At 39.8% G+C, this 144,179-nt stretch overlaps 2 protein-coding genes across 3 annotated transcripts; one reads left to right on the top strand and one right to left on the bottom strand.

Annotated features, from left to right (window-relative positions):
- Positions 1–494: 494 nt before the first annotated feature.
- On the top strand, positions 495–65,173 carry atrnl1b (attractin-like 1b). Of its 2 annotated transcripts, none has more exons than XM_069155560.1 (29): positions 495–745; positions 4,199–4,282; positions 4,844–4,957; positions 5,431–5,559; positions 5,879–6,087; positions 7,309–7,483; positions 8,335–8,422; positions 8,954–9,215; positions 10,458–10,641; positions 10,768–10,922; positions 11,293–11,377; positions 12,548–12,762; positions 12,938–13,056; positions 13,331–13,463; positions 14,946–15,133; positions 16,328–16,541; positions 16,638–16,829; positions 21,206–21,430; positions 22,477–22,614; positions 24,951–25,044; positions 31,391–31,443; positions 33,347–33,441; positions 33,741–33,819; positions 35,611–35,768; positions 39,828–39,889; positions 43,407–43,485; positions 55,704–55,811; positions 62,262–62,376; positions 62,497–65,173. In XM_069155560.1, the coding sequence occupies exons 1-29, from the start codon at positions 495–497 to the stop codon at positions 62,619–62,621; spliced, it is 4,128 nt and encodes a 1,375-aa protein (XP_069011661.1). In that variant the 3' UTR covers positions 62,622–65,173. The 2 variants fall into 2 exon arrangements, with proteins under 2 accessions (XP_069011661.1, XP_069011662.1); XM_069155561.1 differs by having other exon boundaries at positions 16,331–16,541.
- Positions 65,174–75,950: 10,777 nt separating this feature from the next.
- On the bottom strand, positions 75,951–97,391 carry gfra1b (gdnf family receptor alpha 1b). Its single transcript, XM_069155562.1, has 10 exons — positions 96,735–97,391; positions 96,056–96,364; positions 95,033–95,116; positions 84,849–85,027; positions 84,274–84,446; positions 83,663–83,772; positions 81,765–81,899; positions 80,704–80,900; positions 78,000–78,047; positions 75,951–77,774 (listed from the first exon to the last, which is right to left on the bottom strand). Exons 1-10 carry the CDS (start codon positions 96,772–96,774, stop codon positions 77,622–77,624), a joined length of 1,428 nt encoding a protein of 475 aa, XP_069011663.1. The 5' UTR covers positions 96,775–97,391; the 3' UTR covers positions 75,951–77,621.
- Positions 97,392–144,179: the final 46,788 nt, after the last annotated feature.

Raw genomic sequence — 144,179 nt, forward strand, 5'->3', positions numbered from 1 at the left:
GTTACCGAGCAGCAGCCGGCCCAAAAAAAAAAAAAAAAAGCTGCAAATAAAAAAAAAAAGCTACACGGGGGCTAAACAAAGTTATGCATTAGCTTGTTGTAAATATTCAACGAGTCAGCTGCTCCACCGGCTTTTAATCGATGTTTTTAGGGAGCTTCTTCCAACAAGAGGTCGGGTGAAGGGAATTCCTCCCACTCCGGATCTATGCATGCGGTTAACCAAGCAGCTTTTTTTTTTTTTTTTTTTTTTTTTTTACAAGCTAACATTGCAATTTCTTAGCCATTTTTTTTTTTTTTTTTCCCCTAAAAGCTTTCCAAGCAGGCTTAGCCAAGTCTGAATTTGAGTATGCACAACGCTCAACGAACATGCAGGACTTCTTTGTTATAATCGAAACATCCTAAATAGCCGAGGCTCCCCCCTTCCCACCGAAAGTAGACCTCAAGGCCCTCCCCCCCCGGTGTCTTTTACCCGACTCGGTCGACCTGGAGGAAAACATGGATCCTGGGGGGGGATGTGAGACTGCAGTCTTTCTTTTTGGACCCAAATTAGCCACCCACAGCGATCTGCGGGGCATCAACAGATACTTGGCGGTCTATGTTTTGTTCTACTTTGTGCTGTTCACTCACGCCTCTCCGGCGAAACCGTGTGACAAGGATTGCCTCTCTGGAAAATGCATCAACGGGTCGTGCGTCTGTGACCGAGGATGGGTTGGAGACCACTGCCAGCACTGCCAGGGGAGGTTCAAGTAAGTCCAAAAAAAAATAAAATAATAATCTTGTGGCTCTACAACAGAATACTTGCAGTGGCACTGAATTCTTCTGCACGTCCTCTAAATTGGTCATAGTCGTCTTGAAGTACGTCAGGATCCAGTTTGACCCGGTTTGGCTGTCGTTTTCCTTTTAACCGGCCGGTGTCAAAGTCAGGATCACTTGGCACTCTGCAAACACACCTGTGAGCAATGTGTTTCTGACAAAAGACAAACACGTTTGTGTTTGTTGTGATTGTTGCTCATACCCAAACAATATTTGTAATCGCAGCTGCAATAACTCGAAAGAAAATTAATTGCCAATCGATTCGTGGTTATAAAGAAATATTAAAAATGATCTTATTCCAGCTCTTAAACATGAATGTTTTCTGCTTCTTTTAGTCCCTCGTGAAAATAAAATGAACATCTTTTTTTTTATTTTTTATTGTGGGCTGTTGGTCAGAACAAAACAATAAATTTTAGGCTGGACCTTGAGCATATTAATCACATATTTCATTATTGTCAAACACTTAAAAGACCATACAGCTGATCTATTGATCGAAAATTAAATCAGCAAATTAAACGACGATCCAGATAATTGTTATTTGCAGCCCTGTTTGTGTATAAGTCAGGCAGCCTCGACAGACCTGTTGAGCTACAGTTGGAGGCCTTTTCTCTTTTATAATTTGTTTGCTTTAATGTCATGCTTGAAAAGGATTTTGTAGAAAGCCCAAAGGTACAGCTTCGTTCACAGAAGACTTGAAATTGGATCATCATTTTGAGTGTAGCATCAATAGCAAAATGTCTGGTGATTATGTCTTTGACTAATCAGCTGGTCTTTAAAGGTCATAAAATTGTTACAAGGACTCTTTCCCAAAAATGAAGGTGTTGCTCGACAATCCAAAACTTTAAGAAGTAGTATCAAAAAAGACAAAAAAAAGCTGAAATGAGCTGGTGTTGGGTGACTTCAACAAATTGAAAAGCACCTCGTAGTACCTGACAGATGTTTATGCCAGTATCATCACAAGCCTCATGATCGCGCTCTTCACCTGATGTACTGTTTTATTTAGTTTAATAATTCTCTGCCCAACAAGACAAGAAATTGAAGAATAAATGAACAAGTGCTGTTGCCTTGTTCAGTCCAATCAGCAAGTGAGAGCATAGATCAGACAAGCAAGACTCTTCCAATCACTGTCATATTGACTGAGATCCTCCTGTGTTTGCATTGATCCCAGATAAAATCCCTGAAACAAATGAATTCCTTGTGGTTTGGTGAGAGGAAGGAGCCCCACACTGGCTTTTAGGAAACACCTGTAATCAGATTAGATTTTACATAAGCCCTTCCACCTGTGTGGTGATACAACCTGTTGTTCCTCAAATGAAATTATATATCTGTTGATCAACACGGGTATTCATAGGTGCAGCGAGTTCAGAAACAAAAGGCAGGGATGGAATAGCAAAGTAACAAAGGAATAAATAGTCAAACTGTCTGCCTGAGGGGTACAGGAATACCTCGATCACAGTCATTTCCATTGCTCCTGATGTGTCTGAGGTTTGGTATGGGTTGTCATCAGGCATGTTGTCAGGGAAAAAAAATCTCATCACCAGCAGACAAGCGACTGAATGTGATGAGGAATGAGACTGCATCTCTTAGGATCTCTGTCATCAGTGGAATAAAAACATGCACCTTGGTTAGTAGAAGATGTATTATCACAGTGTTCCCCAGACGCAACAACCGTGAACTCCTACCTAGAAAATATAAACCTGCATTACGAATTAACGTCTTGTTTGTGGTGTGTTATACTGTAGCAAGAAGACGCAGAGTCTTGGTACGCTGAAGGAGAGGCTGTTGAGCAGGATAGTGTTTCCCTGGAAAGTCCAAAGTGCAACATGAAAAATTCATGATTTACGGATATCTTCACAGTCCTAACTCATTGTCAGTTCCCTGCTACTGCCGGGTGTTTATATTTTAAGTGTTTGCCTCATTCATGAAATGCGACTACACTTGTAGCAATCTGTTTCCCAATGGCTGCTTCTATAAGTGTTTTTCGCTCTACGCCAGAACTGAATCTTATTTTATTTTTCTGAAATTACAACACACGTTCCTTTGAAATCCTCTTGAGTCGAAAGTAATCTTATGTCATGTGCAGCGAAAACAATTACGAGGGACTCATGAAGGGAACACAGTGTTGTTCCTGTGTTACTCAGACCACCTGTAAGAGCCTGGTGTGAAGGTGATGTCTCCATAATCAGAATTAAAAGAAGCAGAGCTGCAGTCTCTTGGTGTCATGTGAGCCTGGATGCTGTCAACTTTGACAGATGCTCATTTTATGGATTCAAGTTTTTGTCTCTGCTCTGAAATCCAGATAATAAGGGACACTCTTTTGCCAAACACAAAAGGCCCGACTGTGTCCAGACGATACTTTGAGGTCTGGGTGGGAAACGTTCGACTCTAATTTCTTGTGATAAGGGCCAGTGATGAATAACCATTCAAAAAGGCATCTGTCACTGGACACACTGTGGAGAATACTTTGTTTGGGGGTAGCGGAAGCTTTTCAGGAGACAGCTGATTGAATCTTTTGGTTTGCCAGGACTGACTGAGCTGACTGCCAGTTTCTCTGCTTCTTATCTCAAATCTTTGGAACTGATTGCACTGTGACGCTGTAGTTCGATACCTCGGTCAACATTTATGGGAGATTTTGTTCCAGGACAACATGTCTGCTCATTAAAAAAACATAAGAAGAAGATCTTTAGGGTATCCATCAGATACTCTTCTAAAAACAGTTTAGGATGCACAAAACATTTGTGTTGTTACAACTTCATGTCTGTTCCCACTGACAGTGTTCTTAAGCGATTTTTTTTTTCCTATCATTTAGTCTATAATTTTACAGGCCTTTTTTATCATTAGAAGTAAGACTCCCAAACATTCATCTCAGTGCGACCTTAAAAATCCAATATCATTTGGGCAGTAGCGCATAATCCCCACTAACTTTTTGATATTAGCTGACTTTTCAAAGATGCCTTCTTCTTTTCTTTTCTTTTTTTTTTTTTATTAAATATTATCTTTGATAAAAGGATTTCAGATGTCAAGAGGACAATCACCTGCTTTGTTTACAGCATCTTCTCTGCCAGAAAAGATGCACTGTCTGTGGAGAACCAGTGCAAAACAGATGATTTCCAGATGCTATCGTCTCATCTACGTTTGTGGTTTAAACTTGAATCGATCTTTTCATAACTCCCTTCCAAAAAGAGAAAGGCTTTTAGCTCGAGTAGACAACGGTCTGATTACACTGTGAGCAATGTTGAGATTAGATCAAAATGAAGATCAGATAAAATTGATGAACGCTGCCATTTGAATTATTGCTTAGTTTCTAAATGTATTTTAGTCAGCTGAATTTCGACGTTCTACCTGATAGTGATGGTGCTGACTGTTTTGATTTTGTGCTCTTCCAGGTTGACGGAACCCTCAGGATACCTCACCGATGGTCCAATCAACTACAAGTACAAAACAAAGTGCACCTGGCTCATTGAGGGCTAGTAAGTACTTATGTGAATCAGCATGTTCTACTGATGCGGAGCGCGCACAGACAAATTGAATTATGCAATGTAAACTGATTATTGCAGTTGAATCAAGCTGATCAGCATCTCTGTTGAAGGAAGTGTCCTTCTTTTCCTTTGCGTGCACAAGGCAATGTAAAGTTGGGTCTGGCAGTTTGAAGGTTCAGTATGTGTGCGTATCGAGCTGTGTTCTACTGCTGCATTTTCATCAGCATCATTCAGAGGAAGGATGAATCCCTTTACCTGATGATACCTTTAGTTGCTATGGCAACCACAGTCACCGTGAGGACAGCGCCGGCTGTTTGGAAACTTTATTTTATTACGAGGACGGTAATAAACAGAGAGCAGCCTGTCACTCTGGGATCCTGACGCATTTTGCAAATGAAGAATGCTTCAGTTCACCCGGAGTGCAATTTGACTAAAATAAAAATGGAACCTTCACGAGCGCTATCAAAACCTGCACTTTAAATTTGGCTTGCTTGTCAGCCGATAATCTGCGAAAAAGTAATCCATCATTTCGTTGTTTCTTCTTCCCTGCAGCCCAAATGCGGTTCTTCGGTTAAGATTCAACCACTTTGCCACAGAATGTAGTTGGGACCACATGTACGTCTATGATGGAGACTCCGTATACGCTCCTCTGGTTGCTGTTTTCAGGTGAGAAACTCCAAAGGAAAAGATCAGCTTTTATCTGAGCAAGGTCCACAACGCCCTGATGTTTTAGAGTATGTCACATTGTATGTAGTTGTAAGAATAGTGACACAAATCTGAAGTCAGTTTCTGTTATTACAAACAAATATAATGAAATGATGAAAATCAGTAGCTTTATCAGAATAAAGATTTGTTTTTGTGACTGGAAACACTAATGTGCATCAGGAGTTCTGACATTTTAATGGCATTGCACACGTATTGATTATAAAACTGAAAAAACCTGTTGTTTTTTTTCGAAACTTTTTAAGATACATGTACAGTATTTTTTATTATTAAGTCATGGACTTTTTAAAATATTTTATTATCATTTATAGTAACATTTAGACGTTCTGATTCAGCAAAGAGTAATGGGTTTTGTTGTTGTCTCTTGGTGTGAGTTTCAACAAATTGATGTCAAACATTTTCTGAATTCTCCACAGTGGTCTCATCGTGCCAGAGATTCGAGGTAATGAGACGGTTCCTGAGGTCGAGACAACTTCAGGCTACGCACTATTACACTTTTTCAGCGATGCTGCATACAACTTGACGGGATTTGAAATATTTTACTCGTAAGTGCTGTCTTGAGGTTATATATGGGCACAAACTGGACGCAAAACATAACATGTTTACATTTTTTTGTGTGGTGTATGCACCATAAAGTGTAAGTGCTTTTCTGTCTGAATAAATTCTACACCGACAATCCCTGTTAATGACCATTGACCTGCGAAAATGCTTCTCGTGTATTATCAACTTTTTTTTTTTTATTTTTTTTTTTTTATCCCTCTCACCTTTTCTAAATGCTGAATAACACTCGCTAATCATCCTCAGTCCGCAGTAACGTCTACCACGTGAGTGTTCTCAATGAAACCTTCCCGTGTTTCTTTCCAGGATCAACTCTTGTCCCAATAACTGCTCCGGCCACGGGAAGTGCACCCCAGGAAACTCCGCCGCCAGCAGAGTGTACTGTGAATGTGACAAGTACTGGAAAGGAGAGGCCTGTGACATCCCCTACTGCAGGAACAACTGCGGCAGCCCCGACCACGGATATTGCGACCTCACCGGGGAGAAGCTGTGTGTCTGCAATGACAGCTGGCAAGGTAGGAGGGAGCTCTGTCCAGATCCTGCAGACACTTAGAAACGTTTAGGGCATTTAGAGTAGCTCAACTGTTTGGACTGAAGGAACTTTTTCATAGATCTAAGAACTGTCGGAGAAAGTATCCCCCTTTTTTTTTTTTTCTCTCTTTTTTTTTTTTGTGTGCGTGCACCACAAGAACTGAGAACCATCTTAGTTGTTTTAGCTTCTACGTCAGGGTGGGTACTTTCACAGCACAGTAGGAACTACGGTGACAGTGAAGTGAAGTATGTGGTGATTGGGTCACGGATATACCTTGCAGACAGATAGTCCTTTCCCATGAGGTAACTGAAGCCGTAATGTCGCTCTTCAAAGCCACCAGACATCCTTGACAAAAACAGGAATTTTACCTCAGAACGCAGGACGTTGGTCTCCCACTGCCTCAGTCGGTGAGTAAGAAAAAAAAGCCCTTGATGGTATTTAGTTCTTGGATTGGTTAGGAATTGTAAATGTATTTACTAATCTGTACATAATAACATTTACACTGACATTTTTTTTTAGTAATAGCTTTTTTCAACACATGAAGAATACGAATTTATAGAAGTATCCCTCAACTCGCAGTTCACCATCTTTCCCTGTTTCCCACACTAAAAACACCGATTGATGAATGCATGCGCTGCACGTTTTCACTCACAAGTAGTGGAAATGCTGCCTCTCCTTCCATGATTACTTTGGTGATTAGGTACGTAGATGTAATGACCAACTTGTTAGCAGAGAAGCGTGAGCAGCTGTGTTGTGTCAAATCCTACGGTAACGCTGATTGGTAAGACGTCGATAAGCCCGGTGACAGTATGTTATTATGGGCCTCCAGCTGGAGGGAACCGAATGCTTTTGCGTGATGAGACTTGACAGAATCATTAGCGGAGGCATGCGCTTTTTCAGCACGGCCTCCGTTCACGCAGTTTAACATATTCACACTTCCCTGCCTGTCATGTTCACTTAAGGAGTGCCCATGTTACGGTTTGGTTTCTTGGTTTGAGGGCGGCATGTTTGCTTCAGTTTCAGTGAGTAATGATGAAAGTTTTTGTCGGATGGCTGCTGAAAAGTTGCAACGTGAAAAAAGACAAATCATCAAATGTATACGGTTTGTTGCCTTAAAATAAAAGAGATTTTTAATCAAGTTTATTTTTGAGATTTTGACGCGAACAACTTTATTCCTCACTTCCTGTCTTGTACGTCCCCGCAGGCCCGGACTGTTCTCTGACTGTACCGTCGACTGAGTCCTTCTGGGTCCTACCAAGCGTCAAGCCCTTTGGCACATCACTCGCCAGAGCTTCCCATAAGGCCGTGGTGCAGGAAAAGGTCATGTGGGTGGTGGGCGGATACACCTTCAACTACAGCTCCTTCCAGATGATTCTCAAGTAAGCCTCTTTTCCTCGAGCAAAAGGACTGCTCACAGTTTAATAAATAACAAGTGTGTGTGTGTGTTGTTGGCTGAGCCACAGCCTCAGTCAAACACACAGTGGGAAGAGAAGAGAAACTAGTGTTACTGTCAATGACCAAAAATTGCAATGGAGACTCACACACAGTGATGGTCGCCAAGGGAATGACTAAAGGTATAAAAAGTGGGAGCTTCTCAGAATTCCATCTGTCCCTCGAGAAAACCCAACCCAGAGTCAAGACTACCTCTTCCTCTCTGTCAAAACCTTGCAAGCAAGCGAATTTGAGAATGCATTTTGAATGTACTTGAATGGATCTGCAGATAAAATGCAGAACTGACTCCTGTGCTGACTCATGTCCTGTGTCATCGTTTCAAATGAAACAGTTTTAGTCTGTGCTGCTCTGACAACCTCTCTCCATCTGCTCAGTGTCTGTTCATCGCTCGGTGCTGTGATTCCTGATGTTTCAAAAGCATCTTTTTAAAATTACTAATGCGTTAGCATGATGTGACCAGGTGTTGTTGTTTTATTGCGAGATGGCTCCAAACACGAATTTATCCGTGCGAAAAACGTCTACCTGAACAAAAGCCCTTTTTGTAGCTGTCAGACTGAAGTGGTGCCTTTGGCATAAAAACAACTGCTACCTTTTGTTTGGCTTGATTAAATCAGCAGACCGCGAGGTAAACATCTATTTATTTTACATGACAGAGGTACAAACTAAATGTGTGCTTTGTTTTTTTTTACTGCGTAGGTAGTCGATACGTTCTGCAGGCACTCGTATGCTGTGTTAGCGGTGTAGTTAAAGTGTAATATTGTGTTGCTTTCCTCTGCAGCTACAACCTGGAGAGTGGCATCTGGAACACCGTTCCCATCAGTAGCGGCCCTGTGCCAAGATACGGCCACTCACTTGCTGCCTACCAGGTAAACACAAACAGATGCGCTTCAACTCATCTGGGTGCAGAAGGAACTTAGAAAACCTAAACTTGTGCCGGGAGGGCGAGAGAATTGGATGGACTGCAAAAGGAATGAAATGTTGTCACAAAAAACAGAAACTGACACCATCATAGGGAACGTGCTTGTTTCAATTGTGAACACGTGTCCTCTTTTCATAACTAAATGTTGTGATATATTTCAAACAAAGAGCCAAGGGGGTCTTTTATGTTTTACGTGACAATACCTCCATAACGATGAGAAAAAGGATAGTGTTATGATGGAAGTCTAACTTATCACCCTCTTTAAGATGAGCAAGCTTTGTGCTATGTGGCGCAATAAACTGAGTAGATGGAAGGAATTACAACCAAACACAGGCACGTTTGAAAGACACATTTTATATTTCATGTTTTTTTTGCTTTTTTTTTTAAAACAATGTCTGCGGTTTCACAGTGTGCATCAGCTTTTCTGCAAATTTGAGTTCTGTAACATACTAAATCAAATCTCGCCTCCTCTGCTCAGGATGATATCTATATGTTTGGTGGGAAACTAGAGGCCGGGTGGGGAAACGTGACAGACGAGCTGTGGGTGTTCAACTTACCCAGTCGGACGTGGCAGCGGAGAACCCCCGTGGTCGGCCCGCCGGCCCAAGCTCAGATTTACGCTGTGGAGGGACACTCGGCTCACTGCGTCCTGCTGGACAGCGGAGAGACCATCATGCTGGTCATCTTCGGCTACTCCCCCATCTACAGCTACATCAGCAACGTCCAGGAGTACAACCTGAGTGAGTCACAGCTGTTCGAGCAGACACTTTGACATTTTGTTTATCTACCTCTTATCAGCTCCTTAAAACTTTCCTCCCCATCACATTGTGTCTACTTGGAACTTCAGTTGACTCACAGTTTGTTGATTTTCATCATTAATAGAAGTAGTAATGAAATAAGTAACACGAATATAGAATGAATTATTCAGATCTGTCTCGATTGGAAATGATTCTACAAATGAATAATTTCAGGCTCAGCAAATGTTTGATGAGCACCACTACCTGTCAGTTTTTGTACATACCAAGAGATATTCTAGGCAGCTTTAATTTGCAATCATATTCTCCTCATAAGAGCCTGCACTAGTTCTAATGTCAGCAGGCAAACTGAGTATGTTTTTGGTTCCAAATGGGTGATAACCGATCATCATTCTTTAAGATAACTGAAAACCTGTCAGAAAACTTGAAGTGAATCTAAAACTACCATATTTTACGAATGGATTTTTGGATGAACTGTATATAGTAATGGAGACAGTCTCCGGATCTGAAAAGTGAAGCCAGTGTGAGGTTCCTCAAGGTGCAGTACCACCGATGGCCACTAGAGGCGGACTCCCCAAAACCACTTGCTGTTATAAACTTCCATTCAAAAATGGCCAACTTCTCTCGTGAAATACAAAATCAATAGATTATTTTCCACAAGTCATTATGGTGTCTTTAACTAAATTCACTCTTTCTAATTGGTGTTCGGATGGTCTTCGGAAAATAATTTCATAATTAATCAGATATTGGGCATTACTGAGAGGTAAGTTTGGGGGCGTGTCCGATTTGATTGACATGCCTGCGGTGCAGTCACGTTTCTGGTGTAGGTGGGCAGGCATATTGTTCTCAGGCTCCTTGCAGATCCACCACAGCTCGTCCAAATATGGTCACTTCTCGCTCCAAAAAAACAAGATGCTTCAAAACTGCAGTTTACAAACCAGGCGGTTGGGTTTCCACTTGATCGTAACCTACTGTTCTGTTGTCACTTAGGTGTAACAATGTTGAAAATTGAAAACCCAAACCTAGAAATTGTCTAAAGTGCAAACAACACTACAGTGTTAACCATCAGTGACAGTTTGTTTAGGAAATATCAAAGATTTTTAGGGTGAAGAGCCGGGCTGTCTCCAAAAGATCAGGATGAAAAGGTTTTGATTCCAGTCGCTGAGTGGGATGAAAATGGATTTTTGGATTTGAAGGAGATATTTCTTGGTGTGTTTTTCCTGTTAGGATCCAACACATGGTTGGTGCCTGAGACAAAAGGCGCCATTCCCCAGGGAGGTTACGGCCACAGCAGCACATATGACAGCGCCAGTGGCAGCATCTACGTTCACGGCGGCTATAAAGCTCTGCCTGCCAACAAATACGGCCTCGTCGATGACCTCTACCGATACGACGCTAACACGCGGACATGGTAAATCAACACGTTCATGTGCGGCTCTCAGTATTCATTATGCATTCCAGACTGTGCATGACACTTTGTGTTACACGCTGTCTTGTTCCAGTTGTCCTTGACACACTTGTCATGCATGTGTTCCAGGTTCATTCTGAGGGAAAGCGGCTTTCCACGGTACTTGCATTCAGCTGTGCTCCTCAGTGGCGCTCTGCTCTTCTTTGGCGGCAACACACACAATGATACGTCACTCAGCACCGGGGCCAAATGTTTCTCTGCTGACTTCCTCGCCTATGACATTGGTATGACTCATATTGGTGTTGAATAATGTTCTTACTTTGACCCATTTATACATGATTCTTGTAACTGTTTTTAAATGAGGTTGAAATGTCTTCCTACTTGTGTATAGTTTAATTTTTAAAAATGTTTTGGAGGTCATGACAGATGGGTTATTAATGAGATTTTGTGGGCTATAATTGAATAACATTTCTGGAGGGTCTTTCACCAATATTAGATACATGCATTTGAAAAAACTAACATGTAATACTTTGTTTTTTCCTTCATTCTTTTTTGATCAGTTTTTATATTCATATTTATTCCCAACAGACGAAGTTGAAAAGTCCATTTAGATCAGTTGAATAACTTGCATATATGGCATCCTCTTTTCCGCAGCCTGTGATGAGTGGAGGCTCTTGCCAAAGCCTGACCTGCACAGAGATGTCAACCGCTTCGGTCACTCTGCTGTGGTTAGCAATGGGTGAGTCTGTTTCCTGGAATCTTCACTCAGACTTAATCACAGTGGACAGATGGTGAAATCTGCTTTGAAACCTCAGGCTTGTTGGGTTTAATCTAATAATGTCCCTTCTGCCCCGTTGATGTTCAGAACCATCAAATAAAATGTGACCGCAAGTCATGTTTCAGGAAGTGTGTTGAGTTAAATGTAGAACATTACAGCAAAAGCAACACTGTTCTCGGCACTGGTTCATGTGTAGTTAGACAGGACTTGGTCAATTAGTAATTATTGCAGGGGGAAGGCAATATTTGATCATAAATTAGAAATAGAAATGATGAAAAATATTCATGAGTATCAAAGCAATAACAGAAATAAAAAGATGTTGTAATTTCAACAAATTAGTTCCTCCAGGAGTTGAAACTTGAAGATTAACAGTGCTTAACTTTTGCAGTGACTTTTCTCAAAAATTGCAATGCAATTTATGCAGTCTCATCAAGAAAGAGTTATACGCAATCACTTCCTATGATAATAAGCATTATGTATGTCACAGAAATAGCTGGAAATATTTGAGTTCTCAGTTCTTTTATTTTCTTGCCGTGAGCACAGAGTTACAAACGAGTCAAAAAGGCACGTAGCTTCACAAAACACACAGACTGTGACTGCGGTATACAATACACACTATACATTCAGAATATAAGTGCTTTAAATGTTTTGGTTGTTTTTAGTAACATTAATTTAACACAATATATATGCACAAAAATGAAGTGTCACGATCGGTCACCTAATTCTCGTTATTAGAACATACTTCCCTTTAACCTTGTCACCTCCTGTTTTGCAGTTTCCACTCTGACATCTTGTTTTGTTTTGTTTTGTTTTGTTTTGTTTGGAAAGGCTTACTTTGTGCCATATTGCCTTCAACAGAGCTTCTATTGAATGTGTTTTGCATGAATTTTGAAGAATTGCAAATTCCCACAAATATTACAGAGATTGTTTAAATTTGCATTCGTCATTGTGATCTCAAGATCATGATTTCCTGGTGGGACTGATGGCTTGCTTTTCAAAACACGGTCCCCGCATGACATTATTATTACTACGTTGCGGCTTTGCCGCTCTTTTAACCTGCTAAAAACCATTAAGAAGCGTGTTTATCTTGTTTATCTTTTGCAATATGTCTGTGTTTTCTTTCTTCCTCAGGTCCATGTACGTGTTTGGGGGCTTCTCCAGCGTGCTGCTCAACGACGTGCTTGTTTACCGACCTCCCAGCTGCCAGGCCTTCTCGGCAGAGGAGGGGTGCGTGAATGCCGGACCAGGGGTCCGCTGCATCTGGAGCAGAGGCCGCTGTGTCCCCTGGGAACCCAGCGTGGTCAACGGCAGCCTTACCCCTGCCTCATTCTGCCCCTCGAAAGCCGGTGGGGAAAACATCCAAAACTTACAAGTCTTCTTGCATACTTGTCAGAGCTTTAATTTCTGGTTGATTCAGCACGTGTTTTCTGTCCTGTGCCTCATACTATTGCATGTATTTGGACCATACACAGTCACACACTCATTCTTGCACTGTTTGTCCTTCTCCTTATCTCTTTGTAGTCACAGTGGACGAGTGGTGCTACAGGTTCTCCGACTGTGGCAGCTGTACAGCAAACACCAACGGGTGCCAGTGGTGTGATGACAAGAAGTGCATCTCTGCCTTTAGCAACTGTACCTCTGTAAGTGATCTAACAGGGGGCGCCAGAGCACTTCTAGTCTCCTGCTTAGCTCCTGGACACATGCACACAAAGCTGTATACACTTTTTTTTCTCCGAATTATTTTGTTTTACGATATCAGTGTGATAATCTTTTGCAAAAATGTATAATTATTTAACAAGTGAGAGTACTGATTGGGCTTTTTACTTTGGATTAAACAAGCAAATGTCAAACATCCTGATCGGTCTTCAAATTAAAGCTTCTCTTTTCATCGCTCTCTTTTCTTTTCTGCTGCAGAACGTGAAGCTCTTCACCGAGTGTCCAGTGCGGAATGAGCAGGTGTGTGCAAAGCTTGCCAACTGCAAGAGCTGCTCGCTGAATCTCAACTGTCAGTGGGACCAGAATCACTCCCAGTGCCACGCTTTACCTGGTAAGCTGGACCCTGAACCATCGAGCACATCTCTGCACACACGAACACGCCATCCTTTTGAAGACTTTGGATTGTGATTCTTACTCGTACATGACAGGAGAGTTGGGTTTTTAGGATGTTCCAGTCAAGGGTGTGGCGATTGTGGGGAAACCAGAGATGAATTTACTATTTTTTCTTTCTTTCTTTCTTCCTGTATGTTTGACACTTACGATTGTGAATACCCATATCATTGATCTGTAATGAAAAAAAACGAAACACCGACATTTAGACCCGAAGAGAATATTTAAACAGATATGCAGTGACGTTTACTGTCCGGGTTTGGCTTATTTGATCAAGTTAAAAAAACAACAACCTGTGATTAAAATCTTTTAGTAATTTTAGTAGATGTTAAGGACGACTCACCAAGTGATGTTTTTTTGTTTTTGTGTCTTTCTGTCTTTTTTCCACTGTTTTGTATGGTTTAAACTCTGCGTGAGGTATTTTCTAGAAATGTATTTTCAAGATGTCATCCTGATGTTGCTTATCAGTTCTGTCAGATTATTTAGCGTACCTCTCGCCGACCACCTCCCATCCGCCCCGTTGCTGTTGTTGTTGTTGTCGACGCTGGCTTAATCTGAAGAAATAGGGCTGTCACTTTATCCATAATTTTTAGTTCGTGAAGCCTTGTCGCCAAAGGGGAGTGCAGTGGAAGCTGTAAATAATGTTTGTGTGTGTGTGTGTGTGTGTGTGTGTGGATTTCTGATGCCTGAAAGGTAGTTGCTGATCGCACGCACGCACACAATGCACACATTTAATGGAAATGGGTGCAAAACACACCCGTGCAGAATCAGTGACGTCCACACACACAAACATGAAGCCCTAACTCTGTAGTTCCCTGTGGTTTGTTGCTATGTTCTTTGCCTTTTCCACTGCCGGTACGGCCCCCTGTTGAGCAGCATTTAACCAATGTTGTCAGTTAATGATTTGGGGCTCTCCTCTACCAATCAAAGTGCTCGGTCTAAAGCGCATGGCGCAAGGGCATTTAGAGCATGTGGGTGTAACATGAAAGAAACTAATCAGTGTCATCTCTCTTTCATTTTAAAAACCAGGTGCTCTTACACGTTGGCAGATTGCTATTATAATGGCACGTTTGCCAAGTACGGAGGAACGCTTCTCTGCAGAGGAAACAGACCTGCTCCTCTGCATATTTAGCAGATTGATAGACGCAAATATATTCTGCTATTGTAATTAAAATGAACGTTAAACACTGCCCAACTGACTGAAGTGCAGCTTTTTTTGATAGCAATTCACCAATAATGCAAAATACCACAACTTATTATAAGACCAGCATGCTTATAGGCACTCGTATGAGCACAAGTACGTTTGCTGTTTAAACAATTACGTAATGCTTTCTGTACCATATATCATGGCCCAGTGTCATCACCCTCTCGCCTTACTCTCTCTCTCTCTCTCTCTCTCTCTCTTTCTTTCTCCCCCCTCCAGCCCAGCAGTGCAGCGAGGGTTGGAGCCAGGTGGGGGAGGCCTGCCTGAGGATCAACTCCAGCCGTGAGAGCTACGACAACGCCCAGCACTACTGCAAAAACCTCAATGGCAACATTGCCTCGCTCACCACCTCCAAACAGGTGGACTTTGTGCTCGAGGAGCTTAAGAAGCTTCAGCAAGAAGACAAGGTAAACAGAAAGACGTAAACAGAAGTAACAAACGTGTTCAGTTGGAGGGTAGGGACTGCACATTGTTGCTGGTGCGGCGCATGTCTGCAGTATTACATATGAAATTCATTCAGAAATATTTTCCATTATTGGATATGCAGCTTACAACTTGACGTTTAGCTGACAAAAAAAGAACAAGGAATGGTTATCTGCCTGTCAATAACTGAGATGATTTCCTCCTGATCACTTCTGTTTTGTCTGATTGCAGCCATCGTTTTAGCTTTCTTGATTCTGGCCTTTCAACCGTTTCTCATCAAATTGTTTCCCACCAGGCTGTGCTCCAAATTGTATATTTTATAGATACTTTTGTTTCTGAAATACTGCACCCGATGAATCACAGTGATCGCTTTTCACTCGGTTTTGTTTTGCCTTGTTTTCAGTTGTTTTATCCTTTTGAAACACAGATAGTTTCTTCTGTGTGCTATATGTAGGAAACGAGTGCCACATGACTCCCTGTAGGAACAATCGGAGGCATGTATAGTATCTGAGACCTTGACTGCTAAGTCTGGTTTGCTTGTAGTTTTTCTTTTGTTTGCCTTTATGTGGGACATATTTGAATATTTTTGAGCAGAAACAACGATCCAGTTTCACTGATATGCTGCAACTGAAGATGTTAAGTCTGCCTAACAATAGAACCGAGAACAATTTGCAAAATACAAATCATAAATGAGGATTTGTTTGTAGAAAAAAATACAAATAGTAGTAACAGTATAATTCAAGCCTCTTCATCTTTAATTGAAATGTTGATATACACCTTTTCTTCTCTCACAGCTACATATCCATCTTACTGAAAATCGTGGAGTCTGCTGATGAATTTATTTCGGTCATGTCTGCTGTATTCATTAGAATATCATTTGCTGTCAGTCTGCTGGGTTGAAACCCGGCTGTTTGCTCCAAACAGCCTTGACGTGCCATTCCACATCATTTTCCCATCACATTAAAAGCTGAATCCTGAAGGCAAATAAGTAATCATATCTGTGAAATTATTTTCAGTCAACTTTTAATGGCATCTTTGGTTCCCAGGTGTAAATGAAGCAGCCATTTATTTTTTAAATAGCACGATGGAGCAGAAAGGGAGGCTTGCCTATGGAATTTTATCTGACACTTTGAGGAGCTTTTCAGTCGTGTTTAGCCTTTTGCCGTGTTTTCCAACAGCAGCTGTCTCCCTGGGTGGGCCTGAGGAAGATCAATGTGTCATACTGGGGTTGGGAGGACATGTCTCCCTTCACCAACAGCAGCCTGCGCTGGCTGCCCGGTGAGCCCAGCGACTCTGGTTTCTGTGCCTACCTGGAGGAGCCTCAGGTGTGGGGCCTGAAGGCCAATCCCTGCACTGCGACTGCCCATGGCCTCATCTGTGAGAAAGCTACTGGTGAGAGACACATGACGTGCACGCAAGCACCTAAAGATTTGATCTGTTTGGAAAGGTCCTTGATGTCCTTCTCTTCTGTCGGCCTATTTTGTCCAGGAAACCCCAATCAGAGCGCCCGACCATCTTGTAAGAAGCCTTGCTCGCTGCACACCAACTGTGCCAACTGTACGAGCCAGGCCATGGAGTGCATGTGGTGCGGCAGTGCACAGCGCTGCGTCGACTCAACCGCCTACGTCATCTCTTTCCCCTACGGCCAGTGTCTGGAGTGGCAGACTGCAGATTGTGTTGGTAAGTGTCTTTTACTCAACTTAACCTAGATGAGCCTTCTTTGAAGTCTGCAGTCTGGCATTAAGGTGGCGGACAATAAGCTTTCCCAGATTGGCCTCTGTAAGCAGTCAATATTCATCAGAGAAGAGGTTAAGGGAAGAAAACGGCTTCAAATGGAAGGTGTTTGTGTCAGAGGGAAATCGTATTGGTTTCCTGTGATTGGCTTTGGAAGCTGTTTTTGGTTTGTAATGGCCAATTACTTTTGCATATAATCTGGCACCAACTGTTAGATTTCCCTGTTGACCGATCTATAGATGAGCTCTTTACCATTAGCCGGCTTTAAGTAGTTTTAAAGCGTCTCGCATCAAGGAACAGAAACGGCAAATAACTCTCTGTGAATGAGAAGAGGGCGAAGTGGGAATGCCCGTACATATAGTAATGTAAATGTGAATGTTTGTGTTGTTGAAATACTGACAGTAAAACTACTCCAGTTATATAGTTTGCTGTCCTCAATACAAGTGACCATGAAATGTGCTGGAAAATGACACACTTAAAAACACTAAAACGGAACTGAACACGCTTGTTTTTCGTTTAAATGCAGCAGTTTACACTGAACATAAAAGCCATCAACTTCAGTCTCTTGTCTTCTCTATTGAAGCAACCTTTCAACAAGTATTTTTCTGTGCGTTTCCTCTTTGCTGGTGTCTCACTCGCTCTCACTGGCTTTACTTTCCTCACTGTGAATTTCTGCTGCTGTGCATCACGTGGTGTAATGCCCTGTTGTCATTTGAGGGAGAAAGTAGGAGCGTTTTTTTTAGTTTTTTTTTTTTTTATGGAGCTGATGTCCTGAATACAAATGTGGCAAGATTCTTGTCATTTAGAAATGAGATCACACAGAGGCATGAATTGAGATTGTGTTTTTAATACGACTTAATTGTGCAGCCCTCCTGTTAAGTTTGGTCATACAAATCAAATCATTTCAGAAGGTAAAAGTACAAGTCAGTAAACATCTGCAAAAAACTGATGAGGGGTGACCTTAAAAATAAAATAAAAAATGAAGCAGCGAAAAATAATTTAATCACATGATCGGACAGATAAACGCGATTCTATTGTTGTTCGCCTGATGATCGTGTCCACAAAGGATCCTGCAAGTAATAGAAAAGTAAAAAGAACATTTTCTCTGCACAGCAGTAAGTTGATTGGAGACCTGCTGCACCTGAAGGTCGGTGCAGCAGCTCATGTTGATGCTGTTGTGCTGCGTGATGTATGAATTATGCCCACGGTTGTGTCAGATTGTAAAAGTAACAAATTTTGGGAGCCCAAGAGTGCTGTCTCAAATTAATTTGTGTGCTAGTGTCGGGTAACGCAGATATGTTTCTGTTCACTGTGGATGTTTGTCTTGAGGAATAAGTTCCTCTTGACAGGAAGGACAGAGAAGGTTGTCTCACAAAGGCTCTCTGTATTTTCCTCTCTTTCTGTTTGCTCTTTTATATTCACTCTCAGTTTGCAGTTTAAGTCTTGAATTTTCTCACCTACTTTAGTTCTTCCTTCCTTATTTTTAGTGCATGTACCGTAGAAGGATGCTTTAGGCTGAGTTCACTGCATAAATTCATTTAAAAGCACAAACCTAGAAAAAAATAAGCGGTAGCGTCAGTGCCTGCTGGGTGCTTTGAAAGGGCTTTTTTTTTATCTGCTGCTCTCAGAAGGCTGATTTTGCAGATCTGAGCTTGGAAAAGTACTTTTTCTTTTTTTTTAGTTACTGGTACTGTTGTTGTCAGTCGTTCCTTGCTCTGCTGTGGGGATGAACTCCATACTCAAAGCCTTCAAATTGATCACCCCACGTGTCTTTTCACTTTCTACGAAGCCATATCTTTTCAGATCAAACAAGCAAACGAAACGGATGGTCAACTCTGCCATGAACACACCTTCTGTCTGTTTCATCATAATCGGCCTGAAAAAGCAAACCCCCTCCACCTGTGTTTAGTTCAGACAGAAATTTTAAACATGCAAGGTCAAGTTGACTTTCTCTTTTACCCCACAGTGTTTTCCTTAGTCTTTGATTTAGTTCCTTATTTCAGGTCAGGGCTGTGCAGCGTGCTCCTTCTACCAACTCCTCAGTTTCAGGTGGTGCACAGTTGATGAGAGGAGCTGAAACAATCAGCCAATTAAAACAGATTGATGGATATTCTGTAAACTGAATATTTGTTTCAGTTGTTTTCTAGGCAATAAAGCGAACCATGTACTGATTTCTGTTGAATATTTGATACCAGAATTAATTGATTTAGAAAATAATCAGCAGGTTAATTGAATATGATTTATTAGTTACACTTATATAGCAATATCAGCAAATATGTTGTCCGATATGAAAACGCAGAAAAAGATGGTGGGGACATTTTTATAATTATAATTATTATATTCCCAGTGGAGTTTACTGTTTCAATTCACTGATGTAATTTTGAACAATAAAATGTACGTGTAAAATATTCTTCCTCCATTATATACCTTTGTCACAAGTGTTTAATAACAATATTTCAGTCAACATATTGACATTGGAATATCTTTACCTCCTAATATCATCATCAGCCCCAAAAGTCAAATATCAGTCAGACTTCTTTCTAGATTCCATCATAGTTAAGAGGCTCTGGTTCGACTCCATCCATGTGCAAAAAGAATAATACAAAAGACATAATTTGTGAAGATAACGAAAGCATTCAGGTGAGAGCAAAAACATTAAAGCTTCACCTGAAGATGTTAAAGTCTACGTACTCGCTGGGAAACCTGTTGATTAAATGCAACATTTGTCATCTTTCAATTCACAAAGCTCTTCACACTGCTCTCACGTACGCAAAACCAAATCCTGAAGTAGTAATGTTGTCATTTTGATCAAAGATCTTTAGTCTCTGACAAAGCTGTAAACAGCCAGCAGACACACCTTCACGTCAATGTATCCCCGGGAGACTTGAAACGGCAAACCGTATTTGATCTTCCAGAAGTTGTAATTTGTGACTGAGCACGAACCTGACAACATATTTGAAGTTATTTACATTTCTCCATTCACTTGAAGGCTTCCATCCGTGTTGTTGAGCGAACCTGAGCCAGGAGCAGAGCTTGTATTCACTCAGCTGATGAAAACACTGCTTGTTTTCTCTGTACAGACACGGTCGTAATCACCATCCAATTTATGTAACACCTCCAGCCCTCAGATTTAGTTGTTCATACATATTGATTTATCTGTCAAAAAAAAAAAAAAAAAAATCAAGTGAAAGATGTGGATTTTTGTTTTTATGGCAGATTTTTCTATCTCAACATGCTTTTGTGTTTGTGGCAAGACAAAAAGTCTTCATCCAGCTGCTTCTTTTCTTATAGCGGTACTTTCCTGAGAAATTCAGCACTTACGTCCTGTCGTCAAAACAAACTTAAATGGCCTTACTTTGTGCTGATTGCTCTTGTGTTGTCATGGTTTCACATCCATTAGCAGAATAGCTGAAGATTTGTTTGACATAAACTGAGGTAAAAGCACTCAGTGTTTGTCTCCTTAAAATAGCAGTGGAATTTTCTCCGCTCATGCGTCTTGTCTGGCAGGCAAGTGGTGGTGCTGAAACTTGTCAAGCAATTTAGTGATTCGGCCCTCAGCCGACAAAACACAATGGTTCACTTGGGTTTTTGAATTTAGGCCGTGGTGCCATTTCACACGTTACATTTAATCCTTTTGTGGAACTTTTTCTCAAGTCACAAACTTTCTGTCCTGGTAGTCTGACACATTTCTTCTCTTATTCGGTGCCCTTCCACCGACTCCTCATCAGCTGTTTAATGCTCCACACTTGTTTCTGATCCTCTTATCTGCTTTCCTGACACCTCACCAGATAACCAGTTTGTGTTTTAGTCTAAGACGCATTCATGTTCCTTAATCTGCAGCTTCTGTAAAAGCTTAGAAAAGAATAAAGTTGTGTGGTGAGAAGGGTAAAATCATGAAAGCAAAATCCGTCAGAGTTTTTGTTTGCTGCAACCTTTGCTGCTGCCGAGTTTGTTATGCCACTGTCTATGTGATTACTCCGGTAAATGTATGCTAAATTGAAAAGGAATGGACAAATAATAGCTGATGAATGAATACAAACAACGTCGGAAGTGCAGAGTTGGACTCTTTTGGAATCAAGAAGAAGTGAAAATGAATCTGAGGTCCTCGACTGGAAACGATCCTAACATGGAGCGTGCCCAGACCAATATATACACACAGTGAACTTGGGTCTGGTAATGCCAGGCTAATTCAGAAGTGCCTTGAAGTGCAATATCACTGAGGGCTCGTAGGGGCTGGCTCCCAAAACCCTCTGCATCAACTTCAACTTCTCTCATGAAATGCAAAGTCCATTTTTCTCACACTTCTTCCTTCTCTCCTTCAGCCCAGAACTGTTCAGGTCTGCGGACATGTTCTCAATGCTTGGATCAGCCGGAGTGCGGGTGGTGTGGAGATCCCAGCAGCACGGGAAAGGGCCTGTGCATGGAGGGCTCGTACCGGGGGCCCATGAAGAGAGTGGCGAAGCAGGGCCAGTCCCACGACATGAGCCTGGAGCCAGGCAGCTGCCCCAAAGACAAGAGCTACGAGTGGGCCTTCATTCACTGCCCCCGTGAGTGATCAGCTTCCTGTCCGTCTTACTGAAATTACAGATCAGAACGGGATCTGTGCGAGAGGTTGTTATCGACTGTCACGTCTTAAGTTTGAAAAGCTGTTGTTATCATGGATTCCTGTTGCAGCTTCCCTATGCAACTAATCCCTCCCTGCTGACTCCATGCAACCTTACGCTAGTGTGCCATTTAATGCTCTCATCAAGCCCCAGTTCAAACAACCACTTTATGGAAGATGATAATATACCCCGCTGCTAGTAGTAATTTGAGATTGTGACGAATATTCAGCGACTCATTGGTACCGATTATGTGTAAAAAGAAATCCGATTTTCTGAGATTGTTATAATTTAAGAAGTCTAGAAATCATTCAGAGGATTTTGGTGATAATTTTGCCTGATTATGGGTTTAATTTTGTGAGTCATATGTGTCACTATTCCTTTTCAAATTATATCTGAGAGTAAAAAGTGAATAGCAACACTTTTTACTCTCAGATATAATTTGTTCTATTAATGGGCATTTTCTGTCCCAGAATCTGTGATGTGACATTGATGCACGGAGAGCATTTTTAAGAGGTGAAATGTATGATTCACTTCATTTTGTCTGGCTGAAAATCAATACAAACAAGGTTAAGTTGCAAATTTATATTTCCATTGAGGGGTTTAACGCAGGTGCCAAGTTGTAGCCATTAAAAATATTTTTAAAGGCAAGTCTGATAATCATAATTAATAGGACGTGGCAGACACAACTACTGACAGCACTAATGGCTCTCTTGCATTTAGGAAGCAATAACAATAACTGTAGGAGGGAAATCACTCATATTGCCTGGGTGACTTGCAGAGAGATGGAGGCTGTGAATGCAAGTATAAAATCACCTGTCCTGTCTCAGATTATTAAACCATGACTTTGCTCAGTGTGTCAAGATCTGACATTTCTTATTCACCTATTTCTTAAATATCCAGTTTGAAGGCAGCTGCAATAAATTAAAGCTGTGAAATCGAATCAGACTTTGCACTTGCATTAATCTGTAACCTTTCTGCTTCCTTTGCAGCATGCCAGTGTAATGGCCACAGCACGTGTGTGAATGCCAGCGTGTGCGAGCAGTGCCGTAACCTTACCACCGGTCCTCACTGCGAGACTTGCATGCCTGGTTACCATGGAGACCCCACCAATGGTGGCAAATGCCAGGGTGAGTGTCGCATCGCTGCAGACATTAGTTATTCTGCACACATAGGACTTAATGGATTTATTGTTTTGGTGATGCAGTCAACTGATGTAGTTTAATCCCTGCACACATAACCTTTTCCCAACCATCTGTTTACATTTCATTTCAGCGCAAGAGATCAATATGAAGTTTAAACAATACAATAGTTTAATTTGGACTAGACCTGCTGTGTGTAAATGATAATTGAAGAAAATGATCTACTTATTGAATTCTAATTCGTTTACTGCATGATAAATATATTGTAATACAGCATCAGAACCAACAGAGGGCACTATTGTGTGTTAAGTTGCACGAGTGACAATTTGCCTTCCCTGCTTGATTATTGACATATGTAAAATTTTATATGAGCATTGTCGGTGTCTGATCTCGGTTAATTTTTGGTTCTGCAACTCCGTTGCAATACCATTCTCAATATGAAATGTCAAAATATAAATGTTTGTGTGACTGGAGTGAGTATAGATCATATGTAGTCGATTGCAGGTGAAGCTGAAGGTCACTATCCTTGTGATGTTTTTCCACCCACAGAGGGAAAAAAAAATTGTATCGTCACATGTCCTGATTTTGTATGAAGGGATGTAAACACAGGCAGACATACAGAAAACAGGGAGGAAACAGTGATGTTTTATACAAAAGATGCAGCTCAGTGGCTCAATTGTTTTACTAATTTGCTAGGTGTGGTATTTAGTGTTTTTATTCTTGGCATAAAATTGTTTTTGAACAGGACATGGAGGAGATTTATTATTTCACTCCCCTGCCCAGTGCAGAATAGATTTTCTTGAGTGACTGCAACCCATAATTTATCCAGGATTCCTGTTTTCAAAGCACAAGCACATGAATCCTGATGAATTTAATGTGGAGAATGGGTGTGAACAAAGAGCAGGAATGGGCATTAAAATATAACTGTAATGCTTGCGTTAGTATCTGATCACTGTCTGAGGGTGACTTTCTATTGAGTGAATTGCAGATTGACTGAAGACCTGTAATACAGGTTCCCTGTCAAGGGGAGATTTACCCGCACTCATTTGTTGTGAAACATGAATAACATTCCTGAGGAATTACATGCAGGCTTTTGTTTGAGTTGCTAGACACGGGAGTCACAGTCACACTCAAACACACTTGGGAATGTTACGGTCTCGGATACCATCTGTTAATGCACGGGCTATAGCTGTAACCTGTAAAGTGAAACTACACAGGTCTGTTAATTATTCAGGTCATTCTTTCAGAGCCTGAGGACAAAAATCATTACGTGGCATGACAACATGTGAACACATCCATGCATTAATTTGAAGTGTGTGTGTGTGTGTGTGGGGGGGGGGGGGGGGTTCCTTGCATATAGACATAAACCCTCCTATCTAGTGTGACTTGCACATAGTCAAATTAAATCCCTGTATCTGTCAATAATAAGAAGTGTCGGACAAAGTGCTAAGACTCTCAGTTAAAAGCATTCAAGACACCTGAATTATTCATACTGTATGTACCACACTGGAAAATGTGCCAAGAAAGAGGTTTAGCACTTGGGAAGAAAGGTGGGGATCGAGGGTCCAGTGGCCCTTCATTAATATACCTTCTCTGTGTTTTAAAGCTCAGGGAACTGAAAGGAATGGGTCTGGTTGTTTTTTTTGTCCTGCAAATGCAAACCTGAAAGGCGGTCACACCAGAAGCACTTTATATGCCAATGCAGTCATCTTTCACAAATCTGTTGCTGCCTTTTTTGAATGACACATGCACACACACACACACACACACACACACACACACACACACACACACACACACACACACGCACACACACACACACACACACACACACACGCACGCACGCACACGCGCACACTCACACACAGTAGGTATCGAGCTTCCCATCTGAGTGTGGGGTGGGGGTTCTCCTTCTTGTGTCAGATCTTTGAAGTTCAGCCAGTGTTTTGGGAATTACAGTTGTTTACCATCTTACTCAGATCAATATCAGTTTCCTCTCTGTATGTTGAGTACAGCTGAAGGGATGTTTGTAGCGTAGCTTAGCACAAACACTGCCAGCAATGGGAAACTGCTAGCCTGGTGCTTAAAAGTGGGAAAACAATTGTTATGGCACTGCTTGTGGTGGTTAGAGGAGAGGGGGCTGGGGGTGGGGGGGGTAAACTGATAGTTTAGTTTAAACTGATCACGTGCAAGTACACAGATTCAAATTAGCCGAACTGTCACTGTATCAATATTTTTTCGCTTTGTGTAATATTAATTAATAATGTCTTTGTCCCTGTGTTTTCTCTTTTGTTCCACTCTCTTTTTCCAATGGTCTGTTCCAGCCTGTAAATGTAATGGTCATGCCAATGTGTGCCAGGTGTTATCTGGCAAGTGTTTCTGCACCACCAAGGGGATCAAAGGAGACCAGTGCCAGCTGTGAGTACACCGGCCACATGCTCACACAAACACAAAAGAAGAAGCACTGGACAGTCTTCTCATTTAAAAAAATGGCCTCATGATTTAAATCCTGACCTCATATGTTGCCTCTGTGACACAACAAACTCATAAGTGGTTTATCTTTTTACGAACACCTGGCCGGGTTGAAACACTGCCGCTTTTCAGTACAGTCAATTTTTAGTAGCCGTTGACTCTAATATCCTGCTAATGACTTAAATATAGTCCTCTCCCCTTTACTAATTATCATTTCAGTATCTGTTTCCCTCAAATGTGAGGTATGCTTACAATCGTCCAACAGAAATCCACTGACTTATGGTAATGTCAGTCCAAAGTGAGGCCCTGGGCAGCTTGTCACCGGGTCAGTAATCACTTGGGACTGAGCCTGATGAAATGCTTGAGGCTATTTTAAGTTAGACCCATTTTGACAAGTGAGACAGCTACATTTAGGAAGGTTTTGTGTGCTGGATATGATGTGTTGCTGAGAAAAAAAAAACCTGTTCTGTGATTCCAATATACCCACGATACGTCTTTATGGACACATACAGTCTCAGTCCCAGCACTGAGCTAAAAGCTGAACCTGGAGATTTTAAAGATGAATACAGATTTGTGAACGTTTTGAGTAGAACAAGTCAACCTCTTGCTTTTGAATGAATATAATCAGACAAAAATATTGTTATTAAGGCATCACCGCAAATTACCGTACATCATAATGAACGGTAGGTTAGTAATCCAGAGGAGCTCAGAAAGAGACAGAAATTGTATAAACACATTAAATAGAAGTTAACGTGATTTGATTTTGAGTAATGACCTAGTCTGACTGACAGTAACCTCTTTGTTTTAATCATATAAATGGGATTCATCATCGTATGATTAATTCACTGCAGTGATTCATGATTCTCATGACTCCGTTATGAGCATTGATTTCTGAACACTGAAAAGCAAGCCAGTTTTTTCTCATGTGGAAGCTCGGATGCTGATGATTCGTTAGTGTAAAAGCAGAGAACTGTCAGTTAGCGGCCAGAAGCACCACCCCCAGGACGATTTCTGCTGACGCGGTGGATTCCACCAGAGGAGGTCCAACTCCTCTTAGCTGTCTGCTTTCCCAGTTGTAAGCAGAACGGACACAGATTTTTTTTAATACCACTAATGCAGTTATTGGGAGGTCAGCGGACATACGTGCACACCCACAAACAAAGCAGTGACTTTTAACTCTCTCAAAGTCACATATTCATTCTTCCTGTATTTAAGACTTTATCTTATTCAGTGACACGTTTCATAATCACACATTTCACACCATATTTTAATTAAGTTGAATCCTCCTGACAAAACATCATTTAAAATCGAGTTAGAGTTTAGTTAATTCACACTGAAGAAATCACTGAACACAGTGTCAAGACTTTAGTTAGCAAAAGTAAATTATAGTAATTATGACACCCTTGAAGTCACCCAGCAGAGTTTCTTGTAAACATCCAGTCATACTCGCCAAAACCACTGTGTCCGTTAGGAATAACAAAAGTGTGGAATGTATTTCCATGCTGATCAAATAATTGAAAACTTAGTTTAAAAATATTTTAAGTTTACAGCCTCACTTACTAGCTCCATCCTTGGCTTTTTCGGTTTATAGATGAATTTGTTGACGACCAACACCCCAAAATAAGTCCATAATTTATCAGATATCAGAGCTCAAAGTGAGGTATGTTTAGGGGTGTTCCTGGTTAGACTGACATGCCTGAGGTGAAATCAGGTTGCCAGTAGAGTTGGGTAGGAAGTGTCTTCAAATATGGTCACTTTTGGCTCCAAAAACCTCCCAAAATGACGACTGCTGAAATGCCAAACTCAAGGTTTCAAAGCAGCAGTTCACAAACCAATGTGTGACATCATGGTGGGTTTCTGCTTGATTACAACCACAGCCACACTTGTAAAAACAATATTGTATAGGGCTAAGAAAGGTCAAAACTCCCAACAAATCCACAGTGTTTTTCCTGCATGTAATGAATACGTGGCTTAATTTTTCTGAGTAAAAGACGACATCAATGTGATGGGAGCAAAAGGGGAGGGGAAGGGAAGGAAGGGTGGCATGAGGAGAGTGAGACCTCCCCAAAAACCCTCACTGCTCTCTGTCGTCTTTGAGAATAAATAAATGACAATTTGCACAATTGACTAAATGTCACATTGATCTCTGCTACCAGATGGACTGCAGAGCTACACTGGGACAGCAGGTGGCTAACACGTGATACAAACGACAAATTTTCCACCCTGCAGAATCGAGCCATTTAGTGAAGATGAGCCCGTGCAGCTGCGGAGCCAGCTTTGGGCAGGTTCCTGCAACCGTTTGCTGATTATCAGCCTCCAATTTAGCCAGCAACATAAGCCTCTAGAATATGTTGTTAACTCAGTCCCATTTAGAGACCGTGATTAGATTAGTGTTTGGAGTGTGGCGTTTTTTAATCTCAAAATCAAAATGCATTTTCACATTCAAACATCAAGTGTAACCTAATTACCAACCTTTCGGGGTGTGGTGTTTGCTGTTCCCCCTTTTTGTAACGTAATATCTGGTTCTCATTACATGTAATCAGTGTCTCCCCGAGCACAGTCGGCCACTCACTCGAGCCATCCCCAGCAGTAACCCTTAAACAAAGACCTCTACCCAAGGGTACTCCGTCTTTTCAGCAGTGTGCACAAAAGTACACACATGCACACTTTCACACATGCGTGCACCAAAGCCACCGATGCCATTAGGACCGCCAAATAATAGGTTCACTAATGAAGTGAAGGGTGCATCGGTGCAGAATAGGATTGTTTTTCAAAAACAATTGATGAGGTCTACGCTGCGTTACAGTGATGAGTCAAACAAGAGGGAGTGAGGGGAAATATTTCTCATTATAGTGCTCATTTGTGATGCAGACATTATTCAGGAGACGTCTCATGCTGGGGTTAACGGAGGGGTAGAGTGTGTACATGTGGCTGCTCCAGCCGACATAAGTGTGAAAGACATTGTGTAGGTTCGTAGCACATTCCCCCTGTTTGTGCGTGTGTGCATTTCGACTGTTAAATCACGGAGTGTGCGCAGACAGAGGTCCAAGCTGAGTGTAGATCAAATTAAGATACAGTTGCAGGGGGATTGCCTGAAGTTCCCATGTGTGCACAGATGCACGCAGGTGTAGATTAAATTAAGATACAGTGGAGAGCAGCTGCATTATACCGATGAGCACGTGGGTACGTGTGTGTGTTTTCTCCGTCTGCAAATGCCAGGCAGCTTGAAATGCCCCGGGAGAGATGTTCTGTGAGGTTCAAACGCCTGTGGCGGCTTTTGTCCTCTGTCCTTTGTACCGTGGTAAAAGAGCACTCTAGCCTGTCCTTGCTTGTTTAGCATTAACCCTGAGAGCGGCAGAGCTGGCTCCTCCCCAGCTAAGTGTCCTGCCTCCATTAGATAAGTCAGGGCACTCATCCTTTGTTCTTCCGATTTTGCTCGTTAGATGTAGAGTTAAAATCCGTCTTGATCAGGTCAGTTGGTATCGTTACTCAGCTGTTGTTGAATATACTAACTGGGGGGGGGGGGGGTCAACTGTTGGTGACCTAATGTGACATATACATAAGCATTAAAGCTGTTCGGTAATTAATGAAACCTACCCTCAGATTATAGTTTCACATTTTTTTTGTACGCTTTCCCACAGTCTGACGGTATTTCACTCTGATGATATTTAAGGTGTTGAAAGACATCTACCGTGTCACACCTCCACTCTCATCCGACTGACCTTTTTCTTTGCGTAGTAACTTCAGAGGTGATACCGTCTGTGTCACGAATCCAAAATCTGGCAAAACAACCGATGCCGAATTATTTTTAGAAGCAGAGGCATTCAGTGCGACCTCACCAACAGCCACCTCCTCCTTGGAGGCATCCGTGTCTCTCACTCGGCGCCCCCCTCCCTCATCTGTCGTCCCCCTCCACCCCCCCCTTTCCCTCGCCGTCCACTCCGACTCCTCGACGTCGTCTCCTGATAGTCACATTCTAACAGGTTTAATTGGTTGTGTGTGAGATTAAAACAACTGTGAAACGCAATTAACGTGATAATAGATATCTAATAATTGAATATCTAATAGATATCAATATCTAATAGATATTAAATTGCTGAGACATTTTTCAACCGTTTCTGATAGTTCCAGTTCACATGAGATTTTACTCGACCTGTTTACCACGTAAATAACGGAAGAGTGATGACGGTGTAGATTGAGAGACAGAGTGGAGAGATGCATTAAATGGGAGATGCAGCGCTTTGCAGTCCAATGAACATTGCCATATGTTCCCCCTCATTACAGGCCGTTGGAATCAGCCATGAGCTTGATAAAACACACTCATGCACACACACACACACACACACACACACACACACACACACACACACACACACACACACACACACACACACACACACACACACACGCACAACAGTTGATGGCACTCTGTAGATGTTTAACAAATTATTTTGCTTGGCAGAACTTCATTTAAAAGTCAGACTATTTTGGCTGATGTGTGAAAACTGTGTGCACTGTTAAACTCTAGTGGTTGGAGTAAACTCTATGACCTCAGAAGACCGTGAGAAACTCATCTACATTTTTTTTTTTATTTAACAAATGCACGGGAGAAATCCCTGAAACGCTGTTACTTTTGAAATGCTTCAACCCAACTCTGCAGGAAACTTACTCGGGGTTTCCACAAGGCACAGGTCGATCACGTTGTGTGTGTGCGACACTGTTTTCTTTCCCTCCTCTTCATGGCTTCGTACCCTACCAGGAACATTTGAGAAGTGAAACGTTTGTCTCTCCGATTTTGTTGACTTCCTGATTTTCCTTGAGTTGCATGATTTTAGCGAGTATGCTGCGTTGTTAAAAAAAAAAATTGTGGTTGTCTATTTGGTGTTTATTGTTGTTATTTCCTACTTTGTTGTGACATAGTCGAGAGACAAAGTAAATACAGGTGGCTTTGTTTAGTTGTTTAAAAAGCATGGATCCTCATAATTATTTCATATCTATATATATATATTTTTTATATATAGATTATATATATATAGATATAACTATATCTATATATATATATAAATATATATATAAAATATATATAGATATATATCTGTATATAGATTTATAGATATATACACAGAGTGTTTTATTTTGAAAAATGACCGGGTTCTCTGCTGTTTCTGTTTCCGACTTCCTGCCCAGCTGACAAACTCTGCGCAGTTTGACACGGCTTCCATCACAAATGGACGAGGCCTGTATCTTCAGTGGAGCGAAGCGGACAACCGCTTCTGAAAAGCATTTGATGAATCACAAGAATTGTTAGAATGCCAGCGATCAGCTCCAGTGGCCATGTGGCATCAAGCCTTTAAAGACTTATTCCAGCACTACCTTAAAAATTCTGGCTATTGCAGTTCGGGTTAACTTTGTAGTCACCACTTCTGTTCCAGAAAATTTAGGAAACAAGAACTTGTGTAATACAGCATCCAATATATTAAAGTAAACAGTGCCAGCCTACTGCAGCTCTCCAAATAAACACGATTTTTGCATGGATCATTTCTAATGCTTGTCTCTGAGTTTAAAGCTGCTGTTTAATGAGGGGAGATTAAAAGAAATCACAGGATGATTATTTGGTAATCAAAGGTAAACAAGTCGTGTGCTGTGAGCTCTGTGAATATTCTCACCCTCTTGTCTGATTTTAAAATCTGAATCTTAAAACCTTGTGTTAATAAACATGAATGTTAAACTAAGTTCAACTTGCCCTGGGCTTCGTTTGGCTTGTTTTGAACTTTGCATTTCCTTCTCACTTGCATGTGTATCTCCGAAACTTGATCGTTTACTGTTTTCATTCATTCATTCCTTTGAAAGGATTGACCTCGATTGGTCGTTATTCTTGATTTGGCTTCAGTTTAGGTTTTTCTATCTGAAATAATCAAGTCAGAATTCGTTTACATAAATTGTGTTGTTTGCTCCGAGGACTGACAGGGATTAAACTCGGTACATTACTTTTAAATGCCACGCGCTGTGCTCTGTGATCAGATGAGACGGGAAGTTTGTTGCATGTCACTGTGGCGCTTTGATAAACAAAAGTAAAAAAAAAAAAAAAAAAAAAAAAAAATCTAATTAACTTTTACAAACTATCAGATTATTTCCTCTGTCAGAAGTAAAGTGACTTGATGAGGCGCCAACAGCAGGAGCTAATGCGCTGGCACTTGGCGTACACTGCTCCTGATAAGAGACATTCTTGCTCTCAATCTGTTTGCACTCTTCTTCATCTTGTTCTCCCCCCTCTCTGTTTGCCTCACTGCAGATGTGACTCAGAAAACCGTTACCTTGGCAATCCACTCAGAGGAACCTGTTACTGTGAGTAATTCTCTACTGGACAGCTACTTGCTGGCGAGACAGCTCATATGCACTCACTCGCTCACACACACACACACACACACAAACAAACACACCTAATTATTCTTGGCTATTCTCTCTGCTTTTCTCTCCCTCCCTCCCTCCCTCTCTCTCTCTCCCCCTCTCTCTCTCTCTCTCTCTCTCTCTCTCTCTCTCTCCCTCTCTCTCCCTCTTCCTCTCTTTCTACTCTTCCGCCCAGGGCAGATGGAGCATTTTAGCACTTTGGCACCAGGGGCGCTTGTTCGGTGACAGAATGACTTGTTGTGAAAATGTCAAGTGCATCAGAGGGAGTGAGTGATTGAGCTAATCAAGGAGACGGAGGAGTAAAAACTCTCCACTTGTCGACTCACTCAATCACGCACATACTCATTTATTCATTTAGAAAGTTGACTAAATGATAGTTTAGCTTGTAAAGGAAAAGCTGTCACAGTGCGTGAGGCAAAAAGCTACCTTATGAAGAAAAAAAAAACGACACCCAGTGCCACGTGGTAGCACATCTGTGCCTCTCTTCCTGTGTGTGCTGTGCATGCCGGTGTTTGTGCTTTGTGTGTTTGTTTACATGATGTGGTGTCCTTCACGGTGCTGCACTACTTAGTGATTTGTTATTTGCCTTTCAGCACTCTGCTACTGACAACAGAGCCCTTGCCAGGGTTTTGTCCCTTTTTGAAATGCCATAGCCTGACTCAATGAAGGGAAGACAGGAAACTGAAAGCCTGAAGCTCGTTTTAACCTCTGGACACCACTGGAACTTCTTGAACTTTGTTACACAGCATTGTAAACACGACACACTTCACTCTGTACAAACTGAGCACAGTTTAGCACTCGCGGTGACATTATCCAACTACTTCACAGTGTGTATTTGTGAGTTGTCAGTGTAATGAGTAATTTTACTTCTATTATCTCCCAGATTGTTTGTGTGGTCATTGCCATTTGACGTGTGTACATCACCACTCCTCCTATCAAGCAGAAAACTGTCAAAACTCATAAAGTTTTATTTTGAGCCTGAAAACTGACACACAAGATACGATCAAAAAGTTTTGAGACTGCGTCAATAAACGACCAATAACCATACCTGCTGTAGAGCTGAACACCATCCCCTTCAAAGTAGTCCCCTGATGCAGCGATACACTGCTCCCAGCGCTCCTGCAATGCTTGGAAGGCTCCCAAGAAGTCCTGTTCTGTGAGGATGTCGAGCATCATTTGCAATGAAGTCCAACCCTGCAGCCCCACAAAGCAGATCTTCAGAAAGTTTTAAACCGGAGCCAAAGAAGTGTGTTGTAAAACTTGTACATTCAATTTGACCTCAGTAACAAATCATTTGAATTCACAAGTCAGACTCAGGGTGATCAATTTTGTCATTTCCAGCCCTAAAAAAGTCTCTTGAAAATTCAATAATATACTGCTCTAGTGCTCATAAACAAAAAAATAAACTTTTATGGTACAAATGTTATTGAACATACAGTCTAGCATGTGCATCTACTTTTTATGTATTAATGCTTCATACTTATTAACAATTTGACTTATCTATGTAGTCCAGATAACTGTATTATCTCAAGTAAACAATTTGCTAAAATTTAGCAATAGTTGTGAATTCATTCGGGTCAATTATTAATATCTAAATACTTCATTAATCAGTGTTGAGGAATGCTGTGAGGGTCAGATAATTCTACTTGATGGGAAAATTGCCCACCCTGATTGCAGTGATTGGGTTTTCTTCATATACTGAGGCTCTCTCTGGTAATGTAAGACACAGTTGACAACTCCGATTGTGTCCATTCTTCAGGAAGTCGCTACGTCTTTATTATGCACACAATGTAGGAATAGATTTGAGTCATTTTCTTTCTTGTCTGATTTTTCTAAACAGACAACCTCCTGATCGACTACCAGTTCACCTTCAGTCTCATCCAAGAAGATGATAATCACTACACTGCCATAAACTTCATGGCTTCACCTGAGCAGGTAACTTCTTCAAGAAGAGGCAACAGACACCTTAAATCACTTACACTTCTCGAGGTGACATTAGTGCAGCACTCACGTTTAGGTTTAATGATAATGATCACTGCTTCATTTTGATCATTAGAAAGTTACACTCAGAATATCAAACGACCTCCAATAATGGTTGAATTTTATAATCTATTTCCATTATCACTGCTTTTGTAACACTACTTTACTATAATGTATCTTTTGTGCAGTAGTCTGAGTTTATCTTATATTTATAACTACAGCTAATGTTGTTGTTCATTTATGTTCCTTTAAAGGCAAACAAGAACTTGGACATGTCCATTAACGCGTCCAACAACTTCAACCTCAACATCACGTGGTCGGTGGGATCAACAGGTACTTTGCTGTTTCAGTTATTTTGTTGTAGAAATGTCACGCTTTATTTTTGGTTTTCTATTAGACAAGAGGCACATTGATGAGGGACAAACTGTGAGCTCCTGCTCATGTTATCTGTATATTGATTCCAGCAATGTTAGTGTGAATTGAATAATCAGTCCATTTAAAAGCAAACTAAATAGATGGATTATCTGTCAACTGTTTATAAATTCATCTGCCAGTCAATGAAAATGTCTTATTCTACTCCAATGAAACAATTTAATAAATGTTAGCAAGGATTTAAGGTCAAAAGTTATCAGAATTGTAAAATTGTGTCAAGGGAGAGGTCATATATGAATGTTATAAACATTTACCCAAAGAAAGACGTGCTTATTGCACCTACTGTACATCCACAATACTCAATGAAATAATGAAATATGCCATTCAAATAGAACTAAATCACATTAGTATAAAGCCCTGTTCAGTCAATCCCATTCATGTTTTTTAAAGGACAATAATGTCCCCTCTCTTGTTAGTGTGTCCTGTGTCACTGTTGAGTGGCTATTATAGGTCCTCTCAGGAAAGACACCCAAGGACACTGCAGTCCATTGCCAATGTTTATCTCCTGCCCTCCCCTCCTCTCAAGTCGTCTGCCACTTTCTCTGTCCGCACAAACACTGACATTTTCCAGCCACTAAAACACGTTAACCTCCCGCACTCCTCGCCGCCATCTTAACCTTTTCGGAGCACTGTCATTAATATTTGAAGTTGGGTCCCCCTTTTTTTTTTTTTTTGCCCTGCAAAGATATTGTGTCTCAGAAGGAATGGGAGCCTCTTCACAATCGCCGAGAGCATGAAGCGCCTTTAGGTGGGGAGGGAGGGGGTGAGGTGGAGGAGGGTAGGGGAGGAAGGGGGGGGGGGGTGATTTCAATTAAGATAAACGTGCTCACGTAGCCACACTCAAGCTGTCATTTTCACTGCTTTTGTTTCAGAGCTGTGGGTCGGAATGACAATGTTGAGGAGCCACTGACATGAGGAAGAATAAGAAATTACTTTAGATAGATGGAAAATAGACTTTTTGTTCCAAAAATACATACGTTTTGATTTCATGATGGATATTAAGAATTAAAAATGAACACATAGAAACACTTGAAAATTTCCACTTCAGTTTTGACCATATTGACTTTCATTGTAAGAAAATGATATCTTTCTGTCTTGAAATCGTCTTCTAAAATATGAGAAACATTGTGCTTGTGAACAAACTACCAGTTTGTGGCCGTTGTAATATTCTCGCAGTGATAATTAAACCCTGCTCTGAGCATAAATACACCCAAACAATTATTTATATTTAATGATGGTTGATCTGAGCAGACGTTTGATGCCCTCATGCTGTATGCATCTGCCCCAAAGACATTAAATCTGAAATTCTACGTCTCATAAATACGCATGCACTAGATGATGGTGATATGAATTCAAGTGATGCAATTGTGCTAACGTGACTCAGTCCTGACCTTTGGTTATCAGCATCCCAGTCTCTCTTTCAAACTGTGCTTTTCTCCCACATCCATTTTTATTTAACAATAAAATACGGTTGGAATGTGTAATTATAAAATAGTTCAACCAAAAAGAAGTTTGATGGAGATAAGACATCATAATAATCACTCATGAGAGCTTCCTGTTTTTGCAAATGGCGTGATAAATCCATTAATGCATTCATTATAATATGGTGCAGCCGGTCCATCTCTGTATGTACCTGTGCTTTCTGAGCACCAAAGGGCAGTGTGCTGACTCTGAACTGTTTACCCCCAACAGCTGGAACCATCTCCGGAGAGGAGGTGCCCATTGTGTCCAAGACAAACATCAAGGAATACAGAGACAGTTTCTCCTGCGAGAAGTTCACCTTCAGAAGCAACCCTAACATTACTTTCTATGTCTATGTCAGTAACTTCTCATGGCCCATCAAGATCCAGGTAAGCAGTGTGCTCGTGACCTTGGACTGACTCATTAGTGGCAGAAAACACAGTGAAATGATCCTCTGCTATGTCTTATGTAGTCTTTGTTTTCAAATTGCCCACACTATACACAACATGTGAAATAATCCCATTTATGAAAAAGAAGTCCCGGTCCAATTTACATAAGGAGAGGAGGAGCAGCCATCTTTGCAGATGCAGCGCTCCATTGTTGCTAGGGGTGATTTCAAGTGCACTTCATTATAATTACAGATTTAATGAGTAACAGTTAGTGCCCATAGGTGCACAGCTGTTTTTAAGCAGGTAGAAGAGAAGCGCACCGTTTAACGTTTCTGCCCCTCTCTCGCTGAATGGATGAGATAGAGGCTTTGATTGGTGGACCGGGTGAAAACAACAAACAACAAAAATGTAGTCACTTTGCTTTTAGTGTTTTGGTGTTTGCAGGAAAACAACAATGACGGTGTTGTCATAAAAACTCAAAGTTTAATCTTGAAGGCAATAAATTAAATGAGGCTGGAGGCCAGTGTAGCACTAATGTGACTGACTGCGACAAAAGAACAGACTGAGTGACGAGCAGTGATTCATTGTCAAGAAAACAGTGAAGTTAAGGCAGAACACCAGGCCAATACACGGAGGCAGTGCTGCTTGAGCTGTGATTTTTTTTTTCTTTTTACAAACAAACATGTTGCAATTCCTCGTACAAAATACAATACATGTCCTACAAATTCATTTATTCTCCAAATTGTAGCTTTTTAGTTTAAAAAAAAATAAATAAAAAAGTCCCCATCTGAGTTAGATCAAATCTAAAATAATATTTATACTAAGTTTGAGATACCCACTTCTTTTGGTACACTCTTTACTTAGGACCCAGGTTGGACTACCTTTTGACTTCAGAACTGCTTTGATTCTTCGTGGCATAGATTCAACAAGCAGCTGGAAACATTCCTCAGAGATTTAGATCCATATTGGCATGATAGCATCACACAGTTGCTGCAGGTTGGTAGGCAGCACCCTCGTAAATCAAATCTCCTGTTTGACCGTATTCCAAAGGAGATCTATTGGTTTGAGATCCGGTGACCGTGGAGTCCATTTGACCGCAATGAACTCAGTCGTGTTCAAGAAACCAGTCTGAGATGATATGAGCTTTGTGATATGGGGTCTTAAGGTGCTGAACGTAACGTGCAATACTCAGGCAGGTTGTCCCAGGTTGTGTATATATGATGCTCAGTTGGTACTAAAGGGCACAAAGTGGCAAGAAACAATTCCCCACACCATTACACCACCACCATCATCAGTCGGAATTGTTGTTTCAAAGCAGCATGCTTTTATGATGTTTTTGCCAAATTCTGACCCTTCAGCTAAATTTTACAGCAGATATCAAGACGTGCAACATTTTTTTTTTTTTTACAATCTTCCATTGTCAAATTTTGGTGAGTCTGTACCTATTGAAGCTAAAGTTTTCTGTTCTTAGATGGCAGGAGTGGCACGAGGTTGCCTTTTTATCTGCTTCAACCAGTCTAGCCATTCTTCTCTGCTATCAACAAAGCATTTTCACCCAGAGAAAGACAACAATTTATTGATTTTTTTTTTTTTGACCGTTGTCTGTAAACCCTTAGAGATGGGTGTCTGTGAAAATCCCAGTAGATCAGTATTTTCAGAAACACTCAAACCAGCCTGTCTCACACCAACAACTATGCCACGTTCAACATCCCGTTTGAACTTCAGCACATCATTTTTACTATGTCTGTACACCTAAATGCACAAAGTTTATCATACAAACCCAAAGAATTAGAACCTGACTCCTCAGCAACAATCTCACTTGTATGTTTAAGCAAAAAGCAAAAGCTCTTACTCAGAAATGTAATACAATGAGATAACAATTATCATTCCTAATAATAGCACGCAATACCCATTTTGCTAGTTAATCCACTCTCAAATATTGATTTTTATATCCCTTCCCACCATTTCACATGGTAGATGACTGGGCCACCTCAGGGTAATAATATCTTTGGGGTCAGTGCATCTGTGGAGGTGGCCCGATAATAGTTTTCTATTAGATTTCCTGGCCAACAGTCACTTATTTATTATGGGCTGGCCTGAGCTGTTAAAGCAAATAGGTTCTGTAACAGGATAAGGTCTCTGTTTCCTTGCCTGCCTTTATGATGCAGGGCTGAGAGTGTAGACGATGAGATAAGGCAGAATTTGAGAATGCACTTATGAGCTTCAGTATTTAGGGTCCAAGCAGATAAAATAAGCATTTAAATGCGCATTCAAATAGTGAAGAGTAGTCGTAAGGGGAGGTTTTCTTTGTCACATTGTCACGTGTCAATTGCTATCCCAGGGGCAGCTCTGAGCAATAAAAGTCCAATTGTAATAGAAGAATGTTCTCAAACCATGCAGTTGATTGGCAGAGATGGATGAATTGAAATTAATTTGACCCTCCTCCCCCGTATTTCTTTGACCCCACATCATGTGAAAAGCAGGTTTGTAAGCTAATATTGAACTGTCCCATTTATATAAAAAGTCAGCAGAACATCTTTGCAAAATGTGCTTTAGAGTTGCATTAGCCATGTCAGTGAGCATCTCATTTCAGATCAGTGGTTCTTATTTCCTAATTAATAAGGTTGAAAAAGTCAAAGGTGGCAAAAGTTTGAGAAGATGACAAAGCTGTCAATAAAGAACATTAGTCCAGTGAAAACTGTTCTGCTACATACATTCCTCTCTTCTGACAAACATTCAGATGTTGGTAGCTTTTCAATTACAGATAATACAGGAATATAATTTAGGAATAGCTTCTTTGTATTCTTGTGTATTCGTACTAGAATAAATCAAAGCCTTCATTCTGTTTCAACAACCTGTTATTGCCTTAATTTTTTTTTTTTTTTTTTTTTTTTTTCTATTTTAAACCACCACATTAATTCAGTTTTATATTCAGCTTGCAAAGCAACAAATGCAACGTAAGTGGTCTGCATCTTAAAATAACAAATTTGTGCCCTATTATTCAATCTTATGTGTCGCCAACCAGAGGCTCCGTACTGCTGCAGATGACACTGTGTTTGTGTGTCGCCATACTCTCGGGGCAAAATGCCATCAGAGCACCCACAGGAGATAATGACTTGTCACTGAGATGTGGCCGTTCATATATGATTTAGCTGCCAGGACTGTGTGTAATCTCCCTTTTAATGAAGGTGAACCATATTTCTGACCCATTATCCACTGGCTTTAAGACATGACGATGCAAATCAGCTATAATATAAGGGACACACTGTGTTATTCATCTCAGCAGCAGATGGGATGTTTTGTTAAGCTGCGATCCCACTGAAACGAGAAGTGTTCAGTTGTATCTGCATTTAGAATTATTTTTGTATGATTTTTTTTTTAACTGGATATCTACAGTAAGAAATAATTTTAAAATGGCTAAATCAGCTAATTTTTAAATCTCCGGTTCCAGGTTAATGTGTAGATTAACTTGATCACAATAGAATACTGCAAGTCCATCTAGTTGATCAAATAAATTCAGTGTTGTTCCACGACATTCAGTTTTTCACAGACAGCTTTTTTAGCGGGGCATCCAGAGAGTCTTGTCAGTGGCCTTTTAGCAGGTCAGCTTTGATCTTCATGTTGACTCGACCTGTCGACACGTCATCACATTACCCCCAATGTCACATATCAACTGGGAGAGCTCAGTCACAATTCAGTGGATGGGCCAGGCTGTGTTTTGACCCTTGAAAAGAAATTATTGGAAACATTTGTTGATTTTATTTTATTTTGAAATTTAGGCTGATTGGCAGAACGCTTTTGTTTACAATTTTACAGTTCCGTTAGTACACTTACATGTAGAATAATTACATGTTAGTACACTAACTGGCCTCACATCAAGCATGGCTGTTTTGCACTTACCGAAAATGATTTTTCTTAAAATGCCCCATATTTCGCTCATATAATAAACATACTGTTAGCTTCTATCTGACAACAGTGTACTTAGTGAATCTCTTTTGTGGACGTGTATAACTACATTGTACAGTGTGGCGTTCTTATTGTCTTCTTTTCTTCCCCTAGATTGCCTTCTCCCAACACAACAGCATCATGGACCTCGTCCAGTTCTTTGTGACATTTTTCAGGTAAGTGTGTCAAGATATTTATCCAACATTCTGTAAAGATACACATTCAGTCTTTTGTTTTAGCTGTTCTAAGTGTTCATGGTCAAAACATTTTTTTTGCTCTCCACTCTTGGGCTCATTGAGTTACTTGAGCCCGTTGGGCTGGTTCTGTTAACCAAGAACATGTAAACGCTTCTTGTGTCTTCAGGGAGTGATTTTCCTTTTTAAAGTGGTAAATGAACTGCCAGTAGCAATTTAAATAGGTGCATATTTCTCTCCAAGAGCCATCTGAAGAGAAGGTGCTGGCGATCAAGATATGAGGGCTCTTGATTTTTCATCCTGAGTGCTGCAATCGAGGTCTTTCATCACTGAAAATGTTTCAAATGAGTCAATGGGGCTGTCTCAAAAGGGCATCAAGGTCTGAATAAGTAAGGAGGATGCGAGTGTAATTGAAAAATTATGTGTTTGCATCTTTGAAAAGATTTCAAAGGAGTTCTCTCACAAAGCTTTGCTTGCTGTAATCGTACCTGTGTTATTCTGAGCATCTCTGATCGCTAACACAGTGCAGGCGGTAGGTTGGGTCTCCAGCTTGTGTGATTGGTGGGGACAAAAACCTTCATACCTGACACTGATAGTCACCGTCTTATAACCATGGTGCAGCTTCTCTCTGTGTGTGTGTGTGTGTGTGTGTGTGTGAGTGAGTGAGAGGGGCGGGGGGGGTTACTTCATTTTACTTCAAGGTGTGTTACCCAGAGTAGCTGATAAACTAACATATTATCTGTGTAGGTGTCATGGAGGGAATAGAAGACAATCTTTGCCCAAGGCACCTGCCCGTCATTCCCCAGTCCACAATAACTTTCCTGAAAAGCTGTCACACAATCGTTATTTTTTGCCGCCGACCGATCAAATTACAGTTGAGGAGTCAAATTCAGGAATTCTTGGAAGGAAAGGGGAGAAGGACAGGCCGTCTTTTATTTAAAAAGAAAATGTGTCTGACGGCCGCTTACATCATTTGCACACGAAAACGTTTTGGACAGGGTCAGGACACGGGCACAAAGCAACCACCGTTTTGGTCTTTTCTCTTGGAAATTGCTGCTTCAGTAGTGATTAAAAACACTATTTGATTTAAGCAAGAAGTCTTTTTTTTTTTATTTGAAAAAGTCTCCGACTGGTTTGTGCTTTCTAAATGCAAAGGAAAGTAGTCTTAGCTTTACATAGTACGGCACACAGCTTTTCCTTTGTGACTGCCTAAATAAGTCCATCAATTTCCATTAATATGCATTGGATTTTTGGTATTTTCTCCATTTGCCAGGCAGGTTATATTAATTCTGTTGAGCCTTTGTTTGCATCCTTGTTGTCCAGTTCTCACTGACCCATAAACTCAGGAAAAAGTGAAATGCCTTGATGCATTAACAAGCATTTGTGTGTGTGTGTGTGTGTGTGTGTGTGTGTGTGTGTGTGTGTGTGTGTGTGTGTGTGTGAGATTTGAGGAGGGATGAACCTGCAGGAAACATAATCAGCCTGATGACAAAATGTCAAATCACCCCACAGGGTTTCTAGACCTCCTTGTATGAGAGATAGCGGGTGAAGAAATGACAGCATGACTTTTGTCCCACTGTTGTTTTTCTATTCTAAGTTTATTCAAATATCGGTTCACCTTTTTCACTGCAAGCCTTTCAGACACCTGGTATATTTCCCCTTTTCGACATTGCTTCTTCCATGTCAATAACAATATTTACCCGCACAGTTCTTCTTAAACTGTAAACTAGTTAGTGTCTGATTGGTTTATGTATTCTAATAAGATAGCTTTGTAATACAGGCTTTTTAAGATACATGCATGCATGAAATTTTTATTTCACCCATTTCAATAATGAAAAGGTCAAATAGACTGTCTCGTCAAGGTCACTGGACAAGGTCCAACCTGGACGCCCCTCAGACGTCAGTGCCGAACGTTGAGAGGACGTTGGAAAAAAAGACGTCTCTTCAACGTCCACAACGACTTTGAACAAAGACACCCTCACGTCCGTCCTTATCCGCCCATCCTATTCTTGTATACAAAATAACACAGGAATGCCTCGAGACAATTTCTTCAAACATTCACATGCACAAACATTCATTTTGACTCAAGGATGAACTGATAACATTTTAGTGGTCTAAGGTGCAGGACAATGTGAGTTTTCATCCATTTCCCACTGGGAATGCAATATAGCAGGAACGCTCAGAGGAAATCTCTTATAATCTGGCACGAACAACTGTTGGGATTTAAGGATGACCTGATACGATTTAGGTAGTCAAAGGTCAAGGTCACTGAGAGTTCACATCCCTTTCCCATTGGAAATGCTATATCTCAGGCGTCTAGCAGGTGTCTAAAGTTTAACTATCAAACAAACGCGCTTATGATAGTTTTGGCGAAATGTGCTTATTGGACCAGACTGCCCCAAAAACAACCATTTTCAAGAGCCTGTTAGTTAAAACCTCAGTGTCCACCTCGTGACAAGCTCTAAAAAAAAGTACAGAATGTCTCTTTAACACATAATAATCTTTACATTCTCATCTGTCACACGGATAATGAAGTGGAAGCTCTCAATCAGTCATACTTTTCTATCCCAGCAGTGTTGGATCTTGCTGAATTTCCCTTGACTAATGATTGGGCTGTTGGGTTATTAATTGAACTAATCGGCCAAAATATTCAGTCGACTGAGAAATGAATGTCCCACCACTTTAAATCATCTTTCCTGTTTTATATATTTGAAGTTCGGAAGCTTTGACGATTTAGGTCCATCCTGTTTCAGCTGCTAATAATGTAGTGATTTTAATGATAGCAAGACTTAATAAAAAAAAAAAATGCTCACAAAATTGAAGTAATACAACTTTGTGGTGAAATACTATTATTCATATTTTTGCTGAATGACTGATAAGAGTTAGAGCCAGTTATCTTTGCACAAAAACTTGAAAATAGCTAACGTGGCTTTCTCCAAAGATACAAAACTCAATAATTAACAAAGTGATGTTCTTTGTTTAATCTGTTAAAAACTGAAGTATGAAAACAATAATTTGTGGTTTCATGGGGGGGATTAAAAACTAAAATCTTTTGTTTCCACCGATTCCAGGTGAAATACAAGAAATATACTTTTAACAGCTACAGATACACTGTGCACCTTCAAACCTGCTTTGTTTTGAAGTCAGATCATTTACATGTATTGAAATCTGTTTTCTCTTCTCTTCCTACAAGAGAAATTATGATGTCATGGAAATATATTTTATTTGTGCTCCTTTTGACCTATTCCCAGGTAACAGCATACGTCATGACAGAGTTTGTACAGTACAATTACTCAACAGAAAACTAAAAATGTATAGCTGCCTTCAAAAGAGACTGCATGTTTTTTCTCAGTTACCTGCTCCACTCAGTAACCAAAAAGGCTGCAAATAACTGATGGTGGGCTAACCTCATACTATATTTGAAAAATGTAATTTCTAGTGACAGTTGCTATTAGTCAAAGTTATCTTTCTTGATATTATTGTCTCTCTTTCTTCACAGTTGTTTTCTGTCACTGCTCCTGGTGGCAGCCGTTGTGTGGAAGATCAAACAGACCTGCTGGGCTTCACGACGAAGAGAAGTAAGTCCATGAAATGCATTTACTTGACATATAAAATACACCTGACTGTGACAATATGGTATTAACTTCCCATTACCTCTATAAGAAAAATTCGGTGTACCGTAATTTCCGGACTATTGAACGCACCTGAATATAAGCCGCACCCACTGAATTTAAATTTTTTTTTTTTTATTTTGAACATAAATAAGCCGCACATGTCTATAAGCCGCAGGTGCCTACCGGTACATTGAAACAAATTAACTTTACACAGACTTTAACAAAACACGGCTTGTAACAAAAATAAAAATTTCAGCGTGACGGATGATTCGCCTTTCCTGTTGACAGTCCGAGTGAGAGGCAGGTCAAACGTCGGAGGAACCTCATCCATATTTATGATGTCGTGGGGGCCAATGGAATTTGCGAAAGTTTGAAACTTTTTCCTCGTAGTCGGAAGGGAGCTGCTGACACAGACTCGTCCGTACCCTGATGGACAGGCCTTTACGTCTCATAAATCTGAGACACCACGATGGTCCACCTGTAAAATCCTCAAACTTCATTGCGGTGGCGATTGTTTTGGTTTTCAGTCGGATCTGCACAGTTGAAACACCTCGGCCGTCTGCTCTCTCTGTGTTGAGTCAGCTCTATTTCCTTTTCCAACAGCCAGATCTAATCGCCTTCAACTTGAAAGCTGCATCATATGCATTTCTTCGTGTCTTTGCCATGATGAGGGTGACAAAATGACTACCGTAATCAGAATGATGGGAAGTTTGAGCGCGCTCGATTTAATCTAAACAGTAAACTAAAAAGTTATATTGTTTCACCTTAACCCGTTCGGCAATTTCATTGGTCTAATGAAAGCTTCATGCCGCCAAAAAACTGAGCACCGTCACAGAATGTGTTTTTTTGCTCAGTTTTTTGGCGGCATGAAGCTTGTGAAAGCGGGAAAAATCCATAAATTAGCCGCGTCATTGTTTAAGCCGCAAGGTTCAAAGCGTGGGAAAAAAGTAGCGGCTTATAGTTCGGAAATTACGGTATATGTAGTTGAGTTGTTAATCAACATAATGGCTGCACAGTTTTTCTGAAGCACTTTATAGAGATAGCACAAATATGGTTGGTTTGTAGTAGACATGGGTTGTAGCAGCAGTTATAAAAGGCTAGTTTGAGGTGAACTGTGCCTCGTCTGAAAAGATGCAAAGAGCAGAAGGCAGCAGCATCAAGACAAACTACTTCAAGCAGCCTTCACAGTCGCGACCCGGGCTGGGCACCATATTTTAATACGTTTATGGCCCCCGACCTAACTGCTCTGCTTTGCCACACACCTGTCTGAGTCGCATACGCTGCAGTAACTGGGGACTGGAGGGTTATCTGTACCCAACCGGCTTGATAGGATCTACCACTTCTAAACTGCATGAAAACTAAGGATTTGCATCATAATGTGCACAATCATTTCTCTTTTTATGAAATTAGAATTAAAAAAAAATATCATTCAAGAACCATTATCAAAGTCAAGCTATCAGTACCAGTACGGGTAATAAAACATTTTTGAAAGATATCCAGCCATCACTACAACAGGATGTTAAAGGAATATTTTCAGTCAGTTAGAATCCAAATTTGTAAAATGTTGTGAAACCAATGTATTTAGCTTGCACTTATGCACTTAGAGTCAATCGTAATATTCTCAGCATGATGCTGAGATTTTAGTGAAAACATTTTTAGACCACTGTTTAACAAAGTTCGTTATTGGCAAACTCAATGTCCCCCTATGTGATCAGGTTTTTTGTAGATAATAATACTGATGAACTGTGGATTCAAGCTTAGTGGACCAGTGGGAAGAAGTATAAAAGAAGCAAGTAGATATACTGTGAATGACCGGGGTATTAATCATTAATATGCAGTATTGGTATAAAAGATGGTGTTGAAATAGATGGGGATGAGATGATTGGCAGCAGAAATGATAAAAGAGGGTAAGAAGGATACTGTGCAGGAAATTGAGCAGAGAGCAAATATATGCAAATTCACCTCGCTGCCCCCCAAACCATCTGCATTGGGTGGCTTTCTGGTTTCTTTAAGAGCAACCATCATTTCCATCTCTTCAGAGTGAATCGTATATTCTCCTAGATGCTGTTTGATACTCAATAGGAGGAAGTTTAATTTGGTGCACATCCAGCCTTCTGACCTGCAGTCCACTAATAAAGTGCTCACAATTTATTTCCCCTTTGTGGATGACATTGATAATCATAGGATCTGAATTTTATATCCTCTAATTGATATATATGAAAATAAACAAGAATGATAGCTGCCGTGCCTCCGAATCCTGCCTATCCAAAGAATTAAAGTCAATAAAAATTAATGCAAGCAGATGGGCTCCCACCATTAACATTCTGCTCACTTTTTCTGCCTGCGCTTGCTGTTCATCTCATCTGTTTGTCACTGTCCTTCAGCTGTCAGATGAAAACAAATATATAGTTAAATAAAAAGCTCCGTATCTTAATTTCGGTGGACTGAAGTTTTGTAACCACAATGTTCTTGTGGGTGCTGGTTTTACGTCTGCAAGAAGGACCGAACAATTTGTTCGCAGATGACATCAGTTTATATCTATGAATTAGTTAATAAGTGAAAGAAAATATATGTATACATCTACTGTCTATTTTTATTGCTCTGAATTTGAATGCACACTCATTTGAAGTCTGTCCTTTCTACTGTAAATTTTTCGCAATGTTTTTATTTTTATTTTGCTCATTCAGTTACAGAACGTATGTTTTTTTCTCTTTGAAACATGATGCAATCCAGAAGTGATCCTTACATTCTCTACTGCAACGAAATTTCTGAATTTGAATCCATCCTCCATCTTAAAAATCTACTGGTATTCTGTCGGGATTTGCTCTAAGCTTTTCTTGGCTGCAAAGGTGAAGCAGGCAGGCAGGTGTGATGGGAGTGAATTCTATAAACCTAGCTTCAACTAGAGATTTAACCAGTATAGGACATGACATTTTTATCAAATACTTTTCCCTCCTGCAGTTAAACCCTGTCAACAAAACAGGTTTTGAACAACCAATATATGATTAATTTCAAAATGTATTCCTATCATGTATTATTAAAGATCTGAATAGCTGGTGCACAGCTTTAAACCTGTGAAAAATAATACCTTAAGGTTCCTGTTGTTGCATTTCCAGGTGCCCTACTTATTAAGAAACATTTTAAAGAGAAGCTGTGTGTTGGTAACCTTTTCCTGAAAGCTGTAAGAGCCTGGAGGGTGTTGTTTAGCGCCGTTATGGGTACTTCAGCTTCTGCAAGTAGTTTTTAGCTCCTTGTCATGGGGCGGTTCTCCTGGCCACTCTTCCATAATACCCAAAGCAGTAGAATCATTAGTCGAGATTATTACAGAACCGGTTAAGGTCTGTTTTATATCCTGTCAGACTAAAAAGGTTTTGTGTATGAAAAAGGCCCATCTTGTGCATCACTTATGGAAGTGCTTGTGTCTGAAAATCTTTGAAGCTGAGGTCAAACAACTGCTTAAAGTGGACACCCCTCACACTGCTATCATTGTTGACCCAGGCCTGTTTTCTCCCGTTAACACCATTTGTAAAGACACAAAAATGACCCATTCAGGATCACACTAACAGAAGCATTTTAGTATATATTTCTTTATTACACATAAATGAAAATGATTTCGCTGCCAAAAGGATCCACCAGTCCTACAAACAACCTTAAACTCCTAACACTTTTTCTTTATACACTCTATTATCAGTGTCTGACAGGTGCAGACATAATCGATCCTTCTTAAAAAAAAACACCACCCAAAAAACAAGATCTTCTGTCTGTAGCATTGACTGATAAAAAGACCATTACACAAAAATCACCTGCATGTCATAGAAAGGACTTTCTTTGCTTTGTTTGTTTGTATTTTATTTGTTTTACTCAGGTCGATACTGGACATTAAAAAAAAAAATTCCCATTTAAAATCTGACAAAAAAAACCATAACTGTGATAATGTGATAAATGATAAAAAGTCATTTCAAGGGTGATAAATCATGCAAATGTAAATGGTATAATATTCAATTTTTTTTTTCACATTATTGACCTATTGAGAGCAGATGTGACACATTCTTGCTTCTACATACTGTCGTGGAAAGGATGTATTTCCCGTGAGAAATGAACAATGAACATAAACAGTGATACAATGAACTGTCTTTTGTCAAATTTATAAAACAAGATAATATAAAAATATCAAGAAGAATTATCAAGGATTACAATAAGAATATTAAAGAATCACAAATCAAAGAATTACAGAGTCAGTATATTTCAGCTGAAAGGACAGGCTCATGCACACAGGGTGTCCATGATGAGTCGGGCCCCACATACAGACACAGTCACACATTTGTAACCGAAGACATGCAGTCAAAACATAGAACAGGGAGATCTTCGACCGTGTTAATGCTTTGTCTCCCTCTTCACTAAGCAAGCTTCTTACAGACAAATAAAATGTGCTTTAGGTCTGCTGGAAAGTTACACAGGTTATTCTATATATATATATATATATATATATATATTTTTTTTTTTTTTTTAAAGATGATAAAATAACTGATAAAAATTCAGTATAATATCTTTAAAAAAAAAAAGCTACCACTCTTCTGCCTGAGCCCCTTCAAGTACATTTTACCACGGTGATTCAAGTGCAATTGTAAGGGTGTTATCCAGTCAGTTTTCTGGCATGCGTCTCCTCAGCCAGCCATGGATTTGATCATTTGTAAAATGGCACTAGAAGTGGTACTGTGGATGCAGTGTCCTCGAGTTGTGTCCATGATGTTCGTCTTTGTCCATATTATTAATGATGGCATCTTTGCTGTATTGCACTGATTGTAATGGTACGGGTTTTAGGTTGCATCCAGCATTCTGCCACATAGTAATTAATGTGAAGTTCTAGTCACATTGAATGGAATTTATTATTTCTCATTTGTGTTGAGACAGTACCCGGTCTCTTATGGTATTATATAAACTTGTTTCATTGGTGAATTGATTGCTCTTCACTGAACAATGTGTCCAGTTAATTTGAAAGCGCTTGCACTTACAAGACTCATCCAAATAAGGGATGGAAGGATTTGGACTGAGGGGGCGTCTAAGCCTCCATCTGACATAAGGACATGAAATGAATGAGTTTAAATGAGGCTTTCAGACATGGACAGAAGAGACGATAATGAGACTCTGATCCAGCCAAGTGGCATATGGATATCTGACACTGAACAAATGTTTTAATGTTCATGTCTTCCCTCTCTGCCCATCCTGAGTCTGGTTTATTCCTGTTTAAAAGCAAGTTTTTCCCTCCCATTGTCATAAAATGCTTGCTCAGTGGAAAATCATTGGGTTTCTGTCTATAATATTGAAATTTCTTTTGTAAGTTCTTGACCTTACTTTTGTAAAGTGCCCCGAAGCACACATGATTTGATGGTAAATACACATTTGTTTTTCGGTGAATTGAATGTTGTTGGCTTTTTTTCTGGCTGGCTTTTGTGAAATCAATGTTGGTACTTCTAGGTTGTGCTAGATCTAAAAATAAGTATTTGTTTTGAAATCTAGTTTTAGAAGCAATACAAAAAGCCAGACTCTGTGAAGTCTGAAATGGTTATTTACCAACTCGCTCACTCTGCTCCCATTGGAAGAGGGTCTCTGTTGTTTACAGCTCTGTGAATTTTGGTGTACAACATCAAATGGTGGTGAATGCCAATTGATTAAAAGCTCCTCCAATAGTTTCAAAATTAACCCGAGATCTACGGCCATTAGGATGCACCGACTGGGAACAATCCTCATTGAATAGTGCCAGACCCATATATTCACAAATTGAATTTGGGTCTGGTAATACCAGGCTAGGTTTTTACTGGAAACATATTTGACATGTAAATTTGTATCTAGCCAACAAATCATTACCTACATGTAATTCTGAAAATGACCCGTGTATGGACGAAAGAACAATAATCAATACTAGTTTCCCAGAAGCCATAGCATGGAGAGCATATAATTCCTGTTGTTGAAGTTGATGTTTACCACACTAAAGCAATACTTGGATGAGGGCTTCCTTTTTTTTTTTTTTTCCGACTTAAAAGGACATAACACCAAAGGCGCAGCTGTTATATTTGAATCATGTTAGTTGAGGATAGGTGACGAGACTTGGATCCCGAGTGGGGACAAAGGGAGGAAAAGACAACAGCTGTAAATGCCACGGAAGAGGACAAGGGTTGACCTCTTTGAAGCTACCTGTGGGGGGAACAGAAAGGAGGGAGTGCTGACATTTCACTCGACCGCAACACGAGGATGTAAAACACACAAATGTGGAATTATCTAACGTGGCTCCCCGCTCTTCATCGCGCTCTCACACGCTCACGCTACAAGCACGCATAGATGTACACACTTGCAACATATGTAAGCACCGATGGTTGGATAGAGGGGCGATGTTTTACTAGCATTCTAGCACACAAAACTGTTATGAAGTTACCTTAGAAAGGACCTTTTTTTTTTTTTTTTTATCTTAACAAATGTTATTATGAAGTCCTGACATTAGTAATCGCTTTGGCCAGTTCCGATGCCATGAACCTGCATGTTGTGTTAGCTGTGAGGAAAAGATAGTGAGGGATGCAAAGGTTAAGAGTACGGGCTACTTTGTGCTCTATAATGGATTTTGTTTGATGATATTTTTCCTCCTATTTTCTTCTATATGTGTATTTATGCTTTGGGTCAACTGTTGGATGGATTTCCTTTGTGCAGACATTTTTGGTGCCCAGAGGATATTTTATCTCCCCAGCCTCAGTCTACTCTTCTGAAATTTAGTACAAACATTCATGGTTCTTAGATAATGTAACGAGTAACATGTCAAATGGTTAACTTGATAAAGGTTTTACCAGCTTAACATCAACATGTTGGCACTTTTACTCTGAGATCCATGTTAGTCTGAGAAAATTCACAGCTGCTAGCACAGACTCTGCAGACTCTTAGCAGAAAAAAAAAGGCCTGCGTGAGTAACATGTTACTTCAGGTCCCAGGTTGAGTGATTTACCCACGAGTGTAAATTCTTAGACGCCAGCTGTTTGTTATACTTCCGGAAAAGATTTTTCACCTTTGGAAAGTGATCACAGCGACAGCAACAATCACACAGTAATGGGGAGAAGTGCAACATTCACATTACAAAAGCAGTTGACCAGGTATGCAGGTATTTGATTGGCCAAAGCCTCACTAAATGATTTTGGTTTGGTGGAAGTTGAGCCAGTCGACCCCGTGTTGTTGTTTTTTTATGTTCAGTTTTTCTGTGTTGGCTCCCCTTCTGCATTGCCAGACTGACCCAATTCAGATAGATGAGAGAGCTGCTTCAAGTTCAACAAGCTTTCCCACGAACGAGTTGCTATTTTATGCTATAATTTAACCTCATTACACAACAGCAATATTCAACAGCTCACCAATACGCACCGATATCATATCACTGTAGTATATAACGGCAGGCTACTAGACTGATACCTGGTAATCTTCAATAGATTATTAAACATTAAACAACATGCAAATGGTAAAATTACATTGTCAACAAAGCAACTGTTCCACCAGGAAAGGGACAGAGTGATCTGTTTAGGTGTAGAGTGTGCTCAGAGGTGGGGTGATACCTAGCCTTTTATAGAGTCCAATGAAGGGAACAAAATGCTGTATTCACCAGACAGATAATTCACTCACTCACTTGCAGAATTAATCAAGTTGCATAGCAGTCCACTCCGTGCCCACCCTTATCAAAATTGTGAATGGCTCCAGCTTGTATTCTTGACAAGTCTGTCATTGCACAAACGGTAATTGGTTTTACAGAGTTCACTCTTGCCTTTTGTCATTAACTTATAACGTATTCATATCTGTAATCTCTCTGTTATTGTATTGGGCCCTTTCATGATTGTATTCCCAGCACATTTGTGATGCATGTTCTGGACACACAGCAAAGCCCCATAGCATTCCCTGACTTTGCCTCTGCTCTCTTCTTGTGCTTTGTTGCTTTAAATGAATTCCGCAACATGATAAATAACATTACTGCTATCTGACATTTAGGATGAATGTTGTTGGATTTGAAGCTTTTGTGTTGGAAACCATAAGAAGCCGAGAGCTGTTTTCTTGTTTTGCACCAACCTCGCCGGGCCCTCCATCCTGCGTTTATCTTTTCGAAAAGGGCAAGATTTCTCATTTTGACCTGCGGTGGCCCAGCAGCTCAAATCTATTGGTTTGGTATTGGTGGTTTGATGTTTAATAGTGGAGATGTACAACAATCTAACATGGGAGCTCAGATATAAGGTTTAAAAATCTCAGCTGGAAAAAAAAAAAAAAAAAAATCAATCAGGTGATCAATCTCAATTTCATATGGCTGTTGTTTTTTCTGAGCTCTGAGTCCCCTGGGGAATGTTTTCAGAGTGAGTCAACAAAACAGTGCAACTTTCCTCTCAGTCACACTTCACCAGTGAGTCTGTAGAACAGCAAAATTATGGTTAAATCTTCAAAATGCTTCAACAAAAGCTGCATTGACATATATGTTGTATTTTTTCTTATTATTTGTTTTATGATAATGCTCTGACCATATTTCTCCTTTTTAACCTTTTTATTTGGCAGGCACATTAGAGAGGGAAAAGACCTAGGCAGATGTATGGTATATGCTCATGGCCCAGCTGAGCCTTTTTTTAAATTATTATTTCTTAGATTACATTGCATGTAAATATTTATGAACAGCAACTTTAATGTTGTGACCTAATGTGAATTATCCCCGTTGAAGGTGCAAATTGATTTTGGCACATATTCCATAAGGAATTGTCCAACGTGAATGTCATTTCTAACTATTCCTAAAAGAAATAGTCATTAAAAGCAGGTACAATTTTCTTTTTGTAAAAGTACAAAGTAATATGTTTTTCGGTGGGACAGCATTAATAAAAATCCAACCATATTGTCTGTTTTTATAAACCAGTCATTCCTAATTGAGTCCTTCATATAATACCAGACGCGGTTTCAAACGGTTTTTTTTCTTTTTTTTTTTTTCCACTTCATTTCTACAATGCTGTCAACCTCTGCAGACCTAAATTTTGCCAATTAATAGCCAGACTAATGAATACTTAATTATATTCAGAGTGGGTGAGGGTGGGAGTGGGCCCAAGATTTTCAGGGTTCATTACTACCCCAAGGACAAATTCCTACACAGGCATGAGACCACCAGAAAAAAAAAAAATCAGTGTTCTCATGCAGCTGACCTAAGATAAAGTGCTTAGCAGTCCATTGTAGTAAACATTACAGATTTTGTTCTTCTTTTGTAAGATGACCCGCAGAGTTTTAGTATTGTGCAGCAAAAATCATAATTAGTTTGGGCATTTTCCTTCATGTATCATTTATTGTTAACAGTGGCATATTTACAACATGAAGATCTTTGTCATTTTTGAGACAATTGGTGTTTGACTTGAAGCAAAGGTGGACGAAAACAAGCCTCTCATTACCAGATGACATCCATCTCTTTGTTTCCATAAATAACAGCTGTATTGGCAGATTTTATCAGCTATAGAAGCCAACTACAACTACTTCAGCTAATTTCTGCTCGTGTAAAAAAAAAATGCTGTCTTTCAACATTTTCACCTGCCACATTTTAACATGATGTCCCTGCAAAGTTATTGGTTTATAATTTTTAAAGTTGTTATATGCGAGTGTAAATTATGCCCAGACACAACAGATGAAAATTTGCATTGGTATGTCTGGGGCGATATATCGATTTTGCACTGTCCTGTTTCAAATGAACCCAACCAAATTAAGCTAGAAGGCCCTAAATATTAAATTGATGGATATAAACACAATTGCATGAGGTTGAAGGTAATGTCTATCTGTCATAACCCTGTTTGTCTGCTTTGCTGTAAATTAAATCCACATAGCAGGGACCACACAATAGAGAATTGTTACTCGATTACTTTGTGACATGTGACCACACAAACTGTAGGTAGCTAACAAAATGTCCCATAAAATGCCGTGAAGGTAACATGGGGTTGCTATTCTAAGCCGGTCATGCTATATTTAAGCAGACAAACACTGTTTTGTTCATTTTCTACACTTTTACACTTCTACGCATCAACGGAACTTGTTTACCGTGTTCAGTTAAAGTTGGTAAGCTATGGTTGGGCAGTAGCTTTTTAAAAGAAGGGTTTAGCAAACTGTTAATTTGTGTGCCTTCTGTTATTTTCTAAGAAAGTCCCTCACAGACACGTTGAAAATCTTCACAACCCAAACATCCAACTAAATGCTTTTTTGCTGTTGTACCGTATGTGTTTTTTGGTTTAAAATTGTTTGTGCGCACGAAGAGCCATATTTAGAGCAGTATAGAGGAAGGGCAGGTTACGAGACCCGCCATCACAACCGCTTGAAGTACAATTAGATCTTCATGCGGCACACTTAAGCTCATCGCAAATCCAATAACAATCAGCGATGTCCTTGGCGCTAAAATGGCGGCCTGTTTAGATATTGATCAGACAATGCGTTGCTGATGAAAGTGTGGCGCTAGTTGTTTTACAATATTGATCAGTGGGGGAACAAGAGAAGCTATTTTCTGCTCAGCCTAAGCAACAGAAATGGTGTCACTCTGAGGTGGTAACCTAACCGCAGCCTTTCTGTGGAGACGCTATGAGAGAAATGTGTTGAAGTTTCTGAGTGATGGAAACTAAATTACAGTAAATATCCTATGGAAGCCTGACTTGATCCAATCAGTGAAGACAGATTTATAGATTAACACTTAATATAAAATTAATCAGTCTCAGTCCATGTCAATTCTAGTTCCTAGTATTTCTTGTGGTGATGGTTCGTTGTCCTCTAGTGTTACTATAGTTTGCATCATGTTAAAATGATGCAATTTTTGTGCCTCAGAATTGGACCAAATATTCCGTTTTATTATATTACAAAATTATAGCACTGCTTGCAATCTTCAAGTAGAGTTCGGGGCTCAGTGATAAGTAATTTCCCTTGTCCTTGGGTCATGGACATTTATGGGTAGTCTTTCGGTGTTTCCTCATGGATATCAGCTATTGATTTTTAGCCTCATACTATAACAGCCCTTTGGCTGTAGATTAGAGGGAATTAAATCATTTTATCATTTTCAATTTCTTTCTTACTTTTAAACCCTTTGAAGCATGTTACACTTATCTATTATATGTTTCATGGCATCAAAGATTGTACTGTACTTTCCGGACTATTGAGCGCACCTGAATATAAGCCGCACCCACAGAATTTTAAAAAAATAATTATTTTGAACATAAATAAGCCGCACATGTCTATAAGCCCCAGGTGCCTACCGGTACATTGAAACAAATGAACTTTACACAGGCTTTAACGAAGCACGGCTTGTAACAAAAATACAAAATTAGCGGTAAACAGTAGCCTACCAAGAAAGTCATTGGTCACTATCTTCCTCCTCCTGTGCACTGAAACCACTGAAGTCATCTCCTTCGGTGTCGGAGTTGAATAGCCTCAGAATTGCTTAATCCGATGTTGGATCGTTTTCATTGTCGCTCTCGTTACTTTCATCCGGAGGCAAATTCCCCGCTGAGCTCATGCTGCCCTCTTCAACACGCAGCAGTCCAGCCTTTCGAAACCCATTGAATCCATAAATGAGCCGCGTCATTGTTTAAGCCGCGAGGTTCAAAGCGTGGGAAAAAAGTAGCGGCTTATAGTCCGGAAAGTACGGTAGTCATACAGTCTAATCTAATATAATCTAACCTACAGAATCAATATTACAATACAGATTATTATTATTTTTTTTTTTTAATGTATGCTGATTTTTGATTTGTGCTGACACTATTTTATCCAGAACACAGTGTATATAGATTTTTAGAAGGTACAACATTTTTTCCAAAGTATTTTATTTTTTCATATACTTCTCGCAATAATGCATAACTGTACTTTTTTTTTTTTTTTTTTTTTAAATAAATTAAGAGGTTAGTTTTGTGTGATGTCATTGAAATGTCATTGAAATTCTTCATCATTAAGGGCTGTGTTTTTTCTCTTTAAAATTTGCTGTATTTTATACATATATTTTATGATGTACATTACCTGTAAAAAAACAAAACAAAACAAAAAAAACAAGTGCTCTGCTCTGTATGCATCTACATTATTATTGCAGAAGATCATATTTCTGTATGTATCTGTTGTTGAATTAGGAGTAAAACCTACAGTATGTTTTGCTCATCTGTTATGTGTGTTTGATATTACAGCAACTGATGAGAGAGCGTCAGCAGATGGCCAGTCGTCCGTTTGCCTCAGTTGCTGTTTCACTGGATGCCAGAGGAGAACTCACAGAAGTGTTGCAGCCTGTTGTTGATGTAAGTCTGAACTCATTTCTGAACATAAACACAAACACACAGATAGATTATCAAATGTATGCCAAAACAATTTGTGCTAATATAAAAAGGGAGTTGCTGCTTGATAATAATCTCTATCACAGTTTTCCATTCTGATGGCCCGACAGTTTTTGAACATGATAATGTCCTGATCCTAAATTCCACCATCAAGTATTGTCAGCTAAACCGACTTTGAGTTCTGACATAAGCCAAAAATTGCAAGTTTAACTCCTATTTTGTCATATTTACATTGAAACCTGATATAAGCAAGCTTATATTTGTAACTGCTTCTGCTGCCATACAGAATATGGAATAAATCTGTAGTGCTATATAATTAGAGTTCATTCATTGTGCTGTATTCAGTCAGCTCAAACCCTCTACGCACAATATGTCAGCCTGTTATAAAGCCGCCTCGACAACAAGAGAACTGCCGGTGACGGTCCTTTCTTCCTGTCTCTCTTCTTCATAAGAGTTGTCCCCTACATTTAGAAAGGCAGACTTGCAGACATTTTTCAAGAGCTGTTTAAAATAACATATTGTAAATTGATGTCATAATGAAAGTAGTTCGTCTTTTGGCAAAAAAAAAAAAAAAAAAAAAGATGGTCACTACTTTTAAAGGATATGAAAACAATGACGTCAGGATGGTTTTTGGAACATTTCATTACCGTTTTATGTCCCACATGATGTATTTTGCTGTTTTCATCTTGACTAATTTGTGCTTTTTGGTTGTTTACTAAAATATGATGGGGGTTTTTTTTGCATCCAAAATGTGATTGATTATTATTTTTGATTATACACTGGGCGCTCATATAGTTTTGCACCGAATTATTCCATTCTGCCCAGTTGCTCTCTCCTCCACCGATACAAATAGAAAGGAGAGAGGAAGTCCAGGACTTAGCATAGGCCAGGACCGAGCTCTGTGTCACCTGCTGCTGAGAGAAATAAAATCACTGTGGCAACCACCAAATAGGCACCACATTAGCTATTAGTATACTGCTGAGTGGTACTCACCATGCATTCAAGTTTTGTGAAGGGCAACGTAAAGAGAGAAAGAGGAGGAAAACAATGCTTCTCAGCTCTCTGAGAGCACTTTATCGTTTCACTTTTAAAGCAGTCTACATCTGAATGGTGTTGGAAAACCGTGCTTTGCTTTGATTTAGGTAACATTTTGATTACACGCTTGTCAGCGGGATGCGTCTCCATCTGTTGTTTAATAACTTTCTCCAGCAGTGCTCCTCTCTGTCCTGCCCAAAAATCAGAGACGCTGTTCATGTTATGAGGCACATTCGAGCAAAGACTCTGGAGAGTATATCTGTAAACAGTGTTCCAAGCTGTTTTGGAAATGATAACCAGGAAAAAGCACATCTGCAGGCTTCTGTTTCTCGACCTTTTCAAGATGCGGAACGCACCTATAAATGCGTGACTTTGAATGCTTGACTTAGATGTCCATTCAGCTTTTAAGGAAGTTATTATGAAACTACTGTTGCAGAAAACGCCTGCAAACTAAGAAACTGATTGACACGCGTGTGTTCTAAAATTATTTCACAGAAATGTGGGTACTTAATGTACCATACTCCTTTTCCTAATGCAACAATACACAACCTTAATGCATTTGAAGAATACAGTAAAGATACATTATGAAGGTATTCAAGTGTTGTTAAGTTAATAAATTCCATTCCAGATTTTCCTGTAGGACGTGGATGGTCTCAAATCACGTTCGAGGCAGCGCAGCCAAAGTGTCTAATGACATACTAACAGCATACGTGCAGCAGCCAAATCCAACATTTACATCTGATATATTTTCTAACAGGTTATAAACATACCTTTTGCCGGAAAAGAAAAACAACTATCAAATTCATGTATGATATACATTTGTACGTATTTTAATTAATTTTTAAAATGCAGCTTTTTTTTCCAGAGCTCTTGCAGCCAATCATGCAGTTGCTTTAGAAGTTTTGACGGTTTGCTACATTGGCTGTGCCTTTCTTTTGCTCACAGCGACACTCTTCGCTGCGATTGAAGTCTGGAAATCCAGTTTGCATTAAAGGTTTGCTCAGCCACACAGCCTTGGGGCAGAGGTTGATGTCAGGCATTTGTTTCAAAGCATAATCCGAACAAAGGCGGTGGCGGTAGATCTACATGAAGCGATACGAACAGTTGCAGCAATGCGAGCAAATATCGAGGAATTAAAAGCCGGAGTCTATAAAACCTGCAACGGTCAATTACAGACCTGCTTTTGCGCTCTGCTCACAGAGTACAGCACATGTCCTGTGATGGTCAATGCTGGTTAATGGCCGCTCCAATAGTTTTAGAATTGACCCGAACGCTGTGCCCGTTAGGATGCATTGACGGGTAACAATCCTCAACGACGTGTGGCCAGATCCGATCCATTCACTCAGTGAATTGGGATCCGGTATCTTTTGTGCTATCTATTTAAACAGTGAGACATTTTTACACCTTGCTTGTGTAAAATTTGTTTACTATTTCCATTTATGTAGCTTCCTTTTGTCAAAATGATTTGCGTCAGGGAGTTACTGTATGTCTGTAATTGCTACATTTGTATATATGAAAACACCATATTGGAATAGCTTTTTTCAGCTTCTAAAAATTTTTTTGATGGGTATTCGGAAAAAAAAAAATCAAATCCACCTTCCAAATGCGTTAATATATCCAGCATATTGGACCACATACAGCTCCATTACATGCCTTGGCACCAGCTGAAGGTGAACCATATGAAACAAACCTAATTCTCTTTTGGAAAGGTTAATTGGTCAGCATCTGGCACCACTTAGCGATTGAAAATATTTGTTGATGTCAAAGAGGACACCCGACGCCGTGGTTCGTATCTGTTTCCCCAGCTCTGTTTGTATTCATTTACTGATTTCATGCAGTAACACTAAGAAGCTCGGGGAAATGATTTGAATATCACAATAACGTTTGTAATTGATACGATCTGTGCAGAGAACGAAACACAGAAGGGCTGCAGCGTCAGGAGTGACCCCTCACACCAGTCCCATCACGGGAGAACATTTAAGACGTCGTTCTCGGACTTTATCGTCAGCACTGATCTCACTGCATTAGTTAGTAGCATCTCTCCGTCGCTGCTTTACAGACCCTCCAGCTGGTCTGAGAGGGACAATTATAACAGCCTTTGTGCCAGTTTCTTCCATTTGGTTGGTTTAAACCCCCAAGACGGACATTGCCTTCAGTGACCGAGATGTCAGCAGCTGTTGGACAGAGGGGCCATTCGGGCCCCGACACTGCAGACCTAGATGTCTCCATTCACTACGGCCGGCTTTCAACATATGGAACCACTAACGAACAGCCAGTGTGATGGATGACACCTGTCAGCGGGGGAAAGGAAAGCAGATACGTTGTGTGAAGAGCGTTTGTGTGTTTCCACGTGTGTGCATGTTTATGGGCTTGGATGGTTATGAATGACCGTAATACAGTTAATTACAAAAGTTTGAACATTGGCGTGACGGCAAGTAGCTCACTTTAGTTCAAAAGTGTAAGAAAGAATAAAAAGAAAACAGTTAAGCATACCTGTTCATGCTCTCATTTATTGTCATTTTTTTTGATTGACTCCCATGTATATTCGTACTGCTACTACAATGCTACTAATTCTTTACATATACTGATTTTAATAATAGAATAACAGTATCAACTTCTTCTGTGTTGTGTAAATTAACCATATGTGCAGAGCATGACTGTAATAGGTCAGTGTAAACCAAACCCAACAGTCAAACCTGAGCTCAAAGTGGTAATATATATAAATATGTATATTTATTTTGTCCAGTCAAAGGTTCAGTGGTTACAGTTGGTTTGGCAGTTCAGAGAGTTGAGTCAAATGATATGCAGGGAGCAGGTTAAACACAGTACATGGTACGTGGGAGAGCTGATGTTAAGAGCTTTGGACTGGATAATGGTGTAAATAAGGAAGTGTAAACGGATTTGAAGGATTGATCCTGACACCAGGTAGAGCCCGCACTCATGCTCTGCATTGCACCAGTGTTGAACGTTGGTCTGCAAAGTAACTGTGTAAAAAGCAAGTGGCACAAAGAGGAATTAAAAAAACAAAAAAAAAAACGTTGTTTTTTTTACACAGCAGCTTTCTTCCCTTAACAAGACCAAAGAAGTCCACAGGCCTTGATAGCTTGTGTGAGGTTGTAGTCGGGCCCAACAGTGTTTTGAGCTCGTTGCTGACACATCTTAGGTCAGCGTGTTAGCTGGTGATTATATGCCAATCACCACCGCGCACGAATAGTCCCAAAGTGCTCAACCGACATTGTTATCTCCAAAGCCACGTGGCTTGCGCGGCAAAAAAAAATAGCATTTGCATTGTATTTAAATTAAATATTAATATTATTATTATTATTATTATTATTATTATTATTATTATTATCATAATCAACATGGGTTCAATTATCAACCCTTGTCTGTACGGAGCTATTCATCAGCAAAATCACTTGAATTATCATGACATGGCTCGGCAGTTTAATTGCCCTTCTGTTTGCGGCAGATGTAATATGAGATGCACGAGAATATTGCGTTCTGCCTTGCTTGGGTGACGTAACAATGCACATAAACAATCTGTAGGTCTCCAGTCATGCGACAGTGCAGAAACTCGTCCGACGCGTACAGAAGGATTCTTCTCGAACGATTAAAAATTTGAATTTGTCTTGTCACTTTGAATGCACCTCCTACTTTGGGCTTCAGTCGACGCTTCACCTTTCTCCTGCCCTCCCGTCTTTCGGTATTAGTTCCAGCTGATTAGCAGCACCGGGGCCAATGTTGGCAGCGTTCATAACCTTGGATAATTATTGGAATTCTACTAAGAGGGCTCTCTTTTGAAGAAGAACAAAAGAACAAGTCCAGTGTCTTTTCAAACCAACATTAAGTAGCATAGGTGTCAAAAGTTTGGTCTATTTTTATTTATTTTTTTTTACATCAAATGGTGACACATGATTGGTTCAGACTTTTATTCTTTTGACTACTGAGCTAGTTTCTTTTTAAGCCAACTAATAATTAACTTCACCTCCAGGATTTGACCCCCGTATGTAGGAAAACTTAATCGGTAAGACATTTGCTGTGCAGTTTGCCCGAAAAAGAGCGTCTGCGCTTTTTCCCCGGCTTTTTTTTTTTTTTAGTGTCAGTTAACCAGTAAGATGAAGATTTAGATTTATGCATTCGATTATAAAATGTAACCGCTTGTATTAAGGCGGGCCTTGGCTGAACGCTGGTCTGCGTACTCGCCACCGTTAGCAGCGTTAGGTTACAGAATCTTCAGCACGCGAGACGGTGAATTTTTACATTTCCCCCCTCCGGCCGTGCTCTTTTCGTTGGGTACCAGTTGTTTCGTTCAGCTGAACATTTCACCTAAAATTCTCGTCTTCTTATCCTGTTGTTGTTGTTGTCGTCAAGTACATCATTTTAAAGATCTTTTTTTTTTAACAGTGCTCAACTGCCTTCCTGGTTATAATTACAAAGCCCCGCGGATACGACAACGCCTTCAATGTCGCCGAGCAACTGGAAAAATATTGTAGTCGTGAACTATGGCATTTCAGATGGCAAACTTAATTGGCATTTACATGGAAAAATTACACTGCGCGCTTCAAAGGAAACAAGCCTGCTTTTGCTTTTAAGGAAAGGACTCGGAGAGCGGCTGAAACTACTTCACATCACACCGAGTGTCTTTTTCATTCTGCAGCTTAAACAGATCCATATGCATGACGCGCCCCGTATCGCTTGTACTTCCTGAATAGAGAATGTAAAGTTTTTTTTTAAGAGTCAATGCTTGTTTAAAATGCATAAAATATTATCAGTGTTTTGTCTCTCTGTTGGGTGAAATGTACAACGAATTTCAGTGAAGGACAAATTACCGCATCCCACTGTTCATTTTTTTTCATGTTTTAATGCATATGCGGACCCAGTTTTTTTTTTTCTACCATTTTTCCTCTGCTGCCTTTTTTATCTCTATTTTTAATTCAGCCACACAAGAGAGAGAAAGAAAAAAAAGACAATTCTATTCAGACAGGTTATTATTGCACAATTTCTAGCCTCTCATCCAAAACATGCTGTGAAACCCTTGACGTTCATTATCAGGGTGACATGTTTTTCACGGTCAAGACGAGCAGTTTTGGCTTTTATGTCCAAGGGGAGGTCATTGTCTCGTCATGAAGACGGTCTGACAGGGACACGAGTGTTTCTGTTGTGTGACCAATCAAACCACTCGTCTCAGGAGAGTGTCTCATCTTAGATGCAGCAGCTCCAGCAGCTAATACAAGCGACTTTTGGGCTGCCGGTCCCATAAACGAAAATCCGACCCTTACAAATAAACAACTACATTTGACAAGTTTGACTTTCTTTCGTAGTAGTCCTGAAAATGTGGTTAATAGCGGTGTTGTTGTTTTGTTTTTGTTTTTTCCTCAGGGTGCACCTAAACCTGTTGCGATGGAGCCGTGTTCAGGAGGGAAAGCTGCTGTATTGACCGTCCTCGTGCGTCTACCCTCTGGGCCTTCAGGCCTACCTCCACCAGGACAGTCAGGTAACAACACAAGCTGCAACCAATATCTATTTGTTGTTTCGACTGAACAGAAGATCGCGTGGAAATTGCCCGTGTTTCACCACCTTTATGTTTTTCTTTCTTTTTCCCTCCCTTCTTCAGGACTCATTGTTGCCAGTGCGCTTATAGACATTTCACAGCAGAAACCAACAGATTTTAAGGACAAGTCCCAGGGTTTAAAGAACCGAAAAGCCCTTCCTCCGGCACACCAAGGGACCTGCGTCTGAGTCTCAACCGCTCGGTCCATTGGGTCCCTTTTTTTTTTACGCCACCCGAGGTCACGTATTGTTCCAACGGTCCCAGTCGGACGCCTTTCCAGAGACACAACACGACTACACGTAGAAGATTTCATTCGGCTGCTACCACTGAAGTTTTCATGTTCCAACAGCACAACCTTTGTTACCTTTCCTGCCCCTTTTTTTGCTCTCTTCTGCAAATGTCAACCTCAGAAAGCCTCCTCTAACTTCTGAAACAACCTACCGGGTCCTCATTTGCAGCGATCGTGGCGAGGCTTAATATCTGCATCAAGCGGACACCTGCCAAATCAGTGCCATCAGTGACAGATTACTGAGGAGGATCCGGACCTGCTGAAGCTTCAGTCGTAAACACTTTGCAACACCATCCATTTGTTCAGCAGTACAGAGAAGCAAAGGTGTCTGTACATTAGGTTAAATCAAAGTTAACTGGTTTCCTTCTCGCCATGTTAGAAACCCAGCCGACGATTGAAAATGACTGCTCGATATCCAGTTTGTGCTGCCACTACGGTTTTCGACCTTCTTTTGCTTGGCAACAAGTGGTACTCTATGGTGCTAAAGCCTTTATTTTTTTATGGCAAGGCCGACTCGGCCTTCGCTGTACGGACTTAAATTCATTATGCCTTTTTTTGTGGGGCGGGAGGGAGGAGCTATGCGCTACACCGGGACTCGACTCGACATCCCACAACCGCACGGTAGTGTTTTCAAAAGTAGAGTATTTTGTCAATTACCATCTTGTACATATTTATCATCCACCCAACTGAAGCTAAAGTCTGTATTCTCCGTGGAATACGTGTACAAATGCTGCAGAGACATTACCGCGATCACCACCGGTGGCGTGTGGGTGAAGACCGCAGAGTGGAGGAGGCACGAACAAAACCATCCATCATCAAAGTTAAAAGCATGGAAATCTCCGAATCTTACGAAAAAGTTAGATGCATTTTTATTAGCAAACTGCAAGTGTCATTTGTTGTACAAATTCTGATCTTTTTCAGCGTGGCCACTGTCAAATAAGTAACGCAAGGAAAAAAAAACAAAAAAGTTCTGGGTGATTCTGTACCGTAGTTTGTAATTTTATCAGTTTGCTGTGCAACTTGGAACATCAGGCTTTTTGAACTCGCCCATGAATTGATGTGGCGGGTGGATTTCATTCAAGGAAGGAGACGTCCGCTTGATAGAATTCGACCAGGGACATCATGTTCCCCTGGCTCTTTACTGGTTTGTTTTATAAGGTTGTGTCTTCTTTTTTTTTTAATTGTCATCCGAAGGAAGCTATGACTTAATTTCTGCTACTCCGTTACCTTTTTATAATGGCCTTGGCTTTCCCTGAACTCTTGAGGAAGGGGACATGTTCATCTGCAGAATTTTCCAAACGCTGTTGAGCATTTTTAGCCCCGCCTCCACCTCTGCCCTGAGCTGTACAGTGTCTTGTTGGAACAAATGTGAGTCTTTGTCACTTGAGATTTCTTGTGTTCTGTCGGGTTTTTATGACAGACTGGCGAAAGATTATCGTTTATTTTAGGCCTCGTCACCTGACACTATTATATCTATGATGAATTGTCTTTTGCTACACTTGTGAAAAGAGCATTTCTGTTAATAATTTGTTTTGATATTTAACAGATTCCTGTGTAATAGCGCATTTAACTTGATTTTATCGTTGATTTCAATCATTTGTTTTTGAATTGTGCATCTTTGAGGACTGTATGGGCATTGTCTTGCTTTTTTGTTGCAAAATGGTCATTTCGATGCATTTCATGAGGATGGTGTGCCAGCTAATGTGTTTTTACTTTGTGTTTGTAGAGTAATCCGATAACGGTGTCATTACACAGGAATCAGGGTCTCGCTGTACCGTGAAAAAGATGAGAAACTGCATATCTTCAGTGTATTTTAAAGATGGATAACATGCCAGAAAATAAAATGAAAAAAAAAAAAAAAAGAAAAGAAACAGACCTGAAAATCTTTTGTGCAGTGGAGTCTTTTCTTACACATGACTAATTGTACAGGCGGAGAATTTTGCGGTGCAGTATGGCCGTTCTTCTGCTTCTGTCTGTCTGCTCACGGCTCGCTGCCTCTGAAGCTTAAACCTCCCATTTGTAATTGCCTTCTGATGGTCACTGTTCAGCACGGGGTGATTGCCTCGGCCAAAGATAAGTGTTCCCTTTTGAAAGCGATTGAGAGAGAAAAAAAAAAAATACAAATCTCAAAACTAAGCCTTGATGGATTGTTTGTCAGCGCGAGATCATTTTTACAGTGAAAGATGCTAAAAAGATATATTCTACAGTGTTATTTATACATATGATAAACTGCCTTTTTGAAAGTTGTACTATCTGAATGTAATATGAAATAGTTTCTTGGTGCTTTCATAACTTTTCTTTAGTTAAGGGCATTAATCTAAACAGCCTTATTATACACTGACTCCAAGTCAAAGACAAAATTACAATATACTCTATTAAACGATTAAAGCATTTTCTAAATGGATGTGGAATAAAGCAACGTTGTTAAAAGGCAAAAGGGTCACATTAACTTTTGGATTGTAACTTCAAATTGTACTTGTATAAATTTGCATATATATTTTCTTAAAAAAAAATAAAAAGGGGCATTGCAGACATTTCAATGAGCCATCTTTCTAAGTGGTTTATCATCTAATCTGTATTGTAATAGTTCTGATAAGAGGCAGAACAAAACAGATGATATGCTGACACACTTGGCGGTTTTACATATTCAGCAGGGACTCTGCCAGATCGAACAGAGATTCAATCAAATTTGGAAAAAGTAGACATAAAACCGAATTATGCTGTAAAACCTTTAAAACTGTAGACGAGACATCAAACCGAGGCGGTGGAATTTTCAAACGTTTGAATGTCACCTGGAAGGTGCACCATACGAAGAGGAGCACACCGCATTACTCTCTTCTAAAGTTCAGCCCGTATTAAGAGGTTTGTCCTTCACTGTGCTAACACCTTTTAAGAATGCGTATGCTCCCTCTTCGCTGTCAATGACGTGCATTTGAACAAGGATGTAAAGAAAAGCGATGCAGCCTGCCAAAGTGCTACTCTGGATAATCCTCACTTCTGCTCAACAGGGTACTTATCGGCTGCAGGCGCTCTTGAGGAAAAGCTACTTGTCCCCGAAAGGACTGTTCACCATGTGGATATATTGAAACCCTGCGGATGGCAAGAGCCTGATTAGCCCGTTTAGTGCTACTGTACAGTATATATGAAGGGCACATGTTAATGTTACAGATTTTACACAACGTCCCTTTCAGACCGGCACTTTGTGTGGAGTTGCATCCTGCTTTACTCCGTGTTATTTTCAATTCTATCAGGTGCCAAGACTGCACTTTGAGCAGAGGGCTGTTTTGACCTGAACTTGTCTGTTAAAACTAAATCTACAAGTCATGTGTGCACCTTCAGCACAGGGAGGTGATCTGGAGGTGACAGGTGTTCTTACAGGTCCATTGTGCTTTGCAATTTTGTGCCACTTGCGGCCGCCAGTTGAACATGCGAGGGGCTGTATGACAACCACAGAGCCCGCTACCCCCGGCCTTTTCTTTTTTTGTGATGTTGACAATAGACATGATGAAACATCTTAAAAACTTTTTTTTTTTTTTTTTTTTTTTAAGTACATTTGTGCTTCAGTCAAATGGAAGGGATCACAATTCAGGATACACGAATAAATCCCAAACTTTAACTGTATGTGGAAAGGCAAGTTTATTTTTCTACTGTTTCACTGATCAGACACAGGCCATTCCAAGTACTTTACAAAGGTACAAAAATACATTAAAATATTTAAAAAATGATATGGTAAGACAACAAAAATGAGAAAAAGACATTAGTTCTAAGTGCTTTACGTAACTACATTAAGAAGAAGATATTAGGAAGAAATAACATTTTTATTTAAAAGGCAAAACAAGCCATTCAAAGTTTCATTGAGACATTTAAGTGCAAGGCATTAAAATTGCAGTCACATTTTCTTTCATAAAAATAAATTGCATGTAGGTGGATACAAGATATTTAGAATTAGGCTTTATGCCACACTGATGTGGCATCAGGCAGGCCTATTTATGATAAACACTGGCCACTAAACAAACAGTAAATTATAATAAAAACATTGACGTGAATATTATGAAATACTTTTTCTCTGAGGTTTGTATGCCTTTTTTGTGCAGTGTTTCTGTATGATGTCGTTTTCTATCTATTCAATGACCGTCAGAAGAAAGCAACATTATATTCCATATAAGTAGTGCAAAAAAACCCCACGAAAGATAAGTAATTGTGTTTAAAAAGAAAAAAAAGAAAAAAAGGGTGGAGAACATTTTGGGGAAAGTTTTTACAGAATTTCACCCATTTCTTATGAAAGCATGGAGTGCTGACAACCCGAAGCTCAAAAATCAGGGAATAACAAACTGTAAAAAAGAATTTGCGAACACTGATCATTGATTCGTGAACTGGTTGAGATCGTGAGAACTTTCCACATGACAGACGTGCTATTTTTGGTGCTTATCCGTTACTGTAGGTCATAAATGCCCTCGTTCCGTTTTGGATCGTGTGACGATAAACCCAAATTCGAAATCAGGTTGCATGGATCTCCAAAGAGCGAAGAGATTCAAACAAAATGTTCATCCCAGCACTTTTGAGCTGCACTGACGAAGAGCTGACGGAAGCTTTCCAACAAATATCTGAAGCAGTACACCACGCAGCATACATCGTCCACATTTGTCTCGACAAGGTTTTAAGTCTCAGCATAGAAACAAACTTTCTAAATGTCCTTGTATCTGCTTCCACATAGCAAAACATGCTCATTTTCCGGATTCTGTAAACTGCTAAAGTGCTCATTTCTGCATGCGAAAACCAGGGCCGGCTAATTGGCTCGGCGTCTGAAAAAGATCCAGGAAGGCACTAAAAACGAAGGGCTTTTGACCAAACAGGCTGGCGGCTGGTCCAGTGTGTGACTGGCTGTTATTTTTCAAAATGACAGTTAAGTGAACAGAGGTCGTTGCTAAGTACCGAAGAGGGATGTGCTGCAAATATTCAGAGTGACAACGCTGGCAAGCCGGTGTCCACTCTGGTCCAGCCCTGATGGGCATATTGTCTGGCTTTTACAAATATTACATTGTATTTTTATTCCACTGAACCTGTTATTTGAGGATGTTCAAAAGTCCTTTTATGACAATGCGTTTGCTTTTCTAACTTTGTTCTGGCCAGTTTGACAATTATATATGGATTTTTTTTTTAACTGTAATGCAGACGTGTATCAGTTTATCTTCCGGATCCCTGGGACAAAAGTCCGTTATCCGTGTCCATGCACTCAGAAACCGGCAACTGTTCGAGAGCTGGATCGATTCGTTGAGTGAATGGTTATTTGATTTACAGACAATTCATTTGCATGTTTATATATTTATATAACGATCAAACTTATTTGAGTACTCTTTTCACTGGTGCCACCTTATCAGATGTGAACATTTGCTAGTTTCTGTAGGTTTTGATGATAATAATTTCAACATATTTGGGTTGTTTTGAAACTATTACTATAATGTTTTTCAGTATTTCAGTTTAAATGCACTTTTCTGAAAAATGGGAACATGATCTTGGCCCCACTAAGGAAATGAAAGAAAAATACACATATAATCGTGTACATACAATACCTTAGATTCTTCTTGCTTTTTTTTGGTAATTATTACATAATCACAATCTTTATCACACTGTCAGGCATTTTGGGGCTTTTGTACCAATGTTTTCTGGATAACTCTTATACAACGAACACAATAAAGCAATTACAGCAATATTTTTGATTGGTCCCTTTATTTAGGTCAGAATATATATATATATATATATATATACAGTGGGTACGGAAAGTATTCAGACCCCTTTAAATTTGTCACTTTGTTTCATTGCAGCCATTTGCTAAAATCAAAAAAGTTCATTTTATTTCTCATTAATGTACACTCAGCACCCCATCTTGACAGAAAAAAACTGAAATGTAGAAATTTGTGCAAATTTATTAAAAAAGAAAAACTGAAATATCACATGGTCATAAGTATTCAGACCATTTGCTCAGTATTGAGTAGAATCACCCTTTTGAGCTAGTACAGCCATGAGTCTTCTTGGGAATGATGCAACAAGCTTTTCACACCTGGATTTGGGGATCCTCTGCCATTCTTCCTTGCAGATCCTCTCCAGTTCCGTCAGGTTGGATGGTGAACGTTGGTGGACAGCCATTTTCAGGTCTCTCCAGAGATGCTCAATTGGGTTTAGGTCAGGGCTCTGGCTGGGCCAGTCAAGAATGGTCACAGAGTTGTTCCGAAGCCACTCCTTTGTTATTTTAGCTGTGTGCTTAGGGTCATTGTCTTGTTGGAAGGTGAACCTTCGGCCCAGTCTGAGGTCCAGAGCACTCTGGAAGAGGTTTTCTTCCAGGATATCTCTGTACTTGGCTGCATTCATCTTTCCTTCAATTGCAACCAGTCATCATGTCCCTGCAGCTGAAAAACACCCCCATAGCATGATGCTGCCACCACCATGTTTCACTGTTGGGATTGTATTGGGCAGGTGATGAGCAGTGCCTGGTTTTCTCCACACATACCGCTTAGAATTAACGCCAAAAAGTTCAATCTTGGTCTCATCAGACCAGAGAATCTTATTTCTCATAGTCTGGGAGTCCTTCATGTGTTTTTTGGCAAACTCTATGCAGGCTTTCATATGTCTTGCACTGAGGAGAGGCTTCCGTCGGGCCACTCTGCCATAAAGCCCCGACTGGTGGAGGGCTGCAGTGATAGTTGACTTTGTGGAACTTTCTCCCATCTCCCTACTGCATCTCTGGAGCTCAGCCACAGTGATCTTTGGGTTCTTCTTTACCTCTCTCACCAAGGCTCTTCTCCCACGATTGCTCAGTTTGGCTGGACGGCCAGGTCTAGGAAGAGTTCTGGTCGTCCCAAACTTCTTCCATTTAAGGATTATGGAGGCCGCTGTGCTCTTAGGAACCTTGAGTGCTGCAGAAATTATTTTGTAACCTTGGCCAGATCTGTGCCTTGCCACAATTCTGTCTCTGAGCTCCTTGGACAGTTCCTTTGACCTCATGATTCTCATTTGCTCTGACATGCACTGTGAGCTGTAAGGTCTTATATAGACAGCTGTGTGCCTTTCCTAATCAAGTCCAATCAGTTTAATTAAACACAGCTGGACTCCAATGAAGGAGTAGAACCATCTCAAGGAGGATCAGAAGAAATGGACAGCATGTGAGTTAAATATGAGTGTCACAGCAAAGGGTCTGAATACTTATGACCATGTGATATTTCAGTTTTTCTTTTTTAATAAATTTGCACAAATTTCTACATTTCTGTTTTTTTCTGTCAACATGGGGTGCCAAGTGTACATTAATGAGAAATAAAATGAACTTTTTTGATTTTAGAAAATGGCTGCAATGAAACAAAGAGTGAAAAATGTAAAGGGGTCTGAATACTTTCCGTACCCACTGTATATATGTATATTTTAGGTTGAACTAGTTTCACTATTTGAAAAAAATATAAATATATTTGTCTGGCGCGTCAACAGAAACTGAATTAAAGTGAACTATTTATCTGCTCAATGCCATGACTACCTGAATCCCTTTCCAAATTAAAAGCCCTCATTTACACCAGCCATACTCCTCCTTGTGACATCTTGTTGTATTTACATAAAAGGTGGCACTTAACTTCCCCTTCTCTTCGTGGCACCTTGACTAATAAGATAGCAGCTGTAAAAAGTTGTGCGATGAAGCTATCCACGTTTAGAAAACAGATCCTTATGGACATCGTTTGACTCCAATTTCTCCATTTCCGGTCGACGGTCGCGGCCGTCTATTGGGAGAAATGTTTGTTCGAAACTCTTCACATCTTCTGGACTCCAGTGGATGATTTTCCAGCCTGTCGTTTTGTTTGAACGGTCTTTTGATTCCCCGCGACATGGCGGGTTAGTTTAAACTACTAAATTTGCTTTTAGTTTGTGGTGATATCTTTGATTTAATGTTTGGCTGTTCATGTCATGTGGCTGCTGTTGGTTGGTGTATTTAGGGCCCTATTGTATTTTGTAAAAATATGTGGATATATATGTTAAAATAACATGGATAGAAAACATGTTTGGGATTAAAAGTTGTGTAAATAATTTGTTTTCATTGATGTGTGTGCCCGCAGCGTGGTGGCCATTTTGAGCGTCTCGCCATGAAACTGCGAGTTGCTTTAAATCTTATGTACATGGACCGAGCTTCTCCAAACATCACAGGTATGATAACAGCCCCGCCCTGAAGACCCCTGTGTGGTAATATTCGCTCATCGTCATAGCGCCCCCTGTTGGCCACTGGAAATGACACTTTTCATACTTTCCCATTCTACGTCGAGCTGGTTGATTCCATGAACATAAAGTCGGGTCACAATAACCTAAACATGTAGTTGATAATATATTGAGACATTCGTTTGACTTTGTCAATGGGCGTCGCCGTGACGATGCGGCAAAGTTTGATGTCTCGCCGTGACACAGGAAGTTGATGTTTAAGGTCAAGGGATGCTTGAAACCTCACGAAACGAGTGACATACGTCCGGCGTGGTGAGACGATACATCTGATGTGTTTTGCGAGTCGGTGTGGTCAAACGGCTCGCCAGCGCCCCCTGCTGGAGACAGGAAACGAGACAAAAATAGCAACTTTAAGCGGGTATACGCGGTCCCTCGCGCGCTGCAAGTCGGGGAGACGGCTTCGGGGAGACGGCTTCGGGGGGGGACGGCTTCGGGGGGGACGGCTTCGGGGAAGCGGCGCGCCGGAATGCGAGGGCCCGTACATCACTGCTTGCAGTTTTAATTTGTGTTTGCTTTTGCTGCACAGGTTCTGCTTGGATGTCCTCCCTACAGCACGTGGCTGCTTTATATGTTGGCTATTTATGATCAATTTCTTCACGTGGCTGAGCTCATTCTTCTTTGGCTGTTGCATTATGTTTTTTTTTTTGGACTGACAACACGGTGTAATATCAGCACTCACATTTTTTTAGTATCATGAGTGTTGTGGGCTGACTTGTAGCATATTTCCCCTCTGGGTTGTTACTGTAGTTTTACTGCAGACGCTTATCTGTGGCGGGAGTTTTATCTCGTGGATTGTCTTCAGGGATGTGAGCCGATTGTTGTCTTTCACACAGCCCATACACGTATTTATTTCTGTGTAGTGCCGGCAAATCACTACAAATTGAACCCGTTTAATTCCACTGATCACAGTTGTGATCACGTGTTTCTTGAAGCTCAAAGTGTTGCTGTTTTTGGCGTAGGGCAAAAAAAAAGATCAACTTTTTTTTTAATTGAGCGATCCAGATGAATTAATTTCATCTGACTAGCGTGGGAGGTCACACGATCACTTTCTGCTTGCACCTCTGCAAGATGTCTTCTTTCTACAAAAGGAAGTAAAAAAGAAAAACATTGCCTTTTATCATATTTTGTAAATATATTATTTGAAGGGTCTACTACTGACATATTTTGAGAATTGTACTCCTGCATATATAACGGGAGTAAGTGTGGTAATGGTCCCATTTAAGACGGGTTAAAACCTAATCCTCACTCACTTAACTAACATAAATTCAAAAGGGCATGCAGAGTAGGAGGAGTAAAAGGCATGTACTCTAACTGCAAGGAAACATTTGGGGTTAAACAGGTGAACATGGCCTTTGTTATGTTTACTGGATATATTTATGGACAACATGCGAGAGTAAGTAACAATACAGGACACGGCATTAACGTTGGCACTTACACTTTTTTATTTGAATTGAGTTGAATCTTTGCTGGTCACACAAACAATTTGACTCCAGGTCTAGTGTATCTCAATATATAATATTAATGTCTCAAGGTATTATACATAGTGATTTTACTGTTCATCGGGTTGAAGGTGAGAGAGAGAGGGGGGGGGGGGGGGAGGAACCTGTCCTTGTGTCTGGTAGTTTTGTGCTCTGGAGCACCTGCTGCAGGGTAGAAATTGGAGCATATCAAGTACAGAGTGTGAAGGATGTTTTTTGTTTTTTTTCCCTTTTTCCTGATTCCTGACTGGATGGGCACAAGTCATAATTGGTGGGCACTTATAATCCTTTCTGCAGACTTCCTTGTCCATAGTAGTGTCTCCCTGTCCTGTTTGTTGGCAGAGCCACTCCAGATCATGATGGATGTGCAGAGAACAGTTTTGATAACAGCGGTTTTGATAACAGCGGTGTAAAAAAAGAAAAAAAAAAAAAGGCGATGGGGAGCTCTTGAAGGTTGAACCTCCTGAGCTGTCACAGGAATTATACATCCTCTGCTGGGCCGTTTTGATGTTCGTGTCAATGTTTTTCTCCCACATCAAGGTTCCGTAAGATTGTAGATCCCAGAAAACTGAAGGATTACACAGTCTACACAGGCTCTGTATCAAACTTAACTTTGAGGAGGACACTTATATCGCTTCCTCGCATTTTCTGTTTAGTAGATGTTTAAGTATCAGGGTCACCAAGATGCCAAACATCAATGCTGTAATCTGTTCAGCGTGAAATGGCTGTCTGAACCAGCCTGCTGATATCACCAGAGACTGAAAACACAAGGTTTACACGACTCGAGTCATTAAGGTATCATGTTTCTGTTATGATTAACCACCAGCTGGCCGTGCACACCTTCTCATGAAGGACATAGCCATTTTGTCAAGGTCTCAGAGGTAACTGCTATACGCAACACTGCCTTCGAAATAAACCTGTGTTCTTGATGGAACACAACTAATTATTGTGGGAAAAATATCCTTAAAGTTTTATGTATTGTTTAACAGAACCAATAGGAACAAGGGATATTTAAAATGCCATAATGCAATACAAAGGCTGATTAGTACTTTCTTGATAAATTGGACTTGGCTCAAAAGCAGCCAATTTTTGACCAGTCCAAGACAATACCTTAGAAAATGCAGATTGCAGGTTGGACACGCAGTCCGGCAGGAGAGCCCTCAGATTCTGAACCGTTAATAGTAAATGGATGGACGTCATTGGTAATTTAATAGGAAGTGGGAGCATACTCTCTTGTGGGAGAGTCATTACTTTGATTGAGAACAGCTGGTATCATGTCGTCCACTTTCACCCTTTATGGAAATTACGTTCTCCCTGGTGATGAACTTAGTGTCATTCCACAGTTTTGTGCTGAGTATTATTCGATGACCCAGGATCTTCACTTAGTGCTTCATATCTAAAATGTTTTGAAGGCATTTTGTCATCATAGTTTCAGCACAATAATACCATATTTTTTTCAGAAGAATTACAGGTAACTCTTATCTCGCAAACAATTGATTTTCCGTTAACATAAGTGTTTGCTGAAGGGAAGACCCATTTTATTGCACACTGTAGCCCCAAATTCATTCTCTTTTCAGAAGCTAATTTGGAAGTTATAGAAGATTGGCAACAATTTACATCTTCATTAATAATCACAGTAAATGATTTACTTTTATGAGGAAATATTATTGGCAACTTTAAGCGTGTTGAGCTGAAACCTTATTTAGTCTGCACTTGTGCAGTGCTGAAACAATGTTGCTGGAGAGGTCAAAGTTACAGTTATTAGATGCGATCCACAGCAGGCAGAGTTGCTATGATTGAGCTGTTTTATCAGTAGCTGCTTTAATCTATGCCGTGGGTGACCGTTTGGATTAAGGAGACCTGCAGTGGTTTTATAGTCTTGGTGGTAGAGGTGGGTTGTTGAAACACTATCTCCCAATCCGCAGGGCTTTATGGCAACAGAGCAGTATACCTGGAGAGCAATCATATTTATCACAGGTTTAATGACAACTATACAATTTGTCCTCAGGCTTCAGTACACTACTGTGTGTGATAAATTCTTTAAACTTTAACAGTTGAACTGTAATTTTATTCCCAAGTCTGAATGTGATGGTAGTTTTGTCAAATCTCATGAAGTACAAGAGCTCGGATATGTTGTATACAGTGCTGTGGTAGTAGTATATTGTATCTTAGTACTTTGTAGTATCTTCTTTAAGAGACAGCCAATACATCAAAATGTTCACAATGACTTTTATTTTGATTAGAGTGTCATGGAAAAATTCTGAATGTGTTTTTTTTTTTTTTTTTTAAAGAATAATGCCGATGATTTACAGTATATTTCTTAAAGATGTAATTGATGTAGACTTGCTGTAGTTTTTTTTTTTAAGCAATGTAACTCAAACACTTGTAAATGCAGCATTTGTTTGGACTGTTTTTTGCAGAAAATGAATACGCATGTTTTACAGTAGTGAGTTACGGCAGCAGGATGGTGTATATTGACTGAAACTACACTGCATGTGTTGATAATGAAGGACCAATGCAACAATAATAGAGGTCTATGGAACAAAGGAATAAGCTACATCAGGCTTTGTCTACACTGAAAATTAATTTATGATGAAATTAAATATCAACAGACAAACGATATGAATGAACACAGAAGACATCATTAATCCCACACACTCGTAAGCATATCATTTTTTTTTTTACATGTATGGTAGTTCTTGCAGTTGGCAAATGTTTTCATAAACTCTCCTTTCAGCACTTAACACAGTCACTTTAATCAAAGACTAATTTGACATTTTGGCATAGAAGGTTGGATAAGAACTTTGATACCACTTGTGGTAAATATAAATCTACAATCGGCAACAGTTGAGAGTAGTGCACAGGGAAACGGGTAGCCTGGCTCTGTGCCAAGATATCTAAACCCACCTACCAGCACCTCTAATGAGACCTGTCACTTCCTGGTGTTGCCATAGGTTGCTTAAAATGGTCAGTTCTTGTATGGATTAAACAAACAATGTAACATACTAATAAGTGAGCTCCAGAGGTGCTGGTTGGCTGATTTAGTTTCACCCTGTTAGAATCACTATACTGCCTCCACTATCGGCTCCACATCAGTCAGAATGGACAGTTGTCATTTCCATCTCATGCATAACACGAGGAGGATATTTTGGCGCTTTTGGGTCGTGCGACACGTCTAATAAATCTTTGGCTCCTCTCTAGGTCAAGTATTCCATCACTGTGCCAAAACAGGTGGGCTGTATTCTTGGAGATACGTGTCCCCCTCCTGTCCACCGAGGAGTCTGTCCTCTGCAGGCTGCGTCCTTGGCCGCCTGTGTCACTCTGTACCCGGGTCTGATGTGATCTGACTGACAATAGCCGTCCGTCTGCCAGGTGCTATCTTATAATCCTGCTTTACAGGAGTCGCTCCTTGTTGCAACGAAGACGAGATAAACTAGCATTAGGGAAAAGGAGTGATATGAGATGGGATGTGTTATCTGCTGTTAATTACAAACCAGCATAGATCACTGTTCACCATTTTTATTTCAGCTGTTTGGCAAATACTGAAACAGAAAACCAAATTTTAAAATAGTTCATGATCACTTGTACATTTAAGTGTCCTCCTGTTTTGTGTTCTCTTTAGTTTCGTATTGGTAATAGCTTTACAACAACACTTGCTTAGTATTTTTTTGGTTTTTTTTTTGTTTACCAAAATTAAGACCCTTTAAAAAAACAAAAACAAATCTGATGCACAATCTGGGAACAAGTGCATCATTGCAGGCTTTAGTTCAGATGTCATCCGGGCTCGCAGGCTTTATACATTTTTAGAAATGGTCATGGTGTTTAAAAACAACTCTTCATTATGTTGTACATTCTTGGAATGTCTTTTGATAATTAGGGTGTCATTAGTTAACTGTGGAATTGTTTTCATCTTTTCCTCCATTTGCATCAGCGGTAATTGCGAGCAATTAATGTCTCTGGCTTTTGTCTTGTGGCATTTGCTCCATTGGTGGGTTTGTATACATTCTTCATTCATCAGACCACCTGTCCCCCTGCTCTTTAGCAAAATAAATAATAGTGTGGAAAACTAAACTAAAATGGTGTCAAACCAACAAAACATATTTGACTTTTCAGCCATTAGAGACACTTTTGTAAATTCTTTATGTTCATGTTGCTGTTACAGATAGTTTGATATTCTTGAAGAAACAAAAACACTGTTTAAGATAACATTATGCACTTTGCCATCAAAATATAATCACACAGTAAAGTCATATCTGTAACCACATGAGAACCATACCTCATCACATTTCATAAATCACAGCTGAACCTCATGAAGCTGAGGGGCTTCAGTCACCAGATACTAACATAGACTCTCAAAATATTACGGACAATATGTTACAAGCTAACGGCAGCATACTGTATTAATGGATCCTATGTACAAATGGTTCTTTTTTTTTTTTAGAGGCGATGTGATAAAGCCGCAAACCACCATAACAATCAGATCTACAAAACTGACCTATATCTAGTACCGAACATGGGACAAGAGCAAATTGTGACTTTCTTCTGACAGATGCGTCTTTGTCCTTTTGAGGATACTCGTATTGTTGTTGACTTTCGAATGAGTTTTTAAATGTTTGCTGAACCGTATTCCATTCAGTGTCTGAAATGTGTTAGTTGTCCATTGTGCCCGCTTTTAGGTCAACTCTTCTTCCATGTTCCTTTTTGTTGGGATTTAAAGTAGGTTTATTGACAGGACAAATCAAAGCACAGTTAAGCAGTGAATGATCCGTTTTATCCTCAAAACACTGTTCAGCATATTGGCAGTCCATTCAGGCAAACGTGCAGTGATCGCACGCGTTCCAAAGAAATTAATTTATTCACATCGGATCACAGAGTTTGTCTCCAAATTATTGAGTGTTCCTAAGTGTGAATCTGATAGTTGAAGTCACCAAATTGCCCCCACAAGGCATGGAAGGCAAATGAGCTGATATCTCGGCAACAGATCCCGAAAGTCTGTTTCCTACACAGCAACACTCAACATGTAGTCCTCAGATATAATCCACTACTGCCTTACCGTGCTGCGTTGCTCTCTTCCACTTAAATAAAAATGTAGTTTTTGTACTTTGGAATATGTCTAAATTAAAATCATTCAATCAGTTGTTGAGATAAAGCTGTTGGTACACAGTCCTCAGATCCTACAAAAGCCGGAAACTTTCGAGCTGTAATAAGGTCGGTATGAAAGCAAAGGCGAGTGTGAGGAGCGCAGTTGAGGGATGCAAGCAGGTGAGTTCAGCTGGTGAGCTTCTAGCGATGGCATTGGAGTCACTGGACTCATCCAGTTGATGGTTCTACGGGAAAAGACCAAAGTGTTCGTGTTATATTGAGTGAAAAGTTGAAATCGATAACTCAAGTTTTTTTTTTTTTCAGTGGGCTGTACCATGAATCTGAACTTTTGTACAACTACAGTTACGTCACATTTTCTCATGCTGACACCTTGAAATTCAGGTTCAGATAGTGTAGGACTATTCTAATTCTACGTTTTGTATCCATTAAATATCATTATCTGTTCTTACCAAACATTGCGCTGTATCCACCGTTTGATTTGACACCAGTTTTTGGGCCTGAAAGAAAAAACAAGAAAGAAGATGGAGAGACATTACCTTTTTTATTTTTAAATTTTTTTTTTTTTTTATTGTGTTTTTCTTTTGGAGATCACAGCCTGGCTGAGGGTGATGCAAAAAAAAATAAAAATGATTTGACATATACAGCGCACTGCTGTTTCCTCCAATTTCCATAGTCCTACACGGACCTCCATTGTATAATTGTTCTCCTCGAGCGAGATATGCACGATTTGAGTGCGTGTTGGTGTAAAAGTTTGACTGTGTAACATCCCCTGTTGGTGCTGGCTCAAGGTGACAGTTTAATACATTCAACCCTTTCTGCTGCAGCTCCAAACCTTTTTCAGCCGCACACATAAAAATGCCCGCATGCATTTGCACACACAAACAAACAAAGCAAACACAAACTCCCAGATTCAGAGATGGAGTTCAGAAGATGATGAAGTGACTCTGTAGTGGTTTGGCAACAGAATAAACACCCCATGTGTTGGTTCTTAAGTAGAAAGAATTCTTTGAACTGGATTCTGTTGAAGAATGATTAATTGCTCTTTCGGCGGTCTTTCCTCCTGGAGGATGTTTTACTGGTGATAAATCATATTATCGCTATTAAAAGCCAATATGATAGATCATCCCGCTTAAGGTATGTGATATCATCTCATTTAAAAATATAGCTCTATAGTATTTATCAGAGGAGAATAGCAAATATCTGAAATGTGTTGGTGAAGCCATAATATTCCAAGGTAGCTGATGTGGCACAATGAAGCAAAACATGCAATTTATGAAGTTAAATGTCAGAATCGGCACATTGAATTGATTTCCTACAGTTGCATTTGATATTTGAAATATCCATTTTCATGTCATAAAGTTGAATGTTACACATTTTTTTGCAAATGAAGTCTTTGAGATTTGTGAACCAATGGTTGGACACCTGTTGAGTTAAGAGTAAGCTCTACAGTGTTACTTAAACAATGTCATCACAAGGTCAGTTTAGTGTTTGAGCTTTTTTTTGCTGCGTTATCATGGAATTGTAGATGTTCAAATTTCCTTTTTTTTCAGAGCACATGAAGGACTTAAATGTTTTTAAATGAATGAATACTCAACCTTGGAAACAGTCGTTGAATAAATTATCTCGCCAAAAAAAAAAAATCCAGTTGTCCATCTGTTGCATTGGTAAAAAGTTTTAACAACAATTGCATGAGAGATGAAGGAAGTTTGTGTAATCTGATGAAAAGCTCCACTTTAGATTCTGTCCGTTATAGTTTCCAAGGTCAAAAATAACATTTGAATTTCTACTTTTTATTTTTATTTTTTATAAACATAATTTTTTGTTGAGGCAATTTTAAATAAATACATTTTACTAGTAATTATGCTAAAATGCTTAATGCATTAATCATTTTTTATTCTTTATTTTTCTATCATTTAAATATGAGCCGTAAGGAAGTTAACTGGGAGTAAACAAATAAACATAAACCTCGATCTTTCCCGACCCATAACCATGTAGCCTTTGGGGAGAAAACATTTGGTTCATTCTTGCAATGATACTCGGTCCCCAGTGTACACACACACACACACACACACACACACACACACACACACACACACACACACACACACACACACACACACACTGTCACTGTCACACATACATAAACATACACGTACACTCTACCCCTGTGGGGCATTTCTGATGTTACAGTGGCAACCAATTAGCTTTGACATGACAGCTTAGGAAACTCTGACTCCATGCTGACGTCTCATCTTTCTGCCCAGGAGGGGGGATTCTGTGCATGCCATCATCAAGCCATCCCCGATGCATCAAGGTGACAGAGCCAGACGTCTGACACTCAGACAGGAGCTCTAAATAGACCTCTACCTGCTGTTTAGGTCTCAATTTGGATTCAGACACTTTCTTTCGCAAGTTTTGAGAGGTGTCTGAAGCTCGCAAGATGCACAAACAAATGACAAAAAGACCGGACGTTTATCGTGTGGAAGGATTTGAACGTTTCTCTGTAATTTTCTCCTAAAAGCAATTCGGTCGAATTTTTGTTGTTTTTGTTTGTGAGGGACAAACTGCAAATAAACTACTGCATTTAAATAAGAAGTTAATGAAAAAAATTCAACTAATTAGCTTGCAATGTTTCAGTGCTCTTTAGTTTTAGCAGGGAACTCTATAGAGGGCTGATAAACTTGTTCGGTTAATGAGATCAGTGGAGGAATAAACTGGCTGACAGTCGTCCCTCTGAGTCACATATAAATTAATTGTTTAACACCATTATTTAGAGACCTATAATATTGAAAATTGTATCATGTTCATAAGACCATATAAACTTTGCAGTCAAATAAAATTTACTGCTGAGAGGGACCAGAATCTTGATTGTTTCTTCAGATGATTATTATTTTTTCTTGATGTATTTTGAGGAGTAATTGAGTAAAATGGAGGAAAAAAAATATATGAAATTAAAGAGCAACTGGAGAAATTAGTTTTTCAACCCTAGTCTTAGATTAATATAAAACATTATATATTTATTTAAACTTACTTATCTCTTTACTTAATTTTTTTTTTTTTTTTTATCATTTGCTGTTTTTAATTTTTGAAAAATAACATCACTGTTGTAAGATACAGTTTGTAACTAAACAGTCTGTACTTTTAAAACTTCACCTGCAAGGTCCCACAGATGTGATATAATGAGTCGCCAGCGAGATCCAGTTTGGTCAGTTCCGTCAGTGAGTCCAGTGCGTTGTTGGTTCGCGCTTTACCCCTCCGAGTGATGCTCGGCTCTACAGTCAGCTGAATCGGAGGTTGCGGTTGCCAAACTCCAACATCGGTACCATTACCAAACGCCTGGATGGCATTACCTACAACAAAAGAGCGTAATGATCTTTTTACATGTGTAGAAGTTTTACTTTTCTGTACAGCATAGAATGAAATGGAGTGTGACAGAAAAAGGGAGAAAATACTGTATGAATATATATATAAAAATATGCTGCCAAATGTCAAGACAAGAGGTGGCTGTAGATAAGCACTATCTACCAGAGTGACCTCTAAGCACCACTTTTTAAAAGTATCGTCTGGACACAGCAAATTTGTCGGCTGTCTCCCGTGTTGGCCATGGAAATAATTGCAGGTGGCACGACCCCAAAAATGTTGTTAATATCCCACTAAAAGCTGCTTATAATTGATACTTTGAATAATTGGGTGGGAAATGAAATGACTTGACCTTTTTTCAAGAGCCGCGTTAAAAGCAGTGTCTCCATTTAATATCATTCACAAAACTGCACAAGAATTTACTTTATCATTGAAATAACAAAACTTCAACAAATGATTTATGTCATCTGATTTTGTCATCATTAATTTGAGATTTAATCTAAGATACCTTTTTATTAGCGAAATAGAATGTGGGCAAAAATGGATCTTAAGCACAGAGACCATGAGTTAATGTCAAAGCTGTTTAGGACACTGCATCTCAATTAGAACGTGTTGTGTTCTGATGAAAATTGAAATGTGATTATGCAACAGAATGCTACTTGCACTCACATCTAAGAATTGGATAATGTCAAACGCATGATAGACTATCACGGTCTCCAGCAATTACCTTTCGGCCTTCAATTTAACAAGCCGATTTTACTACAACTGGTCACTCTTGACCTCGTGCAAACAGGAATAATGCAGTGCTGGAAGATAAATTAATTTGTCCGGGATGGCTGAATATGGCAACTCACGTAGACATCGGTTGTTGGTGAAGAACTCTGCGAATTTATCGCAGTCGGGCTTGCTGTTCCCACTGCTGCTGCAGTCACACCACGGTGACAGGCTAATACCAAACGATCGCAGATAATTGGGTGTCATCACCGTACCTGCAGCGTACAGGAGAGAAGGACTGTTAGTCAGTGTTGGCTGTAGGCCCATTGTCGGAGTTGAAACCCTTCACCAGGACACTTTTGGTACATCGGGCATTGTTGAAGCTCTGCAATTGAAATGTTCAGGTCAGCATGCGAGTATGAGCTTATTCCACATTATAGGCAGCTTTTACCCGAGATACTGTGCTATGCTGCTCACCTGTCATTCTATATTACAAAGGCTTTTTAAACCTCTGCTTAAGTGGATAAAGGATGGAAACCAACGCCTCTACGCTCTACCTTGATACTAACGCTTGACACTGACAACCTCCTGCGTCATGATTACAAGTCTCGTCGGCTTGCACGGTCCCTTTAATTATGTGGCGTGGCCATTGGTCTTGCCTGTTCAACAGCATCCACGTTATTCAAACGAGTGCTGATGCGGGTAAAGGGGGTGAACCACAGCTCTGTGGAGAGTTGTGACAAGTGTTTTCAGGGCTGCTGATGGTGAACAGTGATGACCAACCTGAGGTCCGTTGTACTTCACAGGCTTAAAGTCAAGTGAAACCGTTTTGGTCCGTTTTGTCATTTTGATGTAGCTGAATTAAAAATGAATAAAACGTCTGCCTTTTTGGATGGCGGAGCATGGGGTTGAGGAGGCTCATAGTTATTAGCTCTGCAAGTACGTGCAGTTTTTAGTGTGTGGAGAAAGAAATTAGTAGTTAAACTGGGGGGGCCCATTAGAGGGTGTAACCTGTGTGAAGCATGATGTGAGTGGTGTGGATTAAAATGTCTGCCTGTTGAGTTTGCAATTGGTCACCGATGCCCTGCGTTCAAATCTCATTAGGGAAACTCAGTGGGACATCATTTTTCCTTTCTACATAATGAAACCTGCTGATGGAGGAAAGACTGAAACAAGTACGGTTTCTGCTCGGTGTTATGGTTTATGAAGTGCGATAACGTGTACAAGCGGCAGATTTGGAATTTATTTACTGTGATCTCAGTTGTCTGGCTGCAGAGTTGATCTGGTACCTTAATCTCTGCTCCGGAGAATATATCAGGAGAAAGATGGCAGGCATGCTGGGTGACATCTGCAAATGAACTAGCATGCATGCCTAGAAAGAAGCAGTCCATGTGCAACTGTGTAATTGATGATAAAAGTGGTCTTCGTGGTAATTCTGCGTTTGTTGTTTTTTTTACTGGAAATGAATCTATATTTTTAGATTAATGACATGCCTCCACTTCTAATTATGAGACACAACCTTGCATAAAAACATCCATGACAGCAGAATGTACCCAGGTATAGCTGTATGTACAAGTGACTTATCCAATGTGGTAAATCATTAGTGTACCTGTAGCTTTAAGGAGGCTTATTCTGTGCAGCGGTTTTAGCGAAAGAATCACTTTTAATGGGTTTCAGTTATTATTATTATTATATATATCTATTTTTTTTTTTTTTTTTTTTTTTTTTTTAAGAAATCTGATTAAATCTGTATATATCGCTTCTAATTGAGCTGATGACCGCTAATGAGAAAAAAAAAACTAAAAAAAACTAATCAAGAATGGAAAACAATACAAACAAGTTTGAGAGCTGAAAGACTTATTTAATTTGAAACTGTAATTTATTCTCTTTGCTCATTGTGCTTCATATATTTGGACATTTTCTTATTTGACTTTCATGGTGAGAGTTCCTCTGGATAGATTCTCCAGCAATAAAACGGTCACAAAGCAGTCCATAACAAATACTATTAGTGTCCCAGTTTTAGTACCAGAATACTCACCGATGAGACCTGAATAAGACAGCAAGCAGTCAGCATAGTTCTCCCGAAGACAGCCAGATATGGAGTGAGCTTCAGGCTGACAGTTGCTGATGAAGTCTGCCAGCCTTGACCTTTTAACAAGAGAGATACAAGTAACGGGTTCATACCAGACTCGGCGCGCTGTCGCATTTTTTATTGAATGTTTTAGCAATTCGCTGCCGGTTTACACGCTAGTGCAGAAAATATAGTTGCAAGGTTTTGCAATTAAAACATAATGTGTTTCACAATGTGAAATGTAGATTGAAGACATGGAGCGGTGTCTTCGGCAAAACTCTTTCAGTGAATCTTCTTTTTGAAAAATGTTTATAATCTACGCATTATCCCTTGCCTTTATTCCTACAAAATGATTTTAATCTCTTAAAATGGACAAACACGTTATTTGAATCCCAGAAATGATACTTTAAATTTTTTTTTTTTTTTTATAATTCAGACATAATACAGTACATGCATTTTTAACAAATCAAGACAGCTGAGAAACATCTCGATTGTTAAGTTATTTATACACGGCAACATAAAGAGCACCACATTGTGCTTATGAAAACAGATTAAATCTAAAGTGTGTGCCTTCTTACCTGCAGATGTAGTTGGTCTTGCATGTGTTCTGAAGAGACAAACAGTTGGCTTTGTCCTTATCCTCGTAGGAGCACACTGGTACAATGGTTTGTCGTCTGCGTTCTGCGCACGCCGTCTGATCCCCCGTTGGACACGAACAAAACAGCATCCCATAGCTGTACTTAGCTGGAACCTGATTTTGGAAAGGTAACAACGCATGTGGAGGCAGGTGCTGTTGAGGCCTGCAGGGCTGAAATTTCTAAATGTCTCCCAGGTGCCCGCAAAACCGTTTTTTTTCTTTCCATCTAAAAAAAACAACATCTCGCAGTGCAGCTTAAATCTCTACTTTAGCAGTAACTTGCAAAGTTTGTTTAACTTGTAGTAATATAGAGACGCAGGATCCACTATGGCTGCCACACAATAAAGTAGAATTCCATTATATTATGTGCATTTGTATGATATTGTATTTGTTGTGGGAGCTGCGCGTCGTAACGACTCAGACTTTTAGAGAGAGGTTGGAGTCGACGTTTTTTTTTTTACACCTGGTATACATGTTGGTTTGAACAAAGCTCTGACAGTGAAAGTGCTTAATTACCTTGTCAAAGAACTGTCTGAGAGCCTTGTGGCATTTGCGCTTGTTGCAGACCTCGGAAGTAGACACCCTGGTAGTGCAGGGGTTGATGTAAGCCGAGCGATATTTCTTACACGTGTCATTCAGGTTGCAGGCCTTGGCAGCATTCAGACAGTTGTTCTCCTTTGTGGAAGCAGGTTCAACTAAAAGAGGAGACACTCGTGTAAGAATGATTGCTTTCTCATGCATGTTTTCAAACAAAGTGAACATCATGAAGCGTATACAGTGAGGTAAAGAGAAATATTTTAGTGTCACCTAAAGTGAAAAAGTGGAAGAATGAAGTCATCAGTAAATACTGTCCTTGATTGCAACTCCCTTAAAGGAATATTACACTCCTAATCCTCAATCCCACCATCAATTTCACAATGTAATACAGATGTATCTATTTTTCACCGTTTTGCATCTGTTTTTATAAGCAATTTAATTTGAAACACAGCTGTGAAATCCCCTTTTACATCCAAAGAGAACCAAGAGAGTCTCCCTCGTAGGAAAATACAATCTAATGTAATTCAGGAACATAAAAGCTATTGTCACCATTGTTTGTGCCTCTATCATCCAAATGAAAGGAAGTGAGAATTTACCCCAGAGTCATAGAACAAAGCTTGAAATGAAGTCCAAATATTGTCCCCGAGACACTTTACTTCTGTTTAAAACCAATTTCTAACACATTTGTACTTCAAGTGCCTCGTTTACCAAATAATTATTTGAAACCGCAAAAGAGCAGCTGTATGAGAGCTTTGAGCCTTGTTGACATTATTTGTGACCGTATTTGCAGACACAACAGTTGTTCAGATAGAGAAGTCCTTCATCATGAATTATTTCTCCAATTTATTGCTCCATTTCCTGCAGTTGTTTGCAATTGTTTGGCTAAATAGTGTGCACCTAGTTTTTTTTTAATATTATTATTAAATAACCCTCTCAGACCTCCTTAGGTTTGACGTTTTATGATCAAACCCTCGTACATTATGTTTGTCAGAAATCTGTCATATCAAGGTGATCTCTCATCCTTCTGAATTAGACTAAATCTTTAAACATTCAAGCACATCTCCGTTTTGTGTTTGTATCACTGCTTAGCTACCGCTCATCATCTCGTACGTCATACATCAGTCGGGGGGGGGGGGGATTTTTTTTTTTTTTTGGCCTACAAGAAAACACATAATTAATAAAAACAAAACAAAAAAAAAACCACGGTTAGTTTTCCTTGATTTGAGTTACGGAAACCAAGTCGCTCCTCTCTGCTGCCATCCCAGTGTGCCTTTCCTTCCGTTACGGCAACATAATACCACTCACTTCTCATTTTTCTCCTTTGTTGTAGTTAAAATCTTTCCTGCTCCACTGACTCCTGCATAGTAACACAAACTGTATCCTCGGCCTCGACATGGAAGAATGAATTCAGTAATTTTGCCTTTTGAGGTGGAATTGAAGCTCACTGCACTCTTCCACGCACCACAGAATGAGGCATGATTAAATCTGAATACATTCTTGAACCTTGGGTTAATCACGTATTACGAAACCCATTACTTACATCTGACAAGTGCCTGGAGATGTGGGCTGTGATCCTTCAGTGGCTGTTTGTAGCTCTCAGACCATAGGTGGGACAGTTTTACCCCTATTACTGTCAGCCTGAGGGAAAATGCTTACCCAGGTTGTATTAAAAACACATTAAAAAAAAATTAAATTAAATTAAAAAAAATTAAGGATGGGTTAAGGGTGGTTGTGTGTGTGTCAGTGTGCCAGTGTGCTTATAGCGGAAAGGCCAAGCTAAGGGGGAGTAAGAAGGTTGTAACTGAAGGGCACTGCAGGAAAAAAAACTTTCTTTACCTGGATCATTTTTGCATTTAATAAACTCATTTTACATACTTTCTCTCGTTTCAGAAGTCATTTCAGTGCAAACCACTTCACTGTCACGAAGACATTCTACTTAATGAGAGAATCATGATATAATTGACATAGGACATGAAGAGCACCATTAAGTTATATTACAGTCGTATCGCAAATACTATTCGAAATTTGCTCAGAACTATTCAAATATTAATTGACTATTCGCCCTCAGGGGATGCATTGTCTGCTTGGTGCCTCACTTTAGCTGTGGTAGACTTGTATGCTAGCTTTACCTGCAGAGTTTGCACTACACCTCATCTTCATCTACGTTTTGAAGGAGTACAGAACTTTTTGACGGCTGTAGTCGTCTTTGCAGGTTTCTTTGTTTGCATCGTGCCATCTAATCTCACAGCGCCACTCAGTTCCACCTGGCAAAGCTCTAGAGCCTAGCATGTTGCTAATGCCGGCTGGGAGACACCTTTTAGGCGAATTACTGCCACCGTCTGAGGGAAGTAACGCATTACAACCAGGCACCGGTAAAAACAACGGAAATTAGGAAGAACCATAGTCGCATACACGACTATGCTATATTTTATCGACTATTCGGACATTGGAAAATCATGTCCCATCCCAACTTGAAAGCACTATTTGTTTTTGTAATGCTTTTTTAAATTTTTTTTTTATTATTATTATTTGCGGTTCTGTTTCCCTATTATATGATGTTTAACATGTCGGTGTGTTTTACACACTACAACGTTGTCCTGATAAAAGGCCCGCAGCCAAGATAAACACATCTTACCCAGCCTTCTTAAGTTGCTCCCCCTGAGCGAGGCCACCAGTGTAGAAAGCAAAGGAATCTGACCCTCTGACCTCTAACAGAGTCATACAAAAGACTTCCACAAGGTTGTCAGCGAGGTAGGGTTAAATACGAATCTCAAAGAAGAGGTTAATTATGGTGTCCTGTGGGGCTGCATTCAATAATACAATGAAGGTGAGAATATGAGAAAAGGATATGTCTCTGGTGTGCAGGTGCCAAAAAAAAAATCCACTATTTGAAATGGCATAACTTGCTCAGGAAAGTTCAGTGGTGTATTTACATGTTTCTCATATGCACTATAAATCTGATGGCTTCAATATTTCCGAACAGTGTAAAACGTATGTGACGCATGGCATGGACTTGTGTTCGAGAACTAACCAACAAGCTCTCAAGGACAAGGGAATTTAGCTCCCCAACAAGTTTGTCTACATAGGTTTGCATCAGCCATCTACAGTGTTGCTACTTTGGATGCAGCTGGGTGACACAAATGAACAAAATGGGGGGGGGGGGGGAACAACAGAAATTTGCTGGCTTCAATGGTTAAATTAATAGTAGAGGCAAATGAACTGTATTGGACATGTTCATTAGAATTATTATGCTGTATTCTTGGGAGTTCTTATGTTACAGTCTTAAAATGGGTCATTTGTGATATTTATTTTATCTTATAGATAACGTACATACATACCAAACCATGAAGTTTGTGTTCAAGTATAGCCGTATTAATGATCAAAATAGCTGCATTCTAATTGACAAATCAATCAAAATAGTTGATTTTTGTGATTTACTAATCGATTAAATGAAGAGGGTTTTGAAAAAAAAACTAAGGATATGCAATCCTCTTTCTTTGGCACATATTTTCTAATTCAGACGTTAAATAATTTATGCGTATGCACACACTAATGAAACATTCTGGGACTGATGCTACCATTAGACGCAGAGCGGTCAGTTCACAAACAGTGGAGCTGCTGCTAAAATCTCTTATTTATAGGGTTTAATTTCAGTGCAGCAGTTCTGGATAACAATGTTTTGCGAGGAAGTCACTCAAGCTTCTCCTTTTTTTTTTCTCTCTCTCTGAATTTAATCCAAGAACATTAATAGTCCTATGTGGTCATGGAATTGCCCTTTTATCTGCGTATGACATGAAAATCCTCTGTTGTCGAAGAACCGCAGATTATAGTAATACTGAGTATGAGTGTGACCCTTAAACCGAGCCTCAAGAGCCAGCTGTGTGCCTGCAGATCTTCAGGCTATAAGTATTGAAGGGGTCTGGATTACTGTGAAGCCCACAGGACGAGCTTAGTGGAAAGTACCGTTTCATTAGGACCAACTCTGTGAGGACGTGCCGCTTAGAAAATGGATATTTCATCTTGTCAAATCACATTTTATCGCATCTCTAACAAAAATGTGGGTTAACTGCAGAATTGAATTAAGAAAACCAAAGATTTCTATTGAATATTGAATTTCAGCAAATACACTGAAATACACAAATACAATTGGTTATTCTGTTTTGAACTGATTTAAAAAAAGAAAAAGAAAAAAAAGAAGAAGTTTAGTCGATGCCAAGTTTTATACAATGAAATCATATATTCTTTCATAATTTCAGTGCCCTTTAGTTCCTTTTGGTAACTAATATTAATTAGCTACCTTTTTTAATGCAGATAATACATAATTATGTAAAACATTCAGTAATGCTAAACATATTGAACATAAATTATACATTTGTATATGCCAATTCAGCCACCTTGAAGCCCAAAGTGTGCATGTTATTGGTGATATAATGTTTTCTAGCCATAGTTACCTAATATGAACATAATACTGTGTTTTCCGTTTACTCCAAATTCACTCGCCCAAGCACCAATGAGATTTGCTGCCAAGATAATGGTTCAAATCAATGTCCTTCACAGTGTATCGATGGGTTACTAAATCTTTCTAAATATATCCCCCCCCCCCAATTTAGTCCCCTCTTTGTCCTTTCCTTAATAGAAAGAAAACAGCAGTGGTCAGAGCCTCTCCTTTATGTCACCCCGTCTCCTGTCAGGCTTCCTGCCAGCATCACTAAATCCACATCAGTGTCTTAATATTTATGACCAGACCCAAGGCCCATTTATTAAATGCACCCATGTAATTAGCAAAATCTCCCTTAGTTCCTACTGCACCAGCTATTCCTTCCCTCCATTTAATCCTCTAGTCAGTCAATTATCCTGCATTGATTTAAAGAGTAGTGGTTCAGCTTTGGAGAAATGTGATGCTCAGAATCAAAGTCCTTACAGACAGGAGAATAATCCTGTGCTTATAGTATTCAGTGATGGTGGCCTGAGGAAATTGCTTGAATGCTTAAATTTTTATACACCGTTCATCCACATACGGATAAAGCAGGTTCCTTTTGGAGGCCAAACTAAATGTTTAAAGATTCAGGTTGTTGGTGGGACACAATGTTTTAGAAATAACAGCTCTCCTCCTTCAGACTTGACTGAGGGGTTATGAAGGTAAGGTTAAGTTTCACTGGACATATGGTGCAGTGTCACTCCAGAATATGGGAGAGAGAGCAGGAAGTATGAGCTCTGATTTAATGTCAGCAATTTACATGAACACGGGGCTCTTCTTTTTTTTTTTATCTTCCCTCTGGTCTCCAACTTTCTATCATGTTTATTTATAGAGAAATGCAAGAAAAGGCTGAGGCTATGAGGCAGCAATTTTTTTTTTTTTTTGATGAATCGTTTTGCATGTAAAATGATCATTTCCCACAGACCAAAATAATCATCAGATGTCTGGTTTTGCCTGATTGAAACTCCAAATATAATCAATTTATTGTCATGTTTGACAAAGAAAAGCTAGTAACAACTGTTTTTGCTTTGAAAAATAACAATTATTTGACAATAGCTGATTAATTATCTGTTGATTGACTCATTTGCTAATTAAGTAATTGTTGCAGTTGTACCTAAGGTGCTGAGATTTTTTTTTAAAGTTTTGAGAATATATGTCAATGCAGAAGGTGTACATGGTGATTTGCATGTAGGTGAGGGTTTCTATACAGCAGTACAGTGTTGGTGATGTGGATGTGGGTGAAGGGTGTGGCTCACATGAAATAATTACAAGCCTGTCTAAAAACGATATCATATGTCAACTGCAGCCTCCGGCGCTTTATTTTCTTATCTCTAAGCCATGATTAGCCGTTGCATGCATCACTTACGGCTGCATACGCACTTGGCTCCCTGCGCATATCTTGTCAAGGCTAAGCCATCAGGTACACACATCTCGGTGAGGAATTTCTGCTTTTCAAGCCATTTTACTGAGCCTTCATCCAGCAATAACATTCATATGTGTCACAGCGGCAGGGAATGCTGAGAGTGCGTTAGTCAGTCTCTAAAAGACTTTGTGTGTGCGTGCATATGTAGTTTACAGAGATAGTATTTGCTCAATAATATTCTTGGCATGATTCATATCATCATATTTTTGCTTTGCATGAAGGAGCAGGAGTAGCTAATTCGCAGTGTCAGCTCTAAGTAGCTCTTGGCAAAGCAAATAAGATTTTTTTTTTTTTTAATTTTTTTTTTTTCAGGTATACGTTATGCTCCGAGATCCCACAAATCTACTCTTGGCATGGCCTGGAAAAAGGGCAGGACTTGATATTAGTCATTCAAAATCTATAGTTGGAATCATACTGTATAGGGGTTGATTTAATGTTGTGACATACCTTATAATTTGGCAGTACACCAAGGCGAATCATGAAATCCATATTTTTCCCACATAGATTTTGAGATACTTGAAAAGGCCTGTTGGAAAAAAATGGCTTTGACTTCCAAATGTAAAATGTGATGTACATGAACTATTGTCATGTAATCGTCCAAATCCAAGTTTCATGGTGTATATGAACATCAAGGAATGACTTCATGTTTTATTTTAGTTTAAAGTCATCAAAGGCATTTTTCTGTTGCATTCAACAGGGAATGACTTCATAACTCCTGCACCCACTTGCAGAATAATGCAGTATCTAAGCATCTTGGAATGGATTTTAATGCATACATGTTGGTTTTCTTCCCCTGTAGTTTCTCCTGTGAAGACACGACTTCAAATGCTTTATGCATCATTTAGATCCCCACTTGCATTCTGTATGCTTACTATATGATACGTTTTGTTGTTTTACTCCATGCCAGTGAATACCAAAGTCTTACTATGTGATTACACAGCATATAAGTGAATTCCAAATTTATATCACGCAACTTAATTCAGTTGGAATAAATTGTGTTATTCTGCGGTTACAGAGGGGCAAGAACAAAAACAGGAGAGCAGCATATGAGAGGAAATGCCTCCAGATGATTTGCTGATATGGCTAAAAGCATTGTTGTGTAAAAAGGATCAGCAGATTCCAAGTGATTCTTCTACTGATGGCCACACTGATGTTTAGCTGGAGCAGTTTGCTCGTAGAGTTCACAGGCAGAATGGGCCAGTGGCAGTGGACAAAGACTTCTGAAGATTAATCTGTTGCTTCAGGCAACTGCACCCACTGAATTATTCTTGAGATCCTTGCAATGGAAAATCATCATGCCAAGCCTCATCTCTTGTTCACTGACTGTGTCCTCAGAAAGACTACTGATGATATTTGAGGATGGACTGGGAGGAGAGGGCAAAGATACTGGGATCAGCGGTAGGGCCAGTGCCAGTGAGATTTCCTCTGATGACTGGTTCTTTGTTAAATTGTGGCTCGAGAGTTTGGAACTTTGGAAATATGTCACTTAGAAGCTGGAAACATTTATGACGTGAATGACACACTTTCTCCCGTTTATACTGGCTGTTCAGTAGCAACATGTGAACACAACTGGCTTGAGTTTATCAATAGAAATTGAGTATAAACTAATTGAGCACTCAACTGAAATTGAGTACACTAACAGATCCCTGACTTTCGAATAAGCACTGGATGCATATATATATATAGAACTGAAAAGGAAATATTGAGAACACACTAAAAAAGGAAACAAAACAAAGTAGCCTTATTTATTCCCTTGCACCATACACTATGTGCTCCTCCAGAGTTCATCCGGTCTGAAAAAGGCACTTATAGTGAGTTGAGAACGTGATGATACCCTGCTACAATGTTGGCTTCCTCAACTCTTACTCTACATTGCAAATAGCATCACAAAGCTACATCTGGAATCACTCCATGAACTTGTCTTTAATTCAGTTTTAATTATTGATGTCTTGAAGTACTCTATAGCTCTTTACAGACATAGATGCAGTGTGTTAAGGGCAGCCCTTAAGTCCCATCGTTCCCTCAGTCTGCACAACAGTATTATGTTACATCTCTGAAAGGCACTTTCACTGATTGATCGCATTCATTGATTTACAAATGACACAGCATTTAATTTCAGCTGTTCCTGGAGACAAAAGTCTAGAAGTTAGTGGTTTGAATGTCACGCCTTTCACTTTGAATTAACAATGTTATTAATAAGAGAAGCTTTCTGCAGATTTGATTAAAAAAAAAAGACTTAACAAAGGTAGTACTCAAAACAGAAGTCTATGTCTAGCACGACGAATGACAAATTAATTGGTGTTGTCTGTTTTCTGTGGATAGCATTGTTGGCCACTGACTGCAAATGGTTTGATACATAATACAACATTTTATGACTTCGTTCCTGTTTATCTTACCAATTACTTTTGACCCCTAACCGTTGGGCAGTATGGGCTGTACACTTCTTCCTACATTGATTCTTCAAATTAAAGCTGACACTTTGGATTTAAATGTAGTATACAGTATTTCATTTCAAATAGAATGTGCCCCCACACAGAGCCTGAAGAACAAAACAACTGAAACAGTCCAAATACTTACAGTTTGTACTGTATTTCATGCATTGCTTTTTAGACTTTGAGAACGGTGAGCATCATGTCTCAACAGTTGACCAATGGAATACAGTATGGTGCATTCTATCGTGCGTTATTTCACTCTGCGGATTGCCCGAGGCCTGGCTTAGTTGCAGACAGGAATGAGGTCACTCATAGCAAATGGATTCCTCATATCTAACCCATTAAGTGATTTATTTTTTCTTAGAGGCCCCCCCCCCGTGGCTGTTTACACACTACTATACGTTAAAATAGCTACTCGGCTCCAGTTCCATCTCAACATCCCCATTCATCTCGCTCACATAATCCAGCTAATCAAGGTGATTTCTTATAATAATCGCACCTAATGATAAGGTGTCCTGCCAGGTCCACATATTCTCAGTCACTGATTTTGATAGAAGAGCACATTAGCACATTTTAAAGATATCTTAATTAAAATTTCAAACATTTCCCTTTAGTTCAGTGGGATTTCTTTTGCCTTGTACTGTCTCATACATGCTACATGAAGCATATGGTTTTTGCAGTTAAAAAACTGACCTGAATATTTGAAGCCAGCTTTCTCTTCATTGCCATTAATAATCCCTATTTTGTATTACTTGGAGCCCCATTATCTGAAAGCCTAGAGAATGCTTAACCACATGTACAAGTTCAATTTTCTTGCAGTTCTCCGTAGTCTTTAATTGCTAGAGCTTTCTCTTCACTGTACTTGCATCATTCCAGTGCAGGAAAGACACGTGAATTCCAGTAATGTTTTCTTTCCTCAGTGTCTGAAATACAGTCACCCATTATGTCATCGTATGTGGAACAGAGCCACTGTGATACGCTAAGTGGATTCAATCATAGCGAGAGCCAGAGAGAGAGAGAGCCAAGGAGGGGCGGGAGGGAGGGAATTTTTTTTTTTTTACTGAAATGGTGGCTGGCCGGTGCAGTAGACTGCCTCCTCCAGCCAGAAAGCCCAACACCGTCGAGTGCCAGAGAGTTCTGCTCTTGTCGCACACACTCAGCTCTTGTTCTATCAGTGCCATTGAATGCAAACAGATGGTTAATTGCTCCTCTGTGAATGTGTGCATGTGATCTCGGCCGATGTCAGCCTGCCTTGGTGTGTGTGCTCCCAAGTCCACCTGCACTCCTTTGACATTTGAGGACACGAATCATATTTATATTTACAGCAGCAAAATCATCACTGTTTATCCTTCCTTTTTCTTTTTTTTGTGATCCAGGCATTCAGGCCCAGCGGGCTCCTCGAGCTCAGACAAAAACAGGCTGCGCTCTAAGAGGATGATTAATTCAGAACTAGCACATAAATGCTACTTGCAGCATTAGTGCTGTGACAGTGGAAACACATGCAGACCTCTCATCGTTGCTTTGAGGGCTGAAAGTGAAATATACTAAATTACACTGCTTTGTGTACGATGGGTCACAGAGGCAGGTAAAAGCTTTTGTGATGGATAATGACCGTTGAAAGCTGCAGCCTGAAACCAGACAGCGATAGAAAAGAGTGGTTGTCAAATAGTGACAGATTTGTAGGAGTGATGTGGTGACTTAAGATGGGTTTAAGGCACAACTGAGAAATAATGGATGTGAGTACAGTGACTTAACTTTGCACAGTGCCTAAACTGAAACCCTGGGAAGGTTAGGAATGTAAAAAAAAAAAACAAAAAAAACAGCCTCTTACCAGCTATGATGGGAGCCAGGCGGAAGATATCGGAGAGGCGGCTATTGACTGGCTCATACGGAGAATATTCCAACAAATCATTACCTGTGTGGCAGAAAAAAATTGTCAACAGTGTGTGCCTAAAGTTTTGTTGTTATCTGATATTCTTTAATCTTATCAACTGTGGAATCCCTCTAATTCCTCTTACGAGTACTTGTTGTAAATATTAATACTTTGTCATGTAATAACACGACAGGATTTGTGAAGAAGGTTGACTTTACTTGAGGTTCACTCTGTTATAGGTACATTTATTATCTACGACACAACGGCTTAGTGAACAATTATGTAATCTGAGAACAGGCTACATTGCTATTGTGCATGCATTTGCTCTGAGAACATTTTACCAGTTTGAAATCATGAACTGACCTGTACCTGCTTAACTTTGCTGACTGCAATATGCCTAAAATTTATAGCACGTGGAGGCTCAGTTCAAGTTCAAACGTATCCAAGCACAGTTACTCAAGTACCTCAATTTAAGTACAAATCAGAGGTACTAAATTTCCATTTTATGCCACTTCAGAACGACATTCCTCTGCATACGAGATGAAATTATACTTGTTGCTACACTGCATTTTCTTGACATCTGACACAAAAAGAAGACAGTATGATGACCTTTATAAAATAATGCTTGAGGCTGAAATACCTGCCAGTGTGTAAAGTTGCCCAAAAGGACCTTGACCATCTACAACATTTAAATACTGCTTAATACACATACACATCCATCAGTGATAATTATCAAGTAATATGAAATATTTTATAACAATGACGGGGTACTCTACCTGCAATATAAGTGTCGTCAGTTTACTTTTGAGACTTTAAAGAAGCCTACATTTTTCTGAATGTATTTATGTACCTAAAGCCCAAGTGACATTTTGAATTCGGGACTCAGGCTGTGTTTACAGTTTGTCATTGCTTCTTTTACTTGAGTATATGAAGACTTCTTCCTCAAGCATTAATAAACATAAGTAATTATTTAGAGCATACCTTGTAAACTCTGAAATATGCCCCAAAAGATCCGGAGACAGTTCTTCTCCTTCTTCATGCCTCTCCTACACCTACAGTTGTAGAGGGGACTCTGTTTCATGGCATCTATAGCGCTGCGACACTCGCCCTGCGCCTCGGTACCGGTGACCGCGCTGAAGTTGCTCTCCCTCCCCGCCACGCACTGCCTCATCGTCCGGTACTTGGTGCTGCAGGAGTACTCCTTTAGACATTGTTCACTGGCCTTCACGCAGTCCAGTCGGGCGGGACGGGAGGCTGAGCTGCTGTCACCCTTCAAGGTGAACACGGAATCTAGGAGTTACAAGAAGTGGGTGAGAAGGATTTTTGGGAAGCGTGTAAACCAGCTTTACGCACAATTTAGCGACTTAATAATTAACAGTATTTAAAATAAGGATGCTTTATTGTATTGTTGGCAAAATATGCACATGCACAGAGCATTAGACAAACTTTATGAACCCTGAGTGTTGGCAGTCGCGCCTCAGCCAACAGAACAAATCAATCAAATTAACATGTGTTTGCCGTTTGGCGAGCGATGCGCCTTTTTCATCATCACTGCCACGGTTTGCTGCATTTTTTTTTTTTTAGATGAACTTTAAAGGAACATGTGTAATTTAAAAAAAATATATAACAAAGAAATTCAACAGATGAACGCGTCACTTACCCAGAAAGGACAATACAATGACAAAAGTTGTTAAAATCATTGCGCTTTAGGAGATTTTGGATGTAAGGAAATGGTTCGGGGATTAAAATAAAATGTGAAGAGAAGTTGTCAGACAGATCCACTTTTCCTCGGGCTGCACACAATGTGGGCTCGGATGATGATTCATTCTGTAGCTCCAACAGCGAGAATCCCAACTCTCGACGTGAGTCCAGCACCTAAAACCACGCTGCGCGACCCTGTCGGACTCTTGGACGACTGAGAGGGCAAGTCGGACAGAAAGGAGCGCGCAGATTGAGCATGTCCTCTTCACTCTGCTCACATCAACTCCTGCTCGCCCCGCTGCTCTGCGTCTGATCCGACACAGTCTGTGGGTTTGAGGACCAAAACTTTACAAGCACGGCCGGAGAGGAGTCAGTGGACACCACAGTAAAAACCCCTGAAGCAATCAGTTCAACTTAACGAGGGAATTCATTTAACTTTAATTGTCCGTCACGTCCCTGAATGGAGTGAAAGCGTGTTTAAATTCCCAAATACTTGGGGGGAAAAAAAAAAAAAAAAAAAAAAAATTTACATTCCGTTGAGCAGTTGGGAAGACAAAAAGCAACGCCGTTTGATCCGGACTGTGCTCCACTCTGATGAGAAACTGAGGAGCTCTCGGTGCAACGCTTGAGGGTGTGACGTCATGCGGCTCTGCGCACAATAACCTTAATAAACCCGTTAACAGCCTCAGTTTACGTCCAACTGCTTAGACAGTCAAAACAAAGAGGTGGTGAGCGGGCTGCACGTGTTACATGGTTTCAGCTCGATGGAGTCATTTTATTAAGTCTGCGGAAAATCAACGTCTGTAACAGCTCATTACATATTTATGTAACCTGCAGGCCTACATAACACCAGAGCAGATCAGCATCTACATTGCAACGATTTTTTTTTTTTTAAGTGTCTGGATTTGTCCCTTCAGCTTTTCAGTATAGAAACTATTATTAGTTTATGCACTTTAATTCTAGGGAGTGAGATTACAGCTAAATTCTTTTGTTTGGAGAATGTTTAGAAGTTCCAAGGTATTTCAGTCCCTCAAATTGAATGGCACAAATCGTAAGTGGAATTGGGCAGGTAAAAAAACAAATCTTATTGCTTCTTTATCTGAAATTGCAGTTACCATATACAGTACGTTGTGATAACTGCTGGCAGAACTTTTTCTATCAAGGTTTGTTTTTCTGCGCAGGAAAAAACAAACATCTGAGAGTGCAGCTCTCAAGAATTTACTGGGTAGAAAATTTAGAGACCTTCCAGAGATGACTTAAATCTACTTAAATTTACTGTATTAAACACTGCACACAAATGTTATGTACAATATTATGTTATTGTTGTAATGCTAACAGTAGTCACAACTTTTATTTTGACCATTTGGGAAGATTTTTTTTTTTTTATCTTATTTTGTCTATGACCAGGCAGGAGCAAACCAAGAAAACCAATGATTGTAAAAGAAAACCCAATAATGCATAAATGTACCTTTCTGCTCAGTTACAGTGCATGTAGGTTATATCGTATATATGATATAGTATATACCCCCTTACAGTTACATGATCGTTTGTGCACAGACACACATAAATGGATAGTGCTTCACATCAAGGCATCTCTGCAGGGTTTCATGGAGTAATCTTTCCTGGAAGTGGGCAGCTTTGCTTTACAAAAGACCTCTGCTCACATCAAAAGAAATAAAACGTTAACCTTACGGGGAAAAAAAAAAGACTGCAGTCCCACTTAACACAGCGAATGCCATATTCTGCGCTTAATTTGTGTAGCTGGGATCTACAAACTAAATTGATCAAAAGAAGAGATGCATCAGAATCTGGGTGCCTTTTCACCTTTACTAAACAATTTCCTGGCTAAAGCCATGCTTTAAAACAAAACAAAAAAAGTTGATACAAGAAGTCACACCAGCTGTCAAATTTAGAGAACAAAGTCCTTTGCGTGCAAAAGCACCTTTTGATTTATTTATTATCCTCTTTTCTGTCCTCTATTGTCTTTAATGTGCCTTAGGCCATTCTGTTGCCCCCAAGCTACACCGACATAAAATTCCTCGTGTAAAAACTTAAGAGTTAAGAGGAGCAGCGCAGCTATATAAGCACAGGGAAGTATATTTATATTGTAGAAAATGCAGCACAGCAGAGAGACGTATAACCGTCTCTGAATGTAAAAGGAAATCAAGGAAAACAAACAAACAAACTCAACCTCATTATAGGGATAAAAGTTAGTTCAGAGAGGGATTCCCACAAGACTGCTGAGCATGCAGAGGGTGTAAAAACAGTTTATAGTTTACAGTTGATATCCGATTGTACTGTTTACCATGCGGCCGTTTCTCATCTCCCATGAAGCGTTTGCAGATTATTGGCTGGCCTCTAGTAAGTGCATTCGACTATTAGAACAATCAGTCAATATATTTCTGTGTTGAGCCTGAGTGCTAGCTCATACACAGCAGTAATCATTAAGTACATATTTGGTCCATAGAGTGTTGGGCTTGTTAAAGTGGATATTGGATGTCAACGAAGTCTTTGCTCATATTTGAAAAGTCAAAGGATTTATGAGCGAGCAGGTGAAGCAAAACACAATTACATGATGCAAATGATAAGTCGATTAATTTAACTTGGATTTCATCACCTTGTGCTGCTCGGTTATCACTCAGTTGAAGCATACTTTTTAGATAACGGATTTAAATAACCGCAAATAATATAGTGTAGTGTTACATGGTGATTAATCACTGTTCATTTAAGCCCCACTGGAGGTGAAGAAGCTGCCAGTTGTAAAGTTTCCGGTGACAGTAGCCATTTCCTGCATATGATACGTTGTGCTTAAAGAAATGGAAAATCTATACGGAATCAAAAACGGGAAGCTCCGAGGCCTTCTTTTTTATATTTTATATTTTTTACTGCTATTTACTGCTATTTTATTGCTTTTCTATTATTCTATTCTATTCTATTCTATTATTTTATTCTATTATTTCTATTATTATCTTATTGCTTCTGTATGCTGCTGTAGCGAAAAAAATTTCCCCTCGGGGATTAATAAAGTAAATACCTACCTACCTACCTACCTTCTGCTCACCCACGTGGGAACTCTTCATTACTTTGCAAAACCTTCAGCTTTATCCATCTCCCAGCCTTTATGGTGATCATTCATTTGATGTGTCCCATAAGGATACTGAAGCCTTTTGCTGCACAAGAACACTTGCAGGGTTAGATTTATTGGAGAGTAATCGATAGCATTGCTCTGTGTAGCAAGATCAACACTAACCAATTACCGGGTCCCGAGGCCAGTCTCTGCATTTCTGACAGGATGCTGTAACTCACTTCACACCAGAAGGATTCATTTCTTGTTAAAGGCCAACTTGGTCATTTTGTTGATCAATTAATTAAAGAGTTTGACTTCTACAGTGGCTGCAGATGAAGTCTCTTACATGTTTCTTCACTGATCACCTTTGACAGCATCAGAAAACATTATTACAGTACATGCAAAGTATGAAAAGCTCTCCCCAAGTAGGTTTAAATGGCGGCTGGTTGTCGGTACGCCCTGGAACGTAATCTGTGGTCAGCTCGGTTTACGTTAGAGACAGTGGTTTCCAATGGTCACATGAAGTTCGAAAACTGCAGTATAAACTTCTTAAAACACTCCCGTAGCATCATCCACCTCTCCACTGTCCATCTTCAGACTCGCTGTGCTCCAAATGACCACTCTTGCTGCAAAATAAGTTTCACGATTAAAAACAGAACAAAGATTCGAGAAAAAGAAACAATTGAAAGTTAAACTTAAGTTCTTATTTTCTGTCTTGGTAGTCTTTTTTTTTTGTTTTTCAACCTTCCAGGTTTATTTTATGACCCCAAACGGGCATATGACCGCAAAGGCCTAACCATTCAGAGCATTTGGGTTTCCTCTTACAAGTGAATCATCTTTGACTAATTTGGGATCTGTGAATGCCTGAATTGTGGGTTTTGTTAGATAAAACGACTGTTCATGAGGCCAAGAGTCTATTTTTAGAGAATGGTGCATCTTCCAGAGAGACTGCAGTACCATCTAGTGGAGAACACAAGTATACACTATATTTTCTGACCTGCTGAATCATTGTCTGTTTTAAAAAAAAAAAAAACCTGACATGACTTAATTGACTACATGACACTAATTTAAATTTTACTTCACATTGTTGATTTTTCTGGCATGACTTTAGAGACGTCCTCTATTTGGATCACCAACCAGGACTGTCGTTATTGCACGCTCATCACTTTTAATTTCACTCATAAATCCTCATTCTCTTCTCTTAGTGTTGTGTTTTATTCTCTTTTAAAAGAAAATTATATTCTATATGACTAGTGCTCTTGTTGTTGAGTTGACCCGCTTATCTCATCCCACGCATTTCATTGCAGCGTTGACCCTGTGTAACTTACATATGACTAATAAAACTGAAGACGAAAATCAAATACATTGTTATTTTTAGTTTTATAATTGAGACATATATTAAAAGACAACTGGCCTGACGTAACAAAAATTGACAAATTGTATTACTTAAGTAAAAAAAAAAAAAAAAATGCAGTTGCTGTAGGTAAACGCCAGTCAGTCTGGACCCTTACTGGGTCACATTCAACATATAAAATCCTCACAGAATGTAAAACCAGTCTTTATTTATTTGTATTCACAACTACATTCTTTCATTGTTCCTTTTTTGTACTGTATTGTCTGCATCGTTGTTTGCGATCCACAACATCTGATTGTGTTGGGTCACTTGCTCTGCAGTTATCCTGCAAGAGCTCCAATTCTACCTACACTGCTGTGTTTTTACGATGACATGAACATACTGCTTTACCTTTGACAAAGTTGTCTAATTTTCAGTGGGCTATTTTTCATAACAGTTAATGTAGAAATTAGATATCAAAATTCAAAGAGTCAATACATTTTTGCCATAATACATGGCTCTCTTTCTGTTTTCTCTGTCTGTATAGACACATTATTCTGAACACAATAACTCAAGAAGAATTCAGAACAGAAAGCCCATATTTCACCACAAGTTAGCCCTGGAGAACTGATGATCTGATTCGATTTTTGGACTACCTCTCATTAATTTGCATATCAGAGATGCATACGGGGGAAAAGGCTCATCATTAAGCAGCTCAAACGCCTCATGTTTAACTCACAGCTTCCTCGAGGCAAGAACAAGGTCAGTTTGGTTGTGATTAGCATCAGGGAAAGGTCACTTTGATTAGGCCAAAGTAATGGAAACGGCAGATAGAAAGGGACTTCGGCAACATTGAGCGCATCTGTCTGGACAGAACGAGTGGAGACATGTATCCTGGAGCTCTAAAACTCATCTCTCCTCTGTGACCCAGAAAAAGGATGTTAGTGCTGCCATGTTTTCGTGCTGCGATAGTAATGGAGAATATGGGAGAAGATGCACTTGTCTCACTTATCTGCGACTAAAGGGAGAATATGACATCAGTGATAAAAAAAAAAAAAAAAAAACAAGCAGCTCATAAGTGTGAGTGAAAATGTGTAAGTCAGTCAGCAGTTCCAGCTTTGAGTTTATTCTCAACTTATTCCAAATGTAGCTCTGCTATAAGCCAAACTATGGACTTGTGTCAGTGCACGTCCATATCCTCAGTAGCAGACATGCATTTTTTTTAAATGAAATAATACATTTTCTGCCCAAAAAGAGCCTCCACTTTCTTCGGCCCCCTGCATCTCTACCTGCCTTCTTCCACTTAAGTCACTTTCTGAGGGGGGAGGAGAACTTTCTATGTTGAGCAACAAAAGAGACGTAGTGAAAAGCCTCTGGGGACAACCAAGGTCTGGTCTGCTTTTCCTCTAATCCGTGAGATTTAACTGCATTGTTCCAAATCACGATGATGGCTGGGCTAAATAAATATTCAAAGCAATAACGTGTCCATTATGCGTCCAGATTCCAAAAATCCCATAAATATGATGAACAACAATTAATATCGTTTGATGGCACCTGTTGTTTTATACACATATTTTCCCTTTTAAATCATTTGAAGGCGCTGAATGAAGCACTGTATAAGCTTTATATAGTGAATGCCATTAAACAGCTTGTCAAATCACGTATAACTGATTGATGCATCTGTGTAGATATATTTTTTTTGTTTTGTTTTTTATTTGAAAAGTGTTGATGATGATTTACTGCAAATTACCTTATGGCCATTCAACATATGGGTATATGCGCACGCACACACACACACACACACACACACACACACACACACACACACACACACACACACCGAAAGGGTGCGTACAGCCAGCTGGCATTTAGGAAAGCCAACATGATGAATAAATAGATTTATGGCAAGGCTCCGCTCATTTGGCGATTCTTTTTGTGTCAGCTGTTAGCAAAGTGTATTTTATCATGTGATGTTTTCTTATGGCAAAGCAAGCCTTTGCTCACTGAGAACAGCGGTCACATGAACACGGTGTAGCTATTGTGTGTGAGAGCTCTTGTGCGTGATAAATCCAGCAGGGGGCAGTGTTGCTACACCAGTAGGAGCAAGGCACAGACCTGGCGTGAAGTTGGCCCTGTATTTCATAACAGCACAGTGGAGATAATCTTAAAAATAGTGCTGAGTGTTGCACTGCCATTGTCTCATCACCTTAAATACTATGGGAGAATTTAGCCATCATGCCACGATCTTACAGGCTTCACTTTTGAGACAAATTTTCTCTCCCGCCAGTCACACTGAACCAAACTGACAGTCAAGGTATCAGAGCCACTCATGTGGAACAGTTCATTCTTTTTCCCTCCCATAAGCTCAGTATTTATGGGCTCCTTTTATGTCCACACGTATACACATAGACAGTGTGTAGGCAGAGTCACAGTCCTCGAGGAACATCCCTGCCCAGCTGCATGATCATAAAACAGGGCTCCACTACTCCATCACAATTTTGTCACACTCTGTATGTTAATTTTAGATGGTCCACTTCCAGGTTGCTCCTGTGCCGCAGCAAAGCTGCTATTGTTTTAACACACCACAATCATCCTGCAGTGTTATCCTGCTGGAGCGGGAGTCTGTGTTTACACAATACAAGGCCTCCAACATTGCTTCACCTCCCTTTCCTGTGCCTGGGATGTTTTGGCCTCCAGTAGGTTTTAAGTGAGCGAGACATATTTAGGCTTGTTATAAACTTGCTGTGTTCATGTAGAGCAATTATAACAAGCTGCTAGCGGATGCTCTCATTTGGGAAACTTCCGAAGTGGTTATATAAGATGGTGTTTTCGGGGGGTTGCGTACAATTTCAGAGGGATAGTGCAATATTTACAGAGTGCTGTTGACATCATTTAAACAGTAATCATGTATAACCATGCTATAAGGACACCTCAAGCACAGTATATGAAAATACACTAATTTCGATTCACAGGGAGTGACTGGGAGCACAGATAAGAGTAGGAACAACAGGCAGGGCATCTTTTAATTATTAAAGATCCTGTCTTCCTGTCAGCACTTTTTAAGTTCATCCTGGCAATATCAGGAGACCAGAAACACATCGTCCTTTCATTTCCACATCATTATTGTCCAATTTACCAAAAACCTTCCACCAGTTAAAGTTTTCTCTGTAACAAGACAAAAAATACTGGAGAATCAAGAATACAGTGACCTTAATAACCACTCTGTTATGTATCCTACAGTTTAGTTTCAGTGGAAAAACTATTATAACCATGATGAATTTGAACACAATCCAATAGATGTTAGATACAATAATTAACATTTCAGTAGGGCTGGGTATCTTTGAGAAAGATGTGATACTGGTACGGATACATTGACTTCAATAGCCTACCTGTTCCTGAAAGATCCTTTTTTAAAAATTTTTTCATAACAAATGGATAAAATGCAATTTACAGATGTTCCTCAAATGCTATCGGTGGATGCTAGCTGGCTTGAGAAGCCTCCAGTCACTGCAGCGCAAACAACTCGCACGTGGCCGAAGATTTTGTCGATGAGAGTGAAATAAGGCATCCTAATGTCATTTAATTACCTAAGTTGAAATAGATTTTTTTTTTACCTATGTGACCGGGCCACTGTAGTAGAGATAGGCGTGAATGCTGTGGCGCACCAAGGCTGATGGAATTTACTCCTGCGTAAAAGTAGCAAAAGTCATGGGAGGTATCGACTACTGAATGATAAGGCATTTTTCAAAAGTACTGAAGCAATGCGGTCGGTGCCATCGAGTTTCAACAATTGGTGTTTGGCCCTATATGCAAGAAAAATAAACAACTGGTTTTGTTAAAAAAAAAAAAAAAATGACGTACCTTTACTAGCTAAGACTATTCAATGTACAATATGTGAGGGAACTTTTTTGCTGCCTTAGTCCTAACTGATTTGAATACACTTCCCAGCATTCATAAAGACTGTACATCATATATTAGGATTATGCTGCACTTAAAATTGCAATCATGTAATATATTGTGTCCCTCCCGTGCAGGCAGCTTGAATATCCTTCTCGGCTTTCTCTGTTTTCCTTTGCCATCATTTCGTCCTCACTATCCGCGCTTGGTATTCCCTCCCACACTTCCAATTATCCTTGACGTGATAACACGCTATAATGTGACACACAAGGGCAAACGACTGCTCTGTCCAGAAATGGATCTCTCCTTTATCAACTGTTCCCCCTTTACATTGGTAAAAAACACATCTAGATCCACTGAAGCATCATTACCATTTGCATTATTATTTACACACAACAGTACTGAAAAGTATGACGACATAGGAGCTGAAGTGCTACTGTTTTTTTTTTTTGTGCTGGTCACATACAGGTGCTCTTTGAATACTTTTGCTGTATGGTGCATATTCCACCTAATGAAGGGCTCATTGTATGCGTGGAGTATGGTCGAAATGTAAAATGCATGTCTCCTCCAAAACAATCCGAGGCACGTTGTCGGCTTTGGGAAAAATTACAATGCCTTTATTTTACATGCCAATATCTATTTAAAATGACCAACATGTTGTAACCCACACAGGTCTTCATCAGGGTCATTATCAGCAGTGGCTTGTACACTTTTATTGTGCTGCACTAATGAGCTGAGTGGGAGGGTGGTTCCCTGTCCGTGTGTCAGCCGGATGCTCAAAAACTAGGAAGTGATATAGTTTCAATAGAAGAGAAAGGAAAAGATAGAGGCACATTTTAGATCATTTTTAGTTAATATTACATATGACATTTTTTAAAATATCTGAACTCATAACCATGACAAACATAAAACAAACATATCAATGGAATAGGATCGTCTCTTAGACAGTTAGAGGCAAAACAATGACATAACCTTCTTCACCTGCACACAAACTAAACTTATATTGCAGTAAATGCACTGATCTGCAGGAATTTAGGAGAAAAAAAAAAATAGTTTAAGGCAACAATCTGTGCTTTTCCATAAAGTAATGTCAACAAAACACTGATGATAAATTTGTAGAGGCAGCTTTTAGAATTAAAACGACAATAATGTTCCAGCAAACACCACAGACATGACAACATCCTGTGTATCAATAACGTAAATGAACGCTAAATTACTGCAAGCAGCAGCAGCAGCAGCAGCTCCTCACTGCTCCAACTTCTTCCTTAGACAAACTTTTCCTGATTGCTTTACCGTCTGCCCACAAATGAACAAACACATTGATTCACCTGATAGTGTACGTTGGCTTTGCCACCCAATTTCCTCAGCTTCACTGTGCTGCCGCTGCTTCGGTTGGGGGGAAGTTTCATCTAAAGAACACCTCCTCTTCCTTATTGGAAAAAAAGGTTTGGTGAAGTTGAGTAAAACTAATTATTCATTTAGTCTTTAAAGTCAGAGTTTTAACAGTTCTGGCCATCGACTGAAGAGTATTGACAGCTTCTTTAATTAAAATGAGCTAAACCTGCCGAGACGAGGCTTTCTGGGGGAATGTCAGTTTAAATCCTGCAACAACTGACCTTCCCTGAAACTGACTGTAGGGGTTAAATGAAGCTTGACCTTTTGACCTTTTTTAAAAAAAAATTATTTTGATTGGAACAATATATTGACGACATTTAAAGTTAAAATGAGTCCTGTTATGTTTGAATTGTGTGCACCACACATTTATTGTGTGGTTGCTTTCCTTGCACCGTCTTTGAATATTTTTTTAGTGCAGACCAACAACAATGTGAAAGAAATCTCAATACACCACAACAGAGGATCTGCAATCTGTAATTTAATTTCAGACTGTGTGAAGTTTTGGATTTGAGTTTGTATTTTATTGTGTGTTGAAAGAGTGTTTACACAAGGCATTGTTCAGTAACCTCACAACAACAAACATTAATCGGGGACAATTGTATATTGTCCTTATTTAGTTTTCCACTACTTAATGGACTTTAATGGGGTGTTTAATTCAGTCACACATTATAGGCAGTGAACTCTGAACCCTAATGAGTTATAATGTTGTGCTCTTGCCAGCTGAGCTGAACAGCCTCCCTTATATGCTTATGTAGTGTTTTCGGCAGTGCAGTTTCAGCAAGTTTAAAGAGCAACGCATACTGTAAGCCAAAAGCATTTTACTGGTTTTATATATAAAATTTGTTGTATCCATAGAGAGAAGAAATGTTTACGAACTGATCATGGTTTTAGTCTGCGGGACAATGTTTTACTTACACTTGTTAACATGAGATTTTGGCAGGCAGATCACAAAATGTCATATGGGACTCAAGCTGTGACCTACACTTGAAAAGTAGTCTATCCATTTCACTATCAGCCTGTCTGAATGTCTGGAATTCATTTTAGTCATCGCATCACTTTCATCCAATCATCAAATGAAATGCCATCACATCTGTCAGGAAATGTCACCAATCACGAGTAGATTTTTGATCAATACTACATTGAAACATGATCGGCAATTGCAAGGCGGAAAATTTAATGAAACAAGACGTCTAGCAGAATTCGTGTTGGTTGTTTGACTGAGGTGTGTCAGCGGTTTCCAGAGGGAGTCTGAAGACAGGCGTGTTGATTCTGTTCTGTTCTCACCTTGCAGTATATTGTGTTATTTCTCAAGGTTTTATATGGTGCATTGAAATAAATGAACAGTGCTATGATCACTGTTTCTGGATTTTCCTGCTTCTCTTTACAGCTTTCATTACTTTGTCAGTTGCAGCAGTTGTTTGAACACAAATGTGTTCAAGTAAATACTGTAAATAATACAAAATCAGCCTCTATTTTAATTTCATTTTCAGACTTTTTTGTGATTAACATGAGTAAAACCCAGAATTAAAGGTTCAGTGTGTAGGAGTTAGGTGGATATACTGACACTAAAGGAGATAGTGTCTCTCAACAGTCTGCATGTGAGGCATTTATGGAACATCCGTTAACTGTAGCTACAGAAAATAACCTAGGTTAAACATCTCCCCCTCTAAATTGCATGAGTGTCTGCATGCACGCAAGTCACAAACTGCTTCACCCACCATCAGCACAAGCCCTTTTTCTATGGCCATCCCCTAAACCACCTTATCTGTTTGGAATACCTTTGAATGGGATGAACAGCTCTCCCAATTTTCAAAACCCCAAATAAAGACATGTTAATGATGTATTGGTATAAATTTGACATTTCCCATAATAGAGGCTACTGTACACGTGTGACCTGTTTCCACATTCAACGGATGCTCGTTGAAAAGAAGCTTTCCAATGGTTCTACAGTGTCAGTGCTTCAAATGGTAAACTGTGGTCCTGGAGAGGATGTTTGGCCCAAATTTAGGCCCACTTCAGCCACTGTCAATGAAAAGCTGACATCTGGGAATAACTTCCAATTAATTTACCCTATCAAAATGATTACTTATCAGAATTTCCCTTTCAAAAGTAATGGGGCATGGCAAGTTTCCAATGCTTGAATGCTAGCTGCTAGAGGGTTTGAAAGAAGATTGATGTGACCCATTTGGGCGCAGCAAACACAAACAAAATAGTCAGCTCTGATGTGTTTCTAAAAAAAATTCTTTCCAGTCTGACCAACTTTGGCGAAGAAGGTGTTCCACTTAATCCTCAGATGATCCTGACATTTTTTTTCTTGATACGATAGAGATAAGTTGGTAGTCTGGGCTTGCTCCAGGCTCCAAACACCCATGTGTGCAAAGTCTGGGATCTCCGGGATCTGAGAAAACATGAACATACATGAATTTACAGCAATAAACCCTTCAGAAAAAGTAAGGGAACCTGCATCGTGGACCTTTGGACCTTTTGTGAAAAATTTAGGGGTTGTTAACATGCAGCCAGGGGCACCAAAATTGCATCAGTCGTTTTCTGAAATTACTACATCGAGTTGGAAAAGGTTCCATGTTCCTGGGATTTTCAGTGTGGCAGCTGCTCTTTGGTATAACTGTGCACAAACTCGGATGGAGCCTTAACAGAATCAACTGGGCTATTCTAGCCATTTCCTACACCAACCAACCAAAGAATAAACCTCAAGAGGTGCATGCAGGACCTAAATAGACCCCCACACAAAAAAGTGCAAGCCTCTCTATAAATGGCCTACTCACCCCAATCTAACTAAAACTAAACTCATCCGTAGTCTCCACGCAATACCAACGTTGTGTGCTTGTGTACTGAAAAGTGAAAAGGTGACCAAATAATGACAACCTCCCCGTGGCTATAGCTGCCGCAACACTACCAGAAAAAAAAAAACCCTAATCAGACGAACCCAAAGAAGTAGCACCGCTATACCTTGAAGGGAACTGTTCACCCACACAAACACTTATCTGAACCCACTGGCACCACCCTGAAATCACATAACAGAACCACTCATTAACTTTAAACCAAATTACTCCCCAGTAGCACACACACAAACCATTCAAGGCCTCAGATCCACAAACTAAGAACAATGCAGCCCAGTAGTAAACTAGACGACAACATCTCATTCAAAGCTTTCTGCGAACCCATTCATCAACGCACTCAATGACTTCCCGATTGCGTGATGGACTGGAAGAGCCCCCAATCTGTCAGGACTCGGCTCTTAAGATATGACAAAAAACAGGAGCGACACGTTTTTCAAACTGGAAAGTGTAGGTACTTTACATTACGAGGCGTGTTAATCAGCGTCGGCGGTGTGTCAGTAGATGGAGTGTTTGAGTGGGGAGTGGAAAGGGTTGTATGATGCATAAACCTGAACTAACAAGGCCAAAGCTAACCAAACAAAATTCATGGTGCTGGAAGAATGGATGGAGAAAGAGAGAGACTGCAGACTGTGACAGCTAAATCTCAAGTACTCCTGGGAGACTGGCCAGGTGCTCCCAATCATATCGATGTGCTCCGCCTACCAGGGTCCTGCGAAGCACCACAGAAACAGACAGGGGGGGGGGGCACACCACATAGCAGCTCCTACACGAGCAGGAGGGCCGTCACACTGTGGAATCTGAGCACAGCTTGTGGGCCAAAGTCTGGACTCAAGACATTTCCCATGAGTTAAACGTTTTGAAACGAATGGCTGTAAGGATCAGAATAAATCAAGGCAGCAGAGCACTCTGTCCTCAGTACCTTTAACCAGGGATGTACAGAGTTTAGAGGCTACAGTAGATCAAACCAGAGCGTTTTTTGCCCTGTATGGTGAAAGTGCCCCTCTAGGCCAAATAAAGAAATAATAATTTTTGTAAGTATAGTGTTGTTGTTGCAGCACTCTTTGTTGAAATTATTGTTGTGAAAATTCCTGCCGACCTCACCATCACTGAGAACTATAAAGGTAATCTTACATGGTAGTATTTATTTCCTTGAGTGGCTAATTGAGGAGGAACCTTTTCCCTTTTAAATGTTTTTCTATGTAAATGATCATCATATAAGCTGTTCTTTATCATAATGTGGGTTACTGTACAGCAGTGGTCTCTGTTGGTTTGCATGGTTGCCTAAAATTATCTGAGAAGTCACTCTTAATTAGTCAGATGATAACAGCAGCATCGCGAACATGACAGTGGAGCTATATTTTGTTTGCTTATATGGTCAGTGTGCTGTAGCTGTTGGGATTTGAGAACATAAGATCTTTAGAAATATTTATGCCTCTGGATTTTATCCAATTCTATTAAATATTCTGGAGTTCAGTTGCTTCACACGGTAAATCTGTATCTTACACATATATGTAGGTCATCATTCCGTTTGTACAGCCGCTTTTTGGTACTCGATACTGCAGTTCTTAAAGCATTTATACTGTCCACATACCAGTGGTTGAAGCACAGACCTCATTGCAGCCTTTCCCCACCTCACTTCACCAGATACTTTGATACCTGATGATAAGCTTCATTGCCATAGTGAAGGCTAAAGGGGAAATTGTGCTGCCTGCCATGGATACTATTTGCATATTATGCTGTAGTACAGCTGTAAATATCCTGTTTGCATTTTGAAATCATGACAGATTGGGAATTATGTTTGGAGCTATGAATTTTAGATTCTCATGTCTCACCACACTTGTCCACATGGTCTTTTCTTCAGGGTTGGTGTACATTATACATTACAGCCGGCATACATACAGGATACTCTGTGAGCAGGCATGGGTCTACAAAAATCTCTATTTTTCATTTTTCTCTTAGTCTTTGTGTCATGAAATATGTTCAACCTATATGTTTTTTTGGATAAGGCCTACGGGCATGTCAATAATTTAAGACAACTCTAATGTAGGACATCAACGTTTCAAAGTCTGTACACGACCACAATTTTTCTCCTGTCTTTTCCCTCCTATTTAATTTTACTATATCTTTGGTTTGGATTGCAGATACAGATAATTTCTTCCACCTGATGGCAGAAAACATCAAGTCTCTCCTGGAGTGGAATTAAGTATTATATATTAAGTATTACAGAGATATTATTGTGGTAGCCCTCTGGCAGATGCAAACATAGAAAACAATGCTTTTCATAAAGTACCCATTCCCCAGGCAAATTAAGTGAACTACTTCACCTTAGCTTATGTAAAAAAAAAGAAAGAAAAAAAATTCTCACAAATCTGCAAGATTCATCTGACTTCATCAGGCTTGGATGATGCTCTCTCTGAAATAGTCTTTCAAAACATTGCAACTTTGCCATCAATTTTGGAAACTTTAGAAAACCTCCACGCCACATTAGTATTACTTACCCTCTTTCCTGCAAAACGTTAGATATTCGATGATGTTGTACGACGCATGCGCCGTCATGTGGGGGATTTAGCAGTTCAAGCTCTTGGACATAGTGAAAGCATCGTTTTTATCGGCCCATCACTTGTTGATTTCGGGCTGATGAGGAAATCTCAAAGCCTTTTTTTAGCTGATACAGACGACGTACCGATATTACTGTACATACAAAGTTTGTACACTGTTGCTCCTTAGTTTTCCGTAGCCTCTTTATTAAACTAATGAGCAAGTTTAATGAAATAATACATTTAAATGAGTGAATTAAAGGTTGCTTAACTGCATTTTATTGTCTGAATACCACTGGAATCAGAGATCTTCTTTTTGGCGATAGGATTTCATTGACTACATTCATTTGGTCAATATATGCTGTGACAGGGTGCCAGTCATTCGGGAAAAAAGTACACATGAGATGCTATCTGTTGGAGCTGATTTTGTTTCTCAAACTATAGAATACTCATCAATCAAGCTACTACAAGCCATTTAAGTTAAAGTTATACGATGCATTTTGTGATCTCTGATTGCATTTTGAAAATGCTTTGGGCAACTTAAGAGACTCATCATTCAACATTCAAATACACTCTTTGACTATATTCTCATCTCTGGAAAGCTCCTCTCTCCCATGAATCCTTCAGAAGAATTTCCTATATAGAGACAATACATAACAATTGATGCTATCAATTTAATCCATCTGTCTTTATGTTGTGTAAACAGATTTGTGTTTTATGCATTACATAGTTACATATACTATCTGCTTTGCATTCAGGCATGCATGCATATGTGTAAGCCTCTACAATTATGTAGCAATTAAAGACTCTCCGATGATCTGTTTGTCATTCATCACCTCGCACTTCATTTGCATCGAGGCGTCAACCGGCAGTTTAACCTGCAGAAACGGAGATCTAGCTGAGGCGCTTCTTTCATTTCCCTCGCTTTCTCTCATGTCTATTTTGCAGAATGTTGAAAAAAATGGCCATTTGGCAAATTTGAATCTGTATTTACAGATCTTGCTATTCAATTAGGTTTTTGATCCTACATTGTCCAGTTGTAATAAGTACCACTTCAGCTGGTATCTCAGGCTGTGATTAAGAAAATGAAAAAGAGAAATTAAAACACTTTATACCTTTTTAAATTTGCTGATCTGAATATGATAATAATTATCTTCAGAGTAGAATAACTGTAGAAGGGCCGTTGAAGTGTCTATGTCAGTGACACAAAGGCCAAAGCAGAACATGAACAAGTAAAACACTAACTGAGTTAATAAGAGATGAGTAATCATCGTCATGATGCTAAAATCAAGTGATGCACATTGTGGACTCGCATCAGGCCGACTGTGGGCGAACCACAGCATACCTCTTTGCTTGTCTTGCTGCCTATGGATATGCTTATGTTGGCTTTACAGAGAGCAGTTTATTTAAGCCTGAGGCGACACGCGACTCAAGATAGATGTCTCATCAAGATAGATGGCTCATCAAGATGATTGACAAGTCGTCTAGAAGAGCTTTACCTGCTGAGGAGGAGAAATCTTAGACCAGACAGGTGAAGCAGGGGCAGCAACTTCAAACTACTTCCCTCTTCTGTGAGACACCGCTGGGTAGATTAGAGTACTTTGGTTTTGGCTGAGACAGTGATATTATCTCACACTCTTGTTTGTAGTAAGAGACAGTTGTTGACCCTACAGAAGGAGGGATTCTTTATCTCAGAATACCCGCAGACTGGAATAAGTGGATGTGAAGAACTTGGCCTTGTTCATCTTTCATTTAACTTTGGCATGGCTAATAAAGTTCTTTCTGCATGAAAGGAAAATGTTGCAAATTTTTTCTTAATTGCTGACTAAAGCAAGGATCCAAAGAGTTGCTCAAGTCCAAGAAAAAAAAAACCAGGCAATTAATTAATTTTCTCCAAAGTACCTCCAAATCATTATTACTGAACACCTATCTTGTGGTTTCAAATTCTGCAAAGGTCTTAGGGTCCTTCCTGGTGACAAATCTGTCATAAATATAAAATGTACTTGTTACACAATACAAGTGACGTGTTGCAAAGTTTTTTTTTTCCATGAATACATTGCAGTGTTTCCCATATATATATACTTGGTTGGCCCGCCCAGGTAACTTGATGACCACCCAGGTATATTTAGCGACCCATTTTCTAATTTTATATTTATTTATAAATCTGTCTACAGGCAGCGGCGAAGTGAATTCACCTACAAAAGTGCCGTTACTCTTCAGTACAGTCGATGGTGACTATTGTTTGCAGGTCTTGCATTTGGATTATAATATAACAGTTCTTTTAAAGGTGAAACCATGGCTTTGAAAGCTTGTATTGAATCCAGCGACGTTAGACTTAACAATAATTCTTTAAAAGGTTTCATTTGTTGTGTGTTATTATTAATACTTCTGCAGATTCAGGTCCATCTTTCAGTTTCACTCAGCTCAAAATTCAAATGAATGTGTCTGGCTGCAGAAAAATGTCACCCCTCATACATTATGTGATCCCAGAGGAATGCGCAACAGACTAATCCATTAAAACAATCTCTATTGTTTTGGCACCAGTGAAAGCAACAGGGACAACATTTATCAACATTTCCAGGCTGACTAATGGAACACAGCAAAGTGACATTTGGAGTTAAGCTCAGTTGAGGCCTTCTGTAAAGTGTAGAAGAGAACAGCTGCATACAGTGTATGAGCTCAGTAAAAGTATGTAGATGCGGAGCCTGTGATGGTTCGAACTGCTGGAGATGTTCAGCTGGTAGGATGTCTGTGATGTGATTTTGATAAAAGATAAGAACCACAGTACAGCCGTGTAGTGGGCACATAAATCAAAAGACAGATAAACACTGTGAGATACTGCCAGCTCAGCAGATGACACTTGCTACTTGTTTAGAGTGCACTATACCTGATACAGTATTGTTAAAAGGTGGCATGTGGACTATTTGCATGTACCCTTCCATCATGTGCACACGCACGCGCACGCGCACACGCACACACACACACACACACTGGTCTCCAACCAAAAATCTGGGACTTAAAACATTTTGGCTCTCATAAATTTCCTTTCTCAAAGGATATTAAGCTGCTTCAGAGCATTGGCATTATATTTAAATTATGCTAATTAGATTAAACAAAGACCATTGCCAAACAAAGCTCAATGGTTTCCACACACCTGTTCAGTTTGAATAGAACATTTGGTTAATTCTGAAGCAATTTGGCTTCACGGGTATGTCTGTCACTGGCATTTATTTTTTCTCTATTCCAAAACGTGCACTGCCGATTTGTAATATTTCACATCAACTTGCAGCATTTTGCTTAAGCAGAGCCGACTCTTAAAGATGAGGACGGAGCTGAGCTAAGGAGGAACATGCATCACTGCTACTGCTGATGAATTGCTAGTGAGAGGGAAAAAACAGAAACCCTGCTAATGCATTTTATTATCATTACCATTCATCATAGTGTAAATTGAGCTTGCTCAAAGTAAAAGAAGATGCCATGCAGTTAATAGAAATAAACATACTGTATTCCCCACAATACCCCGGGTACAACATATGCCAGTGTTTCTTTGAAAGACACCAGTGAAATAAAACAATCTTCTGTTCTCTCAGCATAGTGAACATGCGAGGCACGCAACCTTACATAAAAGTCATAGTGGAGTTGTGTGCTGGGTTATATCAGACAGCCAGAGTTTAGTCAAGGTCAGAGCACCTTTTATTTCACTCGTAGACAATTTCTGAGAGGAATGTTGAGCATTTTTCCAACGTCAGCCATAGATTCAAGGAAGTACAGTCTGATTTTATGCTGTATTTAGTCTAATTTCAATATCTGTGAGCCTGGTTGGGCCGCATCTGCACATGCCTCACATATCATTGTGTCTCCATCCGCCCTGGCAATATCTGTCCCTAGGGAAGCTCTTTGACTCAGAGCAGCAGATCCCTCTTCGCCTTCTTTTCAGAATCTGCTTCGTATATATTCGTGCTGTATTCATACAGGAATGTATAAAGTGGGGGTGCAGATAAAATGTGGATGAATATGCTGTCATCTATTACATCTTTAATAGTGGGATTCCTCTCTGCAGCAGCAGCAGTGGTGGTGTAGTGGCTACAGTAGCTTAGGAAATGTGCGGAAAACTGAGTCTTGAGTCTTTTCTAGCACATTCATCATCGTGGATGATGGTCATAGTGGCCGCGGGTATATCTAGTGAATATTGAAAAGTGCAATGCAGTGAAACACAAAGCCGGACCTTCAAAGAGCCAACAAAGAAAGGCAGTTTAGAGTCTCCAGTGACTTGCTTGTCAGAATGTAAAAAGAAACTCACCCAGACTTGTCATACTTCACACCATGCTGCCCCTCCAGTTTAGACATGTGATGTAATTATGCAAAAACAACCCAGAGACTAAAAGAGAGTAACAATCCTTAATAATCGCAACTAATTTACTGCCCGAGGACAAACTATATTAAATCAAACGTTTTTTTAATTTGTAGCTTTGCTTTCCTTGAGAGGAAATTTGAATTTTGTTTTAATAACCTGGGTCTTGTTTTTGATGCTTTAGTCGTCATTTTAATTTATAATAATGTATTATTATTCGAACGTGATACTCACCACTTTCATGTTGAGGTCTGGGAATGCAGTTTTACCAGTTATTAGGTTCACTGCCTTCCACAGTTTAGAAAAGGTGCACAATGGTTTGAGAATGGTCTCAGAAATGTGGAGAGTGACTGGTGAAACAGCGCACACTGAGAGATTAAATAACCTTCTTTGCATCTGTGCAGGATACCTGCACAATTATTATAATGAACCCATTTTGCTTGTCAACACTTTTCACTCACCCAGTAAAATGCTCATTTTGATCCTAGATTCATTTCTTAAAAAAACGATGCCAGCATGCAAAAGTGGTGCTTTCAGGTGTGAATAATATGACCACATAGCAAAAACCGAAAATTCACAAAACTCCCAATCTGATGGAGACCTGAAATGTAGCAAATTAAAAAGAAAAACCCCACCATTGAGTTAAAAGTATTCAAAGCCTCAAGAAAAGACACTCCATTGATCCTCAGCCTCTGTAACTCCAGCCCTGTTTGTCAAGATGTTCAGCGTTTTTGACAACTGCTACAATCGTGCAGCTCTGCCTGCCGCACATCAAACTGTTCTCAACAATGAGCAGACTGCTTAAGCTTCAAATATTTTTGTTTTATCCTGGGATCTGATACACGCGTTCTCATCATATGTTGTTGAAAAAGATGAGCCCTTAAAACAATCGGAAGCTAAAGTCTTGCACTACTGGGGCCTCTTCTACTTATTCCAAGCAATATTAGGCATCATTTCACTGACTGTGTCATTTGTAAAGTGCAAAAATCGAGATTTTCTAAGCTCATAACTTAAAAAGACCAGAATATATCAACTTGAATCTGCAAAAATATGCACTCTGGAATGATGTGTGATATATATATACATATATATATACAAGTTGATATACACGCAGATATATATATATATATATGTATATATATAGTAAACCAAATAATTAAGGGTACACCAACAGAAAAACAAGCAAATTATTTACTGTCTTATGCACGTCTCAGTTTTGGCCTTTTGACCGGTAAGCTGTGTTACTTTTATTTCTGAACAAGTCAGTCAAAAAAAGACCCGCCCACAGATGGCACCTAGCACTGACACGCATATGCAGACAGAGACCGATATCAGCGAACACAAAAAGACACTCGCAGAAAGAGACAAACGGACACGGATGTGTGCGACTGAACAAACTCACGCAGACAGACGCAGACAGAGTGACCCACACAGATTCCACAGGACAGCCGCTGGAGACGATCTGTCAAACGGCAACGAAAGTAAAAATTAGCGAGGTCTTAATCTCGGAAATGTGTTAATAAAATCAGTTGGTACATTAATCCTATAATCCTGTAAAAACATTTGCTCTAAGATTATCCTTAAAATTGTATTTGTTATTGAATTGTTTGTGGTGTGTAATTTCAGTTTCTCTACAATTTACATCCACATGCAGGACGCTGTTCTTCATTGTGGTGGGGTACTTAAGCTGTCAGCACTTGGCTCACTCTTTTGCTCAATGCGCACTGCCCCATTTCTCACCTGTCACTTTCCTGCTGCTGCTGCTGCTATTAACACAGCATTTCAAAAACTCCACCTCCATCCCTGGAATCCACCTGTGGGCTCTGAGTCCGCACGCCTCTGAGTGGGGAAGGTTATTGCCGTCCGTCCCCGCTCCCTGCCGTGCTGAGCCATGACTCCTGGTGGGGAGTGACGAGGTCGGAGACGAGATGACAAATATGATTGCTTTACGTAATCTACAATCCATGTAATTTGGCTGTTTTGAAAGTAAGATCATTAAAAAAATATTTAATATTGTTGCAAAAAGAGTAGTCTCTATCAGTGCTTCTTAATTGGGCTAGCATTAAGGTCCAAAGACCCCCCCAGGCACCAGTTCAGGTTGACACAGTCCAACATTACACACATTTATTTTATTCTCTTCATCCTGTCAGTGGATCCAAACCAAGGACCTACCTGCTGCGAGGTGACCGCAGTAAAATAATGAAGTACAATTGGGACTTGAAGCTGAATAAATTAAAAAGCACACAGACCACATAACTAGATTCTCCTCAGTCTGAGTGCTTGCCTTATAGTGCTAGATGTAGGTTTGTGGAGCGTATGGCCAATACATTTCCAGCGCCTTTCTTCTGCAGGTTGTTGTCTAGTTCGCTGCAACAGTTTTCATTACTTATTCTGTCTGGATAACGAATTTGAAGGATTATCCTGGAGCAGGTGTTAATGGAGGTCTGAATTGTCTTCATGGCGGTGACAGTGGTTCTCCAGCCGCTCCATAGAGTAAGACGAGCTTTATTATGATCTTGACAATCTTGAAGTTAGTTGTCAAGTCTGTGGACCCCCAGACGTGGTTTAGTTGATGAAAAGCTGCCCTGGCCTTGCCAATTTGTGTTCAAATGTCAGCATCTGTTCCACCTTCCTTGTCGACAGTGCTGCCAAGGTAAGTGAAGTTTTCCCACTCCTTTAGTGCCTCTCCTTGCAGCACGATGGGTGCTGTATTTGCTGCATTGATCTTGTTTTGGAGGACTTGTTATTTTTGTGACCCCCTCAGAATGGACAAGTTTTCCTCCTTTTAAACGGGGCCTACTAGTGAACTAGTGATCTGTATTTTCGCCAGGGCAGGAAAAGATAAAAGACCATATTGAAAGTATGTCTGTATAGTTCTGTGACTCATAGCTCAAGTTTGTGAGCCTAACATATGAAGATGTGGAATTAAACCAGAGCAAATCCATGGTTTACAGCCTCTATATGTGCAAAGGCAACAGGGTATGGTTCTGTGCAATACAATATAAACAGTACATAATACTGTGGGGAAACTAGAAAGTGGGTTTACGTGTCTGGAGGGCAACAAAGTCTACTGCCAGGAGAAACAAGAGAAGAGATATTACATCTAACGCCATAAATCTTCTCAACAAAAACAGTTAATAACATTTCTCAGTGAGAGTTCACTGTGTGGTACTGGATGGGCTCCTCGATAGAAAGCAGGTAATTCAGATTGGTAGCATTATATTACACAAAAAGAAGTTTAAAAAAAAAAAATGATATCTCAACGTGGGGTATCTATCTCTACACAGCAGGGAGGACATCCTGTAGGAGACAGGCTTTTGGCTCTGGACTTTTAATGCCACAGAGCTTATAATGTAATGTAGCTCCAATGTGCCCACTTTGAGAGATAAATCCTTCAGTCTATAAATTGATAAAGGCCTTTATCACACTGCCGCTCAACTGTCTAGCTGTTGCTGTGATTCCTGCATGGGATTAGTACGGTTTCTCATCTGGCAGCAGCAACTGAAACACACTGAAGACAAAACGAGGGGTTAACCTGCAGTCACCGCTTTCCAGTAATCAATCCCAAACTGTTTGTTAAAAATAGTAGCACAAGTATAGCACTTTACTATCTCATCATTGTGAAATTATATGAAGTTTGATGCCATGTTTCACTGCTTGAAATACCTGTGCTTGCAATTAAGAGACGGTTCAGTTTCTTTAACACATTTTCTCATATTTCTAGACCATAACAATAAACGTTTAAGTATAGGGTCATGTCAGATGGCTCTTAACTGCTCCAAAATGACTGTAAATTACAGTTTCACAATGCCAATTGTTCAACTAACAATGTGACTAAATTAAAAGCCTGTGTGATAATCTGTATTTATATTCACTTTAGATCAAACTGCAAGATCTCAGCTTGTGAGGTCACTTTGTCATCAGTATTCCCTTCTGCTCGTGGCCTCTGACAACCCCCGTCATACAAATTACACCCTTTGATGCTTCAAAGAGCACAGTGACAAGCCCCCCTCTGACTCTTACCAACTGTCAGTATTTTGAGACTTGGATTGACACTTTAAATGAAACAACCACCGAACAAGTAGAGAGTAAGCCATCTTTGTCTTCACGGAGGCATCTGTGCTCTGCGAGTGTTAGACAACAAGGATCCATAGGGGGCCTCCTTGGGTGTCGATGTGGGTTTTGGTGGTATGGAAGAGTAAGACGCTCTGCTGAGACATGTCACGTCTATAACTGTGTTTTGTGTTTTATGCCAGAGATGCAGCCTTCATGTGTTTGAGTGCCGTCAGCAGATGAGATGCCTCTGGTTGTGTGTTTTCGATGTGTTTGGTTCACAGTAGAAATGGGAGTAGTGTGTGTGTGTGTGTGTGTGTGTGTGTGTGTGTGTGTGTGTGTGTGTGTGTGTATGTGTGTGTGTGTGTATGTATGTGTGTGTGCTTAACTGTATGGACAACAGAGCATGACAGATTTGCAGGAGATTGTGTTGGAGCTGTACACCTCAAACCATGCAAACCAACCTGCAATATAGTAGCATCTAAAAATAAAGACACCAGCAAATGCAAAGACTCGTATTATGGCAGCAGACTGTAAGTGACATCATAAAGCACTAGGTTGTTCTGTTTTCTTAGACACAAGTATTAAATAGTCTTTACTTGTTTAGACTCGTGAATTATTTTTGGATATAACACAATCATTCTCTAGTCTTAAATATATTGTCTCTATACTTTGATCTTAGTATGAGGGACGAACACATACTCTTTTTGTAGCATGAGAATGGAGCAGCACAGAGCAGGGGGAAGCAATAACCAAGTTACATGGCTTGATCGACATAAACACCTGATTTACATGCATTTTTGTGACCTGTGGTGTGTGCACATTTGTGATTTCGACATGGATCTGAAACCTGAGCAGAGACCTCACATCAAATTTAGTGTTAAATTATTTGGGAACAGAAAGAAGTCACAGAGACGAACCCAAAAGGCACACCTGTCCATTAATCATGCTGTTTGATTATCCTTTGTATGCAACACCCTTCAGGTGGATGGAGTGTCTTGGCAAAGGTGAAGTGCTTATTAACATGGATTTAAAACGATTTGTGAACAAAATTCAAGAGAAATAAAATAAGGATTGGCATTTCAAGCAAAAATACTATTCAATCATCATTCGGAACTATTAGACTTTTAATCGACTATTCACCCCCGCACACGCAGCACGCAGGCACACACATACAAAGACAAACTCAATTGTGCTGTTAACCCGGGCTCAACAAATGCCATCCAAGTTCTAGAACCCTCGCTTAGGACATATTGAATGAGAAGCATGTCTTTAATTGCAATTGTTTGTGCTGCACGTCCACTTTGTCCATTGATTATTGATCAGTGTATTGATCACAGTCTGCTCGGTGCTTCACTCTGATAACTGTGCATAGTTGTGGTATACTTATATGCTAGCTTCACCTGCAGAGTTTGACTGTACCTCATCTTCATTTATGTTTTGAAGGAATTACGCACAGAAAGTTTTTTGACGGCTGTAGTCGTCTTTGCGTGTTTCTCCTGTTCGCACCCTGAAATGTATCCCTCACAATTTTACCTGCAAAGCTCCAGAGCCTAGTAGCAAATCTGTTCTTCTCTTAATTTTGTTGAATGGCAGTTGGCAGACAGCTTTTAGGTGAATCACCTTCTGCCAGGATTAATCCATTACAACCAGGTGCCAGCAGAAACACGGGAAATAAGGAAGGATGTATAGGCTACTAATAGATTTTCAAATATTACAAAAATCATGACCCATCCCTAAAATATACCCTTTATGAGCGTAGAAGAAGTCATAGATATTTTACTTCAACTCCTGAACAGTGGTAGCAAAAACAAAATAGTTGCGTTTATATTTTTCTTGGGTGTATATGTGCATTATATGTTTCCTCTCATTTTGTTAGAAAAGCAACAGCAGGATATTTACACCGCACACTGTCATGAGCAAATTCAATCTGCAGCCAACTTATTGAGCAATTTGCTCAGCAATTGAGCACAATAGGCCATCAGTGTGCAGGAATACTAATGTATATCACAGAGCCAGGAGTAACAAGGAGTTGCTAGAAGAAGAAATTGCAGTCAGGTTGTATTTTATCAGAGACGATGCAGACGGCTGGTAAACACTGTTGAAAACGCACCTTGGGTGGAATATTTCATACAACTAAGGCGCAATATGTTTAGCTGTAAGGCTTTGGCTTGTCGTTGCTACAAAGTGAACTACATATAACCGATTCTTAGCCCTGGTTTTGAATTGATGAGTTTGTACATATTTTTAGTTATTTCTGTGACACTCCATCACAGATCTGGTACTCGAAAGTAAACTGAAAAGGAAAACAAAGCCGGCAGGCGGAAAAGCTTTAAAAAGGGTTTTGCAGTGCATGCCACCCTTTAGAAGTGACAGACTGCTTTTTTGATTATTCTGAGGCTCAGGTGAGGAGGGAAACTTGATAGTTATGGCTGGTGGCCAAGTGTGGAAAGGCAGGTTGGTAGTGACAGGAGGGGTTTGTGTGTTCATGGGCACACACTGTCGTTAACTTGATCATCTGTGCCACAATAAATGCCAAATATTTTCAGGTCAGTTGTCTTCCATTTTTACTTGTAGGGAGATGAGGTACTTTAAAACTGTAATGACACAATTCTTTAAGGATTTAAACTGCCTGTAAAACGTACATAAAATTGGTTCCTTAAAAGCCAGAATGAGCTTTAAACACACGGACTCTCTGTTTCTCAGTGGAGCATTTCACAATCAAAACATCAATGTTTTCAGCATTTTAAGGTATAAATCACAGTCTCTCCAAAACATGAAAACTAATTACCCCTCTCATCCATCTTGCAAAGAATAAACATGATTGTTGAAAAAGGGAAGATGGCACTGTACATTAAATATGATTCAGTTCCTAAATATATTAAGTATTTTCATGAAGGGGAAAACAATCTGCGTGACAACAAGGCAAGAAAGAGTTTAGTGAATATTATTCTTTTTGATTCCTTATCCATTATTTTCAGAGACAAACCGAGCGCTTGTGCTGAAATTAAACACACCTCAGTATACAAATACACTTAAGAAACCGTATCTGTGTTCGCAGTCCGAGGAAAAGTCAGATAAAACGCACAAATGGCTTTTTACTTGCACCACCGTGTCCATCGGGAGGGTAAAGAGTTTTGATATGAATACAGAGTGGAAAAAAACAGGCAGCAAGACAACCACAACTCGAACACTGGATGTTAAAATAGGTTATTGGGCGTTCACACACCCTCTGAAGGGATAAATAATGAAAAATAGGCTGGTTAGTTGTCAAAAGAAAATCCGCATAGATTTTTGGTTACTGCGATCTGCTAAGAAAAACAGATTTTTTTTTTCATGGAGAGTTCAAGGTCAGCTACCTATTTATGAGCTCCTGATAATTTTCAACATGGCCTCTTTATTCCTCTCGTTTTTTCGCTAATTTCAGATGGACAAGAAATGAGAGGGGATCATTTTTGCATGAAGTCTGACCTACATGACAGTAGAGAGTAGCTAAACTAGGTTATGCTTTGATGCAGAGGAATGCTGGCTTGTCTCCATGTTATTGTATTATTAAACTGTTTTGAGCATCTGCGAAGTGCCCAGTGACATGGAGTGGTCGGTGAATCCTCGCCGCACATGTGTGCCAAGCTGGATACAGTTTACAGATGTATCTTGTGTCAGTATCATCTAACGGAGATGGAGAGCAGAGATTGCTGGAGAAAGTATGTTCAGGTAAAGACTGTGAAAGAAAAACCTCCAACAGAGGGAAGGAAAAACTCCCTTTTAACAGGAAGAAACCTCCGACAGAACCAGGCTCAGAGGTGGGCGGAGCCATCTGCCCCGACCGGTTGGGGTGAGAGGAGAGCAGAGAGAGAAAAGGACAGCATAGAGATAGAAGAGAAGAACTGTTGGTGGAGACGGCAAGCGCAGAGCAGAGACATGCAGCTCCATGACGGGACATCTGCAAAAGAAAGAACAGAAACTACGCGAGCGAGGGAACTGAATGGAGAGACGACAGATAATAAGCAAAAACTATGGGAGAGAAAAAGATGGTGAGGTGTGAATTTATAGAGAGTTAAAGAGTAGGAGGAAAGAAAAGAAGCTCAGCATGTAACGAGGTCCCCCAGCAGCCTCGGCCTATAACTAAGGGTTGGTTCAGGTTTACCATCCATAGGCTCTGCCTGAGCGGCTTGCCCACGTAGATTGAATGCTTCTGTTTCAGTGAAGGTGAATCTTGCATTAGAATGCCTTAATTCTCTGTTTTAAAAATGTTCTTTTTGCCTATATCTGTCAGAGTGACAGTGACTGGAGGCGTCTCTGCGCAGTTGGCCAGTTAGCATCTGCTGATAGCATGAGCCGTTTAGGGAACATTGGCCAATTGTAGCGTCTAGTGATCGCTTGCATGGGACATTTAAGAGACAATTGTTATTTGTAGCAACAGAAAATAACTGGGGTTAAACTTTCCCCCTCTAAACTGCATGAAAACTACAGATTTGTACTATGTTTTGTGATGTTATTTTATTTTAATTAAAATGGATTTGATAGAATTGGTAATTCAATTATTATTGTTCTGGAGCTGATGTGAAGGTGAAGGTATAAGGTTAAATTATACCCTGCCCTATTCTACACTCATAAAATCTTTGAGGAAATCTCAAGACTCTGGATACTATATTTTTTGTACTTGAAAATCAGATTTCAAACAATATTATTTCTGGAAAGAAAAAAACAAAACACATGATTCTCCTCTGGGTTTCCGATATCGCTAACAAAAGGGCCAGAGCCACTGGGTTATAATTGTTGCCAAACCAACTTGACATTAATCTGGACAGGAGCACCTCTTGAGTCCAGGGAAGGTGGGGGAAAAAAAAATAATCATATGTGCTCTGGCCCGCTCCCATAGCGTACCATCACTCTCTATCAAATTAAAAGGCCAGAGTCTGCGTCCTCCCTCCAGAGTATCAGCCCCTCTTGTCAAAACCTAACAAGTCATTTGGAGAGTGTTATTGTTATTGTATGACATTTAATCCAACTCATGATATTAGCATAATTTCCTGACCCGTCTTCTTAACCTCTAGTCACCTTTAATTGGCCCGAGCTTTTGAATGCCCATGTTTAACATTGCACTGAATGTAATTCTTATAATTGTTATGCTTGCTGGAATGCTGATGAGCATTTAATAGACACATGGTCACTACATGCAACCATAGATCCTTATAAAATAAACAGTCAGAACTCACCTAAATGAAAGAGATTTTCCTGAATTTCTCATGTAAAATTGTTGAGTATATAAACTTTACTGCTTATTACTGTCAGTCAGTGTCATTGGTATTACAATTCTTGACTAGCACCTCTGGTTAGTGTGCACAATACAGTGGCATGGAGGCACAAAAACAAACCATCAAGTGTGCAACCATCAGGCCTGTCGTGGTGAGGAGCAGAAGTGATCAGTGATGGACCCTGCAGCACCTCGCTGTTTGTGAGCGGTGCCCTCCTGTCTTGTCTCAGTAATGGTGTCGTGGAGATGTGTTAACCCCTGGTGGCGTGTTCGTGGTCAGGTGTGGCGACTGGCAGTCACGCTGTCAGCTGGGACACAGCACATCTGTTGTGAAAAGTGATTCGTTCCTTAACTTTTGCTCTGGCCACTTCGGAACTTGAGCATCTCAAAGTTTAAAAAGGGAGCCTATTTTGCAGTTCACATTGGAAAAAAAAAAAAATCCCTGAATATAATAAATATTTTTACTTGGCTTTGGTCTCCATTTTGCTTAATTTGTTTTGATGGCACTTTGGATGTGTGGCGAAGTTATTTTTATGGCACTGGTTGAATTGCTTCAGGTTTATCTACTATGCCTATCGAATGCTTTGTCATTTGGTACCAAATTTTAATACCCAAGCTAAATCCACACGAACAGGTTTTATTGTCGAACGCATAACTTTTGCTGTGTTTACACGGGAGTAAATGTAATCGGCATTAGTGAGCTAGTGCAGCATTTACCATCCATAGGCTCTGCTTAGGGGGCCTGCCCATGTAGATAAAAATCCCTCCCTTTCGGCTTTAGTACATCTTAAATTAGAAGGCTTTATTTTTCACTCTTTTAAAACTATTTTTTTGTGACACGCCTGTCTTGAGTTGTGTGCACAGCATTAACTGGAGTTCTTTTGTTTGCAGTCTGCTAAGTACCATAATAATAATAATAATAATAATAATAATAATAATAATAATAATAATAATAGTAGTAAATTGTAGCGTCCAATGATAGTCTCCATGCCAAGCATTTGGAAAACCAACATCTAGCAAAACCTTGCACATGAGGCGGTTAGGGGACATATGTAAATTGTAGCTACAGAAAGAAACCAGGATTACACTCTTCCCCCTTTAAACTGCATGAAAAGTAAATATTTGTACTGTAATGTGTGATGTTAATTTCTTTTTCTTCAAAAGAATTTTATAAAATGTGAATATGAAACTTTATGAAATACCGAGTCAAAGTAATTTGTGTAACATGATAATCCAGGCAACTGACTACAATGGCTACAATCATTCTGCAAATTTATCTTCGGTTCCAATTATTTTCAATGCACCAGATATGTCACTTGGATTGAAGCAGATAAATGACCTCAGTGTCCCTCCACTAAATAGCTCCTTGACATCTTCCCAACAGGGATGAGATGTAGGAGTTAAATTAAATCTGATGTTAATGTTCAGACTGAGGTCATATTGCCGGGGATCACATCTGTAGGACCGTATATGACAGTGACCCAAATCAAAATTGAAAATGTCAGATTTAGAATGCTTTTCTTACTGTCCACTCAGGTGTATAAAATTATAAGAGTCATGTGTTAAAGATTGGTTTTCTCTGCAATGTGAATATAACCAGTTTGAGCACAAAAATCCTTGAAAAAGTATTTGAAAAAAGCCTTGGTACGCATGTTTTTTCTCACTGAAGCATTAATAAATTCATGTAATTAGTGTATGATACATAATAATTGTAAAAGAGCTGTGTGTATACTGTACATGCATGAATCTCCCATTCATGTGAACATCTGCCAAGTATAAAAGATTCACAGCAGAGTCCAAGGTCCCACAAACAAAACATACATAGTGGCGCAATAGAAAAGAATTGTATTTGTTTACTTTTTTTTCTCCCGTCCTTCTATGTGCACTACAGGCATCCCCATTAATCCACTCATCCAACAGGAGTCTTTCCAGTCCCTTTGGCAGGTAACAGGTTCTTTCCTTCCCTGCACACTAAACACCTCACCTTCCCTCCTTAAATGTTGAGCCAGATTGGGTTTTCTTGGTCCTCCAGTCTTTTTATTTGCCAACCAGCCTGCAAATATCCAACACCAAATCCAGACTTAGGCTTCAAATATCTTTTAGCAGCCTCAAGTCTGGCAGTAGTTGACTGACACATTCCTATTATGCTGGTAACACATTGGCAACCTTTGTGCTCTCATCCAATGCTGGCTGGAAGATAATAGTCGCATTAAGGATATTTAGATATAATAGGAGTTGTTTTACCTTATAAAAAAAAAAAAAGTATCATATTATCGTGAAGAAAATTCTGCATAGTAATAGAATTTCAACGTGACCACTCTTTTAAGCACTTCCATATACACAGTCTTAGGACTGTAGGGATCTTCAATTTTTGTATGGCATTGAATTACTTTAGTGCGATCTACTATAGAAAAATGCCTTGTCATTTGGAACGGGTAAATCTCACATCTGAATTGGTAGTATCTGCTGAGCATCTAGTGCTAACTTCCATGGCAGGTATTTAGTGGACATCTGTTAATGTTGCTATAGTAAATCAAGTTGGTTACAGTCTCCCCCTCCAAACTGCATGAAAACTAAATATTTTTACTGTAAAGTGGATAACATTTTTTTTTTTAATTGACTTTATAAAATGCGTATCAGGTATTGAAGTATTGTTCAGGAACTGGCATCAAAGTCAAGGTAACGGTATCAGAATTGCAGCAAGGGATCAGCACTGAAAATGTTTGCATGTTAGCCAGCTCTAATCTTATTTGGTTGTTCATATTCCACACAGTACACAGCTGATGCACACAACTTCAATCAATTGTCAAATTTCAGTTAAATGTGATGATCACAGCTTTTATGTGTTTGGATAGAAAAATGTATGTAAAAATAGCAATTCTCAGAACAATATCCTGTGCATGAAAGCATTTTTCATCTGAAAGGGTCGTTTGGCCCCAGCTGACAGGAAACATGCCTGTGGCCAAAGGTAATGGTGACACCTTTGAATAAACAACTGTCTGCACGAGCCCCACATTCATTTTTCGTTTGATGGTGACAACACAGTAATAATGGCCATTAGTTTGCCAGTGAGGAAGATGAACTGTGATGATTTTCGGCACAGCATCAGTATAATTATTTCTATAAAATAAAACTGATCCCATTATGATACTTTGACTCCATTTACACTTGGTGGTTTATATGTAAATGCATCCAAAACGTATATGAGATTGATTTAAATCTGGTTTGTTTGATATGTGTTTTAACCATATGTTGAATTAAGTCGGGTAACTGCACAATTTATTCCTTTCTTAATGTTTTGAGAAAATTACAGCTTCAAACGTATTACTACCAAACTCTGGGCTGCAGGGATTCTTATGCTGAATTTAGTTTTATTTGGAAAGCTAAGACAGTTTACAACCAAATTTGTTTTCCAGATAAATGTGGCTAAATTTGAAAATCCAGTGTATTCAGTCCCATCTGTATTTTATCTGGATATGAAACACTGAAAATGTGCAGTAGGGGCCATTGTGGGAATATGCTTTACCAAATAGGAACACTTTGACAATATCATCTAATTCATAAACCATATTAGGGATGCCCCAATCAAATTTATTCGCCCTCGATCAGATTTGTTTCATGTTTAGCATCTGCCATTATAATCCCGATGCCATACTTGTATTTTCCTAGATGATACAGCTGCACAGAGCACACTTCATTTTCGTTCAAATTATTAAATTCAATGCAATGTGTATGCTTGACAACTGCATAGTTCTCTAATGCGTTAGGAAACAAATTAATTAGATCATAATTGCACTGAGTGCAGCACAGGTTTTTAACAAAATAACCAAGTTGAGACATCTCCCCAGCAAAGACTCCATACTTCCCTTTTAACTGCCACCTTTCAGGCTTTTTCATTGCTGGATATAATTTGTAGCATCTTAAAACATGAGTGAGGATAGTGATAGTGAGCATTGAGAATTTGGAGCCGCCCATGGGTGTAATACCCACAGGGTTTGTGCAAATTTATGCCGTTAACTTGAGACAGAAGATCTCCCCTATTTTGTAAATTACTTCTTTTTCTTGAGCTCTACTGTCATTTAGAAGAGTCGGTGTCTCTTCCAATAAAAATCACAATTCCACTTGATCTGAGTGAACCAACTACAGTATATTTCGTTGAACGTTTATCTTTAGGTGCCGCATCAAATTAGTAGTATTAAACGCAGCTCTGTTACTAGTGCCTTTTGTTTTGGATTTAAAATATTTTCACACGGCACACATTTTAGCCACAGGTATACCGCATGTATGTACTTCTGCATACTTTCACAAATTGTACTCTCCGTTTATGACACCCCTGCAACAGTTGATGTAAAGCAAGGGATCGTAGCTGAATATAGCTCAGTATGGCTGATACTGATCAGTTAAAAAAATGCCTTTATCAACCTTGATACCAATTTTATGTTAAACATTAAAGTACATGAACACCTTAACATCAAATCCTTCAGTGCTATGTGAAGTTGGGGCTGTGGATGTAAAAGTGAACGCACAAAGTTATGAAAAGTTACATAGTGAGCAGCAGTATTTTTGGTTTAAACAAACTTCATGAAATGCTCACCTGCTGCAACATGTGCGGTTTTAAATGAAAGAACGGACACAGCTGCAGGGCCTTCTGAAAGGTGAATCAGATGTTATAGGGTCTGGAAGAAAAATAATGAAGCTTGATAACACGGCTCAGAGAAATACAAGGAATACCAATGAATGACCTCAAAGATACTTGTCATTGGCAAGAATAGGCCCATCTGTTAGCTGAGCAGGTAAAAAGACTTCACTTGCAAATTTCCTCTTGTTCTTGGTTGCAGTAGCAGAATCCAACAAATGGCTATGCATCGATATATAAAGTAATTTTCTCCCAGAGTTCCATTGCTGCCCAGTTGTCTGTGCAATTGCTGTAATACGATTTGAATGATTTCATGAGGATCAGTTGCGTCTTGTGTGTTTGTGCAATGTGGCGGCAAAATAATCATCTGGATATCATTACCTTTTTGCAGAGATAACGACATTACAGCCCCATGATGCCCATTCAGTGCTGAACTCAGCCACAGCAGCGGCTCTTTTACGTCACGATTTTTGTGATTTAACTTAACAAATGACAGCATTTCTGTCTCCTGAGCATTTTGGACTCAGAGAATCACCCACATTTGTGGGACAGGAGGAAAGAGAGGTGACTCAGTGCAGCACTGAAAGGTCGCCACAGTAACCGAAGACAGTTGGCTTGGGGATTGTGGAGCCAGTTATTGGCTGCAGAGGTTAGACAACCTTCAGCACAGGCCAGGGAAGCTTATTTTGAGATTGAGGTTTGATCATTCCTATAGTGAAAGGTTTCTTTAAGACGCTGCCTTGTCTGTGGTGTCACCCACTGTGGAGCTTGTATTCTGTTTGCATTCTGTTTCTCTTTCCTGCAGTTTTATTTCTCTCCTCCCACACAACCTCTCATCTCCTCCCAAGAAGTAAAGCTCTAATGAGGGGTGGAAAATATATTACAGAAGGAGGAGATTTGCGAAGCACTGGGATGAGACTTTAAAGAAAATGTGTATCATCCTGAATATCAGCGTCGATCATATATCATGTAGTGAGCAAGTCTTGGCTTCATCATGTTTCATCATACCCAGCTGATTTAATTTGTAGAAGGCAACGGATTTGTATGCCGTGTGTCATTTAAATCTAGTCTGATCTGACGTTTTGTTTGAGGAACAGTGTCAACACCAGGCTCCATCTATTATAATGGGTTTATAATGAAGTCCATACACTCTGCTACGTGCGTGGTCTCTAGAACAGATGCTTCTTTGAAATGTTGTATTAAAAAAAACACACTTTCTAGCGAATATCAGATGGCAGTGATAAATCTTAGTGTTTGACTCATGTCCCTTTTAAAACACAGTATCCTGTATGTAGGTCAAGCAGCTCGCACTGCACGTGTTGAGGGGCATCGCACGTGAAGATACTTTCTGAAAAGTTACTTGTGTTCACATTCGCACCTTGTGATTTATTCATTCGGCCCCCAACCCCCAAGACAACATTGAGTAAATTGAGAAAATAAAAGCAAAAACCGATAAACTGAAAGACAAAATGCAGTGCCACCAATTACAAAACTCTTGCTTTTGCTGAGCGGAGTAAATACATGGCTGTAAGTGGAGACGTTGCAGACCTTCTGCTTGCAATTTGATACTAAAAATCTGAATTAGCGAGAACATGGTGTTCAGGGCTTCTGACAGAAATTACATTATTATAGCCACCAAATACGCAGCCTGATGTTTACGGCCGAAGTGGGGAGAGGCATGTCAATCAATATATGTATTCATCAAAAATGATGATCAGCGCCCGACAATTTATGATGATTTTATAAATCATGAACACTGGAGAGACACTTAGGCTGCGAGTGTATTAATATGCGGTGGTATGCTGGCTCAGCAGTTAGCGCTGTAGCCTCACAGCAAGAGTTTTTTCGGGTTTGAGTCATCACCCTGCTTCTTCTCGTTTGGAGGCTGCTTCACCTCTTGTTAGCGTGGGATTCCTCTGCCTGCGGTGGTTTCCTTCCTCTATTCAAATCCATGCAGCTCAGGTCAACTGTAAATGTAATATCTCTTAATTTTCTCCTGCTGTTCTTTGAATGAATATTGGCCTTGCAGAGAACCCACTCCTTCCAAAGGACTTGATAATATTTAGAAAGACAAGACACACCAAAAAGTTAACTTTACAGAATTGCTTCAAAATTAGATAGTGCCTTCTCACTGACTGTTGAAAAATTCATTGACAGCTCAAGTACTGATTTTCATGTTGCATTTCTGCCCTTGTATGAGCAATTCAAGAAGTTGTACAGCTGGATTTGAAACCTTTTTTTTTTTTTTTTTTTTTTTTTACCGTGCTCTGCAACATTTTCAACAAGTCCCGTGTTACCAGGCCCAAATTCTCTTTGTTAAAAATATATGGTCCTGACGCTCCGTTGGGGATTGTTTCCAGTCGTTGCACCCTAAATGGGCGTAGACCTCGGATTAATTTGAAACTATTGGAGCAGCCGTCAACCAATCAGCATATGACGTATGTTTAGCGTCAAAACTTATTAAGCTGAAAAACAACAGAGTGAGCAGTGTAAAACACCATATCTGTAAATAACATTTGCAGACTTTTCAGACTTCAGCTTTAATTCCTCGATTTACTGGAGTGTTCCTACTGTTTGTGTCGCTTTACCTAGCTCTACCACCGCAACCATTGTTGGAAGAAGATGGTTATCTTCTTGTTATGCATCACATTGATGTTATGATACAATTATGTCTACAGTTATGGAATACATATGATCTAAGGTTAAATTTAAAGATGTTTTATAAACACCAGCTACTGTACATATAACTACCACATGCAACTATACAAGAGGTTTTTTTTTTTTTTTTAGTAAATGGAAGTCAGATCACTGTTAGACACATTCAGAGTGAAATATTGAGGCCTTGCTCACTGGGACCCTTTTATGGTGCATCTGATCTATTCAGTTATCATTTTCAGAAAATTTCATTGAGCATCAACCGAGATAAATGCTGTTATTGTTTGAATTATGAACGAATCACATTAGCAATGTTCAGATGCAATTTTCTGTTCTTTCAAGTTACTTCAAAAATGTACTGAAGTTGGGGATTTTACATAATTTAGCAACAAAATCAAGTGGGATGTCTTTTCCATCTGTATGTCAAAGCTTTTCATTCACGAAGGCTGGCAGGGATGGAATTGAAGGAATTATGAGGTGAATGAACATTTTAAGTAATTTCTCTCGTCTCCAAGTCAATCCGTGCACTCACATAGCCGTCCGTCCCCCCCCCTCCCCTGTATAACCTTGTACCACTTCACCAAATGTTCATGTGCAAATGGTTGAGATAGGCTTGAATCATCTACACAGGGATGCAAATTTGCAGATTAGTGCTTCTTCACACTGAGTCTCCAGGGTGCAATCATGTCATTCACAGTGGCGCTAATAAATACCAAGCTCATTTCACACCACGTTTCACTTCGATGTTGATGATATTAGAAGCATTATCCATTCCTGCCATGTGCTGGATGAGCAGGAAGAAGAAAGAATCCGGGGTTATTTGATCCATCGTTTCTGTCGTTTACTTCGTATTTGAAATGAGGGGCAGGCAGTAGGGTTAAACTGTGAAGTCTATACAAACAGATGGTGTGACAAATAGATGATAAATAGAAACACAAGACTGAAGTGCAGGTCTTACATTTGTGTAAGAGAAAGGGACATAGAAAAATGATTGCAGGAACAGTCAAATGCAAAGGGCTTGGTTTGTGTGTATTTATTGCTTAAAAAAAAAAAATCACCCAACTGTAAGTTGCTTTTATTTTTATATAATAATTACTTGGAATTTTGTTGAATAACCTTTTTGCCGAAGTGCCCCATCCAGTCGCTGACAATTTAACTACTGGTTACAGAGAAAGCTCTTTTATTGTGGCAGCAGGCCAGTTGGAAGAATTGCTAATTAGTACAACAGGTTGACCGCCTTCAGTTAGTGTGCGTGCTTGGTCCGTTGGTGTAGTGGCTTTGCTCTCATCAAGATCAGTTTGTAATTGTCATGGAGATGTTGGCTTTGATGTGCCAAATCACCACCACGGCCAAGTTCCTTCAGTGACTAACCATAAAAACATGAACTTTGAACAGAAAGTTGGATATAAAGCAAAACTTGCATGCATCCACCCTGTCAATCAAACACTGTAGGTCATGGTTATTGAAGTCCAAGGCCCGAGACGCACGGGCTGCGTGGGGTGTGCGTTACCTCTCCCGCGCTGCCCAGCTGCGGCTGCTGCTGCCAGTCCTATCATTCAATCAATGAGTTCTCCCTTTGATAATAGCCCTCAGTATTGAGTGTGTGAGGTCCGACAAGTGACGCGTTGTAACAGAAAAGCAGGCAAATGATTTTTGCTTACCCTCATTCAATGCGAGATGCACAGACAGCGACTAAAGAGAAGATAGAGAAAGGGAGAGAGGGACAGTGCACTAGGAAAACGCTGCTTTTCACCTGGTAGATTATCACGATGATATAATTAGAGCCTACGCTAGGTTTCTGCTATAATTATGTAGTGCCCATGTGATCACAGATCTTTCCCTGTATGTTTTTGTTGGGGACAGCACGTGTAAAAATTGGCGTCAGGTCTGTTCTCTACATGACGCACCGCATACGTAAGGCACAATTTGAACGTTGGACACGTGTCTCACACAGTGTCACAAGTGTCTGTCTGTCTGTTGACATGGATGCCAAACTACAACATGCCACACAGCCAGAGGTAACACACACGCAGCGTGTCACGGGGCCTAAATTAGAGAGCAATTCAAAGTCTGTTTCCAGACTTGAATCCATTCAGATGGAACGCGAGGAAAAACTTCTAAAGTCTTACTCGGACTACTATGATATTAAAGTCTTTTTAAATTTTGGAGTCCGGATTTTTTTTTTTTAGCAAAACCCACTGAGCATATTAAACTGTAATTACCGCTCCTCAGTCCAGTGTTCTTTTGTTACTGGCATCGTCTGCTATTCCTTGGTTGAATTTGTATTGCCTACCTACGCAAATGTGGTTCACAGGAAGAAATGAATGCATGTAATCTGGGAAAACTGTTTTCGAATGAAATGAGCCTCACTGTTAAATTTCCCAAAGCACTAATCTATATTAAATTCCTGCTCATGCAAGCTGAACATTTCCTACTTTGGCTGCTTCACATTAAAAGCATTCAGTTGATTAAAACATGACTTTTATTGTGAAACAGTCACAGGAAAATCAATGTTTGTCTGCAAGGTTGGCACTGAAAAGCCTCTGTTCATCAAAAATGTGTCTATTAAACAAGACGGTTTCCGTTTTCGACATTTCTTTGTGACAAACGTTAAGTTTGCTGCAGTCAGGTGTTGGATGAAGAGCTACAGGTGACAGACTACTCAGTGAGGTAACTGCTGTTTTGCAGAAGGCCACTTGACAGCAGCAGGAAATCAGATAGCGGTTGCTGTTGGCATGATGGGGAAAAAGCCTATTATTGACTTTTTTTTTTTAAATTTATTTTTTATTTTTTATCAAAACTTATTTTGGCAGCACTGGAAGTAGATACAGCTGTATTTTATATTCTCATGTATTTCTAAGACATTAACTGCTTGAGGAGTGTTTGTTGCCTCTAGAATTCGGACTTGTAGTTTTAGGATGGACTGTCACCATCAGTGCTAATGGCTGGGACCAAATCAACCATTATAGTACTAATTATAACTCGAAGGAATAGTTTGTACTCTCTGTAAATTTATTCTGCAGAATCATGATGTTTAATTCATATTTTGTATGTATCTGCATGCAGTTCAAAGTGCACTTAATTGTATCCTTTTTTTTTTTCTTTAGTTAGACATCCTCTGAACCTCCATCTGAATAAACATCAGTTTCTGATAACATTGGCACAGCTGGACCAGCTGTCTGACAGGTTTTAGAGCTCTGTGGGGACTTTTGTTTGTTAAATATGCAGTTATCAACATCAACAGATTAATCGCCAACATTTTTGATAATCAATTAACTCGGAACAGTCATATATAATGAAAAACAAAGGATTTTAAGTTGCTCTGGGAAACACTAGTCAACATTTTTCACTAATTTCTGATATTCAAAACAGCTAATTGATTTATCAAGGAAATTAATCGACAGATTAATTGACATTGAAAATAATCATTATTTTCAGTCTTGGTTGAACGACATCAAACTCCCTCCTTTTCCCTGCCCGTGATATTATTAATGATGCAGATTAAAAGTAAGCGATCATAAAGATAAAACATTGCTGATAATTTAATAAAGTTGTTCAGATATATAGATTCAGTATTTTCAAGTAGATGGTGAATCTGAAAACAAATGAAATCAAAATGTTGGTATTGATACGTCTGAGTTGATTCTGTTGGACTATTTGGGCACCGCAGTATCAAACTGAAGGGATGTTGTGATGCTGTTTCAGATCAGATGGATCAGCTGCATCATCCGGTTATGAACAGATTTACAATAAAAGCGTGTGTCTGTCTGATCTGTTGATTTCTCTGAGGGATGATCTTTTGTATCCTCGCTGAACCTTCCTCAGCGATTTCTCCTTACTTCTTGCTCCTCAGAGCAGAAATAAGTCCATTTGAAATGGCCTTCGTGAACTTGAACTGGAACGATTTTTAGGTCAGGTGAGGCAAGTCATCCAGCAGTATGTCTGCGTACCTGCCTGTTTTGATTCTTTGATTCAGGAAGACCAACCAACACTTCTAATCAATCACTGGCACCTGACAAGGCTTTGAATTACCCCTCCTTTAACTCTGTATCTCTCTAAGCCAGTGGTTTCTGCAGAGTGGAGTTCCCCCCCCCTCACTTTTGTTACATTTAATTCATCGTCTTAATAAATTTAAAACTTGATTTATCCAATTTTGTTTTCTCCTTTATGTTGCAGCCCCCTGGGTCAGGGTTGCAGCAGAGAATTGAGGTTGATCAGTTAAAGGATTTGGCATGTGCCCACAGAAGACAGATTAGCTTTTCTAATTATTGGAGTAAATAGAGTTGCAAAACGGCAGTAGCTACTTTGGCTGCCCCTACTTCTGGAAAAATCATTTTTCAGTTGGAGCACTCCTAGGGCTTGGATCGTCAGGAACTCTCCTGATAATAATTTGGACTGATGAGTCCAAATGATTAACTATTAAGCAGTTAGATATGACTCCTACGGCCCATTTTGTCAAGAAAAATCCAAACGCTGAACATACAAATTCTGCAATGTGACCACTAATGACGGGTGAGGACCAAAGGTTTTTAAGAAAACTAAAAACTCAATCTACATCGTGAATTCTGTTTCAAGCTTGGTCTCAGCAGCTGTGACACCACGTTTGGCTCACTACTGCAGACATAAAGCCTTTTTGGATTTTCTACTGTTTGTTCTCTGTAGCGACGGCACCCGGGGTCACCAGTATTGTAATATTTAGGCCATATCATACAGAATGGCAAAACATGACTTCTCAGAAACAAAGTTTAAATGACTGAAACCAGTTGCTTCCAACATAAACAAATAAGTTTATTCTATTATCCGGGTGAGTCCAATGCTTTTTTTTTGGTTCAGTAACATTAAGGTTATTAAAATGAGAATACAGAAAGTTACTGAACCAGCAGTGCCTCCCATGTCACAACTATATTGCAGCTCTGCTCATTTTTAGGAGGAGTAACTGTTTTTTTTATGTCAAGTTTTTTTAGTTCGTTAGTGTAGTTCATGATACATAGTATGTCTTTCTGCATTGAAGTTGAAATTATTCAGTTGTCGTGTCAAAGACTATGGACACAGGATGTACTCTAATTAAATTAAGTAGTAGCTAACACACGCACGCACACACACACACACACACACACACACGCACGCACACGCACATGCACACACACACACACACACACACACACACACCAGTTAGTTAACAGCAGTTTTGCAGATCATGTCACTCGATTTGTTGGAAAGCTCATTTTGATGAAGGGTGACAAATAATAGGCATGACCAATCATTGCAATCTGCAGGGGTCAGTGGATGCTAATGAGTGGTAGCCATTTTTCAGACTTCATTAATCGCACTTTGCAGTGAGTAATAAATGGTCCTCGCAGCAGAATTATTGGCCGGTGGGAAGAGCAAACAGCCACAGCCATTGATCAGACTCGGAGGATTCACATCTGCTGTGTTTGTTTGAATGGTTTCTTTATTCCTCTGCCCTTTTTGTCTGTTGTGGTTTCTTTTCCAGCTGCTTTGTATTCATAAAGCAGTTTTTATTATCATCTAAGGGGGCCTCCAGCAGCCCCAAAAACCAAGTGGTAACTAAATGCTCATAGATTCTTAAATCTGTCCTGTCCCTGTGTACCCGTGACTATCTATGAGGGTGAAATCCACCTCAATCATCTTTACATCTAGTCCAATGTTGAAAATGCAGTTCAATGATTGTAGACTCAAAAGTGCAGGCAATCTTTGAATTTGAATGCAGACTGGACACTTTTGCCCACAGTATAATGAGAACTGTGTGGAGCCATAATGTGACAGGTGGCTAATGGAACATTGTAAACCAAATATTGATTGGCGCTTCAACATAAAATGCCATTTACTTCAACAAATAATAACACTCTCATCCAAAAAACTGTGATCACCAAAACAAGGACGACAACACAATGTAAAAGGTGTCAAAACTGTCGAGACTGGATGATTGTAGTGCATTTTTGCGAGCTTGTTCATTGACATTGCATGCAGTTGCCTCTGTTAGAGCAGTATTCAGATCCAGAGTGAGACAATCCCCCTGAAACAATTACAACGTCTGTGTAAAATTTAAGTGTCAAATGAGGGTGACAACTTGTGGTGAGCCATCTGCATGGAAAAGACTTATAAACACAACTATGAAGACTGTAAACTCACTGAATTTATTACTGGTAATCTGCATAATTTAAGGTTTTTACTTGGATAAATTCAAAAACCCTGTTGCTCCTGCTGTTCTGCTTATTGTACGATTTTGTCCTGACTGTATCAGATCTGTGATTACTGTTGCTATTCATTTGCTAATCTCCTGTGCCCATGGCTAATCTTATTAAGACCCCAGATAACAATTCAACAGGGGAACCTTTGGCTATCAGACAGTCGCTCTGCCCCGTCGGTATTATTGCCACTAGATTTCTGAAATAGGAGTTGGAAAGGTTCTGTTCAGCTTGCAGAACATCACCAGAAAAGAGAGCAGCATCTGTGGATGTCTATGTTGTATACTGTAAATGATTGCTTGTGCATTCACGCTATGTCTGTTAAAACTTTGGCCGTGTAAAAAAGGCCTACTGTTATTGTTCCTCTGATGTGGACATCCTCAAATGAAGAGGAGTCAACACTTTGCTCTCATGATAATGGCCTTATGTCAGATTTAATGTGCTTGTTTACAGTGCTACAACAGTAAAAATTCCAATATACGTCACACAAGTTTTAATAGCCATGACTGTGTCATCATTTCTAAAGCAGGGTTGTTCAACTTCAATAGCAAGCGGGCAACACTTGGTGCTGGCTTTGGCTGGCAAAGTAAATAAATACCTGTTACAGTCAACTTCACATTTCTTTAGCTTTAAGAGAGACATTTTCATGCTTGTTGTGAACTCTGCTCGTGTAAATTTCCTTGTGGCACGCCAGGCCACACCGCAAGATCAGGCTTGAGAGAGGGAATGGCAGGTTGAGGAGCAGGTGTGATCCTGTGGCAGTCAATCACAGCACATACTGTCATAAAATCCCACACAAGATGTGTGGGTGTCAATGACGCAAGATGCACACTCCTACTTCCTTACAATCTTATATAATGGATATATGGTTCACACACAAGGCAGCCTGATTTGCAGGCCTCTATAGTGGAAAAAAATAAAATAAAATAATGGGCCATATCCGGCCCGCCGACCTCTCAATGAATGGGTCTCAGGGATTATTGCCCTGCCTGCTGAGCTCAGAAAGTATAGGTGCATGTAAGGCAAGTCCTAAACAGCTGGAGTTTCTCTTCCTTATACAGTCACGATCAGTATGTTGGCCCTGTGCAGCAGAAGAGAAACAGAACTGGACAATAGCTGTACCCTTCCAGCCCTATAACCATTCCTTCAAGCCTAACATTGATTGACTACTATTAAACATTTACACTTTTATCAGTGAAATCTGGAGCAATGATCTTCTGTCAACATCACCCGAGTTGACAAGACGACTGTGAGCTTCTTAGAATGTTATATATGCATTTAATCAGCAGTGTATGCTGTGATCCTTCCTGTGAACAAGGCTTTAAGATACCTGAACTTAACGTTTGATAAGCAGTGATCCTCTTCTTCTACACTCAGTGGTCCACCTGTTTCTGTGAAGTTGTACATCCTAACGTGCTGATCTTCGTCTTTGACTTGGAAGGCAACATTCCTGCAGAGACTATGAAACATGGTGCTAATGTTAGTTTAGCTTTCTGTTGGCAGGTTGAAATGCAACTTACTGTATCTTTACTTAAGGCTTTTTCATTATTGTAATGTGTCTATTCAACAACTATCATAAGAAATCTAAAAGCAGTGTCATTTAATATTAAAAATAGATATTTTGCATATAAATGGATAACAAAATAATGGATTTAAATGGATAATTTATGGACAGGAAAAACGCCAAATTTAGGCACAGTAACCTTGGATTATGTGATTATCATAATAAGGCCCTGTGACATCACCACCCTCTCTTTAATTTCCCTTTTAAGTAAGTGTATCAAAGTTAACAGTGCATCGGTCAACCAGCAAAGCTTTCCGTTTCCTTCAAGAGCAAAGGAAAGGTGGAGACTGCTGATAAGAAGAGTAGAATGGCTTAGAAATTACATGCTTTATATTAAAGTCCTTTTTCTTTTAGGAGATATTACTGTCACTTGTGGACCTCGGATGAACCTTTTGGGAGGAGATAGATAACGAGTAAGAACACTTCGCCGACTTCTTAATGTTGACAACTGAAAGTACAGGTAGCAGACGGTATTTTATGTATTGTTGTAGGTTACCTATCCTTATCCAGGTTAATCCAAATGAGATTAAAAATGTAAGATTTCTTCAGGCGAAGACTTGGCCGAGGCAGCAGCCTCAGGTTCAGTTACAGAGCAAACATATACAGTTGAATAAATAAATAAATAATAATAAAAAAAAAAGCACATTACAGAAAGCACAAAACAGAAAAATGTTGGAGGGCAGAAAAATATTTTGAGACTCAACCAAAACGTTTTTATTAAAAGAAGGATGTTTAAATTGCTTTTGAGAGGAAACTTAAAGTGGAAGGACAGTTCAAAGATGTCTTCATCTTAATTAGATGTAGAGATACACAGCGAACAGCAACTGATAATACTTATTCATGGTAGGTGGTGTTAGTCTTAACACACTGCCTGGTACAGCATTGACCCTTAGGAGAAGGAGTTGATGATTCATAGCCAAAAATACACCATTTGTCATTTGCTTAGAATTTGTATTGAGTTAGTGGTTGGAGACAAAACTCTACGCTCTAATGGGGTCACATATACTGAAGAATTTCATGGTGACATAGCTGTTTAAGTCATTTGTGATATCAAGCACGAACATATATGCAACTTTAGAAGAATGGTTAGAGCATGTGCTCTTCAAGCTGTGTAGATTTCTCTTTTTTTTACCAAGACAGTTGGCATGAAATACAAGGAAGCACAGCTAGCCTTCTATACCCAGCTGTCACTGCTTAAGGCACCCAACTGTTAGTCCTGGAGATAACAAACTTTTTGAAGGTTTTCTGTGTGGGCTTTAAAACTGCTTTTGCTTCTTTGTCTTTTTCTTTCTTTAAACTATGGTGCCGGACCTGCACCTGCGACTAGCTCTGGGTATCCACCAAAACCTAAACATGTGTTATTTAACTCACAAACTATCTTTCCACGAAATTTCATTGGAATCAACTAACAAATCCAAAGAAGGCATAAGATATATCCTCCTTCTGCAAAACCAATACTAATCTACCTGGTACTGTTCATGAGATGGACTAAATTAATGAGGGCATGAATGCTCCACACACTTCGCTAACAGCTACACTAGCTCAGGCATTTGGTTCTGGTTGCTCCTTAATCAATTATATGTGGAGGAAGGGTTTGCATATTCACATATGATGGACTTTAATCATTTCTCAGTTGTTTTTGATAATTATTATATAGCTGCTGTCAAATTAAGGAAAGAGTCTTTGAATCTTAACTTTGGCATGAAGCCAAGATCAATCCAACTTCTTATCAAATACCATTTGGCAAAAAAAATCATCATCAATTTGTTAGTATGCACAACAACACCTCCTGAGACCTAAATGTGGAACAGTCACCCTTTGAAATCCTCCTGTTTTGCCTGGTACACTTTTTAATAGGCAGTTCGCATCACACATCTGCCCCGAACTAGTAGGGCCAACTATTCCTACTTGTTTGTCCAGAAAGCCGTCATCACCTATGACTGTTGGACAGTACCCGTGGCAGCCATACTGGACTTTCTGTGACATATGTACCTGACCTTTGTTGTTACAATAACAATACAAAAACACATGGTTAACATTGTGACAAGATCGCAGTTTGGTTAGGTTTAGGCACCAAAACTACTTTATTAGGTTTGTGAAAAACATTGTTAGTTAAAGAAACTACTAGGTTACTTAAAATAAGTCAATGTTGACTTTTGTTTTTACATGGTACATGAACAGCGGTATACTGGGTGTCTCGTGTTTGAGCCCTCCTACCTCTTTATGCAGACTTTGTCACCCTTTACACTGTCACCTGACTTGCTCCTTTGCTCCGTGATAAGTACTACCACCATGAAAGGTAACCAGTAAATTTGGTGGCCTGTTACTTGCCCTTGTTTTTGGACAGACGTGTGATGATAGCCGCCTATTCATTCATCTAAAACTAGTCAGATCAAGTCCTGACCTGAAGTTATTTATGGAGCAAATCTGGTGCGCATCGTCACCCCAGTAGCCAATGACAGTATTTATCATCTGACTTCTGAAGGCCCCTTCATATTTCCTGGTTCTTGGTATTCAAGGTGAAAACTGTCTGTTGCCCAGGTAACACTGGGGAATCTGACTAATACTAAGATCAAAGCCATTTCTGTTTCATAGTCATCACTGGATTCTTGTGTAATGAAAACCTTGTAAAATGGAGACTTCACAACAAACCAACTTAACTAGGTGCATGAAACCACTGAAAAGCTAAAAAGGAGGTTTCACATAAATTAATTATAGACATGTCAACTGCAACTGTACTTGTCACAGAAAAGACCAACATGCTCTATGTTGTAAACTCAGCTCTGCAATGCAGTGTCTCATTCACGCAGGTTCATGTAAGGCTGTGCATTTTGAAAACTCAGATTCTTGTGAGGAGCACGGACTGTTCCAGCTTCACTAGATCCCAACAGATCCCCGAAGGGCCTCGAAAAGCAAAATTTGGCGAACAAAAGGTCCGTTTCATTTTGGCACATGGACACATCACACTTCCCTGTGTGTGAAAGGCTGAGTTAAAAGTATGGTTGGCTTGTTGGAGAGGGCCAAAAGACTACAGAGAATTGCCATGAGCAATTAAGAAGCTCTGAGTCAGAGCGCTATTTCTGCTCCCTTTTCCACAGAATAGTCATTAGTCAATACACTCATGGTGTGAAAACAGAAAGATAAGAGCCGGATAGTTATGTAGCGAGCTGGATGCACAAAAGATAGATAGCTTGACAGTCATACAGCTCACTATTCATCAATCTCATCATAATAATTAAAAAAACATTTCCTGAAATTTGAATTGTACAACACAAGACAGTGTGTCTGCTTGCATCAATCAATGTGCGCATGTTTACACAGCAAACTTGCTCATCACGTCTCTGCCCTGCTGATTTTCCCACTTTAACTGCTGAGAGCATTTTCATGTTAAGATCGGTCCAGTTGTTTAACAAAATCACTGCTTACAGTATTTTGTATGACATTTATTTTTATGTTAATATTTATAACCCTAGTTTTAATTCTCACATCTGGTCACGTCTGTGATTCAAGGAAATGGGGGGGACCGGGGAGATTTGAATAGCATGACACATGGGTGTGAATATTAACGTGCTGGTAATGTATTATTTCTGCT

The sequence above is a fragment of the Embiotoca jacksoni genome, unplaced genomic scaffold, assembly GCF_022577435.1.
Source record: "Embiotoca jacksoni isolate LCO1_2020_lvr unplaced genomic scaffold, fEmbJac1.0.p SCAF_20, whole genome shotgun sequence".
NCBI lineage: Eukaryota > Metazoa > Chordata > Actinopteri > Embiotocidae > Embiotoca > Embiotoca jacksoni.

What these genes read in the sequence shown, in the direction of transcription:
- atrnl1b (XM_069155560.1), top strand. Translation starts at nt 495, where the DNA reads ATGGATCCTGGGGGGGGATGTGAGACTGCAGTCTTTCTTTTTGGACCC. An exon ending in ACCTGGCTCATTGAGGGCTA is followed by an intron (nt 4,283 to 4,843) that starts GTAAGTACTTAT and finishes TCTTCCCTGCAG; the next exon opens with CCCAAATGCGGTTCTTCGGT. An exon ending in ACTCAGAGGAACCTGTTACT is followed by an intron (nt 31,444 to 33,346) that starts GTGAGTAATTCT and finishes TTTTCTAAACAG; the next exon opens with ACAACCTCCTGATCGACTAC.
- gfra1b (XM_069155562.1), bottom strand. Translation starts at nt 96,774, where the DNA reads ATGATTTTAACAACTTTTGTCATTGTATTGTCCTTTCTGG. An exon ending in CATATTTCAGAGTTTACAAG is followed by an intron (nt 95,117 to 96,055) that starts GTATGCTCTAAA and finishes TCTGCCACACAG; the next exon opens with GTAATGATTTGTTGGAATAT. An exon ending in GTCTTATTCAGGTCTCATCG is followed by an intron (nt 81,900 to 83,662) that starts GTGAGTATTCTG and finishes TGTACGCTGCAG; the next exon opens with GTACGGTGATGACACCCAAT.